The sequence below is a fragment of the Rissa tridactyla genome, chromosome 1, assembly GCF_028500815.1.
Source record: "Rissa tridactyla isolate bRisTri1 chromosome 1, bRisTri1.patW.cur.20221130, whole genome shotgun sequence".
Lineage (NCBI taxonomy): Eukaryota > Metazoa > Chordata > Aves > Charadriiformes > Laridae > Rissa > Rissa tridactyla.
Genome location: NC_071466.1, coordinates 166,336,858 through 166,470,641, shown reverse-complemented (window position 1 = coordinate 166,470,641; position 133,784 = coordinate 166,336,858). Strand labels below are relative to the sequence as shown.

The 133,784-nt window shown below is 47.1% G+C and overlaps 8 protein-coding genes across 17 annotated transcripts in view; 3 read left to right on the top strand and 5 right to left on the bottom strand.

The window, feature by feature from the left end:
- The window catches only part of LOC128908572 (uncharacterized), a 6,924-nt gene extending 376 nt beyond the window's left edge, over positions 1–6,548 (bottom strand). Inside the window, exons 1-4 of the mRNA XM_054199103.1 lie at positions 6,371–6,548; positions 4,451–4,639; positions 1,015–1,150; positions 196–375 (exon numbers count right to left, since the gene is read on the bottom strand). Coding sequence (XP_054055078.1) covers positions 196–375; positions 1,015–1,150; positions 4,451–4,639; positions 6,371–6,548 — 683 coding nt within the window. The remainder of the gene's footprint in view (positions 1–195; positions 376–1,014; positions 1,151–4,450; positions 4,640–6,370) is intronic.
- A 5,635-nt stretch (positions 6,549–12,183) lies between these two features.
- On the top strand, positions 12,184–35,428 carry LOC128908534 (solute carrier family 23 member 1-like). Its single transcript, XM_054198971.1, has 12 exons — positions 12,184–12,237; positions 15,802–15,951; positions 17,255–17,412; positions 21,758–21,917; positions 23,271–23,452; positions 27,209–27,329; positions 27,655–27,811; positions 28,010–28,263; positions 31,412–31,576; positions 31,938–32,046; positions 33,117–33,212; positions 34,357–35,428. Exons 1-12 carry the CDS (start codon positions 12,184–12,186, stop codon positions 34,623–34,625), a joined length of 1,875 nt encoding a protein of 624 aa, XP_054054946.1. The 3' UTR covers positions 34,626–35,428.
- Positions 35,429–40,398: 4,970 nt separating this feature from the next.
- On the bottom strand, positions 40,399–54,562 carry STRA8 (stimulated by retinoic acid 8). The gene is made up of 8 exons (XM_054187845.1): positions 54,371–54,562; positions 52,586–52,661; positions 51,101–51,185; positions 50,549–50,698; positions 47,196–47,478; positions 45,843–45,919; positions 44,007–44,118; positions 40,399–40,473 (listed from the first exon to the last, which is right to left on the bottom strand). Exons 1-8 carry the CDS (start codon positions 54,560–54,562, stop codon positions 40,399–40,401), a joined length of 1,050 nt encoding a protein of 349 aa, XP_054043820.1.
- A 1,079-nt stretch (positions 54,563–55,641) lies between these two features.
- Positions 55,642–74,191, top strand: WDR91 (WD repeat domain 91). Of its 3 annotated transcripts, none has more exons than XM_054222107.1 (15): positions 55,642–55,805; positions 57,526–57,705; positions 59,201–59,408; positions 60,260–60,342; positions 62,500–62,624; positions 64,682–64,778; positions 65,057–65,215; positions 67,288–67,487; positions 67,936–68,086; positions 69,513–69,607; positions 69,939–70,107; positions 70,919–71,027; positions 71,565–71,677; positions 72,436–72,633; positions 73,529–74,191. In XM_054222107.1, the coding sequence occupies exons 1-15, from the start codon at positions 55,683–55,685 to the stop codon at positions 73,691–73,693; spliced, it is 2,175 nt and encodes a 724-aa protein (XP_054078082.1). In that variant the 5' UTR covers positions 55,642–55,682; the 3' UTR covers positions 73,694–74,191. The 3 variants fall into 3 exon arrangements, with proteins under 3 accessions (XP_054078082.1, XP_054078074.1, XP_054078090.1); XM_054222099.1 differs by having other exon boundaries at positions 64,601–64,778; XM_054222115.1 differs by lacking the exons at positions 59,201–59,408; positions 60,260–60,342 and having other exon boundaries at positions 64,601–64,778.
- A 1,406-nt stretch (positions 74,192–75,597) lies between these two features.
- On the bottom strand, positions 75,598–87,258 carry LOC128904558 (ankyrin repeat domain-containing protein 26-like). The gene is made up of 16 exons (XM_054189086.1): positions 87,158–87,258; positions 86,317–86,402; positions 85,978–86,151; positions 85,787–85,893; positions 84,604–84,752; positions 80,579–80,658; positions 80,371–80,448; positions 79,730–79,882; positions 78,774–78,943; positions 78,480–78,573; positions 77,691–77,765; positions 77,222–77,334; positions 76,684–76,804; positions 76,274–76,322; positions 76,061–76,196; positions 75,598–75,827 (listed from the first exon to the last, which is right to left on the bottom strand). Exons 4-16 carry the CDS (start codon positions 85,843–85,845, stop codon positions 75,818–75,820), a joined length of 1,287 nt encoding a protein of 428 aa, XP_054045061.1. The 5' UTR covers positions 85,846–85,893; positions 85,978–86,151; positions 86,317–86,402; positions 87,158–87,258; the 3' UTR covers positions 75,598–75,817.
- Positions 87,259–88,851: 1,593 nt separating this feature from the next.
- On the top strand, positions 88,852–90,321 carry CYREN (cell cycle regulator of NHEJ). The gene is made up of 3 exons (XM_054205293.1): positions 88,852–88,981; positions 89,086–89,155; positions 89,533–90,321. Exons 1-3 carry the CDS (start codon positions 88,860–88,862, stop codon positions 89,770–89,772), a joined length of 432 nt encoding a protein of 143 aa, XP_054061268.1. The 5' UTR covers positions 88,852–88,859; the 3' UTR covers positions 89,773–90,321.
- Positions 90,322–90,422: 101 nt separating this feature from the next.
- On the bottom strand, positions 90,423–95,627 carry TMEM140 (transmembrane protein 140). 7 transcript variants are annotated; one of them, XM_054205264.1, is made up of 4 exons: positions 95,435–95,627; positions 93,328–93,422; positions 92,549–92,793; positions 90,423–91,820 (listed from the first exon to the last, which is right to left on the bottom strand). In XM_054205264.1, exon 4 carries the CDS (start codon positions 91,792–91,794, stop codon positions 91,189–91,191), a length of 606 nt encoding a protein of 201 aa, XP_054061239.1. In that variant the 5' UTR covers positions 91,795–91,820; positions 92,549–92,793; positions 93,328–93,422; positions 95,435–95,627; the 3' UTR covers positions 90,423–91,188. The 7 variants fall into 7 exon arrangements, with proteins under 7 accessions (XP_054061239.1, XP_054061211.1, XP_054061221.1 ...); XM_054205236.1 differs by having other exon boundaries at positions 92,605–92,793; positions 93,304–93,422; positions 95,435–95,616; XM_054205246.1 differs by having other exon boundaries at positions 92,605–92,793; positions 95,435–95,616.
- Positions 95,628–98,151: 2,524 nt separating this feature from the next.
- AGBL3 (AGBL carboxypeptidase 3) lies at positions 98,152–119,100 on the bottom strand. Of its 2 annotated transcripts, XM_054205198.1 has the most exons (13): positions 118,900–119,100; positions 117,354–117,414; positions 115,917–116,099; positions 114,243–114,350; positions 110,750–110,888; positions 109,444–110,223; positions 107,735–107,897; positions 106,610–106,736; positions 105,996–106,090; positions 103,499–103,556; positions 100,992–101,040; positions 99,553–99,761; positions 98,152–98,879 (listed from the first exon to the last, which is right to left on the bottom strand). In XM_054205198.1, the coding sequence occupies exons 1-13, from the start codon at positions 118,969–118,971 to the stop codon at positions 98,707–98,709; spliced, it is 2,217 nt and encodes a 738-aa protein (XP_054061173.1). In that variant the 5' UTR covers positions 118,972–119,100; the 3' UTR covers positions 98,152–98,706. The 2 variants fall into 2 exon arrangements, with proteins under 2 accessions (XP_054061173.1, XP_054061180.1); XM_054205205.1 differs by lacking the exon at positions 99,553–99,761 and having other exon boundaries at positions 98,772–98,879.
- Positions 119,101–133,784: the final 14,684 nt, after the last annotated feature.

Genomic DNA, 133,784 nt, shown 5'->3' with positions numbered 1-133,784 from the left:
CGGGTGCAAGGGTTTCATTGCTGTTAGGTGCTGGGGGGGGGAGCGTGTAAGGGGATGAGGCAGGGGATCGAGTGCCCAAGCGACTTGGGCTTTTACATCTGGCTGCTCCTGCCTCCGGATGGGCTGGGAGAGGCTCCTGCCCCTGTGTTGAGGGGCTGGGGGGGGCAGCGCCAGCATGAGGGGGCTGAGCCCTACCTTTGGAAAGCCAGATTATTGCATCCTGCAAATGCCCCCGGGAACACGGAGCTGGAGAGAGCCGAGAGGTGGTAATCGCGCCGGTGGTAGTGTTTCAGTCTCCCAAAAGCATTCCTTCCCCTCTCGGGGGTGGCGGGGTTGCGTTTTCGTCCTCCTCTGATTTTCCTCCCGTGCTGCTGCCTGCAAGGTGGAGAGAGAAGGCCATGCAGGGGTTTTCTTTGTGCTTTGTGGGCTGGCTGTTTTCATTTATGCACCCAACCCCACCCCGTGGAAAGATCTGACAGGTTTGTATCTTAAACCAAATGGTTGTCACCCCATGGTTGTGACACCCTCCCGCCGCTCCCAGAGGAAAGCACCGCAATTTTTCCTGCCCTGCAGAAAAGGGGTGCTGGTGGGGCTGGGCCAGCGAGGCATCAGCCAGCCCCGGGAAGAGCGGGCGAGGTAGAGTTGGTGGCTCCTCAGAGGCTGAGGTGTCATCTCTTGCAGGGTTTTTTTTTTTTTTTTCCACTCCTTGTCCTTGTGGACTTCTGTTAAAAAGGAATTAGGCTCTGGGTTAAAGCCGCATCCTAGGTAGGCTCCTGCGCGGTCCCTGTTGCCGCAGTCTCTTGTCTGGGATATTAAAGAGGTCCTACTGGACCGTATGCTGGGAAAACAGGGAAGCGCTGCTGCAGTGATGCTGCTCTGGTCCTGGCTGGTGGTACCTCTGCTCGACCAGCCCCGCTCCCCACCGTGGCTTCTCTCCTACTCCTTAAACACCACCCCCCCCACACACCCCAAAACCCCGCTTTTTTCACCCCCACCTCCATCCTCCGTACTCACCCCCCCCGGCTCCTCCTCGCCCTGTCCCGCCACCAGCAGACGGCGAAGGAGACGGAGAGCGCCAGGATAACGGCTCCGCTCAGCAGCGAGGCGGCCACCGCAGCGCGGGAGGCGGTGGCCGAGGGCTGCGGGGCGACTGCGGGGACAGAAAGGCGGGGGGGGGCCATGAGCCGGGAGCGGGACCGGGGAGGCGGGGGGGGGGGGGGGGGCCGCAACGCCCGCGTTCGCGGGCGTTGCGGCCCCCCCCCCCCCCCCCCCCTCCCCGGTCCCGCTCCCCACGGGTAACCTGAAGTTGCGCTTCAAGGTGTCGTTTTAATTAACAACCGTAATAACAAACGTGGGTGATGGCCACGGCTGAATAAATAAGGAAGCGAATGGGGGGGACACCAAACGAAAACCCAAACCCCCCCCAAAAAACAACCAAATCGCATCGGAAAGCGTTTTCTTCAGAAAAGGGGTGGAATAGAATCCCACGGGAGAGGAAAGAGAAGGTGCGTCGGGTGCGTCTTGCGTGAAGCGCAAAGGTGGCGTGAGCGGAGGCCTGAGTGAGAAATAAAGACATAACGGGAACTTGTTGGTTTTGGGGTTTTGGTGTGTTGGGTTTTTTTGGGATTGTTGTTTCTTTTTTTTTTTTTTGGCCTGGATGTGTACTTTTGCTTAACTGTTCCTTGGGGAAAACAGTTGAAAACGGGGGGGGATTAAAAAGGCAAAGAGTTGAAAAGGGAAATAAAAAAAAAAAAAAAAGGAAAAAAGCTAAAAAGGGAAAAAAAAGGGGGAAGTTAAAAAGGAAAAAAGGGGGGAAAGTGAAGAAGGAAAAAAGGAAAAAAATTAAAAAGGAAAAAAGAGGGGGAAAAGTTAAAAAGGAAAAAAGTTAAAAAGGAAAAAAGGGGGAGAAACTAAAAAGAAAAAAGGGAAAAAAAGAAGAAAAAAAGGAAGAAAACTTAAAAGGGGAAAAAGGGGGGGATTAAAAAGGAAAAAAAGAAAAAAAAGAAAAAAGTTAAGGAAAAAAGTTAAGAAGGGAAAAAGTTAAGAAGGGAAAAAGGGGGGAAGTTAAGAGGAAAAAAGGGATAAAAATTAAAAAGTTGAAAAGGAAAAAAGTTGAAAAGGAAAAAAGTTGAAAAGGAAAAAAGGGGGGGAAATTAAAAAGGAAAAAGAATGGGTGAAGTTAAAAAGAAAGAAGGGATAAAAATTAAAAAGGGAAAGAAAGGAAAAAGTTAAAAGGAAAAAAGGAAAAAAGTTAAAAAGAGAAAAGAAAAAGTTAAAAAGGAAAAAAGGAAAAAAGTTAAAAAGAGAAAAGAAAAAGTTAAAAAGGAAAAAAAGGGAAAAAGGGGGAAAGTTAAAAAGGGAAAAAAGTTAAAAAGGAAAAAAAGGAAAAAAGTTAAAAAGGGAAAAAAGGGGGGAAGTTAAAAAGGAAAAAAAGTTCAGTTAAAATGGATTAAGGAAGCCTGAGCATTTGACAGAAAAAATGGGCTTGTGAAATGTAAAAAAAAAAAATAATTAAAAATTAATTGGAAACTTTGATGGCCATAATGATAGAATGTGTTGCATTGGAAGGGACCTTTAAAGATCACCCAGTCCAACCCCCCTTGCAATGAGCAGCGACATCGTCAACTAGATCAGGTTGCTCAGAGCCCCGACCAACCTGACCTTGAATGTTTCCTGGGATGGGGCATCTACCACCTCTCTGGGCAACCTGCTCCAGTGTTTCACCACCCTCAGCATAAAAAATAGCCACTTCCTTCAGAATTTTCATGGATGGGTGTATGGTCCATCCGAGTCTAATCCCTCCCTGCCCTAAGATGGATGTCTGGAAAGAGCAGATGAATTCCATCCTGATCAAACCATAAAGGGAACCTAAATTATGTTTGCGTTGTAAATGTTTGATGTCAGGGACATGCCTCTCAACCCAAGGCCAAAATAACCTGAAAGAATTCACTAATGTCTGCAAAAATGGTATGTTTATGTTTTCAAAGTAATAAAATACACAGATTCAAAACACCCAACCTTATGACACTTGCAAAATAACCAAGTTAAGATTTTTGAAAGTACAGAGGTTTGCTTTTTGTTTCAAAGAGAACAAGTACATGGGGATTTTTTTTTTTTTCTTAAAGCCTCTTTATTTTGGGGAACCCAAGGTGTGATTTAAAGTTTGGAGGGTTTTTTTTTGGTTTACGCCAGTTGTTTCTGCATTAAGTAGCGCACAAACTGCAGCCTCCATTTGGGGCTGAGAAGATAAGGTTTGCTAACCAGCTTTATGAATGTTTTACTACAGGAGCACCTGTAACCTACTGCAACAAAATTTATTGCTTTTGTTTTGCTGTGTTTATTTTTATGAAGGAGAGACAGCCACTGACTGTGTATCATCAGGTTTTATAGCTCTGAATTGAGGCGAATTGCTTTATTTTGGTTTTCATTTTTAAAGGGCGAGCTGCCTGGGGTGCTGCTGAGCTGAAGCACCTACAGGGATGTCCTGTGCTTGGGACACTTTGGTTCCTAATTTGACCTTTGCGAGATGCTACCTTTTAAAAATGGATTTGCTTATCTTGAGCGCCTGAAAAAGAAGTGGCAAAAGCGAATGTGGCGGACCTTTTCCATTTCAAACTTTCTTTTTTTTTAGCCAGCTATTGCACCACAGGTTTGCCCATAAACTGTTTCTGAAAGGGCCTTGGGGCTTTACTTCTCAGTGTTCCACATAAGCAATATAATTCACGTGTAAGCTACAGAGTAGTCACAACTCCGGCGGTTTTGCTTGCCACCGCAAAAACATATAACTTTCTGGAGGGCAATCTTTCCTCAAATTATTTTATGCGGGTGCACAATACGCAGCGAGAAAGCTTTTAAAGCCATAAACTTTGTTCCTTGGGCGTTCGGGCATTCGCTCCCCGTGAGCCCGGAGCACGGACAAGGTGAGTGCCCTTTGCCGCTGGAGCTTTTGCAAAAAAGCACGTGCTGGGTGATTATGGAGCTCAGCCTCTTCCCTGCTGGAAAGCTTTTGGCTGTGCCCTGGAGCTGGGTGCCAGGTTTGGACACAACTTGGTGACTTCTGTGCCAGTTACCGGGAGCGAGATGATAAGGCCTGGTTATCTGCTCAGCCGATGCCAGGTGAATTCACCCTTTTGCCAACCCCCCTCCCCCACCTTATGCAGCTCATGAAATGCCGTTGCGGGGACCCCGCTGAAACGTGGCGTTTCGCCCGTGCTGACCACCACCAACCGGGTCAAGCTGGACCTCCGCTGTCCCCTCTCAGGGTGGCTGGGACACCCCACCTCCTCCTCCTGCCCTCACCAGCTTGGCCAGAGCGAGGAACCCTCCATGCAAGGGTGGGCGGCTGCTGACGTCCCTCCCCCCGAGTTAGCAATCGGGTGGCGATCGCCTGCACCCCGTCGAGACCCTACAAATGGGCAGAGGGGCTGGGTGGCCCCGGCAGGCTCCTTACCCTGGCAGTGGGGCGGGGGGTGGCTCCAGGACGAAGCGCTCTCCCGGCGGAGGCAGGAGAGCCTCTCGCTGCCCACCAGCTGGTAGCCCTCCTGGCACCAGTACACGAGGACGGAGCCCAAGGAGACACCCGAGCCTCTGTCCACGTAGTAATAGCCGTAGCGCGGTGGGGAGAGAGCCGTGCACGGTGCTGGGGGAGAAGGGGAGACGTTAGGTGGAGGTGGTGACAAAGCCCCCGCTGGTGATGCTTCTGAAAAGGCTGCCTGGCCCCTGCGTCGCTCCCCCCGGGTCCTGCAAGTCTCTGAATTTATTTTTTTTGCATAATCCTAAAGGAGATATGTAGGGAAGTCCAGTGGCTTTGTCTGGAAAATAAGTCTTCTAGGTGCAAACTCTGCAATGTGAGCAGCTACTGAAGGGCAGAAGGGACTGGAAAGGTACAGGATGGGGACAGCCTCCAGAGAGCAACCTTTAGGAGGGAAAGGAAGAGGATAGGCATTTCTTAATACCCCAGTATTCTGGGAAAGTATTGTTGGCTGGAACTCAAAGCAATAAAAATACTGCTCTCTGCTCTAGAGAGATACTTTTTCCATCCCAGCCTTTATTTTTTTTTTCTCCTAATTTCTTACCCACAACTATTCAGAGCTACTCAGTTATCCTGCTTAGATCATCCTTTCGGCATTGTACCCTTTGCATCTTTAGTGCTGTCCTTGTTCCAGCTTGCTGGTACCTGGTGAGAGCTGGGAGTGAGGCAGGCTCCAAAAGGGACACCAGCCTGACTGGGTGCATGCAAAAAACCACCCTGGATATACTAACACAAGGCCAAGAAAACGTGGATGAGTAGATTCTTGTGTAACAGGTATCACAGGTACCGCTATCCTGAATTAAAGGAAAATACTCTGATCAACTCTAGTTAAGCCAAGCTTAAAACCTGCAGGCAGAAACGTGCTCCGCCTTGCTTAGGGGGAACTTTTGAGGGAAATTCCACGTAAAGCTAATGCGAGAGAAGAGAGGTTTGGTTTGCCTCTCCTTTTGCTGAGGTGATGTAGGCTTCTCCTCCAGAGGGGCTGATGAGAAACAAATCAGGTTGAGTAAGATCAGACTTTCTCCAGGTCCAGCAATGCTGTTAACAGGTAGTGGAGATGTCTATATGAGTAAATTCGGTGGTGCTGGCAGGGCTGCCCAGACGCCTGGGCTGGATCTGTTGAACAGTTAAATTGTCCGGCCCTGGCTAGCACCTTCTCCAACAATTCCTCGCCGTGATTTGGAGATAAGTGGGGCCAGGGACTGTTCCCGATGGGCATTTTGGAAACAGCACGTAGTTCATAAAGGCTTGGGAAGGTGAAGGGTTCAATGGTATGGCATGGGCTGCTCTGCGCTGCTGCCCGCACACGGAGGTGGTCACCCCACGGCAGCCCTCATGCCATGTCCCACTTGCTGGGGAACGGCGCGTGCTCTGCTCTAGGAAGTGGGTTTAAAAAAAAGAAAGAAAAAAAATCACCCTCAGCATTTTGGAGATCATTTGTGCTTTTAAAAAAACTCCCTCCTCATTTCTTCCCAAAGGTCCAAGCTCAGCGCTTGGGGATGGGGAGAGTTCAGTGGGCCAAGGAGCTGACCCGTTGTGATATGCATAGAGATTAATATGGAGGAGAACTTTATTCTTAAAGGAAGACGGTCAAGCATTAAATTTCCTTCCTGCGCCCCAGACTTTGCCTCTGATGTGACACATCTCTCCCAGATCACAGAAGCTGCTGTGGCCGTGAGGACCACGCAAAGCCCTGCAGCCCCTACGCGTGCCCTAGGTGGGAGAAGCACCATCGTGCCATCATCAACCCATCCCTGCATGCTTCACCCCACGGGCCTGCATGGTGGGGCCCCCAGCAGCCCCGCAGGGGGAGAGGCGGCCGATCGCTCCCCCGAGTACCTGAGATGTTGCTGTGCGCGTAGGTCCCGTTGGCAGTGTCTATGGGCAGCCCCTTTCTGACGTGTCCTGCCCCAGGCGAGGAGGTCCCGGGCCCAGCAGCATCACTCCGGGCAAAGCTCAGGCAGCTCCAGGGCAGCAGGCAAAGGGCGACCCATTTCCCAAACCTGTGTCCTGTCATGGTTTGGGGAAACACAGCATCGTCGGGTGCCTGGCCGTCCCGAGTGCCTGCCGTTTCCCTTTGCTTCTGAGCAGGAGTCAGCTGGGCTCTTAGGGCATTAAGCCTTGAGCAGCAAAGCTAGCAGCCGCTCTCCCCCTGGGGCTCGCCTCTCCTCCGCCTCGGCACAAACCCCCTGTCCCTGCTCCTTGCGCTGCCAGCCCCGCTCTGGCCGCTTGGCTGAGCGTCTCCGAAGCCCCGCAGAGAAACCAGGCGTGGGAAAGGGAGGGAGAAGCAGCAAGTGCCGGGGATCCATCTTTTACAGCTCCCTTCTGCAGGGGCTGGCTGTCACCATCTCTCCGGGTGCTGGAGCTGCACTTCAGGCACCTTCCTCCTCCTCCTCCTCCTCCTCCTCTACCAGCTGAAATCCATGCTTGAGCTCGTTGCTGAGGTTCCTGGGCTGCAGACCCTCACATGCTCATCTCTCCCCTCCCGCCGGAACCCAGGGCTCATTTTCTGTAAACAGCAGGAGTGGGATATGTGCCATGGGAATCAATAGGGTTTTGTAGCAGCAACTCCGCCAGCTTTGCCGCTGCGGGAACGGGAGAGAAGTCTGTTTTCCCTTTTCCTTGGGGTTCCCTCCGTGCGGCGTCTCTCTGCCTGTCGCTTCGGGCCCTGATGTTTTATGATGTTTTATAGTTGGAGGGGCTGCAGTAGCTCTCTTCTCCTCTTTTGCTCTTACCTGGCTCCTTGTGCACACCCAGGAAGAGGTGGGGTGTCCTGCGTTGCCCCCGCACTTGAGACAGCGAGGTTTTGGCGCAGGCAGTGCCTCTGTGCCAAGGCTTTCCCCAGCAGCCAGTGCACCAGCTGTGCAACCAGGGGTTTCGCGCGGTTTTTTTTTTGGATCATCCCCTGCGGTGGCTGTTGTCTTCCCTCCTTGCACCCCCTGGAGGTCTCCTTTGCCCTTCCTGTCCTGCATCCTTGCCTGTCCTGGGGCAACCTGGGACTTGCTGCAGGTGTAAGGGTGGAAGCCCAGGCCACTGTTCACTAATAGCACTGGCACAAATACAGCAGCCTGGGCGGCTGGGTGTGAGGACATTTGCAAGCTCTCACAGCTCAGCAGGGAGATGCCCTGGCTCTGTGGGTCGGTTTTTGTTCCTTTCTGTTTTAGATCTGTGGCCTGTAGCTGCAGCCACTGTGCTTGGCCGGGCATGGCTGCCCAAGCATGATCTGGGGGGCCAAAACGTTGCCTCGGACGTGTGGGCAGCTCCTGTTTGTAAAACCAAACAGCGGTCTTATGGTCTGTGTGTGATTTACTGCAGTGCACAAAGGGGAAATAAAAATGTCAGATGGGCTCAAACCCCTGTCCCGTCCCATCCCATCCCACCCTGGGGGTCCAGACAAGGTGGTCTGTGGCAAGGAGGGGAGCTGCAGGACCAGGCGGTGGCTGGACCTTGCTTGTGGTCCCTCCCCGGCACTGGGACCCCCTCTCACTTGCACCCAAGGCAGCCCAGCAGTGCTGTGGCCCTTCTTGCACTTGCAGAGGGGTATCTTGCCACTTCCATGGGCCTTTGGATCTGGGAACACCTTAATCCCGCTCTGTCTGTCTGTCCGTCTGTCTCTTACACACTCCCTTTTGGTTTTGGCTGTGCTGGTACCTCTCTGGGCATCTCTCCAGGGGATTTACTTTCTTTCTCAGGAAAACCTGTTTCAGCCTCCCATGACTCATAATGATCTTGCTCAAAAACTGCTTTAATTTCTTCTCTTTCCTGGTTAATCCTTCTTAAACTGTGAGCTTTCCTCGGCTTCCCTTGATGAGCAGACCGAGGAGGGGGGGTGAGCCCTCCGAGGAGGGGGGGGGCAACCTCTCTGTCTCAGTGAATATTGCTGGTTTCTTGGGGTTTGGGGTTTTTTTTGTGTTTGTTTTTTTGGTTTTTTTTCCCCCCCCTTCTGACTGTGGGGATTTTGCTGTTTGTTTGCGCAGTGAAAATGAGCTTTGAGGCAGGCTGGGCAGTGTGAGAGCGTACACTGACAGCAGAGGAGTTGGCCTCGGGGCATGTCCCTGGCTGCAAACACTGTCGCCTCCCTGGGGCTGGCAGCTGGGGATGAACCCGGCTGGTCGGACGGGACCAACCCTGACCCTGTGCCTCCACCGAACCTGAGCAACAGTACTGTGTGTGCTTTCTCCTGCTGTGGTTTACAAGCTGGTCCCACCACCGCCAATGGCTGGGAGACAGCGGGAAGAGCCAAGGGCAATGCCCTCTGCCCCCTCCCTGCTGCCAGATGTGTCCCGCTGCGAAACAGCTGGGGGCCGAGCACGTGCCACAACCGTGGCCTCCAGCGCGGGGCCGGCGGCGGTAAATCTTGTCACATGTGCTGGGGAATGAATGGGCTCAGCAAAAGCCCCGGGACACAATAACCATGCTTGAGCTCGTGCTCAAAATGCCCGGTAGATGACATGGATTATTCCTTTGCTAATGCTCTTAAGAGCTATTCCAGGGCCCAAGGGAGATAAAGGGGCTTATTATTGCAAAATCAATATCCCGCTGGCGGGGAGATTTCAGTGCTGTTCCCTGCACCCTGCTTTCTGGTGGCGGCTGTCTGCACAGAGCCGGGAGCCGGGCACTGGGCTGTGCAGGCAGGGGATGACACTGGGCTCAGGTGAGGAGCATGTCCGTGCCCCGGTTTGGCAGGTCCTTTCCTTGTGGGGAAGGCAAGAAGGAAGCGGGAGGTAGCAAGGGAGCTGGTGTGGCCAAGGGGCTGCAGCCCTCCCAGCCCCAGGATCTTGGCTGGGGACTCCCACCTTCCTGGAGGATCACCTGTGGGTCATCTCCTTCAAAGCCTGCTCCTCCACCACAGCAGCCTGCAAGGCAAAGCTCAGCTGATGGCTTTCAAATCTGGCTCAAAAGTGTCTCACACCTGCGCTCAGATCTCCCTGCCGGCTGATGGGCATCCAAGTCAGGGATAAAGCTTTGCTGAACCATGGTGGGATTTCCCCCTACCTTCTCCTCTGCCTCTTTGAACATTTTAAATACCCCCTTTACAAAAGTGCCCCTCTCACACATTCCCACCTGCATGAGTGTGTCCCTGCCCTGGATAATATTCTCCTCCAGCCCCTGCTTTACAGCTTCAAAGCTGGCACCCCAGCTTGGATCAGCTGCTGGGGCTCTCCTGTCTCCTGTCCCATGGCCTCACCAGGCCAGTATGCCCTCGGCCCTGGGGATGGCACATGGCTGCCCTCCACCTTGTCCCATCTCTGTGTCCTGCCTCCCCTCATGTCAGTGTACCTGGACAGAAAAAGCAGCATCTCTCTTCCGGTGGCACAGAGGTGTGCTGGCATCAACACGGCACTGTGACACTTAGGAGATCCCTCCTTTAATCTCCTGTATGTGCTTTTTCCATCCTGGTGTGGCCCACACCCTCATACCATCCTCCTGATTTTGGCACAGCCCCCATCAGCTCTACAGTTTGCTATTGTGCTGCTTTGACACCAAAGAGCACCAGCCCTGCAGAAGAACAAGCGCTTGTCTTCTTCCTTGTGACACGAGGATGTCTGGAGGAGGGTCCCCGGAGGAGCGCAGGTAGATGAACTGCAAGGGTAACCGGAAAAGGCTACGTGGTGCTTTGCCCAGTGGGGTCTCAACTGCAGCGCACCCCAGGTTTTGGCCCACGCAAGGGCTGGGCATGGTGGGCAGGAGCAGCCTTGCGTGGAGAAGTGCTTGTCCCCTGGGACTGACAAGCTCCCCTGACAGTGGTGGCATCCAGGACCCGCACCCAGGGCAGGGCTGTGGTGTGGCTGGATGAACAGAGACAGGAGGAAAGAAAAAGGCACTGGGAGAACTGGGCGACTGCAGAGGTCTTGCCAGAAAAGAGCTGGGGAAGCTTATGCATCGCACCCAGCTCGGTGGGCGTTGCTGACTGACGGCAGCTTGCACCATTTCCCTGGGACGCTTGCTTTTGCTTACACGGGGAACTGACGACAGGAATGTAGATGGTGTGCCTCAGTGGTCTTTATATCCGAAGTCCTTTGGATGAGAAAAGGCAACTGAGAGACGCAGGAGGGGGAAAGGCAAGCACACAGGTAATTCTCTGGCTGGGACTCTGCGCTCGGTTTCTTGCTGCGCCATAGAGATCCTGGTGCGAAATCAGGAAGCAATGATCCCTGACTATTTAAGGGAATTTACTTTGGTCATGTTTGTTCTCTTGTTGTGTTTTAATCAGACATTCTCTCAGGCAAATTTTGTCATATACCCCAAGCACGTTGCACAGGGGGAGTTTGTGCTGGTCCCTCCGCACTGTGAAATGGTCAAGTCGAGGGCGAAATTGTCCAGGGTAGTTTGACCAGGGAAAGAGTTCTTGTTTAGAGCTCGCAGAAAAAAGTGGCCTCATGCCTAGATCAGTGGGGCTGGAAATGCACCCCCTGCAGTAAAAATACAGGGAGATCCCTATATAATGTGAGTTCAGAGAGGAGATCTGACAAGGCCATGAACATCTGGTGATTTTGATGCCTTAAGATTTGGCTGTCTGGCAGCTCATAGCTTCAGTGACGGTGTTTAGGGCAAAGTTGTGTCGCCCTGTAATGCAGTGCTGGTCTGAAGGGAAGACTTGAGAATATCAAAGCTCCACAGGAGAAACAGGGACCAGAGTTTATTTCTGTCACACTGCGTCCTGCGTGGGAACCAGGAGATGTTCCCAATGGGTGGTCACTGTGTGTAGGCGATAGCGTGCTCCTCTTCACACAGGAGCTCTCTGCTGCTGGTCTGGGAAGTTCATTGCCCCAGGAAGCCATTAAATAACTTAAATAGATAGATAATCTGAGGGGGGCTGGGGTGGCTACGAGGGCTTGATGGAGCATTAACACTGTTTGCAACTTATTAAGAGAAGGATAACTACGCTTCAGGCCACCCGATGATCGCCATTCAGCTAGGATCCTTAGCTGAATGAAGATAATCAGATGGCCTGAAGTAGTCCTTTTTCAGTCTTATGTCTTTCATACCTCCCTGGTGTCATGTTCTGATGACTTGATTATTGGTTGCTGCCTTAAATAGGTTCCCAGCAAAATCCTCATTCTTTTCATGTTGTAATAGGATTATCACACAAGATGATGACGTTTGTACCCAAGCTAAAATACACAGAAGTTTACATGCGGACTAAGTGAAACCATCTAGAAATTGAATTTTCTAAAGATCAGCACAAAGCTCTTCAAACAGGCCCAACCCACACGGAAAATGCAAGTTGCTGTTGAATCAATAATGAAACAACAAGTTTCAAGGCTGTACCAGGAAAACAGGGAAACGTCTCGCCTCTCTGATACCCCCTCACATCCTTACCTACGGAGGAAGTTTTTTCTGCCACCAGTTACTGATTCACTCAGTGCAGGGAAGGGCTGCTTTCCAGTGTGGTTTGAATGCCGGTCCTCTAATCAGCTGGAGAAAAGGAGTCACTTATATAAGCCAAGGGAAAGGAAATGCTTCTGCGAATACGGCTCACATGAATAGCTAGGACCAAGGGCTGGTTGACTCCTGAACTCCAGCTTCTGCATCTTCTCACCCCGTTTCTTTAGGGCTGTGTTGACCTGGACAAGCGACAGTTTGGGAGGCTTTTCCTCTTCTTACCCGTCTTTCTTTTTCAAGGCAGTCGGTGAAGGCAAGTGGAAGGCATGACCCCCTCCTCAGAAAAAGAGCTCAACGGGCTAGATAACCCCAGCTTCGTGGTGAGTCTGCTTGTCTCTGAAGGGTAGTTCTTGCATAAACGGGTGCGAGCCCTGCAAAAGGAGGAGAAAGGGAAAGCCAGGGCGCTGGGACTGGCTGCCTGGCTGCAAGGATGCTGGTGCGTGGTAACCGTCTGTCTCGGCTCCTTTATTGACAGGAATCTGAGGAATGATTTCCTCACTGCAGCCTGCTGCTGCTGCAGACTCGATGTACTTTCTACTCTACGGTGCCCTTTTCACTTCTTTTCTTTCCATTATTTCTAAAATGACAGCATAGACGAATGGCAGCGCAAGTGTACCTGTGCTGAAAAGCAAGCGAGCTCGTGGCTGCTTGTGGCTGTGTCCCTGGGTAGAGCATTTTATGTATTAATTAGTAAAATTACAATAGAAATATAGCCTAGCGAAGAATGTGTTTCTTTGTCTTCTGAATCTATTTCTAGTGGGGTAGATTGTCAGAGGTGGGGAGAAAAGGGGTTTGAGAGTCAGCAGGGGGGAGCACCCCATAGGGTTGCAGCAGGGTGCTAAAAGCTGTAAATGATTTGTCAGTTCAGGGGCGTCCAGTGCCCCGGTAATACTGTGGGCACAGGGCAAGGGCCTGGGGCACGGCAGTCCTCTTCCTATCTCACAGCAGGGGCCACCTCCATTAGAAACTAAAAGAGCTGCTCGTGTTCTGACAGCAGGTGTGAGAGTGGGGTCCCGACTCCCTCTTTGTACCACGGTACAGACCACCCGCCTGAGGAACCTTGGAGGAGGCATTTAGCCTCTTGGTGTCCAGGTCTCCCATTTCTCAGGTAACTCTTGGTGAGCTTGCTGGGGGCAGTGGGGGGGCTGTGCCAGCCACAGGCAGAGCCTCAGGAAGGTGCTCAGAGGCTTTGATGCAGAGGGTTTTTTTTCACTGTTGTTTATGGTCTCTGATTCTATCTGTTCTGCCATAGCGCAGATCAGGCTTGTGACTTCCTCTGGTTTGAATCACCCCAAGGGAGGTAGAAGACAGACATCTTTTACCTCTGGTTCAAGCAGCTCAGTTTCTGACAACCTTCCTGATGCGCTTATTTAAGGTGCTGTTGAGGGCCCTGATGCTTTGTCCGGAGACTGAGGCACATGGAGGGTGTTCTGGATCCTTGGGTTCGTGGGAGCAGCTGGGCTGAGAACCACCAGCAAATGGTTCCTTGTTCCCACTCTGGGCAGCTCCTGCCTTGTTCTCCTGCCAGCATCTCAGCATCACCAACTGGCTGAGGTTGGAAGGGACCTCCGGAGGTCAACTTGTCCAGCCCTCCTGCTCAAGCAGGGTCACCTAGAGCCAGTTGCCCAGGACTGTGTTTAGACGTTTTTTTAGTAGCTCTAAGAATGGAGACTCCACAACCACCCTGGGCAACCTGTGCAGTACTTGGTCACCCTCACGGTGAAAAAGTGTTTCCTTTTGTTGAGACAGGACCTCCTGTGCTTCAGTTTGAGTCCATTGCCTCTGGTCCTTTCTCATCCTGTTATCTCCACTCCATCCTTCTCCCGCTGAACCCTGCTCGCCCCCCTCCAGCTGCTGGGGAGGATCAGGCGTTCATGTGATGGTCATGCGGGGCTGTTACTGGCACAGGCTCTGCGGGGCTGGAATACGCCTCCTGGTTAACATGGGAAAAGTTGCAATGCAAGGAAAGGAGCTTACTGCTGTCCTCCTAGCTTAGGATTCATCTACCCGTGCTGTTATTCAGGAGTAGCTGTCCCCAAATAACTCCGTGCATGGGCAGTCTTAAGTACCTTGCTGTACATTTGTTAATCCACGGCTCAGGCTCTCTTGTTCCCGAAATGAAAATGTCTCCACAGGGAGTTATTCAGGAACGCCTTTTGCTCTTGAAGTTCATGCCTGAGTTCAGTTTGAATTAACTCTGCCTTCACCTATCTATTTTGAAGTATCTGTAATGCTCCCAGCCTGCCTAGGCTGGATAAATACACTGTGTTTAAAAGGTATTACATAGCACATTTTCAACAGCGTGATCTAAAATGGGACTTTGGAGACTCAGCCGTGAGAATGGAAACCTGGAGGTTTCAGGCAAGTGATGAAGTCCTTCAGGATTAATCTGCCACACCTGCAAAATTTACAACTAAACGTAACATTAATTTTACATCCCTGTTCCCTGACCGCAGCGTTGGCTGTTTGCCTCCAGTGGTAGGTAGGCCGTGACCTCGCTTTGCTGGGCATTTCGGTGTCTTCAGGTTCCAGCAGGACTTGGACAATAAAAAAAAATAAACAAACAGAAGTTTGGTGCCGACAAACTGGTTGAGCTTCTCCTGGCAGCAGTTTTCTGTCCCTGCCTGACGGAGCAGGGCATCCCAGCCCAGAAAAGCCCTCTGCTGCTGGCGTGCTGACTTGCTGGCTGGAGAAGGGTCAATGAAACAAATGGTTTGGGATCTGAATTAGCTTTTGCACTTGGCTGAACACCTTGTGGCTTCCCAGGCAGCCTCCCTCTACCACATATGTGTGTGTGCTCGCACAGGCGGGATGTGTGTGTGTGCACGCACACGGGGTGTCCCTGTGCCCAGGCTGAGTGTGTGTGTGTGTGTGTGTTTGTGTGTCTGTGTGCGCTCAGGGTGGGTTGGAAGGAGGAGCAGACAACGCGGGGCGGGGGCACCTGCTTACGTTGAAAACTGGCAACTGAAGCAAAGCAATTATTTTGCTTTCCTTGGGAAAACACATCTTTGTCTACATAAACTCTGCAAGGCGTACAGCTCCCTGGGGAGCCCTGGAGCTTCTGGCCTGCCTGGGAGGGGATCTGAGCCTTCCTGGGGAGCTATTTCAGACCCCGCCATCTCCCTGAGGCCCCACGTCCCCCAGGCTGTTTCCCGGTCCCTAGAGCTGCCCCCATCCTGGGGTATCCCTCCGGGTGCCATTCCCCATGGCAGGTGGCCAAACTGGGGCAGCACCCTGGTAATCCTGCTTTGAAATGGATGCTGGGATTCCCGGTCCAGTGGTGTCCTTGTGTTTCAGCCGGTTCCTCCACAGGAGTGAGGTTTTATTGTAAGACAAAGGGCAGGCGTGTTTATCGAGGCAGAATATTTATTAAGTGTGTGTGTAAGGAGAATGGAAAGAGAAGACTTACAAAAATGAAACAGAAAGCGTGCTTCTACCCTGTAATTAGTGGTGGCTAAATTGTTTTAGCATATTTTGTCAAAAGCCCTGTTTGGGTGAGGCAGCCGGGAGGGACAGAGACCAGGGGACAGTGCAGCTTCCACCAATTAACCCACTGCAGACTCTTTCTTGGTTCTGGTTGCAGTTTCTCCATCCTTAACTAGACATTAATGATATTAATGCACTTTGTCCAGTTTTCCATTTGAGACTGAAACACCCTTTCATGGTTCTTCTGGTTTAGATACACAAGTGCATATAAAAATTTTCAGTAGGTGTCTTTGCCTCCATTTTAATTTCTCCCCTTGCTCTTCTTTTGTATCCTGCCCTTGTTGAAAGCTATAAATGAGGTGTTCCTGCAAGACGTGGGGCGCAGCTGCAAGAGAGGCAGCTGCTGGGTGCCTGCGGGTCCAGGCTGTGACTAATGCAGGGTCTCTCCTGTTTGCCAGGGTGAAGATGGAAGCCGCTACTGCTCCTTGCCCGATCACGCTGCCAGGGGCCCAGAGGAAGGCAGCGGTGCTGGCCACGGCAGCAGCAAGCTTGCCTACACCGTCACAGACGTGCCCCCCTGGTACCTGTGCATCCTGCTGGGCATTCAGGTGGGATGGGGGAGCAGGTGGAGGCTGGGAAGGGGTGGAAGTTCAACCGGTTAATGGGGGTGAAAGCTGAATTTGGGAGTGCTTCACCTTCACTGGGCATGAATGGAGCTGTAGCGCTAGATCTGGGTGAACTTAAGTCCTTCCCACCGCCTCTCGAGCTCCTTATCCTTGTGCTCACAGCTACACCATGCCCCTTGAAGTGCAAATGGGAAGGCAGAGTCCCAGGAAGGCGGAGTCCTGGGTTTGGGGCCAAATAGTTAATAAGAACAGGTCGGATACCTCGGCTGAAGGTAGCCAAATGTCTAAGGGCTTCTGAACTTCTCCCTTCCCGTGGCAATAAAAGCTAAGCAGAAGGGCCAACGCTTTAGCTGGAGTCTGTGCTCAGGTGTGTTAAATGACCCGATGCCACCAATGCCACGCTGGGTACGGAGCTGCGGGGAAGAGAGACCTCAGAGCAGTTAAGGTAATGATGGACTGTGCTTGGAGCTTGGTGGGCATTTTGCGCTTTCTTTCCTTAAGTGGTCATCTCAAATTTAGACTGTTTTAAACCAAGGTTTTCTAAACACATCTGCATCATAATTTTAATAAAACACGCTTCTAATGAGCACAGTGAGTTTCTGAGGGCCACCAGTTCCGCTGCTGCAGTCCTGTGCTGTGAGGTCAGAACTAACAACTAAGGTTAATATTTAAAGTGAAAATAAGTTTGAAAAATTATTTTCCCATTTTGTAATTAACTGAAGGTCATTGCAGAAATATGTCTGTGACTTCTGAAAAATGCAATGCCCAATTTTTCCATTCTTTGGCATCCATTTTTTATGGTTATCTGTAATTACACTGTGTGAGAAAAGCTACTGAGAGCAAAGAATGGGTAGCTCAAATTTGCTGACTTTTTATGTTATCCTTCGTGCTGCAAATGAGATGGACTGAACCATTTGCACTCACTTTGCCTGATCGCTCTCTGCCCCTACCTTGGGATGTCCCCACCTTCCTGGGAGAGTAGCCCCCACCGACAGCTTTGTCTGCAGGTGCTGGAGGTAAACTCCTTGTGTCTGACAGTGGTCTGGGGAGTTCAGAGCACTTCAAGAGGGCTTTGGGCATGGAAAGCAGAAGTTTGTGGGGGTGTATTGCAGTTCTTGTAGGTGCTTTGGAACAGCCCCTAATGGAGCATTGAAGTTGCCAAAAAAGAGAATGGTTAATATTAGTACCGCCCAAACACAAATCTTAGATTTCCATCAACAACACGGTAATAATATACAGCCAGTTCTGTGTCCTTCTTCACCCAGTCTTTCTCTGTGGCTCCTAGCATTTCCTGACAGCCATGGGAGGTCTGGTAGCCATCCCGCTGATCCTCTCCAAAGAGCTTTGCCTCCAGCACGACCTCCTCACCCAGAGCCACCTGATCAGCACCATCTTCTTTGTCTCAGGGATTTGCACCCTGCTGCAGGTCCTCTTTGGAGTCAGGTAGGCCAAATGCAAGAAATGGGATATGTGACAAAACAGTTCGTAGATGCAATTACTACCTGCTTGGCCACTAGTCTGCTGTAGAGTTTATCTATCAGTGGGGGTCATTTGCTACCCTTGGGCAATCAGCAAAGCATCCTGAAATCACTATAGGTGATAACTGTGCAGGGCTACCTCGCTGTTCTGAATTTTGCATCTCCTGATAGTTGACACACCTTCGTTTGGACTTATAAGGAACCTGTCCTACAAAAAGGAGACAGGACAAGAAGAAATGGCCTCAAGTTGCTCTAGGGGAGGTTTAGATTCGATATTAGGAAAAATTCTTACACTGGAATGGTTATTAAGCATTGGAACAGGCTGCCCAGGAAGGTGGTTGAGTCACCACCTCTGGAGGTATTTAAAAGACGGGTAAACGTAGTGCTTAGCGATATGTTTTTTGTCAGAGTTAGGTTGATGGTTGGACTAGATGATCTGAAAGGTCCCTTCCAACCTAGGCGATTCTATGATTTTAAAATAATAAAGCACTGAAACATGCAGTAAGCTGTATTACTCCAGCAATCCTCCAGCTGAGGCAAGACCCGTCTCATGTGGGCCCAGGATCAAGGGAGCACAGAGCCTGTAGGAAGCTCTGGGGCAGGGGGATAATTGGGAGAAATTGGAACCCATCTGCCACCCCTTAGGGACTCAGGGAGGAGCTCTGCAGTATATCCCATCAAACCGTACCAGTTCCCATGCTCAGGGATTCATGGCAGAATCTGAATGTAAGCAAGGTAAATCCTCTGTGCTGCTGAGCTGTTGAAGAGAGAGAGGACATGAGCGTGGAGTTGCCATTCACTACCCAGAAAACGAAGTACTTAATCATAGTCATAGAATCACAGAATGGTTAGAGTTGGAAGGGACCTTAAAGATCATCTAGTTTCAATCCCCCTGCCATGGGCAGGGACACCTCCCACTAGACCAGGCTGCTCAAAGCCCCATCCAGCCTGGCCTTGAACACTTCCAGGGATGGGACATCCACAACTTCTCTGGGCAACTTGTTCCAGTGTCTCATCACCCTCACAGTAAAGAATTTCTTCCTAATATCTAATCTAAATCTCCCCTCTTTCAGTTTAAAACCATTACCCCTCGTCCTGTCATTACACTCCCTGATAAAGAGTCCCTCCCCATCTTACCTGTAGGCCCCCTTTGCATACTGAAAGGCCGCTATAAGGTCTCCTTGGAGCCTTCTCTTCTCCAGGCTGATAATAAGAGACATGACTCCAAGCACTCCCCCTTGCCACGAAGACCCTGTATCTCTGCTGGCCTTGCAAAATTTCTTTTATTCCCCATGTCGTAACTCTGGGCTGCCTCTCTCTTTCCACAAGCATTTTTTGACTCCAATATGGTGGGAACCCATGTTTGCCTTTGAAACAAAGCCAAAAATCACACATTCTTTGCCTGCTGAATCTGAGGGACCTGGTTAAAACTCTTCTACCATCAAATCACTGGTCAACTGCCAGCTCCACAAAATGTTTTTACTCCTCCTATTTCTTTCCCCAGCACAACTTTGCCATCTCTGTCTGTCTTAAGAAGTGGCTGTAGGCAGATCTCTTCCTGGAGGGTGTTCCCCTTGTACCCCTTCTACATTGCTACAGGATTAGTGGAGGAGGGGGGACACCCTGGCCACGAAAAAGAAAGAATCTGGTTCTTCTCAGCTTGGTTAAACTCAGGCTGGGGTGCCTGACTGTGGCTGTGGCTGCTGGTGCAATTCAGGCTGGAGTCCTCCCAGTCACCCCCCAAAATACCTCGGTGAATACCTGAGCTGTGCTGTCCCCTGCTTGCTGTTAGCTGAGGATGGAAGAGTAGCAGGGAGCCTCTCCCGTGGCTGAATAGCTAAATGAGGAACAACAGATCAAATTAGGCGGTAAGGAGTTGTTCCCGTAGGATAAGCTTGAATGGCTTTTGCTGTGCTGAGGACGCAATTGCCGTGTTGCTGGCCCCAACTATCAGGCACGAGGACATTCCTGTCAGAAAGGTGGGAGTCAGCCTGTGGTGTGTCTGGCAGCAAACCAAGCCTGAGGAGACAGTTAGAAGCAGATTTTTTTTTTTACTTTTTTACTGTTTTCTGAAACCCTGTAGTAGTTGATAACCATAAGTCACCAACAAGACAGCCAGGAAAGTGGTAACTACAACTTGGAGGGGATGCTTTTTCCTGGGGAGCCCTCAGCTAAGCGCTCTGCGCAGTTCCCAGTGTCCATATTTAAGAAAGATTAATTCAGAGGAGAGGAACTATGGAGATGATCCGTTAATGTGTCATGGGGAAGGACACCATTTATCTTACAGAGGTTGGCCTGGTTAGCCTGGCAAAGTGGCAGCTCAGAGGGGTATGGCTGCAGCCTGCAACTAGTCTGGGAGAGAAATGGGGGGGGGATCAGGCAGGGAGAAACCATTTTGGCTAAAAGGCAATGTTGGCATGTGAACGAATGGATGGGAACTGGCCATGGAGACGGGGAGGTTCCCACCAAGAGCGAGTGCAGTTTGGGAGCAGCCCTCCAGAAGCAGTAGCCAAGGGAAAAACCCGCTCCCCTGCAACCTGCAGCTCGGTTGTGTTACACAGCATGAAAAAGCAGCGTCAGGACCCAGAGGGTCACTGGACAGACTATCCAAGAGGGGAGACCCAGGTCGCTTGCCATTATGGTGAGCCCCCCTTAGCAGATGCTTGGACATCATGTAGTGTTGACCAGAGGATAACTTTTCCTTCTCTAAACCTGCAGCTTTTCCTGGAAAGAGCTCAGCATGCCCCCTGTGCATCGCCTCAGCACTCCAGTTTGCTCTGAGCCCACCCATGCCAACACCGGCTGTGAAATAGCTAGAGGGCCAACGCAGCAGGAGCTATAAATCTATTGTTAATTCAACAGTGGTGGCACTGAGCCTTCTCTGTTTCTTTTTGTTTGTTTTTTTTTGCCTTGCCCAGCAAAATCCTTTGACGTCTGCAACGTGTTTGGCCGAGTGCTGTAAATAAGTGACTCCACAGATGACTGATACTCAAATATAACTTACTGGAAAAGCACCAACTGCTTCAGTTGTGCATGGCATGAGTAATTGCAGGGGTATAAATATTCATTTTAGGTGACAGAGATGTGATGCTGTTACAGCTATGCCATCTCTTATTTTCCAGTGCTTTCCAGAGACTGGTGGAAATGCCTCTGGTTGAGGGAAATCTGTGCCCTGCTGAAGCACTGACCTGGCCTGCTGCCTTGCTGCTTTTCTGAGCAGGCACCACGAGAGCTCCTGGCACAAGGAGAGGTTGCTTTGGGGGCTGCTCCCGAGGATGATTTCTAAATGGAAGAAGCCGAGGCACCCCAGAGGTTTCCCTCAGCTTGTTCAGAGCTGCTGTGCCAGCCTGCGCCCTCGGGTCGCTTTGGGTTTTTCAAGCACACTAGAGGAGCGGCCAAAACACCTTGCAGTGCAACTGGGGCTTAATGCCCGTGGTGGCTTCTCTGCCTCCATTTCTCCCTGCATGTAAGGAGAAGAGGCTGGCGTAGCTCACAGGAGCAGCAGCTCCTCTGTAAAAAGCTCTGTACGAAGCCAGTGGCTCTGGAGGTTCGAGCTCCTTGCTAGCCTGGAGGGTTTTCAGTGAGGATTGCTCTAAGCCAGGAGACACACGGAGTGAAGGGAGAGCCAAGGTCTCACCCATCCAGAGCGCTCAGCCCTGTCCATGCAGGTGTCTTTTCCAGTGTCGGTGGAAACAGGGTGGAGTCATTATCTTTGAAAAACTGTACTAAAAGCCAACTCACATTTTCCACTGCCCTCAGTCTGAGGATGGTTGTGACGTGGGGAGTAGCCAGTGCATGTCCTTGTGTTCATGAGAAGGTTGTGAAGAAAATTGAGGCAGCTGAAGGGGACAGAGCAAGCAACTGGATATTGGGAAGATTTGGGCCTAGGTCAATGCTGAGCTTTTCTTCAGAGTCTCACGTTCTTTCTTCCTTGGTCTTCTCCCCTCCTCCAGCTTTTTCCTTTGGTTGCTGTTTTACTATGTGCAGCTCCGTGGTTTCATCACACCTTAGGAGGACTACTTTTTACTTAATGTGGGGTAGCAGAGTATGACTCCAGCACCGCTGAGCCTCTCCATTGGCAGTGTTTGAACCTGAGCTCTTCCTCCTGGGTACTTTGCTCTTGAGTGCAGTGGGCAGCAATGCCCACCTGTGCTCAGTGATGGAGACCTGCCAGAACATTTCAAAAGAGACTGCCAGAGGCCATGTGCAGAACAATTTTTAAATTTATTTTGCTTTCCTTTCACTCTCCCCTGTGGAGCTGGGTTTCTAGCATTCTTGCTCATCATCTTTTCCCTCTGCTCTCCTTCCAGGTTGCCTATTATTCAAGGAGGCACTTTTGCGTTCCTGACCCCAACCCTGGCCATGCTGTCTCTCCCCAAGTGGAAGTGCCCTGCCTGGACACAGAACGCTACCCTGGTGAATGCCTCTTCACCAGAGTTCATTGAAGTCTGGCAGACGCGGATGCGAGAGGTACGTTACATTTTCAGTGGCACCTGCTCTGTGTCAGCGCTGTTTGCTTTCAGAAAAGCACCTGACCGTGGCAGGGCCATCAGTGCTGGAGAGCCCACCATCCCCAATGGACCTCAGCCCTCACCCTGTTGCAGCTTCCTGAGCATCTAATCTCCATTAGGAAAGCAGATGCTTTGCTGCTGCTGAACAGGGGATGTGCAGAGCTCAGGTGATATATGGCCCCTGCAAAGTCTCCACTGGTCCATCCAGACCCCTTCTCCATGAAACATGGTTAGCCTTGAGAAAGGAAGGGGGAGGGAAGATGTTTCCAAGGAAGGGACCCTGTCTAAGCACAGGTCACCCAGTAAAAAGAAATGCAAGGGCTGAATTTAGTGTAAATATTAAAGAAAAGTGCATTCTTAGCTAGTCAAAAGAGAGGAGGAAGGGTCAGAGATCTCACTGCCTTGTTCTACATCCATTGCCTTATCAGAGTCAGTGGCTAAATTTGCCTCTGTCGATCCATTTGTTGGGGTGCTTTGCAAAGCGCTTGGGAAGCGTTGCGAGCTCACAAAGGAATTACTGTGTGGCACAGGCTGCCTTCCCTACTGATAGATATAAATCTATCATGAGGGCAGTGTTGCCCTCTCCTTTCAGGCTGGGAGCTTCACTCCGGCCCCCGTGTTTCTCTTCCCTTTGGAGCTGGGCGGAGGGAAGGTTCTCAGCACCACAGAGGACCCAGCCTGGGTTTATCACCAAATGTGTGAAAGCAGAGAGCAGCCTCACCCCTGGACCCAGAGAGTCCCCTGCCTGGACCTGATGTGAGCAGCGAATGCCATTTCAGGATGTAATTGCTGTCTACTTAGCAGTGGTTGTCAAACACGGGGAAGTGCAGGATGATGAATGTGTCCTGGGAGGGAAACCGATACTCAGAAAAAAACAGAGGCTGTAATGACCCACTTGCCCTACCAGTGTGCTGAAGCACCCCAAGCCTTTCCCAGATGGGAGATGAGCGGAGACCATGGCCCTGCGCCCATTTTCGGGGCAAGTGCTTTTCACCTGCGTTTTGGGGGTGCAGGGAAGCTGATGGGTGCTTGGGTGGCCCGAGAGGACAGGGAGGAGGGGGGGTCTGTGGAACAGAATTAGTGAGGACTAAATCCATCAACCAAGGGTGGAGTCGGTGTGCTGGTACTTTAGTGTTCCTTCCCCACACGTAATGCTTAGCCAGGCTTTGCTGTAGTCAGTGGGAAGCCTCCGTGCTGGTCCATCACTGGAGGCTGAGCTTGGCTATCACACTGGTTTTGCACTGACTTATTAAGACAAAGCTCCACAGCTGGAGCTCCTTTCAACCTCTGCTCTCTTCCTTCATTTCTCCAGGTGCAAGGAGCTATCATTGTAGCTTCCTGCTTTCAAATCTTCGTTGGATTTTCCGGCCTGATCGGATTTCTGATGAGGTTCATCGGCCCCCTGACAATTGCCCCCACCATCACCTTGGTTGCACTACCTCTCTTTGACTCGGCGGGGGACGAGGCTGGGCAGCACTGGGGCATAGCGTTCATGTAAGTCTCACTTCCCCATGGGAAAGTTGAGTGTACGCACTACCTCTAATATGAAACGCCTCTAATATGCCTGCCTCTAAGATGAAAACAAATGTCACAGTCTGTAGCAGGGTTCCCCTGGGCTCCGGGTTTGTGTGTTGAGCACATATGCGTGGTTTATGCATGGCATAGTTTTGACACCTCTCCCTCCCAGGGGGTTAGAGCCCTCAGCTACAAAGCAAAACCCCAAAATGAGTTAAAAAAAATCTGATTTTTATGAAAACGTGAAGTTCATAGGTCAGTAGAGAAACAAGACTTTCCTGGGGGCAGTCTCCATCAGTGTTGTCTACGCACACTGTCTTACACACCCATTATTTAAGGTAAAAAGACATTCCTAAAATGAAAAAGTTGAGCACTCAGAGTTAGGTATTCCTCAAGTTAAAATAGCTGGTGCTTTATGTATTGTTTTCACATGAGGAGGAATTGTTTTCTCCACAGAGGGCCTGGGGGGCTCTGTAAATGTCTGGGCATGTTGCTTTGCAGCACTGAGAACTCTTTCAGGGATACTTGTGTGCGTGCTCTTGTGCATGAGTGCACGAGTGTGCTTGATGGCAGGATCTCTTTGGTATTTCAGAAATGAATTCAAAAAACTAGAAATGCCACTGTGTGGTTTCCCCGCAGATGTGGCACCTTTGGATACCTAATGCAGACTTCAGCTTGGGATAACATGGAACAGGAATAGATTGTTATCCTCTCTGTGGGCTCCCATCAGTTTGCTAGTGCTTTCAGAGCTGCCTGTGGAGACTCAGAGGCCAGGCTTGACTGCAACCCCAGGAAGGCAGCACACTGTTGTGGGGACGTGCTCCAGGCCACTTCTCTCTTGTTCTCGTCTCCTTCCTGCACCTGCCCTCCCAGACCCCAAAAGCCACCTCTGTTCTGCACCCCCAGCTCCTCACTTAACTGGTCTCTTCCACCAACACCCCATACGACCCCAAACCCTGCCTGCAATCCAGCTTTCCTTTCACCATTGTTTTGCCCACCACATCTCTGGCTTGTGGTCCTGTTCTCCAGCTCTAGTGATTTGTCCTAGCTCCTTTGCTTACCAGTCTGAATTTTCCCTTCAAACTGAATATCCTTGTCTGGACTATCTCCTTTTTCTGCCTCCCTTCTTCAGCCACTGGCTCCTAACCTCTGACTCTCGCTTGACTTCTTTGCCCAACTGTGCTGCTCTCAACCTGGGTCACCCTTTTTGTCTGGTTGATTTCTGTTCCATCTTCTACCCTTGCTAATCCCAGTTCTTTCTTTCCTGACTTTCCTGACTCAGACACCTTAGCCCCAACCTCAGAGACCCATTGTGCTCTGAGCTATCTCAGTTGTGTCCTCCTTTGCTGCCTTCTCCATGCTCCATGGGTGTCATTAGGGAAAGAGGGAGAGCAGTGATGGAGAAGGTGGAAGACATGCTCCATGGGTGTCATTAAGGAAAGAGGGAGAGCAGTGATGGAGAAGGTGGAAGACATGACCCATGTGGTCTCAGCCCTGCTGTTCAGCCCCGCCACATCCCAGAGTCCCCACGATGGGTGATACCCACTGTTACCTCAAGAAATTGGTCTAGTGCGTGCTCACTTGCTCCCTGTTGATGGTCATACACGGTTAATTGCTGGGCAAGGCCTCAGAATCTTTATGGGCTGCAAAAGCTAAAGCCTGAGACGTTTCTGCTGACTGCTTGGGACCTGGGATGAATGATCATTGTTACAGACTGAGCATACCTGAGCAGATTTTTGTGAGAAAGAGCAATATCCTTTACCCCAAAGAACCAGTTCTACTAAATCTCAAATTTCTGCTCCAGGTCATAAGCGGACCGTGCTACTGCTCAATGCAAAATGACCTTCTCAGTGCAGGCTATATACTATGTCTATTTCCTGAACATCACTCTTTGGAAAAGGTTTGGGATATATTTTTCCAGAAACATTTGGCCTGAGGCAGACGTTTTCCGTGGAAATTTTCATCCTGAATGGGTAAAGTTAGGCAGAATTATAAGCAGCTGAAAATAGCATTTGTTAATGGAATGTGTCAGACAACCTGAATAATAAGCAGTGACACCTACCCGAGACAGATGAGGGCTCTGCAGTGATTCATAAGGCTGCCGAGCACCTTTGTTAATGCAAATGCACAAAATGTGCACAGACGCAGTCCGTCTGGGCTCTGTAGCTTTAGAAACCACGCATGGAAACCAGTTCCTCCTCAGACTTTCTGCCTCCAGTCATTCGGTGCTTTGCATTATGATTGATAGATAACCTTTGGCTGTATGTCGTGGCGTGTCTTTGCAGAGAGGTGAGGTTAGCATTTCCTTTGCACTGCTGGTATTCATCCTGCCCGTGAATATTGCACCTATAGCTCGGCACCTTTTCACCCATAGAAAACTACCAGTTAGTGCACTTCAGCTGGTGCAGTCTATTTGTTACCAAATCCTATCTGGATTAATTCACTCAATGTATACAGTTTAGACTTGTTATAAAAAAAATGAAGAGCCCTTCAGAGGCCTGGGTTAACATAGGAGGAAAATGTCCAAGGTGTTCTACCAGCTCGGCAACCAAGGTGGGCTGCCCAGTTCCTTCCCTCTTGCCACATATGGCAGCCTCCAGCTTCCTCTGGTTGCCCTTTCTGGGGGGAAGACACGTTGGGGGCAGACAGGGCTTGTTGTGAGCACACCCAGCCGTGCTGCCGTTCACAGCAGATGTGTCCTCCACGGGGGATGGGAGAGGAGCCGCACCTCATGGTCGCTTCCAACAGAACGAGCCCTAGGTGCTGCCGGGGGCACACGTGAACACCCCTGCCTTGGAGGACCCCCCCACCCCGCCATGCAGCCCTGGCAGACCCGAGGGCTGTGCTCTCCCCTTCTCGGCTGGCTGGGAGGGCTCTGTGGGCACCACGTGCAGCCCCACAGTCCCACCGTGGGTTTTTTCTTTCAAAACAGGGACCTGCACAGCCAAATCAAATCCTCTTTCTTTCACTCCCCGCCACTTTTTGCCACTTGCAGAGCAGCATAGGTAAACCTGAAATCAGGGAACCAATAAATCCTGTATTTCCAATGTATCTGAATTACGCAGAGGTTCAGGGACAATTTCCTACATAGCCTGCCCGGACCTTGCATGTCTCTTGGGCCTTTCTTTCAGGCTCAAGTGTCATTTTTAAGCTTCCTGCAACTGTGTCATATTCACTGATGCACTATCGGGACAGTCAGTCTTAAAACAAAAGTGGGGAAAAAAAGATATTTGCAAATGCAGAGGAGCTATTGGTACAGGATGATAGAATCATAGAATCACAGAATGGTTTGCGTTGGAAGGGACCTTAAAGATCATTTAGTTCCAAACCCTCTGCCATGGGCAGGGACACTTCCCACCAGACCAGGCTGCTCAAAGCCCCATCCAGCCTGGCCTTCAACACTTCCAGGGATGGGGCATCCACAACTTCCCTGGGCAACCTGTTCCAGTGCCTCACCACCCTCACAGTAAAGAATTTCATCCTAATATCCAATCCAAATCTACCCTCTTTCAGTTTGAAACCGTTACCCCTCATCCTATGATGGACGTCTATGACGGAAAGCTTGTTCTGCCTCAGGCTTGCAGGAGTGGGAAGGCACCCTCTGGTGCTGAGAGCCTGTTTTTTGGGGTCCTCTGGAGTCCTGGCTCCTTGGGTGGCAGGTCTTCAGTTAATGTGGGGACAGGCGGGCAGCTGGGCACCCACTTTGTCTCATGGTCTGGTTTTTCTTTCTCCTAGGACTATTTCTTTCATAGTTCTGTTCTCTCAGTACCTGAAAGATGTCCCTGTGCCGCTGCCATCTTACCAGAGAGGAAAGAAGTGCCACCTCTCCCCAGTCTACCTCTTCCAGATCTTCCCGGTACGTTGGGGTTTGCTGGAGACCCAGCGATGGTGGCAGAGGGATTGGCCTTACCTGCCCTGGGCTCTTTCCACTTGTGTCCAGACGAGTTAGTGCTTCCCAGCCCAGCCTGTGCAGTAAGGGGGCAGAGTGGGAGAAGGTCCCCATGGCCCTGACCACGATGAGGGAGAAAAGGAGGGAGGGCCACCAGAATCCTCCGCTGTCCCTCTGCCTCCATTCCATGTGCAGGGGAAAGGGTCGGTCGGGGAGACAGTTTGTCCTCCATAACCCTGCTGGAGACCCGGCCATGCCCTAACCGGTCCCCACTGCTGCATGTGATGGGCAGGTGCTGCTGGGGCTCTCCCTGAGCTGGCTGCTCTGCTACGTGCTGACGGTGACTGACGTCCTCCCTGCGGACCCCACCGCCTATGGCCACCTGGCCCGGACGGACATCCGTGGGGACGTTTTGTCCCAAGCTCCCTGGTTTCGGCTGCCTTATCCAGGTACTGCTGCCCCCCGCTTTCCCTATCCCGCCGTGCTGCTCCCTGCTCCGGTTTGCACCTCTGCTGATGGCTAGCAGGGGGAAATGAAATGCCAAAAATCAGGCAAACACCCACAAGCACCCTTGCTGTTCTTCCTCCCCGCAATAGATTTCAGGGAAAATGTGCCCCACCGACCTGAACCGAGCTCTTTACTTGCAGGCCAGTGGGGACTGCCGACCGTCAGCCTGGCTGGGATATTCGGCATCTTAGCTGGGGTGATTTCCTCCATGCTGGAGTCCGTGGGAGACTACTACGCCTGCGCCCGCCTGTCCGGGGCCCCGCCGCCACCAAAGCACGCCATCAGCCGCGGGATCGGGGTGGAAGGCATCGGCTGCCTCCTGGCCGGTGCCTGGGGGACGGGGAATGGCACCACGTCGTACAGTGAGAACGTGGGGGCCCTGGGCATCACCAAGGTGAGAACCTCCCTGAGGTTTCCCTCAGGGGTGTATTTCCAAAGGTGTGGTGGTGCACATGGGTGTGTGGTGGTGCACATGGGTGTGTGCTGGACCCGGGATGTGATCTTAGTCCACCTCCTGCCAGGCACGCTGGGAAAAGGTGCCCCGGCACATTGGTGACCACCTCAGCAGCACTATGTATCCCTCTCTTTCGCTGCTTATGGTCTGCATGCGGGACGAGTGCATGTTGCTGTTACTCATGGCATCCAGCTTAGGTGACACTAAAGAGAGTATGTTACATCTGAGCTAACCTGGAAACCTCACGAGGACCGACTTTATCTCTGTCTGTATATCTGTCTTCCTAAATACATTTATAAAGGGGAGAGGAGAGGAAAGAGGAAGGAAAAAAAAAAGAAAAAGAAAGAGAAAAAAGAAAAGAAAGGAAAAGAAAAAGAGAAAGACAAAAAGAAAAAAATTCAATAGGGCTTCAAATTCCATATTTTTTATAACCCAAGAATGGCAATCATGTGAAAGGTAGATTATTCCTTTGGGATTATAAAATGTGAAGGGAAAGTTTTATGTTTTTACCCCTCTGTAAAGTTTTGTGAACCCCTTGAGTATTTTATTGCTCTTATACGGGAAAGAAATTTCCAGAGATAAGCTTGACAATCAGATCTGAGATTTTCACTAAGCTTTACAGCCAGGGGACGGGTACATCCAGCAGCCAACTGGAAAACATTTTTAAATCATTGTCAAATAAGCAATGTCATGTCAGCAGAGCTGTCCGCCAGTAAACAAATGCAGAATTTGACTTATGGCTCCCACTCTACAATACTGCCTATTTCACTGGATTTTATAAACCTCACTCACAATAACCATTTTTCACAGCCTGAAGCATTAGTGTTTGACTGAGGTGGCTGCTTCCAGCAGCAAGGGCTGCCTGGATGTCCGCATGGAGTCCAGTTTAGCCTGTCACCACATGTACCTTGTCACTATGAAATCTGTGCATGCTGACCATATACCTGAGCCCATTCTTTCCCAACACGTAGTTTACTCCATACATCGTGCGCGTGGGATGTAGCATAGTGCAGAAGTGCCTGGACTCATAATTGTCAGATTATAGGACACGTTCTCCCCACGTGCGCTAAGTCCTTCAGGTGGACACGCCATCCTTGCCAATTCAGGAGAGATGTTTCCCTTAGATCCCACCTCTGCTCACCTTGTTACACTTAAGAGAGCAGAAAATACAGTCTCATCTCAGTCAGCCTTAAATCCAGACTCTGGCTGGGATGGATGGGGATGCTGAAAGCACAGGGCAAATTTCATTTGTTTTTTTACGTGGGAAACACATTTTTCCATCACAAATGGAAACGCAAGGGACTTCTTTCCTCTGCTTAAACAGAGGTGTCCAGCACCACCTGCAACGTCTTTGGAGATCTCAGAAATCCACAGGGGCTGTGAGATAAGGCAAAGAAGAAGCTTCTGGAAGCTGCCAAGATGCAACATCTTAAATGGCACCAGGCACCTATGTTTAAGATGGTTGATCAAACCCAGCATGCCAGTACTTGAGCCCTCATTTCCCAGAAAAGAAGAGGAGGATTTTAAGGAGAGGTAAAGACCTCAGAGTCACCATATACATATCAGGAAACCATGCAGTTTCTTCGACCTTAAAAAAGAGAACTGATTTTCTTGTTTTCCTGACATAATTGAAACAAACTCTAAACTAGAGGCTTTAGCAGCATATGCTCACAGTGGTGGTATCAATGGATTAGTTAATTTGCCTCTAAGGCCAACTCCATGTACTGGGTAATTCAACATTTTGGCAAATTAAGAATCGGAAGCTTCATGCTAATCCTGGAACAAATAGATCTGTTGGCTTTTATTAAATTACCGTTTTGATGGTAATGGTGTCCCAAGGTTTTAAGCCAAGGAAGATAAAAAGCCCACCTGAAGGCAATGCATGATTTCATTTTGAAACTCCCGACCAAATCTTTTTCATTTATCTTTCATAATCAAGTAAGACTTAAAATATTTTAAAGGGACATGTTTAAGAAATACTTAAAAAGAGACACTTCAAGTTACTGGGGATGTTTTTGTTGGAAGCATTCACAAAACGCCCTTCCTGTAAATATGACATTCTTTGGATATTTAAAGGGAGGGATTAAAATATTTAATTGAATTATAAAATGTTTTCAGAGGATTACAGAGTTTCCGTGCCTAAGACACGAACATTGTAAATCTTAGCATGATTCTTCAAGCTGTTCAAGTTTTGGTGTGGCAAGGCGTATCTTGAATTGAAAGCATAATAATTATTGCTGCTTTTCTTTTTAGTTTCCATAGTCTGTAAATGTCTCTCATCTCTTTGTTTGGCAGATACTCTTCTTCTTTTTTAACAGATCTGAATGAAAGGCATGGCTTGGTGTTTCATCCCATCTTTGTTGTAGTGCCCAAACAAGAAAAGGCCACCCTGGCTCTTCCTAGGGGAAAAAATAAGAAGAAAATGGTTTTACTGAAGCTAGATGGGTGAGGAGAGAGAGAGGCAGATGAAGAGACTTCCTCACTTTTTATTAGCTGTTTGTTGACTATGGAAAGGATGTATCAGATCCCAGAGCATGGGATTGAAGCAGCCAGCCTGGCCAGCTCTGCTCTCCCAAATCTTGGTCTCCAGGGGATGGAGGAATCAGTGTGGGACACCTAGTTGAAAGCCATTTTTAGACGGGAGTCCAAACCCTGGTGGAAGAATTGTCCAGTGAATGGACTGGGTGGTTGCAGTGCCAGCCTGTGGGTCTGCCAAGACATTTCTAGGCTGGAATGAGAGCCAGGCTGTCTGTGGGGATTACTGTGCTCTTAATTTAAGAATAAACTTTTTGCTTAACAGCAAAACTGTTAAAGTCCTGACAACAGTAGGAAAGAGGGTAGCATCAAGTAAATGCTCTCAGAGTGCCTTTCGTGATAAATAATTACTAGTGTGCAAATACTGATGCTTCCCATGCAGTGGGAGCATCCCAGCCCACCGGCGGCTGCATCCGAACCTGCGACTGAGTGTGCCGTTGAGTGCTTTGGCCAGAGGTGCGACCCCTGCCTGGCAGGTTGGCGCTGGAGGCTGCCATCCCTCGCCTCTCTGCGCCGCTCGGTGTGTGACTGCCTCCTCTTCCTCTTGCCCCAGGTAGGGAGTCGAATGGTGATCATTGCCGGTGCCTGCGCCATGCTCCTGAGCGGCATCTTCGGGAAAGTCGGGGCGATGCTGGCCAGCATACCCACCCCTGTGATTGGAGGCATGTTCCTAGTGATGTTTGGAGTTATCACGGCAGTAGGGATTTCCAATTTGCAGGTAACAGCTGTGTGAGTGCTGTTTCATCCCTTGGGGAAGGGACTGTGGTTTCCAGTCAGGTTCTTACCAGTCTGAGTCAGACATAACCCTGCTGCAGCAAATGCAAACATTTGTGTTGGCATTTCCTTGGGTGAAGATGAGGGCATGTAACCAGAAGGGCTAAATTGCAGAGGGCTCCCTCCTCGAGGCAGGGCTTGCTGGCACCGCGGGCAGCAGGATCGTAATGCCCCAGCAGCACCAGGGCTGCTGCCCGGGTCCACTCCTGCACGCAGTGTTTGCATCCGAGCATGTCTCATGAACACGACAGTAATCCACAGATTGGGGTAATTCCACGTGTAATGTATATAATTTCTCTGTACAGTACACAGATATGAACTCCTCCAGAAACATCTTTATCTTTGGATTTTCTGTATTTGCTGGCCTCACGGTTCCCAACTGGGCGAGCAAAAATAGTACACTGCTGGAAACAGGTAAGAAACGACATCAGAAACATTTTCTATAGCATAAAACTGAGGCAAAGGCTGATCCAGAGAAATCTTTTAAAGCGCAGTGTTTCCCGGTAAAGCCCTGAAACTCGTGCTTTGGCTGTTGCCTCTTTCTTTCTGGGAGGGGCGTTCTTGCCCTTTGCTCTGATGCACAGCTCTGGTGTGGAAATCTCCGCTCTTGATCAATGACTGCATCTCGCCAGATTCCTGTCAGGCTAAGGATTGCAGAGGTCTTCCTTGGGACACATTCCCGGGATGGGGCTTCGGGCAGGAGAATACTCCAGGGCTGAATCCTGATCAAAATCTCAATGAATGAGGCTTGCTTACACGCTCATACACAACACAGCTTTGTGTTTCCAAAACGCAAGAGCAGACTCCTCTACTAAATTCCATCAAGTTCACTTTATTGAAATTCCCAGTCCTCCAACACTTGGGCCTTCATTGTGTCTTGCGTGACTAAAGTGTTGGTCACAAAGGCCGTGGTGTCCTCTCTTAAGGTACACATGGTGTGCTGGGTGGGCTGTTGAAAGAGCTGGGCCCACAAATCACGCACTCTATGGATGGTCTATCAGATGGTCAGTGCCACTGGGCTTGCTCATGTCTATTAGCCCTCACAAAGAAACATCACACCTGGTTAACTTGTGGTGAAATCCTGTGCTAAATATACCCGTGCTTCTTTGGGAACTGAAGCTCCTGCTTTTGTAGGGAACCACTTGGTGTTATGTCGTGGAGGTGCAGAAAATGTTTGGAGCAGAAGGCGGCATTTTCTGGGACAGTGCTGCAGTCTGCATTGTTAATAGGGTCTTAATGTATTTATGACTCATCTCCTGCCCACCGGCAGCTGGGTCAGTGAATGATTATGCAGAATAAAATGGTAGGTCTGAAACTGGCAGTGAGATCCATCTCCCTTGCATTGCCAAATCTTAAGCTCCACTTTGGGATTTGCAAGTCTTGTCGAAACAAGCCTGCAGCTTGCAGCCTCTTGGCACCAGGTACATTGCCGGTCAAACATGCGTCTCTCTGCACCTCTACCCAAAGCTTGGTTTTTCTGCTAGGAATCATCCAGCTGGACCAGGTGATCCAGGTGCTTCTCACCACTGGCATGTTTGTGGGCGGACTCCTGGGGTTTATCCTTGATAACACCATTCCAGGTAGGATTTGCTGAAATGAGCCAAGCTACTAGTTTCTGCCTGCCCTAGGGTTTGTTTCCTAGTACCTTTTTGTCTTCATGAGTACTGCTGTATGGGTAGGAGTTGTGCTAGCAACCATGAAACAGCACGTGACTGAACTCCTCCCAGAGACATCACTGAAATGGTCTCTAGTTGGAAACCAGCAGTTTATCAAAAACTAACTCAGTTTCCAGGGACAACCCAGCCTATGGAAAAGGTTGATTTGAGAAAAATTCCTTTTTGGGAAAATGCCAGTCTACAGCCATGTTGCTGGTTGAAAGGAGAGAGAAAGACAACTACAAGAAGTGGAAGGAGACAACTCATGCTTCCTTATGAGAGCTGCTAAAACTGAGGCTGAACTGGTGCCACAGCAATGCAAAGCAGTAGGAAAGGCTGGTGACCAAAGATATAGCACCTGCAGCTGGCCCTCACAGACAGCAGAGAGCGTGGGGAAGGATGGTGTAAGAATAGGAGAGGAAACTTTCTTTTCTGCTACAGAAAAAGAGCAGGAAGGACACTCTGTTAACTATATTCTTTTACCGTCTCAGGCTTCTTGGAAAGCCAATCTCCTTTTGGCTCATTAATTTTCTTGTACCCCTTGATCTTCAGCTCCTCCGGGCAGAATTTACAGGTGTGCTCACTCCCTTTTCCCAGAGGGACTCGGCTGCTGCAACTATTACACATATTTGGTAATTCCTTGACTAGGGTAAATGCCTGTGAGTGACTAGGAATTGCTAGCTAAACCTTATTCCCCCACTCTGCAGTATCTGGGCAGGTAACATCCAGCCTTACTTTCCTAGCAGTATACACCTCCCACCTCCTTTGAACAGTTCTTGGATGCCCCATGGCTTGTGAAAACCTGTCTTGAGATACTTGATCCCTGTGGAAAGCAGTGGAGAAGACTGCTTATTATCTGGAACCTGTTGGAGGAAGATGGGTATTGTCTAGAAGCTCATTAGTGATTTTTTGTAAAGAGCTTTGGAGCGAGAAGGGTTTAGGTGCAAGGGATCTGTATGTTGGGCTGGGTCTGCTGGGATTTGAGAAGCGGGTGTGAGGCACACAAGGTAGTCCTACGCTCAGAACCCCTGCTGGTTTAAACACAACGATCTCCTTTTCGCTGTTGCAGGAACACAGGAGGAGCGGGGGCTCCTGGCATGGAAGAACAGCCACAAGGGAGACGTGGAACACTCTCAGCTCATTTCCAAGGTCTATGATCTTCCGTTTGGAATAGGCACCAAATACTGCACTGTCTCTTGGTTTCGGTATCTCCCCGCTTGCCCCAAAAGACTATCTGGTGGCGAGAGAATGGATGAACTGAAGGCTGCTGGACAGGAAAGCGGTGTGAAAGCAAGTTCAGAAAGAGACTCCGAGATAGGTGCTGATACAAGGATATAAGCACCTGGCCTGCAGGTGAACTCATCGCAGAAGCAGAGGTCTGAAAAGCGTGTCTGCAGCCCCCATCATTTGAACATGAGCTGGCAGCTTTAGAGGCTGGAGCAGAACAGTAATGTCTTTCTTTTCCCAGCTCTGCACCTGCACCACTGGTGACACTGAGGGAGTCATTTTTCTCCTCTCTGCTCCTGCCTGCCCACCTCTAGGAAGAACATAATCCCTCTTTGGGGAATGCCAACGCCCAAGAAATGCCTGGGAAAGATGTTCAGTTTCCTTCCTTGCACTGAGCCTTGGGGACCCGAAGGAGCAGCTGTTTAGCTGAAGCAGAGCTCTTCCTGTCCCCTGTCCTGGCTGCTCAAGGGGCTGCAGGAGAAAGCATCCCTGATGTGGGCCCTGTACAGCTCCCAGGCATCCCTTGGGCTGAGGCTAATCCCCACCACCTTAAAGATCTGTAATGGCAACACTCACCTCTCAGCTTGTGGCTTACTTCTCATCCTGACCAAGGGGAAGGAACGGGCTCCTCTAGGTCATGATTCATCTCATTCCGTATTCCCATAATTTAAAGTCAGTCAAATTAATGTTCTTGTGAGAGAAGCATCTAAGGTTAATGGGATGGATTCTCTTCTGAATATGTCTCTCCCACCTTAGACCCCAGATGCAATCTAGAGACCTTACTTAGGTTGTTGGCCTAAAAGGAAAACCCAGCTTCACTGAAATGAATCTCACTGGGGCGCTGGGAGGAGTCTCAGGGGAGCCAGCTTCCCCAGGGCACCAAACCCTACAAAGATGTAGGAATCATCATCAAAGTTGAAGGATAAAACTCTCTTCCTCACAATCTGATGCATCCCTGCCACTGCTACGTCCTGTGTCCCCCCTCGCCGTACCTGTTTGGTCTGGTGTGGTGACAACCACTTCTCTGGAAAATGGTTTGTAGATTCTTGCGCTTTTCCATTATCAGCAGAAACAGCCTTAACCTATGTGACCATATATAATGTGATTGCACGTGGTGCTGGTTGCCTCTGATGCGTAATAACATTGTTGCTGTAGCACAAGCTTGTGTTTCCTGCATTGAGATTTATACTTAGATGTTTTGGGGGGGAAATAAATAAAATGGAGTGTAATATTTCTCAGGGTGACTGCCATAGTGAGTGGCAGGTAGTATTCAAACAATCACAGAGTAATTCAGTTGGAAGGGACCTCTGGAGGTCACCCGGGCCAGCCCCTGCTCAGAGCTGGTCCCGTTAGACCAGGTTGCAGAGGACTGTGTCCACTTGAGCTGTGGATGGAGAGCCACGTCCTCTTTGGACCGCCTGTTCCAGTGTCTGACCATCCTCACGGTGAAAAGCATTTTCCCTCATGTCTAACTGGAATTTCTAACGCTTCACCTTGTGTCTGTTGCCTCTTGTCCTGTCACCGTTCCCCTCTGAGAAAAGTCTGACCCCATCTTCTCTGTACCCTCCGTTGGACACCTGAAGGCTGTGATACGATGCCCCCTCTACCTTCTCATCAAGACTGAACGGAACCTGGGTGGTTTCTATGAAAAACCTTTATTCCTCATGCCTGTTACAGTCCTGATCTTTAGTCCCATCCTGCAGCTGTAGCGCTGTGTGTCTTGTTTTTATCAGTTAGGGGTATATCGGTGTCTTAGATCAATTGTGGGCATGTTGGGATCCTAACGGAGGAAACAATGTAGTATGAATCGCTGTTACTGGCAGGTTGAGGTCACTCCACTGAAAATTGTGGGTTTTATGTCTTTGGGAGAAAAAATGATTTGCACATTTAAGTCTATCTGATCCTCCCCCCGCCAATCAAAGATTTTACAGAGATGACTAGTCCCGGGCATCTCAGCTCTGATATCTTCTTCATCCTCCACAACCTTGACTATGTCTCTAAGCAAATTTAGAGCCAGCCTAGGCTCCCAGGGGATCTAGCAGGCAAACCCATGGTCCTACTCATCGGACCTCTAGAATTTAGTTGTGCTGTAGCGCATGTGTGAAAGCGAGTTGTTAGTCTACATCCCCCTGTTCCCGTGTCCCGTATTGAAGCCGCCAGACTGCTGCTGGCCAGACCCACCACACACTGGAGGAATGGTTTGGATGGGAATAGGATACCCAGCTAATGAACGAGGTACACAAGCAACACCAATAGGGCCAAAACCTGCTGTACTACGCAGCCTTCAGATGCTCCATCTTCCATGTGAAGCTTTTTCCTTTGGTGCTACAGTTGGGATCCTCACATGGAAAAAGCAAGGTGGGAAGCACGAATGGGGAACCCTCGTTAACTTTACTGGTTTTGTGTCAGCTCTGTGGAGGCTGCAGCCATTATCTTTTTGCTTCTCCTCATAGGACATGTTAGGATGTTTCCTATAAAAATCCATCTTCAATTGGCTTTTTGTTCCCCAGCCCAAGGATGGAGAACACTGCTCATCTGTTATGCCATCCTGCTGCCGTGTCTGTGTGTCCCCAGCTTCCACTTGGCTTGCAAGCTCCCTGGAGCACAGCTGGGCATGACTTTACAGCTCCTGACATGAGGGGGCCTGAATCCCCAGTGGAAGCTCGTTCGTCACCCTGGCACATCCTATGGCCCAGGAGGTGGACACAGCTGTGTGGGGCTATACCGGTCTGGGGCAGCCAGTGTCTGCTGTTGCCAGTTTTTCAGAAGTTGTTTACGTCCCTATTTCAAGCTCAGGCTCCTAAATGGCTTTTAAAATTCCCCCTTTGGTGTGTTTGTTATATATTTGTAAATCATCCTTCTATTTGCCTGAGGGGGACATTTCTAAATTTTAAAAAGAAGTAGGCAGTGGTTATGCTGCAGGGCCGCCAATCCTTCCAGCTACATGTGGCCACTTGAGATTTGGAAACAGCTTTGGCTTTGCACGGCAGCGACACAGCTTCTGTTTATTTGCTACTTAATGAAAATAAATGAAAATCAGAGGATCCTCAAGTGTAAAACTGAACACTGTGAGGTCTGCCTGGAGAACAGCCAGCTACCTGTCAACTGTATTATCCTTTGTGCTACTCTGGAGTCCTGAGTGCAGCCAGACTTACCGAGTTCAGCCGGGCGCAGGGTCACCCTGTGTGCAGCTTTGCAGAGAGGCAGACAGCTAATTGGGAAGTCCAGGCAGATGCTCCGGCTGTTCTGGCCGAGGAGACCCGGTGATGTACGTAGGTGCACTGGCTCTAGAACAGCTAATCAGAGGCTCGTTTTCACAGCTTTCTCACAACAAGATGTGACCTCGGCAGTAGGTTTGCCCTACATTACAATCTCTACGTGGTAAGGTGAGGGGCTGCCATCCTGCAGCACAGCTGTGATTCATGAACCTGGCCCCGCTCTGCCCTGTTCAGCTTGGCGTGCCCGAGCCCCTGCAATGGCCACACTTCCACTGATGCCTCCATGTTTCCCACTCCTCCCACCCTGCTGCCTTTCTGGCTCTAATTCCTTCCCACCACCCTGCCCCGGTAGCCTGCTAGCCTACATTTCCCAGATTTTTTTCATGAAAAGTTTCCATCACACCAACCACTGAGCCCTGCACAAAGTGCTACCCCTGCACACAGCAATAATGTGCTCAGGAATTAAGGCTGCTTCCCTGCCAAGGCAGAGCAGACCTCAGAACAGCTATTGTCTGTGTAGCGTGGGCTCTGCAGGAGAGGAAACTGCCTTCCCATGTTACACGCAGGCCTGTGCTCTTGTAAACTAGGATCGTGTGACAGGAGGAACCAAAGTAATGTGCTCTCATCTTCTCCTTAATGCCGTAACACCTCCCGCAAAGCTTGCTACCATCTGGAGGAGTTATTATTTTCACAGTACCTATACACACCTGTTGTTTCACACTGATGTTCAGGCCAGTCTTAACCTAAAATTCTCCTGGTGAAGGATCAGAAGGTCTGACATGTGATGATCAAGGGAATGGATCCACATAGCATATGGCGTCCATTCAAAACTGTCTCCTCTGGTAGGTGGCAGGCTTAAAGTCATTTGAAAATGAAATATTCTGCTGTTTAACTTCTGTCCTGTACTGTCCTTCAAAAGGGTGTGCATGAAAGGCTAATAAGAAAAGGTTCTTAATCCATGAACATTACCTACTCCCATGGCTGTCCTATGGTACATGCCAGTATTGCCAAGTTTGACCTCAGCTGATGCAGTAATTTAAGATGGACACGGTGAAAGAATCACTAACGTAACAAAAGTGACCAAATGTTGTGTGGCAAATGGAACTGGAGATGAGAGAAATCTGTAAGACTTCTATGGCTAAAAACTTGTAGAAAAAGTAGCCTCAACACTGAGAAAAACTAACCTATCTCCCCCCAGAACTACACAATTTACTGCAACTACTTACTACTCTAGTTACGTGTATATATATCTTGTACTAGCTAAAGGAAATAATGATTCGACCTTGGATCCCCTGCAAATTCTGTACGTATATTTCAACCAGCACATGTCCCAAAATCCATACTGCCTAGGGGATGCCCACGCTTGGCATTTTGGAATGTGAGGGAGAGGAGGAGTGGGGAGAGCCAGCATTGCATATAGCCTCAAAGCACATGAAGCACACTAGAAAGGCCAGGGAAAGGCAAGGCTGCACATGGAGAACTCAGAGGGGCTCTTAAACCCAAACAGCATCTGCAGTTAGGACCCCCCCCAGCCCCACTTCCAAACACAGCAGCCTGGCAAACATCCACCTGGGAGTGCTACCACAGCCTCACCCGCAGGGACAGAGGGTGCTGTGGAGATATTCTTCTCCCCTTGTGCTTCAGCACTGTTCTCCACGTGTGTCTGCTTCAATACAGCTGCATGTATCATGCTCTTACGCACCAAAGCAGTGCTGCGCCACAGCCCAGCCCTCGTGGATTCAGCCTAAAAGGCTGGCTGCTGAAGACTGACAGATACCCGGGCATGCCAGCTTTAGTTTAGATTTTAAAATAAAACTTTTGGCCTTTCTGTTTGTGACGGCTGTTAGCGTGATCTCAGCATAACCACTGCCAAAACACAATTTGTCTGAGTCTGCAGAGAGCCTCTAATGATAGCTCAGAGATATGAAGGATTTTATTCATCTTCACAGCATTTTGAATTCCAAGACACTATCTGAGCAGCACTACTCATCAAAGAATGAGATGTGGCAGAAGAGCACAGGGCTGCTCGCTCCGCTTTACTCACTTTGCAGAAGTAAATAATGCAAAGAGTATTACTGTGCCTGTACTTCTCTGGACAATTTGGGAGTGGGTGGACACTGCTGTTGTCCTCATAAAGAAATGGAAGAGCCTCATCTCACTCTCTGTGAGGAAATCCTTCTTTCCTTGTCAGCCCGAGCTGAAAAATTGTACAGGAAAAGTAATCACTGCCAAGGGTGCAGGGCACTTTGTGATTTTTGCAGGTTGCAGGTTGCAGTTTGAGATCTGCTTTGTATGGGGGGTGCACAGGCTGTCACTGCTGTGACCTCTCTGCAGCTCTTCCACAGCTTATGCTAGGCAAGGTCACCTTACTGTACGTGCCTCGGTTTACTTGTGAAGCGAGCTGAAACATTAAAAAGCAATAGACGAGAGTATTTCTTAAGATTTTATAAATATCTAAACCCTGGAACTTTTAAAGGCATAAATTACTCAAATGATACATCAAGAAACACTGATGAGGGAATGGAAAGTCAACGGTAACAAACCACTTTAACACAGTGTCTCCACACTCTGCTGAGAGAGGTGCTTCACTGAAAGAGGTGCAGTCTCTTCAAGTGCCTGGTGTGTCCGGCAAGGCTTGGCAAAACATTAACAAACAGAGAGACTGTTTAGAAATCTTCATCATCAAAGGTCTCGGTGCACCTCAGCATCACAGTCTCATAATCGAACGCAAGATCTTCTTCCTGAAAGCATCCCCCCGCCCCGAGTCAAACAGGATTAAAAACCACAGGAGTTGATTGTGTGTCAAATATACAACGGGTTGGTCAAATGCTGGCACGTGTCAGCTAATGCGTCATGAGCCCCCATTCCTCTCTGAATCAGCAACCAGCACTTGTCAAGTGCCTGATAAAGAATGGCTCAAATTTTCAACTAATTTCTTTCTAAAATCACAGGGCTCCACCCTGTGTCTATTTACATCACTTAGACAGCTGTTACTGACCCTGGTAGCAAGTGGGTCACACAGTCAAGGCTCTGAAGATATGACAGCTTCCTTGAGCCGTAAACTTCTACTGACATCAGGCTTTGCTGCTCTTTTAGCAACAGAAGGAAACAGTCCTCTCTTTCACCAGCTTACAGAGAATAAGTGGCCCTTGAGAAATCGAAGTCTAGGAGATGAAAGTGTTCATGTCTGCAGTCCATCTAGTCTACCTTCTGCATTGATGCAAGACTCCTTAGGGCAAGACAAGACTGCTTTTAAAAATAGGTGCTGTTTAAAAAATCTATAGCTTAAGGAGCACTAAATCCCACTTGCTTGTCAAGTGACTCATCTAAAATCCATAATTTTAAAAGAAAGTGTGCTTTTGAAGATGTAAAGGTGCTCAGTGCTATTTATAAAAAAACACACTGACTTTCACTTCGATATTGTAAACGCATTGGACCTCTATCTAAGTTAATTCTTTACTGCCTTTGCAGCTAAGCTTCTCTTATGTGACCTTAAGACAACAGCTCTTGAAAAATCATAGGATTGCTTAACTAACCTCATGCTTACAAATATTTCTCTACCATGTAGCTTCCATGCTCCTGTTCTCATTTTTGGGTCACTGTCCTTCTAAGGGCCTCCCTTTTCCTTGTCCAAATGATTTCTTCCTTCCTCTTGTGTAAGTCTTTCTCAAGCATTTCATACCAGCGGGGTGCATGCCCTTGGCAGCCTCAAGAGCCAGGGCAGCGGCTCAAGAGGAGCTGCACTCAGCGGATCTGAGTGCGACTACGAAATGGTGACCATACACAATGCGACAGTAGTACTTTGTATCTGGACAGTTAACCAGAAATGGCGTAACATAGTGCTGGCGTGTAATGACCAGCAATAAAACCTGTCACCTCATCAACTCTGCAGATGAAAGGAACGGAGACCATAGGCTGCCTTTCGTATTTCAGTCAGGTCCACATCGCATGCCTCGCCTTGGTACTGTACCTGCTACCCACCTCTCTATCTTCTACAAGGTGTGTGCACAGTGCACCAGGACATCACTTTATCCTTGGGATAATTTATCCCAGCACTGCCCAAACTCCTGGGCACAGGTACTACATCAAGGGAAGGGGAATGGTCTGCAGGGGTTCAGTCACACCCATGAGGTAACGAGGAAGGGCTCCTTTCCCTCTCAAGTCCAGGAGCCTCCGATGCTCTCAGTAGCCCAGTTTCTGGGGTAAGGTGTGGAGCCTATACTGAGCTCTCTGCTGCTGCCTGAGTTGGTGTGCTTCAAGCTAGCTGGAACACCTCCTAGCCCTGCTCTGCGACCACTTCCATAACTGCCTCAATCTGTTTGCTTTGAGATGGAGATGAATTTCTGCTCTCAAAACAAAAAATTCTTGTCAGTTGTATTTTTTTTTTTTTTTGCCTCTTGGCAAGACTCTCTAGATGTGCTGTACTGCAGTTATCTAAACCAAAACAGACTGTGACCTTCATATTATCAGTACTCTCTAGCCTGGGTGATTTCTGCTCAAACTCCCTTTTTATTGTCTTATCACAGACAACTCAAAGTTCCTGCATAAAAGAAGCGTGCACAGCCTTTTATTTCCTTTTGGATCCACAGAGCTCAGCCAACTGCCAATTTGCAGTACTTCAGCTTCTTTTGCTGTCTGTCTTCCCGTCGTTCCCATTCTCCTAGTCTTATTTCAAACATCCCTCTTTGAAGCTTGAAAGAGACACTACCTCTTCTCGTACCACCCCATCTGGGAGCTGTGAGATGGACTCAGGCTCACATACAACTATGCAGCACCAAGCAGAAGGACAAAATGGGACCACCTAATGCTGCCAGGCATGACATTCACGAACGAAATTTAAAACCGGAAAATACCGTATCTTGCCTAAAGCTTTTCTTTCTTTTCTAGGTGTGTTCAAATCACGGTTATTTACATAAACACAGGAAGAGCTCTGCTCTTATGGAGAACATAGCTATTCACAGACCAAAGGGCTGTGTAGCTCAGTGCCTGGTCTCTGACAACAGCCCGGAGATGATGTTTAGACAAAAAGTGCATGAATTGTGCATGCAGCGTGCTCTGTTCCACAATATATGCTCCCACGTTATGGCAAACTGCTGTGAGGGCCTTCTGAGCTGGAAATTGCATCTGGACCTTCAGATTTAGGAATTGTCAATGGATTGATGTCCCGGGAGTTAAATCTGGTAATTTGCACGTGCAAGTACTTTTTAACATGTTGTTTGTTCATTTCACTGAGTGCTTTCTAGTTCTTCTGGTGTACCAAGTCCACACCAGTTAGGATTAAAATTCTTTCATGGTACCCTTCAGTCTTTTTTGCGGAAGAGTCCTACTCTAGAAGCTCCTGTTTAATGCCTTTTGCTGTGCCTGCTGCCATTCCCTGCACCTCTTCTAGTGCTACTGTCTCCTAGAGTTGGGGGAACCAAATGGCATGCAGTAGTCACCATGTGATAGATTCAGATAGTGGTGCAACACTCATTTCTGCTTTTTTTTCTGTCCCAATTACCCCTCATCACAAACACTCTAATTCCTTCAAAGGAGCATCTGCTCAAGTAGCAGAGACTGAGTGGAAGCAAGGCGACAGAAAATAGCAAAACAGTGGGTACTGTGGAAGTATAATTGACTCTGAGCCCAATCAAGCATTCTCTGGCTGAGGGATATCTCCCTTTCAGTCCTCTACCCGCATGCAAGCTCTGAGCCACCTCCTTGGGAGGAGAGCAAGACAGGGAGGAAGAGCACTGCAAACACAATGACTTTTGCGTCAGCGAATCTGCAACAGTAGGTTGAGGTTAAGGGCAGCTCAGCAGCTGTTATGAGCTCTTTCAAGAATACGAATACCCTACTCCTAAGGCCTGCCAGCAGAGGGCTCAGGGTAGGGCCCCTGGCACCCAGACAAGCAGAAGGTGGTCCTACTGTCCTACCGAGCTCAGAATGAAGCACCTGGGGGTTAATGGAGAACCGGGAAGCGAGCTTCACCTGCTCACATGAGATCACTCGAGCTTTTCCACAAGGAACTTTCATGCAAATGATTAAAAAAAATTAAATTCCTCATTTGCCATTTTGAATAATACACTGAGCAATAATACCCCCTCGCACTTTGCCTCTTAGAAAGGCAATCCTACTGACCTTTTGGAATGACACATCTGAAGTGATGAACCCCAAGTTCCTATTTGTAACAATTCTGGACAATATGATCAGAAGCACAGAAAACAGAAATCCCTTTCTGACAATGACAGAAATACATTGCTCTTTCTATAAGGAATCCTTTGGTGAAGCTTACCTGGCAAAACTGTGTATTAGCGAAGAAGAGGCTTTTTAGGAAGTCAGTGATCTGCAGATAGAGTCTGTGGTGGTCCTCTGGATTTTCAGAAGCGCAGCTTGCAAATGCTGAACTGAAAATGGAACAGAATACTATATTTAATTCCCTGTTCCTTCATTTCTCCTCTTACTTACTTTCTCTCCATATTTTACTGATAATTTAAAAATCAAACTGTTTTCAAGGTGATTTTGATACTAAAGACAATAGCCAAGCAAGACAGAGAGGAGCGGAGGTGGACATATTGACGAGATATTCTCTAACAAATGCAAGAAATATGTGTAAGAACAGAGAACAGCAATACAAGAAACCAGTATCACAACAAAGAGATCCACTGATAGATGACAGCTGTAGTAACACAGTTTTGGGGAAAAGTATACATCCATTATAACAGACAGCAACAACAGTTATTTGGTAGCGTATTTTGTAGGGTTGTTCAGAGGAACAGCTTTGACTTCTTTTGTAAAGTTTCTGAGAATGCAGTAACATGTGGCCATGAAATGGTGTATTAGCTATCACTGGCAGGTTTGTACTCAGGTAACTTTGGCAAAAAGCTAAGATATTAATTCTGGACCTCACCTCTATATTCTCCCTGGGATTTTACAAAGTTCTGCATCATGTCTCTGTCCAGAATTAGAAGGCACAGAGTGACAGGGAAGGAAGGGAACAGGGTAAGTGTTGACTACTGAAATACTACTCTAATTTGGGACCTAAAACACGATTGCAAAAATGATGTCAATACATTGCACTATTAAGGAATACTTAATCTTATTTTAAAAGCAAACAGCAATTGTGACCTAATATATGTTATTTAATGGAAACGTATTTGTTAAGCTTTATTATGTATTCAAGCATATTCTGATCAACAGTCAAAACACCTTTATTTCCATTCATTCTGTTCCGGAAGTGCAAGGTGGAATGGTGGTGAAAGAGAGAAAGAGATTCACACTAAAAAACTATCTAAATATGGAAAATTAAGTAGAAAACCGGATTTAAAAAAACAGATTAAAAACACTATTTGCAAAGAGAAACAATCCTAACGAAGACTAAATAGCAAGAACTCATAAAAGATGAGTCATAATGTGATTTTCCTCGTGAGGAAAGCAGCCCTTTTCTTTCTTTGGTCTACTGGGAAAAATCAAAGGCAGTGCCAGCTTTGTATCTGACATGTTCTTTTAGGTAACTCATCTGACCTGCAGAGGAAAGAGATGTTATTATTTAATATGCTATTACTTAATAGGTCTTATGTTTCTTTGATGTCATTTGTCATGATTGTTCGGGTCAACCACACTTTAGCTTGATCACCTCCTTGTGATTGAATTAGGGTACTTGAAAAAGGTAAGGGAGACAATGTTAGAAAATGATCATTTTTGTCTCATTAAATGAGTGTGGAGTTTATGATTAGCTGACTTATCCAGAGAATGCCCTTATGGTCCTCATAGACCTGGTAAATGAGGGAGAGAAAAGGAAAGGAAAACATTACAAATACTGTAATTTGAAAAAACGCAAAGCTACGCAGAGTGGTGAAGAAAATCAGAAGGACCCCAGTTATCCTGAAGTGATGAGGTGCTCTTAATAAGTGATTCTTACTAATTCTGCCATATTCACTTTTGCACCTTAAGAGAGAGTATTATTGTGAGCACAATTGCTAGAGGCTGCTATTCTAACTGTTTACTAAAAAATTAGGCACAAAAAAGAAAGCTAGGCCAGTGCCTTACCCCACAACAAGCTTGCTGCAGAGTATTGACAGCGGGCTATTAAGTTATTCTGTCGAGCAAAAGGGGTGAGTTTGTAATTTACCTTCGAATAGACATTCCCTGAGTCTCACTTCTGTTAAGAAAACCAGCAGCAACATCAAACGCATCTTCAAACATTACCTATCAAAGAGAACACTTCAGATGTCAACATATCCAGCCATCTAAAAGTTTTACCTAGGGCATCATTTTTAATAATGAAGTCTTTAAAAGCATGATTTTCTTTCTTTCCATTTAACAGGTACGTTTACAGCTAGAGTAAACCAAGAGGCTTTTGTGGAGACAAGAATAATAAGGAATAACTGAATTTCATGACTAGGAACACAAGGTTAGTCCATTAGGCTTGTGCTTCAACCTCTAGGAATTAGACTTGACGTTGCCACCTGCCCTAAAATCAGTAAAAACCATTAATTCTACCAGTGCTTTAGAGACTTGACTGTGTGCTGCCGCTTATGGCTAAAGATCGCAGCTGTACCAGCCAGTCTCCCCGCATCTGATTCCAGCATGCAACCTGGCTTACAAAGGAGTTTGGATGCTCCCTGTGACAGACCGATAAGCTCATTAGTTCACTCTGCCATAATGCAGTTCACACATTTGCTGTGCCAGAAAGTACTGTACACGTCACATGCCCGTGACATTTCCTAAGGAGGTCAGCAATATGAGTTGTGTCCTGAGGCTCAAAAAGAACTTGTCAGTGCAATTACTTGTACGCTAAAGGTGGACACCCGTCCCTCCCTTGAGCTAGTAAAATTACACACGTCTCTGAGCACCTAGTTGCTTAAGTAATCAGTGCTCCAGGAACAGCTTACAAAGAGTTGGCTGTTATTTCATCTCTTTTTAACAAATGCCCTGGTCTACTCAGTCACTGACTTCTTGGCTCTGCAGAGGTGCATGGCACAGGCAGTCATTAGCCCTGTACCACTGGAACTGGTCTACAAATACTTTCTCTTTGCTACCAAGTGCTTTGATGAAAAAACCCACCCAACCCAAAACACAGCAGGCCTCGGCAAACTGGGTATTTCTGCTGGATTTGGCTTGTCTGTCCTGCTTGGAGAGCTTGCAGAGCACAGTAACTGTATAATTCTTGTTCCTGTTCCCTCCCCCTCCAGCAAGTTAGAGCAAATTTAACTGTTACCTAGCACAGAAACTCTACAGGTCAGTGGAGACTAGCAGGATTACTACCACTGCACTCCTATAGCTTGCTGTGTATCTTACCGAGAGAGAACTCAGTGCAGACATTTACTTAAAGACTGCTTACTGTCTCCACTTATGCATTCACGTGGTCTCGGGAAAGCTTAATTACAACTACTGTATGTTTCCAATTAAAAGCTGCAGAATCAATTAGCAACTGAAGGCTTGGAGTTTCGGAGGCAGATGATGTGTGTTACTGAGCACTTACTTCCTCTGGTGTGGAGACTGAGGAACCACTGGCTTCCTCACTGTTACCTCGGCTGTCCCTCACACTACCTTCAGTGCACGCAGGCTCTTGGCAAGCAGCCTTAGGATCCTCGAGGAAATCTCTCTGGCTACAGTACTGCAAGATGCTGTCTCTCCTTTCTTCAGAAAGCTCTTGCCAGAGGTGGGAAACAGCTGTGGAGACCTCAGGAAGAGGCACCTCCTCACTACAAACAATTTCATGCTCTATCAGCAGGTCCACTGTGTGCTTATAAAAATACAGGTATCTGTAATGAAAGGGAGCATCTCTTAAGAGCAGGCTATGGGGCAGCATCTACTGTAAATCAGCAGGAGACTGGGGAGTAGCTCCGATTCACAACTACTTCACTAACTCCCCTCCCCTAAGACTTCATACAATTACTCAAGGTTGCCCAACACTGTTTGAAGATTTTAGCAACTCTGTTCTGCCAAGATTTCATCTGCAAAAGGCAGGCCCCAGCCACAGCCTCAGCAGGACTGCCTCACAAGAGAAGCTCCAGGCGCTGCAGGCTCTACTTATTGCACAGGCAAACCTCATTCTGGCATTTAATAAACTTTGAGTTACTTGCCTTCGTATCCTGAGGCTTTTTACACTGCAAGTCACTTTTTATACTTTTACTGGCATTGCACTACACTTAAAAGCCTTGGCTGAGGTCATATCCTGACGTATTAGGTACTATACAGAGATAGAAAAAGACTACCCCAGGCCTGGGTGCTCTGACTTAAATAAACATGGGATCTTCATTTCCTTCATTTTACATCTGAGGAAACGCATCCCTAAGATGGACTTCCATGCAATCTGTAGTGAAACCGGTAGTGGAACATAAATGACGTAATTTCAACCCAGTGACTAAATCTCAGAATGAGCCCGCTTCTTCTGTTAGCGCTGTGTGGCACAGCGAACCAGGGGTAATAATGTCTACTAGAAAGCAGCACTGAAGGTTATTTTACATTAATTAAACGCTTAGAGTTTCTCAGATGAAAATAACAAGACCAAAGCAGTACAAACCAAGAGTTCTATAAACGCCAGTCATTGTTACTAGGTTTGGGCTCAAAATGATTCCTTGGAAGATGTCCCAAATAAGCACACTTCCTGATTAACTGAACAGTATTGCATGAGAAAGTAACTCAAAAGAATCGCCTTTTTTTTTCTTTTTTTAAATATTTATACCAGCAAACCAATATTGAAAATCTTAAGATAATTCTGCACGCAAGCATAAACATGTTTAAACTCCAGTTTCCATGCTCTGGAGTATTTTCCACCATTGCTGGAAACAAAATACTCAAGGGGAAAAAGCGTTCTCATGTAAGGTATTGTCCTCACCCAGGATTCTGGGTGTCCAGCTCCAAACAAAGGATCTGGAGTTTCTCAAAGAGAAAAATATGAATCACCATTAGATTGCTTTGCTAAAGAAATTAAGCTTGAACCATGACTCAATTATTTCCTTCCCAGCTGGAAGGAGACGACCACATTTTGCACTGGACTGAGTACTGTGTAGTCCTACCATTGTAGCTCCTGCTGCCGGATATGGAAAAAAGCCCAGCCCCTTGAAGGTCAAAGCATTTCTGATGCTGCCCAAATAATGTGATTAGATGATCACCAAAACACTGTTATTTTCTTTGCTGAAGAGTCCCTATTGTTTTATGCCTGTTATAAAGATCATTTTTTGACAAGAAACAGCTATGAACCAACTGCAGCCTGCCATAAAACTGCAGGGTAAGTGCTAGAGCCCACACAGTACAGGCCCTGGTCTACCTTGTCAGTGAAGAAGGGGAAAGTCAGGTGTTTACGGCTCTGTCGTGCAGTCTTTGATGAATAGAGCTTACTTCCCACAGAATATGTTGATTCAGCACATTTCAAGGTCTTGTAAATGATACCTCACTACGGCCAAAAGCAGGAACTGTAGCAGGAGGCTGGTGCCATCTGCTGGCACAGCTGCAGTCCCATTTTGATGAAAAACTCAATAATCCAAGGGAATTTTGTAAATAAGCACCAGTTCAAAGCAAAAGAGAAGAAGGAACTGCGGAAGTTTTTGTTTATGCCAGTAACGCTGTGGAAGAGGATGCCAGCTGCAGCTGTTGATTCTTCTGCACCGCATCCTTTTAACTCTGGAACAGTTAGGGTAAAATACACTCTGCTTGATGGTACATGATAGATTAGACATCCGTTTCTCAAATCTTTATAATGAAAATTTATCCTTTCAGAAAAGCATCGATGACCCTTAAGTACCTCCTAGTGCTGTTTGACAGCAAGGGGAAGAATGTGGTGAATAATGTACTCAGTCTTAATATATCAGTAATGTTGAAAAAAATCCCAGCAATTTTACCATTACAATCCCAGATTAAAATACATGGACCACTGACATGAGAACAGTGGTCTTTGATTTTTAGGTCCTGCACCAGGCACTTAGGAGCTGATCCTAAGAGGCGTTACAGTCTTGTACCTCTCGCTCTAAGTGTTTAGGCTCCTCTCCTCCCGCCCTGTGTTGCAGACATTTTGAGGAGCACTTTCTGGTATCTTCCAGACTACTGCTATTCTGCAACCCGCAGGCTGAGGACTACACGATCTTCCCTGGTGGCTTCCAGCCTTATCCTCCTCTGATCCCACAAAAAAAAGGTACTGCGAGCTGCCAGGAGCTAAGGGTCTATTTCTGGAAGGAGCAACAGTGCTCAAGCTCCTCATAACGATGCCATTACAGGCAGGATGAACATCACCGTGGGGGAAAGTATCTGCTTACCTCTGGTTGCTGCACGTCCCCAGAATACATACAGCTAGACTCTTCAGAATTTCATCTGGTGCAGCAATTTCTACATTCCTAAAATCGAACCCTATTGCAGGGATACAACTTGATAGCCGTACTGACACCGCAAACACACAGGGACGTGCACCTGCATAAATCATTCTGGATGAAAAACCTCCTATTCCACCTGATCTTGCCTGTTAAACCACTACTGTTAGCAGGTATGTTGCATCTTACTCCACAAGCCATCTGGACAGCGGTAAACCACGGCCACTCAGGACTGACAAACTTGAAAGAATTTTTTTTCTTTTTCTTGAGGATGGGTGGAAAATCCTCAGGGGTTTTCCAAGGCCTGCAGAGCTGGGGGCTGCTATGATGCTGGGAGTCCATTAACAGGCAAGTCGTAGGGGAGGGACTTGGGAGGTGCTCAGCTTCATCACCAGCAGGACCAAGGTTGCTAGCACAAGCCTTCTTGCAAAGCAGATGCAGGGTCCAGCAGGGCTGCATGAACAGCAGCAACTGGATGCACGGTATTAATGCAAACAAAAAAACTGAAAGCAACATGGGGTGCACCTACCGTTCAAATTCCACCAGATCTGGGGATGAAGTGTCTGGAGACTGGATAAATTCTGGCTTCCCATCCTCTTCCATTGTTTGGTTTTCACATTGAATCAAATACCAGACGGTAGAGTCACTCTCACTCACTGCTTCCAAGGCTGATGCAGTGCTGGAAAGAACACACAGGAAAAACAGCCACATGAACAACTTCTTAACTGGATTAATAAGGCCCTTGTCATGGTCACCCCAGAGTCCAGGACCATTCTTGCCAAGTCGGCTTTCTCCTCCTCCTTTTGCTTTGCAGGCAAATGAGGAGTCCTTGGTGGAGATGAGCTATAGAGAAGGGAAAGGAAATAAAAGCACGGTCTGGAAATGAGACCAACAACATGCCTCGAGTGTTCATGCACTGTATGGGATTACAGGGGTCCAGGTGAAATCTCTTCATCTTTTCCTCACAATGAAAAGGCCTCCGCTTGCAAATTCAGTAACAATGACAAGGAGATTCAGAGATGCTGGGACAGAAGGAAGTGCAAACTATTATCATCTTTCCTTAACTGGTATAAGCCCTCACCTATGATCGCTGAAGTGCCTCTTGACATAGTCCTCCCTGACTTCCTCCAAGCCAGACGGGTTCCCATCCTCCAGACTGAAGGACTCTGTTGTCAGCAGAAAGGTTACTGTCACATCAGTGGCACTTTTGGCTTCCCTCTCACCCTCAGTCCCAACCAAACAGAGTAATTTCAACAACGGGTTCCTCATGAGCCAGAGCTTTTCATTATGCAAAAATGATGGGAAAGGAGAAACTTCTGCCTCTCCTACAATGTAACTAGCATTATTGGGAGTTTATGATCATTGATCATTATGATCATTTAGAATCAATGCCTCCTTCTAACGTTGATCTGACAGAACTGATGGTGAAAACAACCAACAACCAAAGTCCAGGCAAGCACTAGCCAATACGGTCTTTTGTGATTGCCGTATAATGAGCAAATTGCATGTAAAAACCGCTGACAACCAACCCATGTTTCACAAGCAGTATGAATTCTACATATATGCAGGTAAATAAAAGGGGAAGTTTACCTCCAAACTCTCCTCCACCAGCCTCACTGCTTGTGATCCCTTCAAATTTCCTCTGTCAAACTATTCCTCCTGCCTAAACTATTTCTTCTACCTATGACTGACTTTTATGAGTTATCCAAGGATGTGGGTTCAGAGGAGACTGCTCCTTTTAAGCATTGGGACTTTTAATTGATGCAAATTATTGCAGGTGCAAGTTGCATGAATAGCAACGCTTTTTTTCTAGACAACAGCAATTTGGACGCTTGAAGGGACATAAAAATACGTGCAAAGTCTCTGCCCCATCAGCCTCTTGTCCCACTTGCTGCCACTGGAGGCAGTGGCCAGCGTCAGTGAACAGAAGGCAGCTGGTGAGGGTGCAAAGCCCTCACACAGAGGAGTGCATGCAGACAACCCACCAGGCTGAAACAAAACAAAACCACAGCCTCTCTCTTACATGTTTCTATCGGAGTGAATTCTTAACTAGAGACTTCCATTCCCTATACTAGGAAACCCTCAACAGCTTCTCTGCCCTTCTCCTTTACCTCACACCAGACCCTGCTGTTCTGAAGTTTACGCTCTGGCTGTGCTTGACCCCACACGGTGCCATGGTGCTGTGGCCAGGAGGAGCACCGTGGGAGCTCAAGCACACAGCCTGGGGACCCACGCCAGCCCCACACCTGGGGGTGAATGGGCAGCAGGGTGACAAGGGCACGCTGCCTGATCTGCCTGCTGCCATGGGACAGCAGGAATTACTTGTTTCCTTCCTTCACCTCTGCTGGGCAGGGGGTAAGAACGACTGAGAGTCACAGGGGGATGTCTGAGGTACTCTGTGGGTCAATGGGCTTTCATGCTATCCCTTGTGTACTGCTACAACTAAAGCCACAGTTGGCTCTAACACTTTAATGGGCCCAACCGCGTACCTATCTGTCTCTATTTAACAAATAAATAAAAAACAACTCCAGGCACTCTGTCCAAGGCAAATACTTGCATACAGTACCTTTCATCTTCAGCAAAGAACCCAAGGTTCGCTCCAGCTTTGGGATAGATTTCTCAGCCTTATGCAAAACCTGATACTAAACATAAGAAAAAAATCAGAACGGATTGCTCTCTGCTCTGACTAGATTCATGTTTTAAAATGCCTTGGTCATTTCCTTCACTTTTCCTTAATTTTGACCTTCCATTATCTTTATGCCTCTGTGAAAACAACTGTGTTTTTTCACCAGCTACCCTTATCCATATGAAAACGGGAAAGAACTAATTCCAGAGCAAACTTAAATATAGAATATAAATATTTGGATATATAATTATGCAATACATACACATAACACACAGTCACATAGACATTTGCTACTTAACTCTGATCTTCTTTCATCAGCAACTGGTCTTGTTTGGATCGTTCTCTTCTTGGAGCACGTCCAGAAATACTATGCTGTGAAATCTTGTTGGATGTCTACCAGCTTTAGGCATAAGACTTTACTAATCATTTCCCACGAGAATTTTGCTAGGAGAAGCCTTTGCCATGTTTTACTCTCAGCTACACTGATGTAAACTGGAATAACCTCAGTGCTGCATATCATTCCTTCATCATTTATAGAAAGCATAACTGAGAACATATGGCAAATGCACTTAAACATAGAAATCTCAAAAATATTTCAAGATTTATGTGATCAGTGAGATCATCCACAGTCATCTTACACAGGATGTCTGCCTTGCAGAGCTTTCACACTGGGTATTTTAGCCAGACGTGAAGCACTCGGATTATGAGTGAAGTTCTGTATTTAAGCTCTTGAAGATATTGAACTTCCTTGGCCCCCAAAAGTCACACAAGAGGCACACGATACTATGAAAAAGCAATTTTAAGAATTGGTACGTGAAAATATTCCCCTTGGACTAGACAAAACAAGTATCTGTTTAGTCTTGGCTTCTGAGATCATGGTGACTTCAGCATAACTTGCACCTTGTTCAGAACACGGCAAACTAAACTCTTACCTCAAACTACAGGAGAGGTAAGGGGCTCAGCAGGCACAAGCCCCAGATAGCAGTATTTTGCATGTTCAGAGCCTCAAAGCACAATTCCTGTCCTAAACAGTCATTACCCTCTCCATTTTACAAACTGGAAAACTGAAAGTAATCAATCTAACTAAATGAACCAGTGGCAGAGTTGAGGATAAAAGGACTCCTGATGTTTATTCCTCTGCCTTGAGTATAGTAATATCCATCTTTTCAGTAACATTTTGGGTCAATTTCATCTTCATAAACAATTTTGGTTTGATTAAACAGTTTCTTAGTTTAGTAGAGACCAATAAACAGTACTTGTGGTTGTTTTTTTCCAGACTTATTTTTCCAGAGTGTCTTGAAGACACAGTGCACCACACAAGCCTGATCAATTACTCCCTCCTCTATAACTACTGTCCATAAACTCACTATTCTGAGATAATGGCAAAATGCTGTGAAATCATAACTTCATCATAGGATCCCTTGGTTTGTTTCCAAAATACTATAAAGAAGCCACAAAGCTCTAAATAAACTGCAAAAACCCGGTAAGAAAAGGGCGGATAAGGCACATGACAAACCCATGACCCGGAGACTACACAGTGAACAATATGCTCACACTGAGCTGGGAGCTTTAAAGTAACAGGGATCCAGGAAAACTGCACGCAGTGAAATTACACAGACACTGGCAGCTCTAAAGATACAACGGTCATCCTAATAAACCTGGTTAAATTTAAACATATTCATGTATAATAGCGATACATAGAGAAATACGGTCACTGCTCCGCACCTTTGAGGATGAGTTGTGCGACTGGGATAAAACAGCTTCCCGCAAGCTGCTGAAGAGTCTTGCCAGTGACGCCCGGTGGCGTGCTCGTAACAAGCGTGGCTTTGCCACACGGAGTTCTACCTCTCGCAGGTGCGTCAGGGGACTGGGACTCACTCTGGCATGCGGCTTGCTACAGCCTCCAGCTGTCTCCATCAAAAGCAGCAATGCAACATTTATTTATGCTGAATAAGTACATAAGAGAAGAAAAAGAAATCTTGCAGGGGACAGACAAAAAGGGAAGGTTTAGGATGACTGACAAGTGCACTCCAGGTCATTTTTCCACAGGAAATTAAGGAGTTCGAAATTGTCTCTTTGCCTGAGGGATGCCATCTGTAAGTACTGACTAAAACCTAATCTACCACTAATAAACTGTGCGGCATGAAACACAGCCGAGACAAGCCTCCCACCTTCTGCACCCTTCCCTACAGTGATCTGACGCTCCATTTCCACAGGATATCCAGGGCTCGGCGTCCCACCACACTGAGACCCCTCAGGTCCCCCCGTTACTAGAAGACAGACTTCATCACAGCACTGCAGCTATTTTTTCCCAATTAACTGCATCATCAAAGCAAGACACAATACCAGACATACATGTGTACGAGTGGGCCAGATCCACGCCCACCTGGGCCCGCTGCAACCACCCCGCCGGCCTGACAGAGCCCGAGGCCTGGGGAAGCCCTTCCCAGCGAACGGACTGACGCCCCCTGCCCCGTTACCGACCGCAAATACGGCCTAGAAGGAAGGATGCCTGCCCCTACTGTTTCTTCTGCAGCCGGGAGGGGGAAAGGCCGGCTCGCGGAAGCCCGTGGGGGCCCACGCCGGACGTCTTCGGGGATCGACTGACCAATCGATCGACCCCGCCCGGTCCGATCCGGTCCCGCCCGGTCCGATCCAGCCCAGCCCCCTCCCATGGCCGCCGCGCCTCCGTCCGCCCGCGCCCAGCAACATGAGCCGCACGTGGCGGAGGGCCAATGGGGACGCAGCCGGCGCCCGGCGGCGGCCAATCAGAAGGCGGGAAAAACGCGGGCCGTAGGCCCTTGGAGGGGATGGGAGGGGAGGGAGCGGGGGTGCAACGAAGAGGCGGGAAAAGGCGGGCGGGGCCGCGCGCATGTGCAGCAGCGGAGGACTACAAGTCCCGGCATTCCTTGCGCTAGACGGGCGCGGCAAGCATGCTGGGGTTTGTAGTCCTCCTGGCAGAGGGCCGGGCCATTTCGCTGGGGGCCGGCCCCCCCCGCCCGTGGGCGGGCGGAGCCGGCGGCGCCGCGGAGCCCCCATGGCGGCGGCGGCGGAGCGGACGGACGAGCTGGTGCGGGAGTATTTGCTCTTCCGTGGCTTTACCGCCGCTCTGAAGCAGCTGGACGCGGAGATCAAGGCGGACCGGGAAAAGGGCTTCCGGGTGAGCGGCGGCCGCATCCCTCCCTCCTTCCCGGTGGGACGTCGGGCGCGGGTGCCCCCCGGAGAGGACGCGGTCCTTGGGGCAGGCCGCGGGCACCCCTCCGCGCCTCTGCTCCTGGGGCTGGGTGAGGGGAGCGGGCCGGGCGGCGGCGGGGTAGCTCTCGGAGCGCCCCCCTCCCGCTTCCCCGCGGAAGCGGCTCACCTCAGGGGCGGCCGCCCCCACCCGCGCGGGGCTGGGCTGGGTTGGGTGCCGGGGCCCGGCCGGCCGCGCAGGCGGGACCCCCCCGCATCCTCCTTTATGTATGCGCAGGCTCTAAGTGGCGGGGGGGTGTCGGTCTTCAGCCGGTGGAAGGGTCTCCTTCTGCCTGGCTCCCAAGCGGCGGCGGGCGACGGGCTTCATCCCCGTGCCCGTCTTCTCGGCCGGCGGGGGCCGCCGTTCACGGCTCGGCCCGTCCCGTCCCATCCCAAACCGCCGTCTTCAGACCCGGTGTCCGAGCTGGAAAGCCACCGGCGGGCTCTCAGCTCCGTGCTGAGAGGAACGGAGGAGAGGGCAGCGGCAGGAGGACACCTCTTTGGTGTCTCCCTTCTTGGCCAGGAGGCGTTCCTCCAGCGGCTTTTGCCGATCCGCTCCTCAGTTGGGATGTTGGAAGCACCAGCAGCCTTGCTGGATACGTGGAAATCGGTGCAGAAATTGCCAGCCTCGAAAATAGAATTTCAGTCCCTCGTGTTTCTGTAGCAGCAGTTCTAGGCACCGAATGTAGTATTTTGAATGGTCAGATTTTTTTCTTTAACCAGCAGTACTGCCTTTGTCATTCGTAATACACGTTGCTTTTATTTTTAAAACACCAGCACTTTGTTCACGTTTAGAGATGGGCAAACAGTTGATTTAAGTGGGATAATGCTGTCTAAAACAAAATTAAGAAGGAACTGCTGGGGTCACAGGTTTCCTCTATCTGTAGGAAGCCATCTGGATGATGTCCTAAGACACTTAACTGATGAGAGAGGAACAAACCACATATTAAACAACTGTGTTAGTTTTACTTTTAACTCCTGAATTTCTGCATTTTGTATGGGGTCCAGGTTTTTATTTTTTCTGATGCCTCTCTTGGCCGTCAGAAATCACTGAACTAAAAATCTATTCTCACACCACCATTCTGCCTTATTCATAATGGCGAAATGATTTTCAAAGAGATACAATGACAAAAAAAAAAATTGTTGCAGACTTTTATGCCTGCCTTGTTAGTGGATGATGTTATTAGATAAAGGTACTTCAAAGAGTCCAGTATGACAGATTTTTTTTTTCCTCTTTCTGTTGGCTAAATACAGGTTTTTCCTTTTACTTTAAAACTTCAGTTTTCAACATCTAATCACATTTTCCCATTTCTTCATTATCAACTGACTCTTAAAAGAAGTGAAAAGGTTTGCTTACTTGCAAAAACACCACCAACTGTGTTTAGCAAAATGTGATCTTTTTGCCAAAAATCTATTGGCTATTTCCTTTAATGTTTCTTTCTTTTTTTTATTTGGAAGGTGCTGCAGAGTTGAAGAGTGCTAACAGAAAATGCAGAGTGTTTCCCGGATTAGGAAAATAGCTAATGCATAAGTGCCAGATTGTAGCAGCATTTGTGCAGCTAAGGCTTCTCAGCATTAAGTTTCAGACAGTGTCTTGTGCTGGAAAAGCCTTCACGTGACTGTAGTCTTCCCTGTTTTGCCCTCTTTAGGTGGATAAGATAGTGGACCAGCTGCAGCAGTTCGTTCAGAGCTACGATCTGTCTGCCCTGCGGGATTACTGGAGTTATCTGGACCGACGCCTTTTCAGCCGTTTGGAAGATGTGTACCGGCCCACAGTGAACAAGCTGAAAACCAGCTTATTCCGATACTACCTCGTCCATACTGTTCAGGTAGTGTTTGATTTTTTTTTTTTTTAAGCTTCTTTTTTAAAAAGGATCCTGGTCTCTGAAACCAGACCAATGAAATACCCTTGTGAGCCTCTTGACTGGCCTGGTGGGTAAGGGACACGCAACTCATGTGTCATATATCAGGAGTGTAGTAAGGAGTTTGACGTGGCCTCACATGACAAGCTTGTAAACAGGATATGGAAGCTCAGGCGAGAGGGAAATGCGGTTAGCTGGGTGCAGGATATTCACACTCGAACATGAAGGCAGGTCCCCCTCAGAGAGGATGGCTGTACTGCTAGCTCAGTCCTGCTCAGCCTCCGTTAATAACTTGGATACGGGGAGCGATCACAAGGTTTGTAAACACCTCCTTGTGTGGCATTGCCATGAGGACAGAGGAAGGCAAAGAACAGTGCTCAAAGCAATCTTCTTAAGTTGAAGAAATGGGGAGAAAAAAAAACCCCAAGCGCCTGTATGGAGGTAGGAGTAGACAACTGCTCCCATGCAGAATAAGGAACGATTGAGCGGGCAGCAGAAGTGCAGGGCAGGGCCTTAATGCAGCACTGGGGATCAACAGGCAGGATTGTCTGTATTCCTCCCACTCCATCCTGCTGGCAGGACTCATCCAGTCCTTCCAGGTGCCGCAGTTCTTACAGCATCAAGGCAGTTGGAGAGTCCGGAAGGAAAAAAGGAGACTTGAAGTTGGTAGTCTTGAGCTTTAGCTCATAAGAGAGGGGAGAAGTGGGCTTCAAATCTGTACAAGGTAATGTGGGAGAGAAAATGAGTGAATGTTTTTTGTTTGCTTTGAATAGAACAGAAAATAACGAGCTTAAAATGGAGCTGAGATTATCTTCTTGAAACCCAAGGAAAGTCAATGGAATATATAAGACAGGGTGGGCTTTGGCAAACAGAACACACAAATACCTGTCGGGAACTCACTGTTCACTTCTTATCATTTAGAAGCGATGTTTCCTCCTTGATTCCCTGACTGAAAATCTTTAATTATGGATGTTGGTGGAGGAGTCAAAATCTAATGCACATTTCTGGAAGTGCATTTTTTCATGTTTTGTTTGTTTTGCCCTGTGCTTACCCTGAGGCGTCACTGTCCTGTCTGAATAATGTATCAGATGGAAGCCTTTTCAGGCTCCATCTGCTGTAGACTTGAGTAATTCGAAGTATACTTTGGTCCTGTACATGAATGCTCATGTCTTATGTCAGTGGACAAACTGCACTGGTTTAGCTGGAAATCAGTGTAAGTGATTAGTTCGATTTGCTTCAGCCTTGAAACAAGACTAAAAGAAGGTTGGATTTAAGGGCATTTGTGAGCTTCTTCTAGTGCATTTGAGATTCTTTTGTTCCTAGATGAATCTGTTAACTCTAACAGCTCTGTTGGGTGGTGAAAGTAGTTAGTGTATTCATAACACCGAGCAAATGTTCCTAGAACCCATATGGTGGTGTGAATGGAAGCATGAGCCCTGTTGTTGTTCTTGCTGTGTTTCAGACCGGCCGCAATGACAAGGCACAGGAGTTTTTCCTCAAGCAGGCCTCCGAGCTCCAGAACCAGGCGGAGTGGAAGGATTGGTTTGTCCTGCCCTTCCTCCCTGCCCCAGACTCCAACCCCACCTTCGCCACCTATTTCTCGCGCCAGTGGGCAGATACGTTTATTGTGTCTCTGCACAACTTCCTGAGTGTTTTATTTCAGTGCATGCATATCCTTTTTGGCAACTAATAGTTAAATCTCCTTTGCTCTGGTGTTACGTACTATTAACAGTGGTGCCAAAAATACAGTATTACAGAACTTGCTGCTTTCAGGTGATTGTTCAGAGCCAAGACTTAATAGGAAGCTGGTGTTTACCAGGGGATGTTGGAATAGTTATTGTTCAATTATCTAATGATACATTATATTCCCTGAGCACAAACAATTGTGGTTGTTGCTAATGCTGAACTCATCCCTATGCTGGTGACTGGCAATCTTGTGCACATCTTGTTCTGAAACGCTGTTCCAATTTGCTTGGCGTAGTACAGAACCATAGTATGCAACCTTGGGTCATAGTCCATAACGGAACTAGCATCTTCTGTTAGACCTTTCACTGGGTACATGTTCACAATGTTGTCTAGTGACAGCTCACTGTAACAGGGCAGTTCAACAGTGGCAGAAATAACACCGTTTGTCCCATGCTACCGAGCTCTGACCTTGTTTGTTTGCTGATGGGCAGGTTTACAGTGCAGCCGGAATACAGCTCATCTTCAACTGTTTCTTCAGTGTGCACTAATGCAGTAACATAACCTGTCTTGTCCTCCGCTTCTGACATGTAAAAAGGAAGAATCTAAAAATCCTTGCAAAGCCTATGTGAAACAGTTTGTGCAACCGTAAAGTACAAAGTTGGTTTAGGTAACTAAGCTGTTACTAGTCTTCTGGCCTTGCACATGCTTCTTGCTAGTAGTATGGACTGGGCAGCTCTGCTGTCTTACGGGCCGGTGGCCAGTATGAAGCGCTGGCTTTTAGAATTAAGCCACATGCACGCGAGTTCTTGCCTTGGTTTTCTTTAACATTCCTCACCGGTTCCAGTCATTTTGAACTTTGAAGCTGAATGTCTCAGGAGCAGTCTCATACAAGAAGAAAATGAATCGTTGCGGCATAAGGTCAGAACTGAAGTCACTGTTTAGTCGCTGACTGTCTGAAGCTGTGAGTTTTGTAAAATTAATTCCATCCATTCAAGAAAGTTGCAACTGTTCAGTGCAGTTATTCCAAGGCAGATTGTTGTGTAAGTCCTTCGTTATTTTGGTTTATCTTTCAGCTGTCTCTAGCAAACTTAGGGTTGTGATCATATTGTGACGTGTCTGTTTAGGGTGTTAACTGCCCCTCCGCTGGAGGTGACTGTCCCTCTCCCTGCACTGTCTGACAGGTGGCTGGATACCGTGTAAACTCATTTCCTGCTACACTCCAAAGTCAAGACAACCTGAAACTACTGGCAAGTTAAGGGCATGTATGGCTGACTACTTTGCATGGGAACTTGTGAAAAGTATTCAGTCACTTCCAGATTTTAGCTGATGGAGCAACAGAGACAGGCAACGGCTTCTGGCAAAGATGCGGAAGCTGTTACTTCTAAAATGGCCACTTTACCATGGTTGAAGTGCACTTAAAGCAATTTAGATCAACTAATGGAAATGTTGTGAATATCTGTTTCCTAACTCTAGGAAAATGTCACCCAGCTCCATGTCTTGTTTTTGATGGTATCATCATCAGATGCTTAGAGAGAGAGTGTAAGCATGTATAACATGGGTTGGTCCTTTCCCAGTGTAATTTCCTGTTAGAAAGATTTAGGAAATCTACAGTTTAAGAACTTTCTAAACTACAGATCACGTGTGGATGATCATGTACAAGGGGGAAGCCTTCTTCATGTAAGCAGGACTTTAGTTTCACTTCCTCAAACAGACCAAGTAAAAGCGCTCTTTGTATGAATACTTCAGTAAAGTAAATTTTGTGCTTTACCTCCTGCATTACAAAACATTATGTTGTATGTTGTGCTTCCTCTTTCAACTGTTACGGTAGCTGATAAACACTGTTCATTTGTCCTAAAAATGTTGAAGTAAAAATAGAATAATTGATTTCAAAAAGGAGGCTTTTTTTCAGAAGAAAAGTGGTGTTTGCCGCTGTGAACTGTATGGAGTCAGGGGATCAGGTGGAAGTTGGCAGGAGAGTTCTGCAAAGGTGATCAGTGAATAGGGATGGCAGGATAAGATGTGTTTTGAAATACAGCTCTCTTATTTCCTCCAATTTTGTATTCTGTACTTTTAGTCAAATTAAAGCTGTCTTTTGTTTGTAGCATGTTGATTGGTGTCACTTACAGGCTGTGTAAGCGTTCTCTGGCAAATAGGCAGAGGTAAAAACTAGACTTCCCTTTTTGGAGAACTGCTCAGGTCAGAAAAGGAAGCGGCTATGTATAGAATACAGCTCTAAATAAAAAAAAAGGCATGAGTAAATATCGAATTCAATGCTAGTTCAAATTAAGTAGTGATCCTGATTTCACTGTTGAAACAATGCAAATACATGAATAGCAAGCTGGATTTCTGAAGCTCATTTTTTCTTCTTGTAATTTATTTCCTTAAATACTCTGATAAAAGGAAAAGGAAGAATTTTATCTGAAAAACAGATGTATGGAAACAGCAAAGCCTGAGGAACTCTGCATGTGAACAAGAGTCACAGGCATAAACCACATCTGTCACAGAAAGCTGCATCCTGAGGTTCCCCTCTGCTAAGAGGGGGGGGAAAGAAAAATGTCTCTTTCTTCATAATGTGGAGATAAATCTTGCTGTCATCCTTGGGAGGGAGCTGGGAAGGGTGTGGAGCTGGATTTCAGAGTGACCTGATGGCGTTGGCCTCAGTGCACCCTGCCAGCTCACCAAACCCTGGGCTGTGGCAAGAAGATTACCTTCTAGGCTGGGTGCACATACATCGCTGCTGTTGGTCACATGCATTGCCCTGGCCTTGAGCTGCTGGCATGGAGTGGCTGATCAGCTCTGCCATGGCTGGCTCTCATTTCCTGGAACCATTAATGTCCCTACAGCGACAGCCCAAGGAGAAGAGTTAAAGGGTTTTAAGTAGGCTCCAGTTTCACATGTGTAAAGTGCTGACTGTTTTGACTTCTTGGACTAACGTGGTGCTCAGCCAGTCAGAGCAGCTTTCTTCCCTCCCCACCCTTCTCCTGTTGAAATAAAAAGAATAAACAATTTCAGCATGTGGGAAGGAGGTGAATCTCGGTGACCCCCTCTTTACTTGGCTCTCTTCTCTCGTTGTAGCTGTTTGCTTTGCAGGCTGAATCCTCCCGCTTGAAGAAAGAGGAACTGGAGGTGGAACAAGCAGTTGTGCATCACAAGTTACCTGCCTATGTGGCCAACATGGATCGACTAGGGGACTCTGAGCTGTGAGTGCCTGCGGAGGAGGAGCTGGGGACGGGCTCTACTGGTTTTTATTGGGTCAGGGAGGCTTGTGCAGGGTCATTTCCTTGTTCCCTGCAGTGGGAATCAATGCAGGAAGACATTCAGACACAAATTCTGGTGACTTAAGTGGGTTTAATGGAGAAATTCAAGATGGGCATCTCTCCCACCATTTGGGGGAGAGATTCTTGCCAATCAGTGAGAGCCCAAGCACTCATGGAAGTGATTCCGCTCCGCTCTCGGCATTGCACCAAGGTGTTCTGGGCAGCCAGGGCATTGGTAGCAGTGTAATCCCTGCAGTATTGCTCAAATGAAGTGGATTGTCTCTTGACTCCTAGTTTCTTTAGTGCCTGTGGTGCAGTGGGCGAGTGCCCTGTGCTGTTTTGTAGGCACTGTAACTGTATGACCCAAAGGGGTCCTTGTTACACAGAGATGCTTTGTTGCTTTTGTGAAATCAAGGGAAAAGGAGTTTCTCTCTGCGAGGCTCAGTTATGCACAGAATTCCCTACAAACTTGCTGCAGTTGAAGTGTGTTTTAGGCTACATCTGTTGTATTCCTGTCTGCAGAAATTAGGCAATGTACACAGTGATACACCTTGTTCAATTGTTATTTAAACTCTGATATTTTTTCCACCTCAGTACACAGTCATGCGAAGTAAGTCTGTGTGTTTGAATTCATTGTGTTACTGAGATTTTTATTTTTTTTTTTTTTCCCCCTGGCTTTTAAAGGATCTGAAAGCAAATGTAGCTTAGGCTTAGCCACAAGGTATTAATAGCACTGCTGGGGCTTTGACTTTCTCATGTGCTTCTTTCACTTCTATTCAGATGGGAGGGGGATTGATCAAATTATGCTGCTGACAATGACAAATAGAAGTTGTAGCAGAGACCACACACAAAGTCTTTGTTTTAGTCTAAAAGTCTGATTAAAGAGACTTAAGTGTCTGGTAAACTATCTTAATAACTGCTCTGCACAGGACAGGCTACAGAGTTTAATTTGAGATTTTTATTTTTTTTTTTAGCTATGCTGTGTGGAAAGGCCTGGTGTGCATCTGCATGCATGGGGAGAGGGACATGAGGGGTGGGATAATTTATTCCCATATTCATTTTTATCTATTTGTATCAGAGAAACTTGCCTTAGAAGTGACATTTCTTGTGCGTGAAACTTTTCTTTTAGCCGGGGGGCCAGTTCTGGGTGCTTGTTCCACGTATCTGCTCAACCCAAAGCCCAAATTTGGTAGAAAGGTTCCTTCCTAGAAGAGAGGGTAGGGGCAGTGAAGGTGATTGTGTTCCCCTTCCCCTGAGTGGTGCTCTGCTCTCAGAGGAAGCTGTAACGGAGTGAGGTCAGACAGTTACGTTCTGGGAAGCAGCTGCTGCTCTTGGCATTGTGGGCTGAGAAAGGGAGGTGTGTGTAATCGTAGAAATGGACCTAAACTTTCTTATTTTCTTTGGGTCCTGTTTTTGAGAGCCTGTGCTTTAAAATTGGTGAACATGACTTGCTGAATATCTAAGGATGTTCAGTGAAACACTGAATACTGAATGCCTCTCGAAGTAGGTCTGTTTTATGCCTTGAATTGGGAATCCCAGCTGAATAGGTTCTTTGGAAATCTGTATTCCCCTGCCTATCCCTTAGGGTCTTTCTCAACTAACCAGATGGAGTGGAAGGAGTTTGAGGTGGCCCTACAGGGGATTCAGCAACAGCTGCACCCTCTGTCTGAATGGCATCTCTGAGAAGTGAGCTTTGGTTACGCTAATTATAATGATCTGCTCCAGGCACTAACAGAATGTTTTAAAACAACAGTTTTTTAATGCATAGTGGCCCATTGGCTTGGAAAGGAACATCTGTTCTCCAGTGGTTCAAACAGCTGGCACTTTGCTTGTTGGGTGGTCTTTGATCAGGTTGTCTGGCTACGCTTCCATATTCTATTTGGTGTTTTATGTTTGTCTTCCCCCCCACCCCCAATTAGTGATATGACCTGCAGCCAGAGGAGTACTGCACATTCTCTTCAGTCTCGGGGAGGCTTTCTGTCCTCTTTTCTCTCCCAAAGTAAAAAAGGCCCTTCCAGACCAGCCCATGCAAGTGGGGCTTCTCCAACGCAGACTGGTAGTGTGCTGCTAGGGAAGAAAGAACCGACAAATCACCAGGTAATTCTCGGCTGTGTTTGTTGAAAGGTGCTTGGTATCCAAGGAGTTAACTTGCAGCACAGCACTGCTCCAAGCTTTTGCTTCCACCTGAAAAAATAAAATGTCCTTTCCTTCCTTGCGAGTGTATGCTGGGCCTGAATGCAGCACAAGAACGGCTGCTGTTGTGTGGGGGCTTGTGGAGCCCTTGCAGGTGCTTGGTTTCTTTGCCTTCTCTTTTGCTGTTTGTTCTGCAGCCTAGCACAAGTGTAACTTTGCCAAATCATTCCTTTGCCTTCCAGAGTGCCAAAGGAAAAGACGGAACAGTGGGCTGTAAGGATGGGAAGAGCCACTTCAGTGGGTTAGTAGCAGGCGAGTCAAGTTCCCTGCAGCAGCGGCAGAAGCGCTTGCAAGAGCATGGGAAGGAAAGGAAGGAACTGCTGTCAAAAGGGACCTTCCAGGTACTGGGCAACACCGCAAGGCTGGGTAGCAGAGGGCTGGTATTTCTGTAGTTGTTTGTGCTAGGTGATAAAACAAGTGCAAGTGTTCCTGTTAAGCTTCTGAATTGCTGCTCTGATATAACTGTATCAAAGGTTAATCTCTTAGAGTTAATCAACTCCTTCCACACTCGGTTTATTTCTGTGTCCCTAGAAGGGAATCAGTGTCGACATTTCAAACGGAAGAGTTGTCTTTTGTCATGATCTTTTCAACAGCCTGGTCCTGGGGAAGGGCACATTTCATCCACCTTAATGGTTAAGTTCAAATACCTTGTAATAATCCCCATTGTTTGGTGGCGGTGGGCTTGGCTCACCCATTCTGCCCAAGTAAGCTCTTTCCTGCTGGTTTGTGCAGGCTCTGTGTGGGACAGATAAAAAATGATAGAAAGTTTTCCTGGATAGGAGTGGAAATATCCTTTGTAGCAATGTTTTGCTTTTTGGAGTTTTTTTGCATTGTATGTTGCAGTTTTGCCTGGGGGTGTGCCTTGCTTTCTAATCTAATGAAATAATAAAACTGTCCTGGATTTTAACTGTTGAAGGTCAGTGGACTTCTGTTCACCTGTGTATTGTCTGGCTTTCAGCAGCCGTGTGGTCAAAGGATACCAAGCATAGGAGGAATGATGGCAGCATCTCAGCCATGTTTGTTTTGGCTGCATGAAACGCTCTGCCTTGGGGGAGAGACAGTGGTGAGGGATTGTTGCCTATAGGCCCATATATGTGGCTGTTTTGTGGGGGGGAGTGCTGCTTTAGAGAAGAGAAATTACTCCACACTTAGCATTGAAGGCTCTGAGAGAATGGTTTTTTTTTTTTTTTTTATGGCTCATTTAAAACATTTTAATTAAACATTGGTCAGAAAACTGCAAAGCTGTTTCCCAAGGGTATCCTTTGACTTTCTTTTCTGTGATGTTCCAGGTTAAGGCGGTGTTTTCCTGGCTCTGTAGAAGTTTCTTCTGGTGCTATAGAGGAAGCAGTTAATACTTAGCTTTCTGCTCTCAATGCATGTGAGCAAAAAGGAAACTGAAAGGCAGCACTGTTTCTTTCACATGAGTGTCATTCGTTGGTTGTTATCTCCCTACATAAACTAATGCAGAGAGGGGCATTCTTTGATTTATTTCCCAATCTCTTCCAGCTTTGTGATTTCAGATGATGTGATTATGCAGCGTTTGACCCATTGCTCAAGATGTGAAAGCTACTATAAATAAGGCAGGGATATGTTAGGGAACAGGGATTCAAAACCACCAATACCATTTTGGGGCATTTCATCTTCAGAGGATGGTTTAGCAAAGGAATGCTTGCAGATGTTTTATTGGTTTGTGCGCTATATCTGCTTCTTGTTCAGCTTCTGGCGGCAAGGGAGGACTATGCTGCTTTCAAACACTTCTGTGTGCTGCAGTCCAGATCTTGTCTCATTCAGATACCTTCACCTCCTAAAACTCCATTTGTTCTGTCTGCCCTGTCAAGTTGGATTTTAAGCTTTTTGACTCGTGTGTCGACTCTGCTGTTGTCATCAGTCAGTTGGCTGCAGTGGTTGACCCAGTGTGCATAAACAGTCTCTGGCAGATGAGGATAATCCATCCACTGGGGCTTACCATCCAACAAGAGTTTTTGTGCAGGTTTACTGAACTGCATATTATACAGACTTAACTCATATTGCTGAATGCAAGATTTCATTGAAATATGTTGATTTGCTTGTGAATCTGTGCTCTAATGGCATCAAAATGGGCCTCTAGTATCAGCTGAGGTATGCCGAACAGATGCTGTGGTTCCTTTAATTATTACAGGAAAATGTATGTATGGCTGGGCATATGGAGTGGGATATAAATGACTCCACAACCAAGGAGGCCATATTAAATGGTGCAGTTGTGCAACACACTATCCTTGTGCTGAGAAAGGTCCCTGGCAGAAAGAGTGTTGAGCTGACAATGCTTCTGTTTCAGTGGAGCTTCTTGGTATTTTTCCCAGCAGGCTGGGGCGGCTGAAGAGCTTGATCTGGAGCTGCTGCTTCCTTGTATTTCATACAAGATTTCTTCCTTCAGGGCCAAAGTATTGAGAAGAAAACGGATATTAGCACAGCTGAGGCAGAGCCATGCTCAGAGCTGCATGCTGAGCAAGTAGAGACTTCAACCAAAATGCCTACCAGCAGCGCAGAGGCTGTGGGAGTCCGGCAGGAGCAGCCTTTCATCGTCCTGAGCCAGGAGGAGTATGGGGAGCACCATTCGTCTATCATGTACTGCAGGTAACGGACTGGCAGAAGAGGGCTTTCTTATAGAAACCTCTGTAGAGGAGCAGCCGTGTCTGGCCTTTTTCTCCCAGCCTCTGTTCTGTCCCACACGTTGTGCATGTACTCTCAGTTATAGGATGTTCAAGTTGGTGTGACTGAAAATAGCCTGTAGCTTGTACAGTGAGAGTGGATGGAGATTTTTGTGACTGGGAGATGCCAGCCAGGAGGAAACTCCCTGGGAAAGCGGGATGGTATTACTTAAGGGCATTATGCTTTGCATGTGGAGCTTGGTGTGCTTCATTGTGCCAGTTATTGTGGACGGAACACGAAGGGGCGCAAGGAAGTTCTGATTTCTGCAGAAAGAATTGGTGTGTGGCCAGGAGAGGAAGGATTACTGGGGTATCTACTCGCATCTAAGAACTTCTGGGAGAAAAATATCCAATCAGCTTCCTTCTACACATAGGGTTGATTGTTCTGGACGGAGGGTGGCCAGCTTGGATGTGGACGGGGTCATCAAAGTCTGGTCTTTTAACCCCATAATGCAAACTAAAGCTTCATCCATTTCCAAATCTCCATTGCTGTCTCTGGAATGGGCGACCAAGCGGGATCGGCTGGTGAGTAGTCTGTGTGTGGAGGCTCGAGAGTCACAGAGGATGTTGCACATTAACTTCTAGACAGCTGCACTGAGGGTAAGATCAGAGCAACAGTTTGTTTCTGCCTCAGTGGGACATGGGGAACTGAAGCCTGTAGGGTTTAAGAAAAACTAGAGTGGGGAGTGTGCCCTGTGTATTGAGCAAGGAATTCACTGCTGGTTGCCCTGAGACAGAAGTTCCCAAGCTGCAGTGCAGGTACAGCTGCAGGATAGAAGTAGCTCCTTTAAGAGAAGTGCCCCTCTCCAGACAGAGCAGACAGCCACTTGTAAATGCAGGCAGAGGCAAGCTGGTACAACAGCCCCTGGGAACTCTGCAGCAGGGAGCTGTGGAGCTTTACTCCCACCCTGAGCAGGGAAGGGAGAGCAGGGTGGCATTCTGCTTGTGCAAGGGTGAAAAGGGCTCCATAGCCAGTGTTATACTGGTGCCTGATGAGTTGGGGGGTGGTGTGTGCAAAAGGAGCTCGGGGCTTGTTTAAATATCGTGACAGTTTCCTATAGCGCATTTTCTCCAGTTCTGTTACCAGAGAGGAGCCTTAAATTATATGCATTCTTCTGAGTCCTAGAACTGTTGCTAGTGTTTTGTGGCCTTGGCGAAGAGACAGGGCTGCGTGAGAAGGCAGGCCTGCAACTGAGGGAACATTGTTCACGTTCTGGCACTGATGATGTGTTGCTGCTAACCCAGAATGCCACCTGTGAAGAGCTGGTGCTACAGCTTGTCTCTTTCTTCTGTTTTGCTCTTAAAAAGGAAGTTGTCTATGCAGTTTTTCTGATGTTTCTTCTGCTTTGTGAAGTTTATTTCCTACTTTCTGATAGAAAGAGTCTTCTTTCTGAAATATATGGGGATTCAGCAGCAAATCAGGCTCCAAAGTGAGAAGGATCTGGCTTGCTGAATTTCCTTTGAAATGCGTCTCTCCGTGGTTTTACTTTGGTTTAAATTGTAGCACCATTGATAAAGCATGTGTGAGCCCTTCTGAATGATTTCTTTCTCCCCTGGATGAAAGGAGGTGGCTTCTACTTGGTTTTGCTCTTAAACTTAAGATTGCTAATTCTGTGCTAGTCTTTCCTTGCTCACCTAGATATTGAGACTGCACGTATGTTTTGCATCCTATAATGTTGAGCCATACTCTAGAAAGTGGCTTTTACTCCACCGTAGTGCCTATCAGATCTTTTTCTCACTGGAAAGCAGTGCTTTCACTCTGACTTCTATGGCTCTGGGGTAGTGCTACTCAGTGTGCTATGCACAGAAAGACGAGATGTACCTTAATGGAGTGATGTTTAATCCAGATGCATAAGTAGAAACAAAAAATTACTCTATGGTGTTGGTGGTTGTTGAACAGTGTCATTGTACTCACACACACTCCTTCTGTCTTCTTCTTGCTGGTTTCAAGCTATTGCTTGGCAGTGGGGTTGGGACGGTTCGTCTTTATGACACAGAAGCGAAGAAGAATCTCTGTGAAATCAGCATTGATGAAGACATGCCCAGGTAATTCTGGAATACTTATTTTTTATTTTTTTTTATATAAAAATGTTGTTGCGTTTGACTGTGAAAAGGTAGGTGAAGTCTCAACGTTCCTGCTTCTTTCCTGTAGCTGCAGGACTGTCTAGCCTTCATGCAGAGGGCAGTCCCTGTCTGAGCAGGGTAAAAACTGTGCAGTTAAATGCGAGACACTCAAAATCTGTCTAAGCACATGAATGCCGACTGTCTTTACAGTGCACCCTGCCCTGAAGCATCTTAGTGCGAAAGCTTGTAGTCAAGTATTGTGCTTGAGGCAGTTGCTGGAGAGAGGCAGTTCAGACTGTTTGTTGTGTTTCAGGATCCTCTCGCTTGCCTGCAGCCCAAGTGGGGCCTCCTTTGTCTGTTCCGCGGCAGCCCAGAGCCCCATCTCGCACATGGACTTCTCAGCAGTCAGCTCCGGGGGCAAAAGCATGAACCAAGTTCCTGGGAAGCTGCTACTGTGGGACACTAAAACAATGAAGCAGCAGGTACTTGCTGGGTTTCTTCCCTTTCTCAGTCTGCTTGCGGAGAATGAGTGTCATCTCTTTCTCTTTCTAAATTATGAGGACTTTCTTTTCAATACCCTTCTTTTTTCCCCCCCCCCCTTCCTCCCTTCCCCTCTATCCCATGCAGGATAAAAATGAATAGTGTAAGTAGCTGTGTTGTTTGGGTGGGGTTTTTTTGTTTTGTTGGTGTGTTGGGTTTTTTTTTGAGGGATTTTTCAAAATAGTCCCTAGCCTTGTTTCTATCCTGCACGTATGGTTTGTGACATGAAATGTCCCAAGTGGATCGAATGATACTTTGCTCAGGGTTTCTCCAGTTACGCTATACCGAAGGGGTTTTTTTTCTGCTATATCCCCTGCCCTACCTGTTTTTAAGTGAAGTGCTTCTTTCAGAGGTGTCATCTTATATCATCTTCTCCATTGTTTCGATTCAGATGGGTCAGATTCTGGCAGGGAATCCTATCCCATCCCTCGCCTTTGCTCTTAAGAAATACTGTCCCTGACATGTAGGAGAAAGCAACATACTCAAGCTAATACCTGCCAGAAGCTGATTTTGCAGCCTTGAGGCCATGGCCAAAAAAGCTGTGGCTTGGCTGATGTGAATTGTTGGTTTAGTGTTAACAGTAAAACGCAGCTGCCAGCCTTGAAGTCTGTAGTCATGAAAGGTGTAGGGCTACAAACTGGAGGAGGAGGAGCTCTTGCTACCAGATACTGACTTTCCTCCCTTCCCTGGAGATCAGCTCCTCAGCACCCTCCATCTCCGTTTCTTGGTATTAACGCAGACTTTCCTTTCCAGCTGCAGTTCTCCCTGGAGCCTGAGCCTATTGCTATTAACTGCACAGCCTTCAACCACAATGGCAACCTGCTGGTCACTGGGGCTGCAGATGGGATTGTTCGTCTCTTCGGTATGTTGAAATTGGGCAGTGAGGTGACCCCTCAGTGTCCCCAGCTGGCTGCCTCTAGCACTGTTCTTCTGCCAGCAGGGAAGCAGCTGTGGGACATGCCTGAACACCAAGGTGGAAGCTATTTTCTCAACAATAGCTCTCAGGAGTGAATTGACACAAACTTCTGGTCTGGGTGCTGAGGTGGAGGCTGCAGTCTGTGGGAGGATGGAGCTGGCAGAAGCTGTGAGGGTGGACAGGATAGCAAGGGGAAGAGAAGAAAGATGGCAGTGGGGCGTGGATACAGAATGCCTGCAGTTGACAGTGTGAGCAGCCCTGTAAAGCTGGAGGGAGAGGTGGCTAGTTACAGGCAATGATTTTTGTGGCCAGTGTAAAAGCCACATGATGGAGAATTAAGCACAGGGTGGTGGGATTGGATTGGGCTCCCCCAAGCTCGTTTAGAGGGCTGGGGCAGAGACTTTATGAATGTAAAGGACCCCTCTCTCTTCACCTCAGCTCTGTGTGAGTACGAGGAGTGTTCAGTACTGATTCTTCCCTCAGATATGCAGCAGCACGAGTGCGCCATGAGCTGGAAGGCACATGATGGGGAAGTCTACTCTGTTGAGTTCAGCTATGATGAGAACACAGTCTACAGCATAGGCGAGGATGGCAAGGTAGGCATTGGGTGGCTTTCTACTGGTCAGCTGGCAGGGAGATCCCTTCTGGAGTCTTCCCCATGTGATGGACATAGTAAAAATACCTTCAGAATCTGGAGGATCTGCGGGCTGCTAAATATAATCTTAGGTGTGCAGCATAACCGTGCTGCATTCAGTCCCTGCAGAGAGAGTGGCTGGAAAGCGTATTAACAGCTGGAGCTGCCTCAGACCTTGTCTACAAATCGTACTGTGGGTGACATCGCCTTCCTAGGGAATTCATGTGAAGATGACCTCTCTGCGCCCCTGAGATCATCACCACATTTGAAATCTGGGATTCACCCAGGGAGCAGATCCTTGACCGCTTTGCATAAATTTCCTTGTCAGTCTCTCCCTGTTGCTTATAATAAAGACTTAAATTTCTGCAGTTCTGCAGTCTTCAGCAATAGAGGTGTCGCTCAGGGAGGGGGCTGCCTGAAGGTGTGGGTCCGTGGCTGCTGAGAGTTAAGTGCATTCCCACGAGGATCCTGCATGCCATGTGGAAGGACACATAGGCAGCAGTGCTCATGGAAGGCAGGGCATATGTTTGCCTGAATAGTATGCACTCTTACAGCCTTTGTAGCCTATGTTTTATAAATATAGCCACTTAGCTATGGATGTCAAAATGCCATCTTCTGTTTGTGAGGAATAGCCACTTTGCTTAAAAATGACAGATGGTCCCTCTACTTTCATCCCAGTCAATTTAACTATGGGCTTTTGTCATCTCTTTGTTATTCTAGTTTATTCAGTGGAATATTCACAAAAGTGGCTTGAAGGTGTCTGAGTATGATCTTCCCAGCGAAGCTACAGGTCCTTTTGTTCTGTCTGGGTACAGTGGGTACAAGCAAGTCCAATTCCCACGAGGAAGGCTTTTTGCTTTTGACTCTGAGGGCAACTATATGTTGACGTGTTCTTCTACTGGGGGAGTAATCTTTAAGGTAAGTCTGAGAAGTAATGGGGAGTACTCCTAGGCATCTGTGCAGCTCTTGTTACAAGGCTGAAACAGCAGCCACTGGAAGTTCTCAAGCAGCATGTACCCATCATTGCTCTGTCAAAGCTGCTGCTCAGTTTCCTACAGTGTGTGTTTTAGCAGTGTGTGGTGTTCAGCAAGTGTTTGAGCCCTCTGTAAGCATTTGGCCCTCTGTATGTAGCTAGAGTATGGGTGCTCCTTGTTCTTAAAGCTTAGCTGCAGCAATTTTCCTTAGTGTCCAAGTGCCTAGGACAAAGTTTTAATTTTTTTCTAAATGTATTGATGCATGCCAGTTCAATGCAAAATGTGTGATTGTTTACTGATGCTCATCTTTAATCTGCCTTGTATGCTTGCTGATGTTAGTCCCAGCCTGATTCTCTTATGTACTGAAATGAAATGAAATGTAAGGCTGAACGGTTCCAAGTAGCCAAATTTCTGTGCCACAGAAACAAGAGGTTACTGATTGCATGCCCCTTGCCTGCCTCCTCTTGAGTCAATATCCATCAGTATAAGCCATTGCAAGGCAGATTAGATGGAATTTTTCTTTTCGTCTAGGGCATTCAGAGCACCAGCATTAACATGAGCCGTAGCTTAGATTTACGTGCTCTTCATCAGTGTGTGCTTTTAGCCTGCCTTGTTCCATTAGTGAAGCTGAGCTGCTTGAGAACACGTGCTTCTGTTGTGAGACCGGAAGCTTGTTTCCTCATGTTTGCTAATACATCTCAAATCTTCCTGATTATCAGTATACATAATTAAGCAGAAAAGGATATGGAGTCTGTAGCGGGCTTTGGCTGCTTCTGTGGGTGTATTGTCCCCACTGCAGAAACTTGCCTCCTTAAAACTTTATTCTTTCCTTCTTTTAGTTAAATGGTGAGGAAAAGGTTTTGGAGAGCTGCCTTTCCCTGGGAGGACACCGAGCTCCTGTTGTCACAGTGGATTGGAGCACGGCCATGGACTGTGGAACCTGCCTCACTGCCTCTATGGATGGGAAGATTAAATTAACAACCTTACTGGCTCAAAAGTCTTAACCTGGACAGTGGTGAAGGGAAAGAGCAACAGACTTGACAAAACCAGTGTTAACTCCACAGGAACAAACTGCATGGGAGAGAAGGCAAACCACAGCCCCTCTTCTCATTGTAGCTTTTGCCTCTTGACAAACGTTAAATACATTTGCCAAACCACTGTGCAATAGAATGCCGGTGTGGGACCGGATCAGTGGCAGCACTGAAAAACAAGTCTCCACTGACCCATTGTGGCAGCTGGACTCCCTCCGTTAGGGAGTCTTGAGTAGCACGTGGCGAGAAGGCTGCTGGGATCACGTCAGGGGTTCTGCAGGAGAAGGTGAGGCTGGAGGAGGTACGCATGAAGCAGCACAGTGCATGGTGATAAGATGGTTCAAACTGGAAAGGCCTGTGCAAAACTAGAGTATTCTTTCAGTATAGCATTTGTTGTTGTGCTTTTTTTTTCTTTTGATTTTTTTTTTTCCATAAAAAGAAAATATTCCCTTGCACTTGCTTCCTGTGCTCTTTTCAGTTGTTACTGCAAAACAGGGAGGGTGGCTGGGGCAGTGATGTGCCAAGAAAGTCTGCTGCAGGGAGAAAAGGCCCTTGTGCTTTCACCAGGTGCTTCTGGCACCGATACCTGCATGCTGCAGGGAACCAGTGCAAGACATCCAGGGCCAAAACCAGTTATGTTTGCTTGGATGTATTGCGTTCCCTTGTGCTATCTGCTACCAACAAGAGGAGAGAGCCTGAGCCTTTCCTTAGAAATGCTTGTGTCGGAGTTCAGAAGCTACATAATGCCTAGCAGCTACCTGATGGTAGATAGGAGGGAGGGCCAGTCTGATCCTGTATTGTGCTCTCTGTCACTGGAGCTGTCCCCTCCTGCCAAAATCAAGGCTGCAAGGGGCCTCATCTTTTCCATCCCCACCCTGCTCAAAGCAGTGTCAGCAAGGGCAGGTTGTGCAGGGCCGTGTCCGGTTTGGAGCATCTCCAAGCATGGAGACTCCACATCCTCTCTCTGGCACAAATAAGCCATGAGTGGGCTGAGCTGGGCCTCCAGCCCATAAGCCCAGGAGGCCCACTGAGATGTGGGTAGAGGCCTCCAGCCCCTGCCTGAGCTCTGTCATGGTGTCCCCTGTCTCCAGCTCTGGCTCAGTTGTGCCTCTGGCTGGCCATGGACCTCGCTGCTTCAGGCTGTCTTCTCGGCCTGCCCCTTGCTGGCTGTCACTGCGTGGCATCCTGACCCTACTTGCCACCGCTGCGCCTGAACTGCAGCCCAGCCTGGCCTGACTCCCTGGCTTGCCCTCAGAGCTGCTGCCTCACCAGGCACTTGTTCCTCCCTCTGGGCCCTTGGCTGCCTGCCTGGAGAACACCCCGCTGCCCTCACTCACATAGGCCCTGCCCTGCTGTCTGATGGACCCTCTTTGGATCCCTGTCCCCAAGGGAGCAGCATGCTTGTGCTGCTCCCTGACACCCTTCTCTCACCACCCTCACAAGAGAAAAGGTTTTTCCTTAGGTTGAGGTGGGATTCCCCCTATTCCCGCTTGCGCCCGCTTCTTCACGCCTTTCCCCTTGACAAGCTACAAATCCATCAGATCCCTGTGGGATCTGCAAAGGTTCCATGGCGACCAGAAGCCCACCCACCACCTTCTGCCCAGACCACCATGAGGATTGCTCTAAAAGGCAGGAACATTCTGGTAACATTATTAGGAGTAGCTCAGCGCTAGTCCCTGACCTGAGCACAATCGTGTCAAGCCTCACCAGAGGAAAAGGACAGAGATGGTGCTCCCTCTCAGAGACATCTGCAGGACTGATTTTTGTTCAAAGCAAGGGGGCAGAGAGAGACGTGCTAACTGCATGCATAGGAAGAGCGCCCGAGTGGCCCTTCAAAAATAAAACTCTCCTCACTCAAACCTGCTGGGTCTGAAGCACTCCAATTGTGCAGCAAAACTAAGACACGTACGCAATGACGCAGTTTTTTAAATACCAAGCTGCAACAGAACACTTGGAATTTGACGCAGGGTAGTGGCTGCGCAAGGCGGAAGGCAAAGGTTTCCAGGCTTCATTTGTTTCCCTGTGATCCCTCTTTGATTTCTAGCACTGGCGCTTCCTCTGCTCCAGGGTCTTCTCATCACTAACCGTGTTCAAGGTTCATCTGTGGCTGGGGAAGGGTGGGAAAAGGCTGTGTTACTGGAAAGTGGATCCTGGAAGTACAGTTCTAGATACTGAAAAACAAATGCTCAAATGTATCAACGACATTGAAGTTACAGCCTATGGTTTACAGACACAACGTGGAAAATTACATTACATGGAGAAACAGATCAACTTCCTTATTTCTTGTCCAGCCCTTTCTCCCATCTCTCTCTTAAACTGCTGTATTTGGCTGTGACCCACCATGTTAGTCTCCCAACGATTTCTGAGGTCAAGGCCTGGTTCTGCCTCGGTTCTTGCTGAGTCACACGCAAAGTGGACAACTTTTCTCGCAGGTCTTGGTTTTGTCTTCCGTGTGTTTTTTTGACTGCATCTCCAGCTGTTGGGAAACGTCACCAACTTGTAGGCAAAGGCAAACCAAAAGGAACTCAAAGCAAATGCTCCAAAGTTACTCACTTCTGTGGAGATCCCTAAAGTGAGGGGCCATAGAGACTGGATTTGCCACCTGCTGACAGAATATTAAAATGTGTTAAAATCTCAATGTAGGGTGACCAGCTCTGCTCTTCTTGCTCAGGGACTGTGTCCTGGTTGGTGAGGCTATTGGCCTCAGCAGCCCTGCTGGGACTCCTGGCTCACGGTTTTTACCCATTGTGATAACTGCATCTATATTCATCAACATCATCTACTGCTACAACAGCGGCAGAAGCATCAAGAGAAATCAATCAATTGCAAAATACAGCCAAAAGATAATTGGCAACACAGAAAAAAAGTGAAGGAAAAGAATCATACAGGTTCCAGCAGAAAAAAAGAATCACCTCCAATCCACCAAACAAACCAAAGCTCATCTTTCTTCTTAGTTTACCCACCTGATTGGCCACCTCAGAACAGCTATTCTTCACCTCTCCCTCGAAACTGAGCTGGGACTCTCTCTTTTTCCCTGCATATGCCATCAGTGTTGTCCAAGATCCCTCCAGAAGTATCTTCAACCTGCACAGCAAATGAGTAAGGAAAAAGTCAAGCAAAGCATCGGTCAGCCTTTTTCACGTACTCTTATGTAAGCAGCACAGCGATGGCTTGCTTCATCTTTAACGTGCGTGACAGGCCAGGAATTACTGAGAACAGCCATCACTCCAGCACCACACATCACTCGGAGGGCCCGAAGTTTACCTGAACAGAGGAAGAAAAGATTTCCTGTCCTCCCAGGAGAACTGCAGGCAGCCTGCATTTGACAGGCCTTTTACAGCTTTTTAAAACCATAGGCTCATGCACAGAAGCACTTTGTAAGATCAAATGCGAGGCTTGAATTTACTCACAAACAGTTATGTACATGCTTTTCCATTAGGGTTCAGTGAAGCTTGATTTCTATTCAATGTGATATTTCTTTAAAGCACTAAAAAGCCATGCCTGGTACGTTCTTCCTCCAGTGCAATGTTTCTTCCCTGCATTTCATCCAGAAGCGCTTCCAATCGGCATTTCATCTTGGCCAGCTTCTTCGCTTCCTTGCTTTCACTCCCACACTTTCAAAATAGAAAAGATACATCACCCACAGAGCACAGGAACAGGATCCATACGTAGAACATGCAGACAGTGTTCTCCACAAAGAAGATAATGTCTCCCCAGCCCAGCCTCCTCTCACAGCTCTCAACCACACATCTCCCTCCTGTCCACAGCACACCCATCAAAAGAACCATGCTGATGAACACAAGTGCGCACTTATTGTTCACCAGATTCAAAATGCCGTAGCACCAGGGGAGTGAGGAAACATACAAACTTTTCCCCTGAGGGTGCCCTGCCCAAAAACCTGGGGGGTTCCCCACAGCCCGCCTGATCTTTTCATAAATAACCTCATTCCCAGAAGCCGATCACAACATACCTGCTGATATTGGTGTTCCTGTGCAGTCTGTGTTGCCTGAAAGCCAGTTATCAAGTCCTCCAGGCCATTATGAGTCTACAGGAGCATTAAAAGAAGAAAAAGGAAGTCACACTAGGACTTTCCTGACTGAAGGTCACACCTCACAGCCTTTCTTCTTCTCTTGCCAGCATCAGTACAACACAGTGTTTGCCTGCCCTGCAACACGACTCAAGCACACAAAATACTGCCTATGGAAACGTAATTCCCTTTTTAGTTGTGGATTTTCATCTTTGGAGGTCTTCTCTTGGCATTATGCACTCACACCTGCCCAAGGAATCCATTGTTTTCTGAAACAGGAAGGTGACTAGAGTACAGGCAATTGAAGAATTCCTGTCACAGCCTAATGATGCCAGTCAAGTCTCCAGGATGAAGCACCTGGCACTACGAGAATCCAAGGAAAGTCTGCAACCAAAGGTACCAAATCCCTCTACGCATGACTGTCTGAAGTGCCGCCTGAGGTCTCAACCTCACAACTGGTCTAAAGCAGAAAATACTTAAGCCAGTGCATTACTGTCAACTCCTTAGCAAAGACAGCGTTAAGCAGGACTTTCTATAGTCTCATGGGACAACTCTCAAAGCCAGAAGGCTGGGGAATGGGCCAGCGGGACTTTGAGAGCAGCCTATAGTCAGTACAACAGAGGAACTGATCTCTCCTGGGCTCTCCAGGAAAACCTCATCTTAAAATGTCCCCACATGAATCTGGAACTAGGCTCTGTAGCTCATGAAAAAGGAAGGCTCTGACTGGCTTACTGAGGCAGAGGCTTGCAGGTCTTTCTGAAGGGCTTCAATGGTCTTGGCTTGTTGCCGGGCTATGGCTTCTAGCCTGGCCTTTCCAACTTGGAGCCTGAAAAAGAAGTATAGGCCTTATCACAGAAGTCTACAAGGGCACAAATCCCAAAAGAAGAGTGTGAAAGAACCTCATCTAAAACAAAAGCATCTTTGAAAATCGTGTATTATTATCTTGCTGGGATGCAAGATGACAGTCTTGTTGTTTTCATAGAATTACAGAAAGTGAAGGCTTGCTCCACTGCATTACTTCCTTACCGTTGCATGCGTTTTTCCAGCTCTGAGATAGCTGCCGTTCCAGAAGATGCAGCCAGAAGGCTCTGCAGGATCCTGGAAGCTGTTAGTTCCCTCTCCTTATCCTTCATGGCGTTCTTCAGGGACTTAGCATAACATTCAGTCCGGACATGCCGTTCTTTCAATTCCTGCAGCTGTCAAACCACAGCAAGAATCACCATTAGTCAGCCTAGGTTTGATAAAAAGGAGTGGACTGCCTTGGCTCTCACATTGACTCTCAAAACCCATGTTACCTCTTCATCTTTCACACTGGCTCCTCTCCTACGCCTACATTGATTTCCTACAGCGTTTCCTAAATGCTGCCACAACACTCCTCTTTCAAGGACTCCAAACACACTTTGTAGCCACTTGTTGGCTACTTCAACATGGTTAGAAGGTCCTCCTGCTCCTAAAGTGACTTTGCAGCTCTATAACAATGACGTCATGATGAGGGAATACAGAAGAGCACCAGCATAACACTCCAGTATGCCTACTCTTTCTCCATCAGCACAACACTCCGCTTTGCCAAACCCAAGAGAAGAACCAAATACACATGCTTTTGAAAGGAATACACACACCCTCCTCCAATTAAGGACAAAATGATTTCACGGCTAGTGACCTTTCTAATCCCAAGTGCCAAGCAAACAAAATTTTACAAACAAAATCCCGTAAATGTCACTTAATCTACTTCTGTTGCAAAGTCGTCTAATGTACTAAGACCACCTTAGCGCAGCCCTCCACTGTTACCCCAAGCGGTGCAAACAGGCAGGCACCAAGGGCAGCAGTGCTGCTCTCTCACAGCCCTCTCATCAGAGCTAGCCGCACACTGAACCACCCTGGGTTACACAAAAGCCCAAAGAGAGGATCAGTTCCCCTCTCTGGTTTGCTACAAAAAAGGCCTGGGCTCCTACTAAAAGACAAGAGACAGGGTTTCTCCATACCTTAACTTTAGACCTGTCCAGTTCCTCCTGCAACTGCAGTTTCTGTTCCTGCAGGTCCCTGCTGTAGCGCTTCTTAGCTTCGAGTGAAGCTTCTGCCAGGGAGCTCTTTTTGAGAGCGTTGGCAAGCTCCTGCTGCAGCTGCCTGACCCATCTCTAAAGAAATGGTTTTCCGTGAGCATGGAGAAATTAGTAAGAAGATGACAACATGAGAGATGCTTTTACTCATGGGATTATATCATTGGATCGGTCTTCAGGGAGGCCAGCAGGTCGAGGAAGGTGATTGTCTCCTCCTATTCTGCTCTCGTGAGACCCCACCTGGGAGTACTGCATCCAGCTCTGGGGTCCCCAGCACAAGGAAGACATGGACCTGTCAGAGAGGGTCCAGAGGAGGGCCCCAAAAATGATCAGAGAGCTGGTGCACCTCTCCCATGAAGAAAGGCTGAGAGAGTTGGGGTTGTGCAGCCTGGGGAAAAGCAGGCTCTGGGGAGACCTTATTGCAGCCTTTCAATATAGGAAGATGGAGAGAGACTTTTTACCAAGGCCTGTAGGGACAAGACAAGGAGCAATGGGTTTAAGCTAACGAGGATAGATTTGGATTGGACATAAGGAAGAAATTTTTTGCAACGCGGGTGGTAGGACACCTCTCTGTCGCCTCGACAATCTGATTGAGTTGAAGCATCCTTCTTTAGCTGAAGCTCTTCTCTCTCCAGACCAGAAACCTGAGCAAGCAAGAATACAGGGAGACAGACAGACAGTGGGGAAAGGAATCCCCAGCAACACTGCAGAATCACACTGCATTTCAGCAGGGGGGCTACAGAAGCATGACTTCTGCCACAGGTAATACATTACCTGCAGAAGAGAAAGCACCTTAGACTCAGAAGGGGAGTCAAAATCTTCTTCTTGCTCTGCTCCTGCCACTGGCAAGACACCTACAAAGGAGGTAAGATGCACAATTACCATTGCCACGCTCCCCTGCAATGGACTGCACGCACACTCGGTGTCTCTGTGCCGCCGGGATCAGCACGCCAGCCAACACTTTCCTTGGACCTTCATGCATGAGACCTGGCACAGACTCCTCATCAACCCATTTCCAGGCACAAAGCCCCCGCCTCAGCCAACACGCGTAACATGGCATTAGGAGATGGAAAGATCGAAAAGGGCAAACACAGCCAGTGTGCTAGGCATCTCTGTTGCGCAGGGTTTCAGAAGGGCCTGAAGTACACCAGCCCAAGATAGAAAGGACCTAGGCAGAAGCAGCTAAGTGTCTAGGCTGTAGGCCCTACGGGCAACCATTTGACACTGGATCCAGAGAAGAGAGCTGTGTGATAGAAAACCAGCAACCTTCACAGCACCAGCCTTCTAGGATTTCAGAGGATTGTAACTGGCAGGAAGCTTTACTGCTTCAATCCTATACTGCAAATCCAGCTCAAAGGCCAGCTGCTAGGAGACCAGGGTCATTAGCTTGACCTTACTTTGTTCCAGTCCTAATTGAACAGCTTGCCTGCAGTGCCGGCATGTCAAGGTCCCAGTTACGAGTGCGTGGCAGAAGCAGCAGCAGAGGGAAAGGAGCCCAAAAGCAAGTGAGCCCAGTGGGGCCCCACTGCTTCCTTCAGAGAAAGGAAAGAGTGGCTGGAAAGCTGCCTGGTGGAAAGGGACCTGGGGGTGTTGGTCAACAGGTGGCTGAATATGAGCTGGCAGTGTGTCTCGGTGGACAAGAAGGCCAATAGCAGCCTGACTTGCATGAGAAATAGTGGGGGCAGTAGGACTGGGGAAGCGATTGTCCCTTTGTACTCAGCACTGGTGAGGCCGCACCTCGAATACTGTGTTCAGTTTTGGGCCCCTCACGACAAGAAAGACATTGAGGTGCTGGAGCACATCCAAAGAAGAGCAACGAAGCTGGCAAAGGGTCTAGAGAACAAGTCCTATGACAAGTGGCTGAGGGAATTGACATTGTTTAGTCTGGAGAAAAGGAGGCTGAGGGGAGACCTTATTGCCCTCTACAACTACCTTGTAGTGAGGTGAGTGTGGGTCTCTTTTCCCAAGTAGCAAGTGATAGGACAAGAGGAAATGGCCTCAAGTTGTGCCACAGGAGGTTTAGATTTAGATTTGGAAAAATTTTTACACTAAAAGGATTATCAAGTTCTGGAACAGGCTGCCCAGGAAAGTGGTAGTCACCACCGTGGAAGTACTTAGAAGATGTGTAGATGTGGCGCTCAGGGACATGGTTTAGGGGTGGTTTTGGTGGTGTTAGCTTTACAGTTGTACTCAATGATCTTAAGGGGCTTTTCCAACCTAAATGATTCTACCTGAGAATCAGAAGGGGAGTCATCATCTTCCTTTTGTTCTGCTCCTGCCACTGGCACAAAACCTACAAATCAAAGAATCATAGAACAGTTTGGGTTGGAAGGGACCTTTAAAGGTCATCTAGTCCAAGCCCCCTGCAATGAGCAGGGACATCTTCAATTACATCAGGTTGCTGAGAGCCCCATCCAACCTTACCTTGAATGTTTCTGGGGATGGGGAACCTACCACCACACTGGGCAACTTGTTCCAGTGTTTCATCACCCTTGTAAAAAACGTATTCCTTATTTCTAGTCTAAATCTACCCTCTTTCAGTTTAAAGCCATCACCCCTTGTCCTATCGCAACAGGCCCTGCTAAAAAGTTTGTCCCCATCTTTCTTATAAGCCCCCTTTAAGAACTGAAAGGCTGCAAAGGAGGTAAGGACACCACTGGGGGGAAAACATATTGAATGTATACAGGTAACTAAAGCCTGCATCACAATGCTTACACAAAGGGCAGGTAGAGGCAAGAGCTCAGGCTAATGTTCTTTAACGTGTTATCTTCAAATGTAATGCCTTGGGGGTCATTTATGTGTGGCAATATAAACAAAGGAAAAGCCAGAAATGCCAAAGTATGGACAACACTGAACTCCGTAAAGTGGCAAGAGGCAAGCAGGAAAGTTTGTTTCCTTGATATGTGATTACCAGGAGCCACAACAGGTTTCAGCAAGGGAAACCTATCAGAGAAGTCCTCTTAGCTGCAGATTGCAAGACCTCTAAGGAGCTCTCTAGGAGTAGAGAAGGAATGTTAAAAGGAGATTACTTCCAGGCTGTGACAAACTTCTTGGCACAAGCAAAAGGTAACTTTTCAGAGGTTTACAACTAGTTTGATAAGATTTTCAGAAGGGTATCAATAAGCAGCTCTCAATATCAATAATGTCTCTCTGGAGCCTTCTCTCCTCCGGGCTGAACAACCCCAACTCTCTCAGCCTGTCCTCATAGGGGAAGTGCTCCAGCCCTCAGATCATCTTCATGGCCCTGCTCTGGACTCACTCCAGCAGGTCCATGTCTTTCCTGTGCTGAGGGCTACAGAGCTTAATGTAGTACTCCAGGTGGGGTCTCACCATAGCGGAGTAGAGGGGCAGAATCACCTCCCTCGACCTGCTGGCCACGCCTCTTTCAGTGCAGCCCAGGATATGGTTGGCCTTCTGGGCTCCAAGCACGCATTGCCAGCTCATGTCCAGCTTTTCATCCACCAGTAACCCTAAGTCCTTCTCGGCAGGGCTGCTCTCATTCCCCTTCTCATCCCCCCCATTCCAGGGATTGCTCTGACCCAGGTGTGGACCCCGCACTTGGCCTTGTTGAACCTCATGAGGTTCACATGGGCCCACTTCTCGAGCTTGCCCAGGTCCCTTTGGATTGCATCCTGTCCCTCAGGCATGTCAACTGCACCACTCAGCTTGGTGTCATCTGCAAACTTGCTGAGAGCGCACTCGATCCCACTGTCTATGTCATTGATGAAGATATTGAACAGTACTGGTCAGAGTACGGATGCCTGAGGGACACCACTTGTCACCGATCTCCATCTGGACATTGAGCCATTGACCACTATCCTCTGGATGCAACCATCCAACCAATTCCTCACCCACTGAACAGTCGACCCATCAAATCCATACCTCTCCAGCTTAGAGAGAAGGATGTTGTGGGGAACTGTGTCAAAGGCCTTAGAGATGTCCAGATAGACAACATCCATAGCTCTTCCCTTATCCACTGATGTAGTCACTCCATCATAGAAGGCCACTAGGTTAGTCAGGCAGGACTTGCCCTTGGTGAAGCCATGCTGGCTGTCTCGAATCACCTCTCTCTCCTCCATGTGCCTTAGCATAGCTCTAGGAAGACCTGTTCCCTGATCTTCCCAGGCACAGAGGTGAGGCTGACAGGTCGGTAGTTCCCAGGGTCCTCCTTTCTACCCTTTTGAAAAATGGGTGCAATGTTTCCCTTTTTCCAGTCACTGAGGTCTTCACCTGACTGCCATGACTTCTCAAATACTGTGGAGAGTGGTTTGGCAACTACCTCAGCCAATTCCCTCAGGACTCTGAGATTCTCAGAGTCCTGATCTCCTCAGGTTCCATAGACCTCTGTATGTTCAGGTTCCTCAGGTGGTCACAAACCTGATCTTCTCCTACAGTGGGAGGGACTTTGCTCCCCCAGTCCCCATCTTGTGGTCCCTCCACTTGAGAGATGTGGGAAGAGAGATTGCAAGTGCAGACTAAGGCAAAAAAGTTGTAAGTACCTCAGCTTTCTCCTCATCTGTTGTTACCAGTTTGCCAGTCTTGCTCATCAGGGGGGATAGGGTTTCTTTAACCTTCCTTTTCTGGTTGACGTACCTGTAGAAGCCCTTATTATTCTTTGCATCCCTTGCCAAGTTCAGCTCCAGCCATGCCAAAGAGGTGAGAAGCGTGACACTGTTGTGAATGCTTGTTACTCTGCCTTTCCCCACCCCTCAAGCCCTGCATCCAGATGATGAGTTATTGTTCTCCTACAGGCCACGGTGATTTGTCCCCATCACTTCCTCCACAGTGAAGGATCCTACCTGTTCCGGTCAGTGCAGGTGTGCCCAAGGGGAAGTCAGCATTTGTCCCAGAGCAAGGGCTGTGAAGTGCTGCTGGGCCTACTGTGCCTCCTGCAGAACATTCTCCCGTCCCTTCACAGCCCACGTATTCCTCCAGTTGGTTAGGAATACTATATACAGAAAGGAAGGAAATACATTCAGCAAAAATACGCCAGACTTGCATACACGTTCTTCTGGAAGATCAACAGCTATTCATGAGCCATCCTCCCCATATTCATTGCCAGCTGGTAAAGGGCAGCACACCCTCACACACACACTTACTGCACTACTAGGGTAGTGGAGATGGAAATCCTCACTACAGGCATGTTCATGCTACAGGTGCCTATTCTTGTCTATGGAGTAACTCACCCCTGCTGGCTACAGTCTCGTCTGATAAACCCCCTCTCAATTTTGAGGGCCAGCGAGATTAACAGACCCCCTGTCAGACTGACATCTAACTACAAGGCTTCTCCCTCGGCGGGATGCTATACTTGTGCTGCAGCAGCTCTTCACATCAAGCCGGGGTAATATCTCCTCAAACCCAGTTCTGACTTTGAAGGGCTCCAGAAATTCCCATGGTTAGTCTGAGGACATGAGAGTTTAGAGAGCTCCTAAGTGGGCTATCAAGAGGCCAACAAAGGTTGGGGTTGCATTCCAAGCACTGCAGGGTTTAACTACACTGCATAGGTGATATCTTCCAACAACCCTGGCAGAGGGTGAGTTGGAGTTCTGGAGAGAGACCACATTCAGTTTGCTTCATAAGTAGAACCAAACAAAAACCAAAAAACCTCAAACAAACAAGAAAATAAAATATTAAAAACATGCTCCTGACCAAGGCTGCTAAGCAAAATGGTGGATTAGCGCAACATTGATACTGTGCCAGAAGCCTGGAAGGAAGAAATTAATATCTTGTTTTGCTTGAGCAATCCTCAAGGGGTTTTTATTCCACAATTTACCCAGCCAGCCTTCTCTTCCACTTCTATGATTCCCATCGATGCAGGCTGACAGAAGGGGCAGGGGGAGAAGAAATGAAGTCAAGATCCAGTGACAACACCTCATATTCTCCTCCTCCTTGTTCTTTTTCAAAGCTCACTCCCATGCCTCCCATCAATCCGACTGGAACAATGGTAAGGAGTCCCACGCGCACTTTTGACAAACCCTTCACCTTTCATGCTTATCTTGAGCATGCACTTCAGGTCCTTTTTGAAGAAGGAACTCAACCATCTCTTCACAGCGCTCAGTGATTGCAACACCAAGTGGAGTGTATCCCAGCTGAAAGGAGAAATCATCTCCCTTAGAATAACACAGAAAAGTCAAATTTTGGGAAGAGGAGCCTTACCCAAAGTCCAAGCTTACCTCACTCTGAGGATCAATATGGTCATTGTTCTCAAGTAACAGCTCCACTAGAGATTTGCTAGGAATGACAGCAGCCAAGTGAAGGGTAGTGTTGCCACCAGCACCTCTGAGGTCAGGGTTGGCATTGTACTCCAGCAGGAGGGCCACACAGTCTTTGTGCTGGCGTTCTACTGCCTGGAAACAAGACACAAAGGAGGAATAACTTCCAACATCTACGCGTCTCCCTGCTGACTACAACATGCCTGTTTCTACGCAGGCCTACATAAAGAATCACACAAGGTACGTATCACTCAGTGCATAATCGATAAATCCAATGTACAACAGGAAGACTTATTCCACCTATCTTCATCAGCGTCGATTTCCCAAAATTGTCACAAGGGCTTAGCTGGCACTTCTTTCCTGATAGAAATCAAACGAGAGGTGTCCTAGAAATTAAATATATTCCGTTAACACAAGCAGACAGCTGAAGACATTGTTTCAGGCTGTGGAGCCTGACACATAGGGCCGTGAGCCTCAACTGGCAAAAAACAAGACGAAAGCAGGGTTTCTCATTCCAGAGCTGGTGGCAGCAGTTGCACACCCAAAGCCTGGGGCTGGCTAGGAAAAAACCCCAACGCATCCGTCGAGTCAGGAGGCATTTCCTCAACTGTGACAATGAACATGCAGAAGCAGACTCCTGTGCCCGGGCACTGGTCCCTGCCTCCAGCAGGACTGCCCCGCCACCCGGCGCGGCAGAGGAGGCCATGTTTTGGCAGGCTGGAGTCTGTGGAGGCTACGTGAGCCTATGGAGGCTGCGGAGTATGTGTAAGCCCCTGGGTTTTCCCGGATCAGTCCCACACCAGAGGTGTCCTAGGGACAGAGGGGATGGGATTTCTAACAGCAATGGGAAGACTGTGGCATGTCTTTCTGCGAATCCATGCCCCGCTCAAGCAAGCTGCTCAGTCTGGCCAGAGGGAAGGAGCCTCTTCTGCTTGGACAAAGGCCTGCTGAGCTTCCCACGACAGGGACCAGGCTGGCAGGGCCAAGCAGAGCAGGACGGGGCATCCGCCGCCTCCCGTCCCAGCTCAGGCAGACCTCCGGTAAGGCCAGCGCTACGGAGCCCGTCCCGCTGCCAGGGCGCTTGCGACCGGGATGGGCTTTGCCGGCTCCTCCTTTGCTACGGGCGCTGCCCGCCGCTTACCGCTTCCTCGCCTCCCGCCCCTTGATGGGAGCCTCCCCCGACACCCGTGCCGCGCTCTGCAGCCCGCCCCGGCCCTTCTCCCGGGGCTCGGAGGCCGGGCGGGGAGAGGGCGAGAAGAGCCGAGCGGCGGCCACGGCTCGCAGCCCCCGACGCTCCCAGGCGGCGACGCGACCGACAGGGCAGAGCGACGGCGCCTGCAGGGGGCGCCCTAACGGCGGCGGCCGCGCGCGCTCTCGAAGCGTCACAGAGGGGGCGTGGCGGGGGCGGGGCGACGCCGGGCCGGGGCGAGCGGGCTCCGCCTCCGCTGTCAGGGAGGCCCCGGGGCCGGAGACGGGAGGCGCCTTGGGAAAGGCGGCCCTTGCCCAGCAGGTGTGCGGGAGCCCTGTGTGCGGGGTTGTGGAGTCCAATAGAATCCTTTAGGAGTGCGGAGTCCAACTGTCAACCCAACACTGGGCGAGTTACCGCTAAACTATTGTCCCTCAGCACCCCGTCACCGAAATCCGTAACGAAACTATCACTCTCCAAACCAGGTTTGTAGCTCAGAAAGCCAACGTTAGTTTATTGGCAGCGTTGGGTGTGGGGGGGATTTCACCTCCTATCATACATACCCGTCAGAATGCTCCGCGCGATTTTTATACACATTTTACAACATCATTATAATATTAGTACCTCCTACCTATATTTAATGGGTTAGTAATTTACATACAATTATACCATCAAGTTACAGCTACCACACATGCTCAAGGGAAGGGTCTTCACCTGGGCATGGGTCTTCTTGACCTACAGGCATGATTTTTAGTATTATAATGAAGGTAGTTCAGCTTAGGACACTAAGAATTTTCACTTTCCTGACACGTTGGCTAAGCTTCCCAAAAGTGTAGATCAGTACCATCCTCAAGGTCCTTATGCTGGATGTGCTTCCTTGAGAATGATACAATACTTGCCTCCCTTGATTAGGAGTTCTTTTCCTTAGCCCATGCCTGATACATTCAAGGATAGAATCCTCGTTATTCATGAGAATACACATAAGGCCTTTCAACAGGGACATGCTTTGATAACACCGCTACTTGTCTTTTAAATACCTCCAGGGATGGTGACTCAAACGCTTCTCTGGGCAGCCTGTTCCAATGTTTGATAACCCTTTTGGTGAAGAATTTTTTTCCTATTATCTAATCTAAACCTCCCCTGGCACAACTTGAGGCCGCCTCCTTTTGTCCTATCACCTGTTACTTGGGAGAAGAGACCAACCCCCACCTCTCTACACTCTCCTTCCAGGTAGCTGTAGAGAGCGATAAGGTCTCCCCTCAGCCTCCTTTTCTCCAGACTAAACAACCCCAGGTCCCCCAGCCGCTCCTCACAGGACTTGTTCTCCAGACCCCTCACCAGCTTCACTGCCCTTCTCTGGACCCGCTCCAGCACCTCAGTGTCTGTCTTGTTGTGAGGGGCTGTGGTGGCCTTTGTAGTGGTGGCCACGGGCGGGGTGGCCGCGGCCGGTGCTGCTGACAAAGCCTGGAACGTGCAGCAAAGCTTCGCCCCGTCCCACCTCCCCACGGGCGGTGCCTGCTCCGGTGGGGGCTCGGCGTGTCGGGGGGACAAGCCGCCCCGGCGCCACCGCCGCACCTGCCGCGGCTCCCCAGCGGCGGCGTGGGGAGGCCCGTGCTTCCCGCTGCCGCCCCGCCTCGCCCCGCCCGCCGAGCCGGGGATGGCGGAGGGCGGGCGGCGGCGGCTCCTGCCGGCTTGGATGGGGGCGGCGGGGGACGAGCGGGCGGCGGCGCCGCCGCCCCCCAAGGCCGGGCGGCGGCGGCAAGCGACGGCAGGGCCCAGGTAGCGTCGCTGGGGCCGGGGGAGCGGGCGGGGGCGGCGGGCGGGCGAGGCCGGGCCCTGCCCGAGCTCTGCCCGCCCTGAGTGTGTCCCGCTGCGGTGCCCAGGGCGGCGGCGGTGCAGTACTGCATGAACGAGGCGGAGCTGGTGGACGTGGCCCTGGCGGTCCTGGCCGAGGTGAGCCCGGACGCCCGGGGGTGGGGACGCAGGCCTGGCCGTACCCGAGCGCGGCCGGGAGGGCTCCGGGGCGCGGGCAGGGAGCGCCGCCGCCCCCGGCTCCCTGGCGGCCCCCCTCCGGAAGGAGGATCTGGGGCCGCTGCTGGGCGCCGCCCGGGTTTCCCGGTTCCCTCCTCCCTTTCCCGGAGGCTGCCGGGAGCGGTGCGGCTGCTTCTGCTGCCCGGCGGCCCTGCAGGGCTGTAGGGGGCGAAAACAACCACCCCTGCGAACTGGGGACTGGCGAGGGGGTGTCCCGCGGGGATGGCATCCCCTGCCCCTTGGGGTGCTCCCGGGTGAGGTCATGCACAGACGGGTCGGGTTGTCTTCCCTTTAAAAAGAATCTCCAGCGTGATGAAGATGAGGAGAAGGCCCGGTCCAGGAGTGAAGAGGAGCAGGAGCTCCAGCCAACACCAGAGGAGGCTCCTGGAAGCACAGCCAGCATGGGGGGAGGCAGTGACCGCAGTCCAGCTCTCCCATCGCCTCCTGATGCTGCTGCTGGTGCCGACGCAGAGAGGACAGGCTCGGAGGATTCTGAGGACGATGTTCTGAAATATGTCAGGGAGATCTTTTTCAGCTAACATCATCCCCTCTGCGGATCCCCAGGAGCAAAGGGGAGAGTGGGGAGGGTGTCCCCTCCCACAGCACTGAGGATGGGGGGAGGAGGGCCTGGAGTGGACTGTGTATCTGCCTTGTTGGTGGCCTATGGAGCTGGTAGGAGGCCCATGAAGGCCATAGGGGAAAAGGAGGGGGACACACACTTCTCCCAGTGTGTGCTGGGTTCAGTGGTATTGGGCTCCAGATTAGTTAATTTCTCTTTGGCATCTCAGAGCACGGACAGATTAAAGAGGACATTCGGGTTTCTGTGAGTGTCCCTTTGGTGGGTCAGTGTTGGGACGGGAGGGCAGCATGGAGTTGCTGCCCCTGCATGGCCTTTGCTGGCCCTGTATAGCTGGATAGTCATGGTTCAGCCTTGGGGCTCCCTTGTCTTTTCTGTTGCTCTGTGACAGCTGCAGTGGGGTCTGGCAGGCTGTCCCCATTGGAACTGATGCTGAATTTCCCTCCAGGCTCAGGCACACCTCCATGGCTGAAGAAGACATGGGTGGGAGCAGACTGGTAGGGGCAGGGACCATCCCGAGGGGGCTGACCCCATGCCAGTGTGCATGGGGGTCTAGGAAGGGACAAGGATGGCCCGGTCTGAAAGGGGATGAACAAACCAAATGAGGCCGGGGCAGGTGCAAGAGCCTTTATTGAAATCAGTCAAACCAGCATCACCAGCCACATCCCCACCAAGATTGCAGCAAGAGAGAAAACGGACTCTGAAAGGGGTAGGGGGGAAAGCAGGCACTTTGTGCGAAGTTACAGACATGGCATGGAGTGGTGCTGTGCACCACCGCGGCGGAGAGACCCCATCCAGTGCTCTGGCTATGATGGCCCAGCTGGGGCACTGTACCCCGGCCTTTGGCAGCCCTGGCCCTGCTCCCCAAGCACTCCTTTGGGCGGGGTGTGTGTTGGTCTGACCTAGCTCTGCAGTCGGCTGCCCTCGCACAGAACCAGTTCTGGAGTCTCAAAGGCTGCTGGAGTGCTGGGCTCAGCCCCGTAATATCAGTGAGGACAGACTTGGGGCTCTGCACCAAAATCCTCTGCTTCCTTGTGGAAACCCTTCTCATTAAGGCTGTGTTCAGTGTTTAGCAAGTTGTTAGGCTGCCCCTCCTGGTGCTCTGTGCTGGCTCTGATCTGTCCCCTTCACTGTCCTCTGGGTCAGGGCCAGAAACGCTGTCACTTTGATGCTGTGCCCCAGGCTGAGGGGTGTTACACGCTGCTGTTCCTGGGAACTTCCACGCTGTGCTGTACCTGTTGGTGTCTGCTGCCTGACATAGCCGTGTGCCAGAGCATGGCTGTACATGGGCCTTTGCACTAAGGGTCAAATTCCTGACAGTAACAAAAGCTGTAGTGGGATTATCAGGTTATCGGTAGCTCTTGCATCTTCTTCACTGTCAAATCTCAATGGGCAGGGCCTCCTCACTAAAAGGGCTTTGACACGGGTGTGTGTGTTTTTCCCAGTTGAGGTACATAATGGTAGTGAGAATCTGGAGCAGTAGCAGAGCCTGAGCCCCAAGCAGTGCCAGGAAGCCCCCAGTGAAATCACAGGGGTGAATCCACTGCGAGGTTTGGAGAAGAAGTGTACCCAGGCCTCCAGACAGCATTATCATCTTGATGACGAGTATGATGAGGATCACCTTCCAGCCCTCTTTCTCCTCTGTGCACTTCACATGCATCACAAAAATGGGGTAGAACATGCTGAAGACCAGACAGGCATACACACAAACCCTGCCTAGCACCATTCCTGCTAGGCTGATGCCCATCACCTGCAGATGCTCATACTCCAGGCACTGTAGCTCCCTGGCTGTCTCATTCCACAGGCAGAAGTTGTAAAAGCCAATGCGTTTGTCAGGGAGGTCGACCAGGTTCCCGGCTTCCCACAGCAGCGCGTAGAGCATCAAGGCCAAGGTCCCGGCAGCCTCGAGGAGGGTCAGCACACAGAGGAGGTCCCTGGTGCACCTCAGACCAATCCTGGTGCCCGCATGCTTTCTTGATAGCATGGTGAAGACTGCTGTGGGGATGCCCACTGCAAAACATGAAGGGGGGCACCTCTTTGTCATTTCGTGTTACAGCACACTTCCCAAGATGTGCTCTGAGCCTGTGTCACTGAGGTCTCGGCCCCTTGCAAGCAGAGCAGCAGTGTCTCAGTCCTGCCTCTGACTGTGCTCTGCACCTGTTACTGGGTTGAAGCGGTGCATTTTTGGTCACAGCAAAGGTAGCCTAATGATGTCTCATGTATGGACCAGCACTGGGAGGACAGTATGGCTCCCTTAGCCCCACACATGGCCTTTGCACCATGGTCTCATGTTGGACAAGACAGGCATTTGTCAGCAAACTGCAGTGATGGGAGGGGAGCAAAACACTGCTGCCTGGTAAGGAGGGGGTTAAGAGCTATTCTGTGAAAATGCTTTTCTTTCAGTTCTGGTCAGACAAGGACATCCCTTGTGATCTTTGGACGGCTGAGAGAAATGCAGGCATGACAGGGTCTGAAGTGCAGGCCTCCCCCTGCCTCCCCACCCTCCCACCCCTGGCTCTGGGACACCTGATGACATTGATGCCACTTGTTTCCAGCATCCATAGGCCCATGAGGCCCTTTCGTGCCTGTACATTCCTGGGCACAGCAGGGCTGATGGCCCACAGCCCTGCTCCCCGCTGAGGCTGGCAGACATAGTGCTTCACTGTCCCGGTTGCCTGAGGACCGATGCCCCAGGTGGACAGGCAGTTGTCCACCACAAAGAGGCGCCCCGGACCTACCTGCATCCACTGGCCCTCCTCTGAGGCCCAGGGAGAGGGGTGCTATGGAGACAGACCTGTGATTGCCATCCTCCTCGCTCCTCTCCCGGGCTGCCTGGCAAAACCGACTCCCTGCTCCTCTGCCAGAAATGTGGACTGTCCTCAGTGCCCTCTTGCAGGCTTCTACTTCACGCTGAAAAGCAGGGAAGTGGCATCAGGAAGGGGTATCCCTGGCTGTGGAGCCACGCGGCACTGTCCACCCGGGTCTGCGCAGAGGCACAAACACAGGCAAGGAGCTCATAGACCTTGGCTTCAAGCTCAGCCTCCGGTTTGAGGCTCTGCAAATAATCCCTTTCCTGCCTTTGCCAAGCATTATCTCCTGTGAATCATTTACCACCTTCCCTCAAGAAGTTCGCAATGTCGGTTCTGCTGTCTCCCCTCCACTGCCCATTGCCCAGTGGTATACCATCCCGATGTCCTGGATGTCCCAGGCCATCACCCCACAGCTGCTTGTGGATTTGGCACAGCCTCTGAGTTTTTAGAGTGCCAGGAGAGACTCCACGCAACCTATACCCGGTGCATGGCTGCAGTGATGGTGACTAAAGACTCTTCTGCATCCCCCTCCCACTCTCTGTGTCCTTGGATACTTGGGTGTGGGCACCTATGTATAACGTGCACAGGGATAAAGCTTCTCTGTCTCAAACTTCTCTGCACAGCGATAGCCAGGAGCAACACAAACACAGCATGGAAGGGGGTCACAGCATCCAGACACTGACCTGTCCCCTTCCCCTGGTCAATACCTCACTACTTCTTGCAGCTTCCCTTGGAGGACTTCTTCACAACAGGCTTCTGGAGAGACGGGAACGTCACACGGAGGATGCCCATTGTTCTGGATCTACAATGAAGACACAAATGACTAGAAAAATACCCAGGCTTGGGCCCAGAGCATGCTGCAGCATGAGACCTCATGCATGTGTAATTTCACCAGGGTTTGTCTCGCCCCTTGTATTGCCTCTTGGTTTGTCTATACACGTGCTCTCCTGCAGCCAGGCATTGCTGCTCTTCCTCTCCCTCTCCCTGTCCTACAAGGGCTCATGCCTGCCCACTGTTCTCCCTGACATCCCGCCTCGCAGCCCTCAGAGGGAGAATAAGCTGCACTTGGAGGGAGCTGTTGGTTATCTGATCAGCTCCCTAAGGGCTTCTGTCGGAACTAAGAGCCGGGACCAATACAGCCCACCTGGCTCCTGGCCCTGCCCCGGCCCACCCACTAGCCCTTCCTGTCTTACTCCTACAGACTGGTTTCCTAAGGAAAGCAGGCTTGTAGAAACACGGGCTTTTTGTTCAATCATCTCACATAACCTTTTATCCCCCCCTTCCCCTCCTTCCATAAAATATAAAAGCAATTAAAAATTGTCCTAGTTACGCGTTTACTAGAGTGGGGACAGGTTATTCCTAGCAGGTTTGTGGAAATACATAGCAAGGGTAGAGGGAGGAGAGCCACCTCAGAGCCCCTGTGCTGCTGTGTGATCTCTGCATGTATGACAGCTGGGGGAAATCCTGTGGTATCTCTGCCTTCTCCTCTGCTTTGAGGCTTGTATCTATAAGGACCTATTTTCGTGTCCCAGTGATGCCCCTCTGTTCGCTCTGCCAAATTGCATGCAGATTTTCCTCCTCGGCCTCCTGCTGCCTCCTCAGCCAAACCTAGCAGGTAAATCCCTGTCCCCAGGTGTGACCGTGACAGGGGTATAAACATGCCTGGTGTGAGCTTGGGCAGAGAGTGCACGGCTGGCCTGGAGGCGATGTACGGCTTGGCAATGAAAGCTGAGACCTGGCACCCTGCCACCAAGTGCAGCCCAAGACACGGCATTCGTGAACTCTGCAGCTCAGCCCTGAGGCCAGTTTGGAGGCAGCCTGGCTGAGAAACGGGATAAACAGGAAAGAGCCGTCATCCAGAGTACAGCTGGGGCTTTTCCCAGACAACTGCAGCCCCTCCGCCTCTAAGGAGGCGTCTGTGCCTTTGGCTGGGAGAGTCTGCAGCTCTAACTCAGAGGTGCAAATAGGAGGAACCCAAGCATGGCACAGTGAGCCCCAGCCTGGCTTCAGCCCCCCGTTTCTGGGCAGGCATCGCTGGAAGCACTGGACTTCCCCATGGGAGTGCTCTATGTCTTGGTCTCCCAGGCAGAGCAAGGCTCCATGGGCACGGCTCAGGAGCTCCATGGGTTGTCTGTGTGCGAGATGGGGCTCATAGGGACACTCTGTGCTGCCCGGACTGCATGGCCCTTCCCTCTGCTGGCTCATAGGCAGGTGATGCCGTCCCAGGCTGGAGCTGTGTGTCCCCCCTCCCGAGCTGCTGTCTGAGTGCCTGGGCAAAGGCAGGGTGATGGGGAGGCCAAGGTACGCAGCTCCGGCACAGGACCTGGCCTCTGGGCAGGGACAAACATCTCTGTGGAGCTACCGGACGCTGCTGCAGTGAACAGGCTGAGCGCAAAGGGGTGAGGGAACGGGCGTTTTCTCTTGCACCAAAGAGCCCCTCAGAAGACCTGCATCCCCTCTCCCCGACTGCTGAGGGGAGTAATGCTGTGCAAAAGCCGTGGGAAAGGAAGGCAGCTTTGGACTTGGCAGCTTTCCTTCAAGCCACCCGCTGCCCCGCAGGATCCCTTTCCCCCTCAGGCAGGATTGGCTGCAGGGAAACTACAGGTGAAGAAAGGCCGCTGACAAACTAAGGATTGCTCGCAAACAGAAACAGCCAGTGGCACATGGACCTAACTGTGGAGGAACTGCCCTGAAAGTGTCCCACAGCTGGGGAAGGACCTGCTCCCTCCCAGACATTTGCACCCTGCAGCATCACTTCTCCCCTCTGATGCCAGCGGCATTAAAAAGGTGGGGGACCCAGTGGCGGATACTTACAGGCTGCCCATCCAGGTGGGTGTGGAGACGAATCACACTGGAGAGGGCCGAGGTGTCACTCTGGCGAGCCAAGATGATCTGTGGCTGCTAGCAGGTCCCGTGCAGGCTGGGCTGTGACACCACAGTCCCTTTTGTGTCACAGGCAGCTGCTTCTGCTTTCTGTTTCAGTTTTGTGGGTCATGCTCCTCCCTGATACTGCGTCAGCTAAACATGAGAAAGAAAACAAGCTGAGCCCAGCCACCGCCATCCGAGCTGGGGGCAGGTTTGCACTTTCTTCTCCCGCCTGTGCTAACCAATGTGAATCACTGGCTGGGCTAAGCTCACCCAGGAAAGTTGTGCTACTGGAGTGGCTTGGGTGTCCACAGGGGCTGAGATGAGTTTGTTTTGTTTGGACACTTCTGTAGAGGTGACTGACCGTTCCAGTGCTGACCCCAGTACCGCAGCGCTGTTGGAGTTCACTGACCTCTTTGCCCTTCTTGCACTTTAAATGCTGCTCCGCTCCCTCTGTTTCCTAGACCCAGCTTTGCCCGAGCTCCCCCTCGCACGCAGATGCAGTGCCTACGCAGGCACAGGAGAAGGAGCAAGCTGCCTGCTGAGACAGGAAACCTTTGAACCCTTGAGAGATGTGTGTTGGGGGTGCGATACGTCTGGGACACCTTGCCACGAAGCTGTTCACGGAGTCCCACCTAGTCATTCCACATCTAGGCATGGTCTGGAAACCTGCAGGTGGTACACAGGTTGTGAGCCTGTAATGTTGGCACTCAAGTCCAAGAGCACAAAGCGGGTGAAAGGAAATACATGAGGAAGCCTTAAGAGAAGCTCAATAGATAGAGCCATCAGGCAGGTGATGGTGTGGAGGTGCATTCCTGTCTGTCCTGTATGTGCAGAATAACTAGCATTGTGAAGGACAAGGATCTGCATCGAGGTGGGTCAGATCACATATGGCTTGGGCAGGGGTTACGGTGGGCGAAATCAGGGGCAGGGTTGGAAGGCTTGCAGCAAATAAAGCCTAGCAGCCATAGCTGCTGAGCTGAACGTGGTGAATGGCAGGGACAAAGAAGGAAGTGCTGGGGCTGAATATGGCCATTGTCTAACACTGGGGCTGCTGGCTGGGAAACTGAGGTATGAGCAGAGGCCACCGAGGCAAGACCTATGAACAGTGAGGAAACATGCATTGGCAGGAGGCATGTTTGTGCTCTCAAGAGGGGCTCAGTTTCGCCTCACGCAACTCACTTTTCTGTCATTCAGGAAGGAAATAGGTGCCTGACTTGAGTCTGGTGATCAGCCAACTCCATAGCTGACCTCAGCACTGCAGGGAAGGTTGCCATTTTGCTACCACAGGCAGGAGTCACAAGCAGCTCCTTCACAATCATCCTCACTTCGTATTGGGGTCCTGCTTGCTGGGGCAATCAGGATGACTGCCACAATGGGTCTGCTCCATCATGCCACAGCACTTCTCCCTCGAGCCACTGTCTTCCTAAATAAGTGTCTGATCCCCTTCCCATATCCTACGCTTCAGCCTTCATGAGTGTGACAGATGGTGTGACACATCCTGGCTTTCGCCTTTGTACAAACCTCTATCTCTCTGTCCTTCTCTGCTCTGCTCTGAGCAATAAATACATCGTTTGGGAATGTTACTTTCGGAGTGAGGCATCTTCCTGGCCAGAGCTGGTTGCCTGAATGTGCACCTATGGCAGAAGCGCTCCTCAGTGTTTCCTGAAGAGCCTTGTGTCTCCTCCCCTGCAGGGTCTCACTCTCTGCCGCTTGTAGTGCCTGCTGGGATGACAAGGCTGTCAGCAGGGAGAGGTACAGTTAGCCTCTGGCTCAAGACTTGCCCTTGGTACCACTGACCTTATTCTGGAGGCCTCCTTCACATCTTTGTCTGCCTCTCTGGCAAGTAATTCCTCTGCCTTCTCCTTCCAGGCGTTTGGGCACGGAAGATTGTGCCTGAAGGCTGGGCAGGATGCAATATGCCCTGCTGATCTCCTTCCTAGGGACATTTTACAGGTGTTCCCTGGCTGCTCTTTTGGCTTCAGATGCTCAGTCTATCTGATGATGGTGCAGTTGGGAAGGATAGGTGTGATGGGTGTGGGGTGGAGTAAGCGGCGGGATGATCATCAACATGTCTCATGGAGAAAGAATGGGAAGGGAGAAGAGAAAGAAAGCAGGGCTTCTACACAGATATGCCTGGAGGTAGGAGAGATTGGATGGAGTGTTTGGGCTGCTGGAGCCTGGTGTGTGTGGGAAAGGAGAGCACTTCCCAGAAGCCAGCTTCTGCTAAATTCCTGTGCAAACCTTTCTTCCTGGAACTGCTTCCTGAAATAGAAATGTAATTTCTTGTGTGCACTAAGGAGAGGTTCAGATGGCTTTACAGTGGAACGAACTGCTCTGCAGGTCTTGTGGTGCAGTTAAAGCCCGCACAGCAACACTGTCAGCAATTATTAACAATCACAAGCATGAGATAAGCTGGGACTTTCAAAAGTGTTTTGCTTATATTAGCCTACTGTTTTAAAAGTAAGCTACTACACTTGCTTCCCAGAAGTTGGACTTGACCCTGGTCCTCATTCCTGAGGGAATCTCCACAGCAAAACTCAATTCCCTCTAGTTAATCAGAAACCTTCTCAGCTATAGCTAGTACTGCCCCATTGTACCAGACTTCAGGGATTCCTGTGGGAGTACTTCGACTGATGAGAAGAGAGGCTGGATTCGACTTCATATTTTTCTACATTGTTTAGAAATCACTTTTATTCAGAAGAAATCATAAAATGACTATTTTTTTTCTCATCTGCAATCTGCTGACAAAATAAATAAATCTCAGTGAAATGAAACTCTATGCTTATCTTCTATAGGTGTCATGACGAGGTTGCTGGCCTTAGCTCTTCACAGACCTCTTTCTGGAGGTGGAGTCTGCCTCACAAATCCAGTATATGTTGTTTAAGACAAATGATACTTTATATTCAGGAGAGACTCCCTACTAAACTGGTTTAGAATTTGGGATACTTCTTTATGTGGTGAGAGAAACTCCATGTGTACATTAGCCAATGTGTGTGAACTATTTTTTCAGAAAAAAAAAAAGAGCAAGAAGAATTTTGATTTCTGCAGGTATCTATCTCCCTCGCTGGTAGAGTCATAATTCATAACCAAAGTCTTGGGAATTGTTTAAGCAAATCAGATACGTGACACTTTCATGTGCCTTCATTGGCTGAAGAACTGGGGCTCCAAAATATACCCGGGTATTGTGCAGCATGTTGTCTTTTCTTTGTTTCAGGCAGTTATGGCACAGAGAACTGTGGTGTGTCTTGTGCCTGGCAGGATTTGCTCTTCCCAAAATTTACATCTTGGCTTGCTGTCCTGGTTTTCTTGGGCCTTGTGCTTTTTGAGGGGAGCCTCTCCTTCATTTTCCTTTCTTCCTGTTTTGAATTGTTCTTTGTACTATGATCATGACCTGAGCCAAAAAGGAGGAAAAAACAAATCCATATCAACTACTATGGAGTTACTACTTACTAAAAAAGTACAGGGCCGTGGTTTCCTTCACAAGAAACTGTGGTATCAAGGCAGAAACATTTCCTTTACTGAAGGAGAGCCACAGCATGATTCAAAATCTTGTACTAAAATGTGGAAACTTCACCATAGGCACAGGACCTGGTTTTATTGCTCCAGCGATACGATATTCTATTGTCCCCTCTCCCCCCGAAAGGCTAATTCCAACATTTCACAGAATTAGACCCTTTATGACACACTGATATGAAAAGCCATGAACCGATGGCTAGAGCCTCTCCCACCAGTAACCACAGAAGGACAGTGCAGGGTTAGAGGCATTATCCTTTGCCATTAGGTCGAGATTTTCCAAGCTCTTTTCCCTGGGCTGTTCACAAAGAAGCTAATGAGCTTCTGGACCTCTAACATCTCAGCTGGGAAGCTCCATGACACCAGTTCTGGTATCTGCCACGGTGCATGAGCTGCTGCTGAACAGGTAGGAGTTTTCCAGCACTGCTAATGTACTGCTACCATCTATCTTATGTCTTCCAGTACCTTGAGATGGTTAGACCAAGAAACCCACCAAACAGAACTAAATCCTGTTTTTTGGTGTATTTCAAATAGAACAATAACTGAGAAACCTTTTAAATATTGAAATGTCTTCTCTGCAGACTTGGAGACACTTTCGCGATTGTGTTTCTTCATCTTCTGGGAGACCAGATTAAAGCTGGATGAACAGAAATTTTCTCTTGTGGATGGGATCATATCATGGCACACACTTTTTCCTGCCTCCTGTGACACAGATGGCTTTTCTTGATTGCCTTTACCATCATGGGTGAGACTCTCAGAGCTAAAAACACAGAGGTCAGGTCAGAAAATAATTTATCTCCACAAAAATTCGTGACTGGATAACCATGCAGATTAGAAAATCCTTGCAGGTAAAATTCCTGCTACTTTAGTCTGAAGCATTTCTTAATAATCATATGAGAAAAAAGAAAAAAAAAAAGCAGTAATTTACTGGATTTCAAACTACAAAGAACCCCAATGCCATCACATTATCTTACACACGCTATTGCCAATATCATGTAGTCACCATACCACTATCCCTTCTGAGTCAGCCAGAAGTACCCATCACAGAAGCAAAGACAGACACTAAAGATATTTCTTTCATCTTTTATCAGGGGAAAGCCTAAAATTTTTAAGTTTGTGTAGCAAAGTCTGACCTGTAAGGTGCAAAGCAAGAGTCCTTGAAATCATTTAGGGTGAACAAATTAATATGTATTATTTCATAAGGTGTTTGTGGCAGGATCTGCTGCAATCTAACTAGCTAGCTAACTCCACTTTGCTGTTACCCAACAATAGCCATGTGTACTCTCAGCAAGACACAGAATATTTTATGCTATCAGTAGGTAGGTACTTATGAAAGTAATCAATATTGATCATCAGTGTTACTGCCACGGGGTCTTACACATCTGTGTTTACGACCTTCATTGCTCATCACCAAAGCACCAGGACCTAGAAGTGAAGGGAATGCAGTAGTAATGAGCTATGCACCAGCACCATGACAATATTGTGATTTCAAGATATCCAACCACACTAAAACTAGTAAATGTCAAAACAGACAGTCTGTGCCACCTAGCCTGGCTTGGCCTTTATTTTCACACCTCTGCTCTGCTTCTTAGCAGCTGCATGGCCCTATCTTCTCCCTCCCTGCCAAGGCAGCAGCAATCATCCCTTTCTCCAGCAAAGCACGACATCGCTGCCTGTGTGCCAGTGAGTCCAGCAAGGCTGGGGAAAGGAGATTCAGTTATGTGCTGATGAATTGTGTCTGGTGCTTCAGATGAGATGGAGGAAAGAGAATTCTCTGCTTCTCTAGTATCACCTTCCACTGCAGTCTCAACCATGGGATGAAGTGGCCAAGGACAGCTGTCTAGTTTATGAATGAAAAACAATGAAGCACAATGTCAGAGGAGCATAAAAAGGACGGGAGTGGATTTGTAGAGAAATCAGACTGAGATCATTCTCTCATTCCTGCTTTGTGAAAAATGCTAGAAACCTGTAAAATATAATAGCAACCTACCTGAAATCCCCTCCTACTTGTTTGGCAGAGGCTGCAATTGGCAATTTTACTGTAAAAAGTAGAAAAAACATATTGAAAGTGCGTATCAGATCTCTTAGAAAAAAATCAACACAATTTGTCTTGGCCAGTTCAGACTCCATAACTGACTGAGACTGATACAGTTACTTACTGTAAGCAGACATCACTGGACATCAAAGCATTTACTCAGGTGACTAGTTGTGGGGATTAAGACTTTCATCATACAGAGCAGATTCCAACTCACGTGCTCATTTCCCCTTCTTCATCTACTGCCTAATAAAGGCTATTTTGGGCTAAAGACACTCTACGTAGCTCCCACTGAAACTGTTCCACTATGCATAAAACTGTAAATCAAGAAGTGAAGTTGCCAAAGGCACCTCTGTTGAAGGACATGTTCTCAATCGTAGCATCTGCTCCAAGGAAAGCAAGTGTTTGACATTCAAATGATGCCGGCCTAGAGTGATAGCAGACATGTCCAGAGTGGAAGTACTCTGTTGAGCTCCACTGCTCAAGCAGCATGGATGGGAGTGGGAGAGAAGAAGAGCTTGACAGGCGATATGTGTTCATGAGCTGCTGATGTTGCTAGTGCTTACTGCAGGGTGGCTGGCTGTGTAAGAACAACGTGCCCTGGGGTCTGAGCAGTGCCAGCACCCAGGGAAGCTGTAAGTAGTGTGGCAGCCTCCAGAGCGGTGGTGCCACTGCATTCGGGCAGCAGCTGAACAGGGGTCCAGCGCAGGTGAGATGATAGTACCCGAATGACAGCAACCTTTGGGCGAAAAATTGCTTCCTCTCAGATACATGTATAGCACCTGCCTTCACTACACCCCCTGATGATAAGACATCTCTGGAAAAGCAGCAGGAAGGAGAAAAAGGGTATATAAAGTGTTTTACAGGCTGTGAGGTAGTACTCAAGTCTGGATCTAAAAGTCACAGTAACAAAATATTAAGAGCCAGGATTTGTTTTGTGTTTGTTTTGGTTTTTTTTTGTTTTTTTTTTTTCCTTCCTCTAAGCAACGTCAATTCCAGGAAAGCCTAGAACTTGATCTGTTACGTGTTTACCCTTGGGTATGGTACACAACAGCTAGGAATGAACAGCTGCAGCTGGGGAAAAAAGAGCTTTCAAGTCACCCAACACTGCAAAACAATTTAAAAATTAATTGTTTATTGATCTCTATCTCAGGCAAGCCCTCATCAGTCATAACACTTAAATGTACTTAACTGTACCGTACCTAAACTGTACTTAACCGGACTGCCTGTCCCACAGAAGCCAATTACAGCTGTAATGATTTGTCCCTGGACATAGAGGCTGGCAGAGGGTGAGTCACTGTTAACTTAATCTCTCCCTCTATACTCCAGGTGGCTGATATATCTTCTTTTTCAAAACATGGGTCTCCAGCACACCAGCTCCTGTGACAGGCATGGCCCTGGCACTGATGGCAGCTGAAGATGACGTCTCCTCAAATGGCAAAATCACTGCTGCAGCCCAAGCTCCTGTGGCCTGGCAGAAGCATCTTACCAGCCAGCCATGGACCAGGTTAGCTGCAGCTGGCTGTGTGCTGCACTGCAAATACCTCACCTGCAGGGTATGGTGAGGCAGGAAACTACTGGGTAAGGTCCATGATAAACGTCTGAAAGTCTACTCTACTGAAGAACATCTTTATATTTTAGAAGACAATTTTCATCCCATAAAATCTCATTTCATCATAAAGTGACTCAACTCTCTCACTTGTCACAACATGAGATTGTCTCCAGTTCTCACATACTTTGAGGGGTTCTCTTTTGCACTCTTCTTTTTAAAAAAATCTTTAAAATAATGATGACACCAGAAATAGTCAAAGTAATTCAGTATCACTCTCAGAAAAGTTCTACAAAAAAGTCAAGATAGCTTTTACCTCTTTCTATTTTCACATAGGCAAAACCTGTATTTGTCCTTGTGGCACAGTATGAAGATAACTCATGTTGAGCTACTTGTTCACTTTGAAACCCAAATCTTTCCCAGATTTCCTCATGCTTGCAATGACTCAAGTCCTCCAGTTCTGTTTCCTTAGCCTCCACATTTGCTTCTTTCATTTTGTCTGTACCGAAACAAGTAAGTTCTGGCTGATCCCAGTTTTCCATAGGATTTGGGCTGCCTTGTTTGTCTTCAATGAATGTTTTCTCCTCTAGTCTCTCTGGACAAAACAAGCACATTACAAATGTGTGTACCCTACTGCCAATAGGAACAAGTATTTTTTCATCTCTCTGGAATTCGCCTTGGGTTCAGTTTTTCTGAGTCCATTCCCAATCAGTAAAACAGAGTGTGATAATGTGATGAAGACAGTTTAAACTAAAGAAAAAAGAACTCTTTCAAATGCTGAGACTGAGTGAAATCCCAGCCAAAGAACTCTGCCCTTATCTTTTCGGGACATACTCTTTACTGAGGTTTGAGATTATAGGGGAAAAAAAGGCTTATTGGGATTTTAAGAATTAAACAAACATATAATGTTTACCTTTTTTTACTGGGTCAGGTACCTGAAATATCTTATGTTGAGTTTCAACACCTTGAGTCTGTGAAACAAAACAGAAACATTAATTAATTATTAGTAAGTTCTAAAAGACTGAATGACAAAAAGGTATTATGATCTTTATGATCAGGCACTTCATGGCTTGTTCAAAGAGTGTACACTAGGTTGGGATAGGGGAAGCTTGGTAAGGGTTCAATAACTAGTGGGAAAACAGTTAACATGTAAATATTCTTTTTCTTTTTTTTTTTCTTTTTTAAGCAGAAAGCAAGCTAGGCATTTAGTATTTGGACTGATTTTCAAAAGCTCAGAAAACTCAGAAACTTGTGTTCACTTTGCAAGCTGTTGGGTGCTCAGCATTACAAAAAATATTTAAGTTAAATTCCTTTTCATGAAAGTAGGAACATAACATTAGACTCTACTGTTTTCATCTAGGATTTTTACGTGTTTGTCAACTACAATGAAGCTCGCATTTTCTAAATAAGTTATGTAGGACGCTGAATAGCAATAATGGATAATTCTACAAAGACCTTTTAATAAACAATCCCATGGTAGTTTCTAGGCCAGCTAATGCTGAGTATCAAATCACGCACTCCGAATGGTAGCAAGGGGCATGATGCAGGTTTACAAACATTGTCAGCACAAGTATTTCTGAGCTGGGGCTTGGTAATGATCTCAGAGTTAATTAAAAAATTTACTGCCTGTTTCCTGTGACCTTTCCCTTTCTCTTCTCTTCACAGCTCTCTATTGGGCTGGAAAACACAACAGAAAATGTCTGATGGAGTTGGGAAAAATCTTGTTCAATAAAACTGGAAGTGGAACAGGTCCAGCTGAGGGAGTGAGGTGTTAGTAGTTTTGGAGACTGAGAAGAGCTGGTATACCCTCCAGCTCCAAGGCATATTCCATGGCAGAAAGATCTAAGTGCATCAAGTAATATATTCATGAAACATAATTTTACCATTTTTTCCTGCCCCAGACTTGTTGATGTTGATAATTCATTCATGGATGAAATAGATAATAAAGAACAATGGTCATTCTATGTCAGCAGCTTTGGTGACAAAACTGTTTGTCCAAAGTTACAGTGGTTGAATGTTGTCATATATCAATCTCTGGTCAGAAAAAGAGCACAACATGTTTCTACTGGGATGAAAAACAATCACACTTTTGCTTTCATGACTTCCGTTCTTAGCACTGCTGTGAAAATGTTTTCCTGGTGTTTTGATTTTTTTCTGCACAGAATATAGTATGTAACCATTTTGATTCATGAGGGAGTATTATAGCTATGAAAAAAAGAGAGTTGCAAATAAACATGATAATCACAATGCCAGAAGGAACACATATAAGCAAGCTGCTCAAGACTGAATTCCTTATGCCGTTCTGTTCAGCAAATATTTATGAACCTGGACACAAACATATCATATTGACAAGGGACTTCACTTCCTACTCAGTTTGGCTTGTTTATTTTTAGTCTGGGAACCTGGAGAGCCAGGCTTTCTCAGTAGTATTAATTGCCACTGCTCTGTTTTTCCAATGTCAGGGCTTCTGAAAGATTGGCATAAAATGCAAAAAGCTTGCGAAGCATTGGTCTACCTACTGAACCAATGAAAGCATTAATAAAGCAGCCAGCATTATAATGTTTATATTCATAAAAATAAAATTACCCATCAAAATATTAATGTGACTTCTTCTTTCCAAACGACAGTTTGCTTTCTCTAGGCAACAATAACAGTGCTCCTATTTTACAGCTGAGAGCCATGTAGTTTTCTAGGCGGAACATCATCAAAGTGCTGTTGAGGGGTACGTACGGCTTCAGCATGAATTTCTGTCAAAAACTCTACTGTACCTGTGATATTCCTTCCTATTCACCTTTTTCAAATGGCTTTAAGTACTTCCATCAAGAACAACAACAGACATTTTGGTAAGTCTTTTGATCTAATAACCTTAGTTATTCACTGAAGTAGATCCACATGGGAAAATGCACACAATAATGAAAAGAACAAAAGTAAGAAACTTCTTGCAGGAATTGTGGTGTTCTATTCTTTTAAATTAATTTGATAAACTTTTGTTACTTTCTTTACACAGTAACAGTATCCCTCTGACGTGTTTTGCTGCTAGTATACAACCAGAAAAAGTGCTTTAATTCTTTGGATGAAAGATGCATGAATGCAATTCATACAATTTCACTGCATGAAAGATGTCTTTGCCTATGTTTCAGCACAGAAATTACAGAACAGGACCTAGTGAAGCTCCACTTAACTAGTAGTTCTGCAATGTGTACTGGCGTTTATAGATATTGGCAGGTGTAGACACACAGGCTCTTATGTGGCCAAAACCATGTTCAGTCCCAAACATGCTCAAATTTAGTTTACTGCTTAAAGAAAGCCATCATCAAATTTATTATTGCTATAACCCTATAGGGTATTATGTTTTGTCACAGCAGGATGAACTGAGGCAGGAGAAAAGGCCTAGGGCGGACCTTCCTTACCTCGTTATGAACACAGTAGTCCAAGAGAGCATCACAGAAATGCTGTCCTATTGACTCCAAGTCTTTCATATCGAAATGGGTGCTCTGTCTGCAGCCTGCAGCATCAATAGCAGCAAGACAGAAATGAAAATATCAGTCATCCTGCTGACTGCTAGGTATCTGTGTTATTTCAGGATGGTGTCTGACTGCAAACTCACGTATCTTTCACTGACAGATGACAGACAGGTCTATGACTGCCGGAGTTTTATATAGATGATATTACAGATGATTATTCTGCCTATATGAACAAATCTATCCACTCAGAGGGGATTAACTATAATGCATAGTTAACTGATTCCCTATTACAAAATCTCCTAAAAATGCAACTGACTTTAGTTATGGCTTTTAATTTGCCATCCACTAATGGTGTTGTTTCATGATACATATGCAATAATGCTAGTGGTGGCCTGAAAGGTTGCTAGTTGAATGCCCTAGTGTTTTTTCCAACTCTTACCTTAAATCATCAGACAGAAGACCAACAAGGGGATGGTAGCTGAAGCTACCATTCTCCATGAAAAAACAGTAAAAGTCTTGTTTGATGTTTCCTACTAAATAGCTACAGGGAATTGTCTCACCTAACTTAGAGCCACAGATAGAGGCTTCCAAAGTGTAGCTGTTGTTGATGCCCATCTTCCACATTACCACTCGACCTGTGCCTTCTTTGCTCTTTCGTACTCTGAAATGGCAGTCTGTGAATGAGAACTTAAAAGATAGGTACAGCATTAGCCTTTGAAGTAAACAGGAGCTCACTGTTATTACTGGTATAATGGAGATGTAGGTGAAAAAATAGCTCTTTGATTAAAAGTTTATTTTACTTTGAGGATTTCTAAGATGTCTGCAAAGAATTTTTTATGTGGCTGTACTTACTGTTTCTAAACAATCCTATACAGACAGCTGACCAGCTGAGTTACCCCAAATCCTGCTACATACCAACATGCTAATACCAACAGTATTGACTAAAAAGTTGGCATAGCTCTTCTCTCATAAGCTAAGAGACCAACAATTTGATGTAACCGATCTGGAGCTCACAACCAACTTATCACTGATATCTGATGAAAACTGCATTAGCTACAAGGATACAATGACATCTAGTAGGTTAGTTTGTGTGTTGTTTTATTCCTGAGCCTTTGCAACCTTTCTGGTTCAAAAGCAGCTTACTGCAGTCAGATTTTGCTGGAAAATGACATATTTTAAAAGCCAACGTTTCCTACTAAACTTTTTTTTTTCCTAATTGAAATATCTTACACAAACATGGTGACTTTGACACAATTTTCAACAGAAGTTTTCAAAACGATTCAATCTGAAGAAAAATTTTTCATCTTTAATTTCTTATTTGCTTACTTGTTTTTAATTCTACAATGTATTTTAAAGCTGCATTTAACACATGAGAACAAAATACTTAATATTAGTTTTTGACATTGTTAAAACAATGTTACTTTGATGTTTTTTTCATTCTTTAAAAAAATCTTTAAAAAATGCTAACTTTTTGTCCCAATTCATCATGATACATTTGGAGTGCTGGAATTTCAAAGGAGTTAAAATTTCATATTCCTACCATTTCTAGTTTTAACCAATTAAAGATTATTTTACCGGGTGAAGTGCAGTCTTTTAGTAAATGTGATACCTTAACAAAAAATTAGGGATCCCAGATGGTGCTTGAATTTTTAGGCCAGTAAGTTTCTAGCCAGACATTTGCTTACCTTATCTGGGCAGCTCTTGCTTAGCAAGAGTGGGAAGACACGTGGATGCATGTATGGTGATTTTGCTTGTTGCTTTCTCTCACAACCATACATGAAGACATTTTTTTTCCCGTTGTGACCATGGATGTCACAATACAGAAAAACATCACGTTCCCCCATCACTCTGTAATACAGAACGACATAGAATACTTTATTGAAAGTGTGGGGTTTTTCTCCACCTCAGAAATAACTCTGAGTTAGTATGTTACACTGAAGCTCATGTATAACCAAAAAAGCATGAAATCAATACAAGTTACACATTCTGAGCTCTGAGTTAAACCTTGAGTGTGCTAAATTAGAGCCAAATTGCTCAGTTGCCTTCAGAATAAAACACTTGTCATTGCAAAGAAATAAGAAATGAGTGTATGCACCATCAGCCTTTGTCCATATGTATGTTCTAATTGTCAGACTCAGTTATATACGTCCAGCCCTGTAATGTGTATACAAGCATGTTGTACAGCTAAAACCTGCTATTCTTACCTGCTGCTCTTTCACTATTGTACATGTGTTGAATAATACATGCTGTACAATTACGAGACCGAGGCATAAACGACAGTAAATATTATTTCCTGGAGACATCAATTTGTATGATGTGCCATGATTCTGCAATGTATTATTGCTTAACTAACTTTTTAAAGAAAATTTGCAGGTAGACACATTGGGGTTTAGCAATCCACACCCACCCCCAAGGCCAAATTTGTGTGGAAGCAGAGCTCTACAGGGAAGATGCGATAGTACCACAGCTTGTCACTTGGGGGTTTACACTGGGCAGGAACTGGAAATCCACAGTGGAACTAAGAAGGAAGCAGTAATAAATGTATCTGTCTCAACTGAAAGTAACTGAATATGAGCCCGAAGGTCAGTAGCACTAGAGCAGACATACTTAATACTAATTACAGGGCACTCGCAAGTGCAGGCTGTCTCCATACAGTAAGGCAGAGAGAGGAACTCTCATGGAAAAGGAGAGGTAGGGATCTACATGACAAAACACTAATTTGAAAGAGCACAGATCTTATTTAAAACAGGCTGTTAACAAGATGAAAAACATCACATGTACTAATTCTGACAGTGGCTTTTTGCACAATAGTCTTGTTTGTATTAATTTGTGACAGAAGTTAAACCAGACGGATTTAGTTTACTAGTTGAAGGTTTAGTTTAATACCTGAACACTTAGTTTTATATCCAATGTCTATGTGACTGGAAGTCTGCATAAGAAATCAAATGTATTTGTAGCAAAACATACAGCAAACTTGGCAATCTTTGCTGTCAAATGGACATCTGGGATCTATTTTGAACATAACTTCATTCTGGGATGTGGTTGTATGCCAGAAAAGAAGAAAATGAGAGAAATAAGGAATTTGATAAGTAGATTTTGGCAGAGGATAGGGGGGAGAAATATGCTGAAAATGTTTTGATGAAAATACTTTTACTTTGGAGACATAATTTATTACCAGGAATGGAAAAAGGATATTAAAGTAAAACCTGCACAATGCCGAGGAAAAAAATAACCCACTATGAAATGAACTGAATGTAAACAAAACAGTCAGAAAGGCTTGGGTACAGGGCAAAGATGTAAACAACACCAAAACACAAGTGACAGAGAAGTCACACTAACAAGGGACAGTGGAAAGGAAAATCATCTATTACAAAGGTAAAGAAAACAAGGTTACCTTTTGACCATGTTTCGGGTATACCATATGGAAGGATAACATTTCTTCCCATTAGATCTGTATTTGCGGTTCAAGTCTTGACCTGTTAAAGAACAGCGGTGATTTCCCACAATCACACCATCTGGATTCAGCATGGGTACCACTTTGAAGACAAAATTGTCCCGTAGCAGTCGAGCTGTGCCTGAATCGCCAAGAATGTAATCCAGAAAGCCCTTCATTATCCAGGAACTGTTAGTTTCTCCTGGATGCACCCTGGCAGTTAGTATCACAGCCTTTCTCTCGGTGCCCTTGCCACTTTCAGGGGGGTTGGTGATAGTTAAAACATACACTATGTTTCCTGCCAGTGAATGGCACAAGATGTGAATCTTGCAGAATGTGGACTTCACTGGATCTTTAGAGATGGCCACCAGGTACTCCTGCAGGTTGGAGTAGGTGTAAGGATAGCAGTGGGCAAAGTAGCAGGTGTCTAGGTCATGAGGGAACTGGAACGTCCAAGTGAGTGAGAAATACTGATGTCCACCTTGGCCTGCATTGTTTTTGTAATACTTGATTTCATTTCCAGTCCTTCGCCAGCCAACCTTGTGTTTCTTAGCATCGGCTTCTGAGTACAACAGTGGCCGCAAACCACGTTTATATAGGCTGTTATGATTGGTAAAGTTGACAATAGTGAAGCGATACGGCATCCCTGCCTGCATGTTGCTTACTTGGAAGTAGTACCACTGCGTGTGTCTGCTTGTGTAGAGGTCGGTGCGCAGGGTCAGCTGGTACTCAAATTCATTGCTAGTAGGCAGAAAGAAGGCAAAGAGGGGTGATGCTGGTTAGCACTGTAGCATGATGCAGTGTCAAATAACGCTGTCTGCTGTGAAAAAGCACCCTACAGTGAATCAGGTGCAAATCCGATTTACACTGTCATAAATCAAAGTCCACACAGCTGCCAGGAAAAGATGCCTAATCACACCAAGCATGTCAATAATGCAACTTCTGTCTTCATTGGGACTTTTAATAATAACTAGGACTTCTAAAAATGTTCTCCACACTATGCTTTAAAAGGAGCTGCTTAAGAAAAGGTGTTGAGTTTGTGTGGGTGATTATCACCCATAGAAAACGTTCAGTGCTATGGAACGGTTATCAGACCATTTCATGTGAAGGTTACCTGAAACTACTTTTGAAGCTTATTCAACTAACGTAAAACAAATTAAAAACCCGGAGTAAGACATCCTGCTCAGAAACTGATAGCAGGCTGCTGATAATAACAACTCTGATAATAACTACATCTTCATAAAAGAAAAAAAGATTAGAAACTTACACTTTGACTACCTTCTGCAGATTTCCACTCTCAAACCGTGCTTCAAAGATCAGTGTGTTGTCCTCTTTCTGGCGGAGGATCTGCTTCAAGGGGCAGAGACCTCTTACTCGGGAATACATAAAGCAGGAGGTTTTGTTAGCTAGGGGAAGGAGTAGAACAGATGTCTTTCAGTCTGAGTCATTTTAGGGAATACCTGCATCTTTCTGAAAATTCCTTCTAGAAACAGACAACTGCATGGACCTGAACTTCAAAGCATATCTTAGGTAAGCGTAAAAAAAAAGATACAAAGATTTTGCTGCCCATTCCCACTTAGCCTTATGAATTTCAGCCAGCTTAAGAGCTGACTCTGTCTTGGAGGTGCCTGTGTCTCTCTGCATGAGCAAAGAGCAGTTCATACTCTGTACTTAGGCAAAGTAACTGAGTTAGGTGGAAAGACTCTAGGACTCAGCTCCCCCAGGTCTTTTCACCAGTCAAATGGGCAACTTCTCTACTCAGAAATCATATGTAGCTGACAACTTTGTTTGTTTTTAAATCTCTGTATTCAATTATTCTACTCTAGAAGTAAAAAAGATGATGCCCAGACCCAGCAGCAATTACTTTTATATCGCAAATGATGTTTTCACACCACATTTAGCATGCGGTCTAAGCCCATACCTCCTTTTGCTCTCTGCTGCTTTTTCCTCAGATGAGAGGCTCACAGAGGCATAACTGAAGTTTTTAATACAATCTTCAGTAAAGACCAGAACTTACAGATTTGCCATCAGCAAGAATTTACTTATTTGGTTGGGAAGCTGTCTAGGTTCCAGAATATTCTTGGCATAATTTTAACAGTCAAAGATCCTCCCTTTACAGAACCAAGGCAAGAATTATTCTTAACATTTATTTTCTTTCTCTGTATTGGTGTCAATATGGTAACAAACGCATGGAAAAAACAGGGCAATCAAAACTTCCTGTCGTCTCTAAACTGTACCCACGAAATAGAGACAGAGGACATGTCTCTCCTGCTGAAAGCTGGGAGCCCCAAAATCCTGCTGCAGATTTGTAGCTGTGCTGGTGACTCCAGCCAATGCTGGCAGCACAAGCTGCGTTCTGATGCTTGGGTTAGGGCCAGCTAAGGGAAAAGGAGGACCAGTGAAAACTGCAGGTATTCCAGGCTGAAACTACGTTCTGTGAGACTGTGGTTTCACACTGTTGATATTGAATTGGCTGCCTTATCTGCCAGAAGTGAAATTCTCCATTACATAACTTTCTGACTAGCAAAATAAAGAATCTGGTGGCCAGACACTGATCACCAAGCTGTTGTATTCTCAGCTCCTGTATTCTTGCTTCTATTGCCTTATTGCTCGGTCCTCCTGAGGAGAGACTGCCTCCTTACTACCCTGACAATTAGGGAGACTGACCCTGTACCATACAGCAGGGTTAGAGCTGCACAGCAGCCCCTGTTCAGATCAGGGTTGTGTCTGTCCTTGCTTGACTGGGGCTGTGCTAGAGATTTATTCTGCAGCAGCCTGTCTTATTCTCTCCTGTAGTGTTACTAAAGCTCTGAGTACTACTCAGGGAAGTTAAGTAAAACCAAGATTCCTATAATTCATTTTTTCATTCCTTAAATCACTGTTGCCATAAGCAAAAGATGCCATATTCAGTGTATGGTTCTTCATGATTGAAGCTACTACAGACTCATAGGGGCTTTCATTAGAGAAAGGCTGTTAGCTTTGCTAGCTGTGATACCCACTTGATTAATTACTTTCTGTTTAGCTGAAATGCCATTCACAGTTTCTCTGTCCTTCTCTTCCTCTTCATGCCCTTCCTTAACGTTAAGGAAGAAAAATGTATAAGTAGTTAATCCAGCAAAACTGTTTCTGGAAACATCTGTATCAGTCAAATGCTACCGAACAAAATGCACGAATAGTATCTGAGATGTTTCTGCATGGGAGTCACCATTGGATTGTATTTTTCTCTCCGAAATCCGATTTTAGGAAGGCCTGTAGAAACTCAGCAGCAGTTAGTGCCCAGACAGGCAGTAACTCCCAGCTGCTGCTGCTGAATCCAAATTCAAATTCAGTGGGAATCTGGAGAGTGCCACTGCTCTCTCCCACAGGACGTGATAAGGCATTACATGCCAAAGTGTGGCACTCAGGATAAATCTGCATAAGTGCAGATGCCTGTCCTCCGCTACAGAGCTTATCTGCAAGGAGGATTTTAGGGTTTCAAAAATTATATTTCTTTCTATAAACCTTAGATGGCAAAGCTAGCAAGCTGGAGGTTTCTCTTCCAGGAACAGAAAGGAGGAGATGGGGCTCCAAAGTTCTCTTTCTCTTCCCTCCTGCTCCCCAGCTGGCTGCAGTGCCCAGCAGCCCAGTTCACACAAGGAGTCTACTCTCCCTGGTGCAAGCAGGGAAAGGGAAGTAAAGGCTCAGGGCTCTGAAGTTCTCTGCAGGTCCTGCTACCAGCCAAACCCAAGGCTAGGAGGCAAAGCGGCACACTCAAGGCAGTGAACATACAATTACAGTCACTTAGAAACTCACCCTGTAGTCAACATATACTGTCTATTACTATCCATATGTTTAGATACAGTGTCTTCACAGCGAGGGCAAGTGCTCTGCTGCTGCTTGATGTTTGCTAGCCCGGGAATTGCTAACTGCCTGTAACCGCCTGCACAACATCATTCCTCGGGAGCATCATTCCTCTTATCCCTTGCAATAAGTTAGTAGGTCCATTTGCAGAGGACAGAAATTCCTTCCTCGTCACACAGCAGTTACCAGTTTTCTTCACCACCAAATATAACAACCTACTATTGAGAGATAATATACCCGTACTGCGGAAGTAGCTAATTTCTAAATAAACATGATGTCAAAAAGTGCTTTTCAGTATATTGCAAGCTTTTACCAACTGTATTGACCTCAATAACGACGTCAGCACCCTTTCAGTTTTGTGCTTCTGAAAATTTTGTGGCCACATTTAGTTACACTAAGGATTGCAAAATTATTATCATCTTTCTTATCTATGTAAAAGTAGCCCAAGACCAAAATCATCAACTGACAGAAGTTCCAAGTTCATCCAAGGAAACTGGATCAACTTAGCACACACAGGAAAGAATAAATAACTCTAATAATCAACTGGTAATGGTGGAATTAGGCAACTAACTCCCTTCAATTCTGTCCAATTAATCCTTGTGAGACTTAGAAGCCTATAATTAAGCACTGGTCCAATCTGGCCAGATTTTGTTTCTTATTCTTGGCAAAACCACTAGAGCAAGCAAAATAAAATCTTCTCCCAACACAGACTTTAGTGTTGATTCTGCAGTTACACAGCTCTCATCTTTTATCACTTTCTCTTTTGGCTGTTATCTTTCTCCACTCGTATTTTCACAACAATTTTCACAATAGAAAATCATATTGATTTAATCAGGCTTTGAATTAGGCTTATAAAGGAGATCAAAGCAAGTGCTTCATCTACCTATAGCTGACAGCAAGATTTCTCAAGGTGTTCCCACCTTCTTCTCCTAGATAAATCACAGTGCCTTTGTCAGGAGTTTGGTATGGCGGCATCACCTCCAAACCTGTTGGAGTGTACAGTGGCTCAGGGGTAGTGGGTATCCAATCTGAAAATAAAGAGATACACAGAAGGAGTACAAGAAGGAAAATTGTATTAGAGTCTTTATAATATGAAGGACAGACTGAAAAGCAGTTCATCCTATTTACACCAGTTGCAAATAAAGAAATAGGGAAGCCCCCTTTTGAACCTAATTTTTTGGATGCGTGAACGAATCTTCACTGTAGCTCCAAATAAAAATACATATCAACCTATGCAGGGACTAACTTTTGCTGTTCAAGCTTACCTCTGTTCCCTGTACAGCTTGCTTACTATCAGTGAGGATGACAATGGTGAACATTAGACAGCACTGGTACCATTAGGAAAACAGATGCTCCAACTACAGAGTGAAGTTACTGATTGCTGACCACACAGATGCTGCATGGCTACAATGCAGCGGCTCCATGTAACTCACACGACATCTGCCTAGCATGTCAAAGATCTGTTGAACATCAATTCATTCTGACAGTCAGCCTCTCCTTTCTGTAACACTCACAGCAGTCCTAACCCATTCCATTCAAGATACAGGGATCTATTTTCAAAGGTAACAGAATAAGGCCATAGATGTCTCAGTCCCATCTCTGTGCAATTGTGATTTCTACTGATTACTTCCAAATTGCAATTGGTTGTATCTATAAAGCACAGGACTGATAGTCTTCACTATCTCATAATAGTTTTGCAGTATTACTTTTGTACAGACTGCATAAAAGCAGTTATTAGCTGGCATACATATTTAACCATATAGCCACGAAATATAGCACTGACACTGCTAGTAACAGGACATGACATTTGTATTGAATTTGCAAGACCTCAGGACTGAGGCTTGTCAGGCTTGCTGTGTCTGAACTCTACTTTATCTGCCTGCATCTTTGTTTCACTTAATTTAGCTGTGACAGCAATTTCTCTAATTGACCAGGTATGTACAGCTAATTTGTTTTATTTTTGTTTATCTTCGTGTGGTACAACCACAGGGTTATACAGACTGCAGTAGCAAGGAGTTGTTCTGTGTAGAAATGCAGACATAGAGTGGGACAAAACTCATTTTAGAGGTAACAAAGAGAAGAAGGAAGTCATATCTAACACATGGAAAGAACACTGTATATGGTAAATTCAGATTTAACATGAATCTGCAGTCTGATGATGAAGGAGAAAGGTGTATGAGTAAGCTAACAAACATATGACAATGACCCCAGAGTTACCTGGATCTTAGCATGGGGAAGAAGAAATCATCAATACAAACATTTCTCCCAGCAAAGGACTCCAAACGCTGACAATTTGCAACAAACCACCCCTCCCCTCTACCAGAATGAAACCTCTGCAATGAAACCACTGACCTTAAGACCTATAGGAGTCGTGGAAGAGGAAGCCAGGAAACAGGTGTGAATAAAGCATACGTATAACAAATTTAACTGCATTATTATTTTTTCTTTTTCTGTAGCATTTACATCTGGAATAATAATGATTTGTCTCTTAAGATTTCACTTATACTAACAATAAATTAATGGCTTTATTTATATATAAGGTATGCTTCCTCTTTGTCCATACACAAGATTTTAAGCATAACACAATAACTTACCAATGTGCTCAATTCTGTCCCTGATGACTTCACATTGGTGTGGCCAGTACACCAGGGAAAACTGACTGGCAGGTGACGAGTCATCCAGATTCTGAGGCTCCTGAGGATGGGGTACCACTGTCTCCAAGTCAGATGATAATAGAATCTGTTTTGCCCTTGGAAAAAGATGAGCACAAACGGAATCTATAAGAAAGTGAAAGAACCATCACATCAGTCACCCTTGCTCTTCAGATTGGTAACAGGCTGCAGAGATTATCTACGCGAAATCAATATAACTAAGCATGGCGCAATAAAATTACATCCCACCGAAATGTAAATTTAATGCTCCATCCTATAAATCACACTAAATTTAAAAGTAGTGTTGAATAAAGAGTTAATTAATGAAACCACAAAGCACATCAAGTATTCAAATACAGTAGGGAATAGCTTATTTGGGTTCCTATAAAAAATGTTAGCACCTTTTATTATTACTGCTTTTATTACTAGTGTGTTACGGTAGGGCTTACGGTCTTAATGTGTGAGTCAAACTCAGTGCTGTGCAATGCTATATAAATACCAAACAAAGCTTATTCCTACAAAACTTATCACACAGAGTGTATGCAACAACGAGATAGTACTGGCTAGCATGACAGGAGAGGTAACAATCTGATGCTATCATGAATTTTGTAAAGCAACAGAGACATCTGGAGGATGGGGGTGGGGAGTCTTTGCTTGTCAGCACAGAGTTCTTCAAAGTTATGAGAAGCCACTTGAATGAAAACATGACAGGCAGAGAAAAGGCTTTGAAAAAAATCTCGTAATTGGGTGACTGAGACTGCCGGTACTGTGCATTGACCACAGCACTGCCCTGAGAAAATGACTTCTCTTTGTCATAGACATGAAAAGATCCCCTTTCGAAGCATTCACTGTCCTTCCTACTATCTGCTTAGAGCAGGCCAAAAGATAGGAGTTTGGTTTCGTGGGAAATTATTTTTTTGTATTTCTTTTGGGTCTGAATCAGATACAAGCACCTGTAAGACTTATTTTACCATAAAAAAATTATAATGAGCTTTAGACCTGGTTTCAAGACTTACTTCTCACAAACAAAATAATAAGCAAAAGAGCTTTACTGGAAGGATCTGGTTTCAAGTGTAGATGACATCATATGTGAAAAGAATTAAAAACAAAACTGCTGAACCCATTTTTAAACTCTAATAGATACCTGGCTACAAATGCCAAATCTGTAACTGGTGATCAAAGGCACACTGCAAGATAGGACTGAGTCTACTTACCTAGATAAATCTACTTATCTAGGTCAAAAACCATAAAATGTCACTAGATCTAACTCCAATTTGGTTTAGAGCTTGACAGTTGTGTGAGGACTAATACTTTCCCCTTAGTTTTCCACCCTGTGGTCTTACAGGGAAGTTGTAGGGTAATAACTGAAAGGGTCCTAACCTGTAAGAACAGCACACTGCTCACTGGCTTCTGTCACAAATGAGTTAGGGGGGTCTTCATCCTAAAAAAAAGTATTAAAGTACTAGAATAAAATTGAAAGTCCACAGTAGGACAGCTACTTTTGTTTATTTTTAGAGAGAAGAGCTGCCTCTGTTTTGGTTTACTTTATGGCCTGAGTAAGAATGAGGCCAAATCTGCAATTATTCCAGGCCACCACTCAAAGTAGACGTTCTTTCACTTGCCCTCCTTTGCTTCCTCACTGCCCCTCTTGTGCAGTTCTAGTATTCTTACTGTCGCGTGAAAAGCTAGAGCAGAAAACTGGTATAAGAAAAAAATGTTCGGTTTTCAGCAGGCCTCTGATCCCACTTATCAAACAAGCCTACTGATATAAGAGCAGGAGGAGCAAACCAACAGCTAGGACAGCCCTTCTGGTGGCAGCCTAGATAAATGCTACAATTATCCCAAAGCAATAAGGGCTAGGATAGGGAGGTGAGGAACTTGAGGCAAAAATTAAAAAAGCACCACTCTGCAGCCAAAGTGTATGTGGCCCATGAAAAGCAACCAACTACCCTGGGTTAAATTTGAAGCACATTGGCAAGGCGCCACTGAGACAACCGTGCTTGTCCCCTTCATTGTGCTTAATATATTACATTTATTTCTTGAGTTTTCAATCTAGTCCCCTTACATTAACATTATATTCAATTAAACCCCAAATTTCCTTCCTGAAATATGAATAAACGTTTACAACATCAAACACATTTCACAGCTGGTAAAAATACTCTTAGCTTTATTTACTGCTATTTACATTCATCACGTTTGCAAATATAATACGGGGCTTCTAAACATCTGCTAGTCCGGTAGCTCATCAGGAGCTTGATTTTTACAGGTCAAGAAACAAAAACAGTTCACAAACCAAAGCACAGATAAAATCATAAATTAGAGAAGGTAGAAGATTCTACTTTGCTTGCTCATGAAGAGCCGCACTGCTCTCACTAACATGGAGGTGAATAATGACAGGACCAGAGGGGTCTGAAGTTGCGGCAGGGGAGGTTTAGATCGGATATTAGGAAGAATTACTTTACTGAAAGAGTTGTCAGGCACTGGAACAGCCTGCCCAGGGAGATGGTAGAGTCACCATCTCTAGAGGTATTTAAGAAATGTCTAGATTTGGCACTTCAGGGCATGCTCTAATGCCAAAGACTGTAGGGGTTTGGGGTTTTTTTTGCGTGTATGCTTGGACTCGATGATCTCAAAGGTCCTTTCCAACCATGAAGATTCTTTCATTCTATGACAGTGCCAGGGATGAGTTCTCAGGGCAGGGATTTGGGTAGTGTGATATACCGCAAGGTCCCAAAATTTACTTTATTACGCTTAATTTAAGTGTGCTCTGCGATGCATTTCGGGTGCCTGCAGAAACGGTTTGTCACTGGGGCTGCTCGCGGATTTTCTTACGAGGATAAGAAGCAATTGCTTCTAATGAATTACGGCCGATTTCCCCACCATCTGGGACCACCTCAGACGAGGCGCAGGCGCTGAGGGGACTTACTGAGCTGCCTTCCTCCCCGACGGCAGGGCTCTCCCCGTCTCGCCCTGCCGCCCGAGCGGCGGGACAGGGCATCCCGGCGAGGCGGCTGTACCGCCGTGATCCCGGCCTCCGAGGCACCGCCGCAAAACGCCCGCCGGAGCCCAACGGGAAAACCCTGGGCCGCGACAGGCTGAAGGGCCCCGCTGCCCGCCGTTGCTGCCCGCCGCCTCACCCGGCCGCGCACGCGCCGCAACGGCCGTAACCGCCGCTCTGCCGCGCCCCGCTCTCGCGAGAGGTCGTTGACGGGCGCCTTAAGGGGTGACGGCGGCTCCGGCGGCGGCGCGTCCTTACGGTCCCGCGTTGGTAGCGGTGCCGGCGGCCCTGTGTGTTGGTCCCTGCCCGGCTGGGCAGCAGGGGCCGGAGTCACGGGCTTGTGCCTCTGTTGTCCCGTGAAGGCAGGTTCTCCCAAGGAACAATCCTCAGCGCTAAGTTTTGGATCTGCTTGCGTTCGCCCTTTGGCAGACCCGCTTTTCCTCCATCAACCGATAGAGGGGACCGGTGGAGAGTTCCTTGGATAAAACCGGAGGCCACGTTGGTTGAGTGTGAATATCCACCCCCAGGATTTCTGTCAGTTGTGGGCAGGCATGACTGCCCGGCGCCCTGAACCTTGCCCAAAGCCAGTCACAAAGGTGACGTGGTCACAGAAGGGACTGTGGGTGGTAAGCATATTCTTTGAGTAGAAGAGAGAGAATTTGAACTTGAATTTGAAACTGGACACGAGCCAAAAATGTGCGCTTGCAGGCCAGAAGGCCAGTCGCATCTGTGGCCAGCAGATCCAGGGAGGTGATTCTCCCTCTCTGCTCTTGTGAGACCCCACCTGGAGTATTGTGTCCAGCTCTGGAACCCTCAGCACAAGAAGGACATGGAACTGTTGGAGCAGGTCCAGAGGAGGGCCACGAAGGTGACCAGAGGGCTGGAGCACCTCTCCTGTGAAGACAGGCTGAGAGAGTTGGGGTTGTTCAGCCTGGAGAAGAGAAGGCTCCAGGGAGACCTTATAGCGGCCTTCCAGTACCCGAAGGGGGCCTACAAGAAAGCTGGGGAGGGGCTGTTTGCAAGGGCATGTAGCGATAGGATGAGGGGCAATGGTTTTAAACTAGAGCAGGGTAGGTTTAGATTAGACATTAGGAAGAAGTTCTTTACAATGAGGGTGGTGAGACACTGGGACAGGTTGCCCAGAGAGGTGGCAGAGGCCCCATCCCTGGAGACATTCAAGGCCAGGCTTGATGAGGCTCTGAGCAATCTGATCTAGTTAAAGATGTCCCTGCTTACTGCAGGGGAGGTTGGACTAGATGACCTTTAAAGGTCCCTTCCAATCCAACACGTTCTATGATTCTTACAGTAGTGACATGTTACCATGTACTTTTGATCTGTATAATCATGGAACAACTATTAGCTCTACAAATAGTCCCCAGGACTAAACACTCACGAGAGATTTGCTGTTTGCTGCCACAAGACAAATGCCGTGACCTCTATCTGAGTAGTATCAGCAATATGTGTGGCAGTTGTATCAATTTGTAGATTAAATGGGTGTGTGTGTGAGTGTCACTGCTTCTTAACACATGTAGGAAAGTTATTTCCTCCCTGCAATAATCACATCCCATGTATACAACCCCCTCTAGAGTCAGACCCTGCATCTTCAGCGCTGGAAAGCAAGTGTATATTTCTCTCTGTAGTGAAGATGGTTCTGAGATGCATGCAGGTGTGGAACATCTGTCCCATGCTATTAAAATGTTTGGAAGAAATTAAGTCTCTGAAAAAAGATATTTGAACCATAATGTTTCCCTACTTAGGATGAGTGAAAATTATGCATTTAATGTAACCATAGTTAGAGCACTGCTGTGTTCTGCAAGAAAACCTTTGTAATGTGAGCAAATTGTGGGAAAAATCCTGAAACAGGCCTTAAAAATTATTCTGTTTTGTAGGCTGAAAAGTAATATTAACTGACCAATATCCTAATATTTCCAGAATTGCTTTTTTGGTGTCCCAAAGCGCCAGCTGAATGATCAAATTTGCGTCCCTTGTATGAACAATAGTCTCTCTAATCTATTCACAAACCAAATAAAATCAATTACATGCTTTTATTTCAATTATTCACTTTTATGTCTATCATCATGGTACTTAAAAATCATAATCTCAATCAGAATCATACTGCGTTCGGTGCTGTGTTTTGCTAAGTGTCCACCCTTACTTTAGATAGGTGAACAGGAGAGGCAGGGAGGGCAGGGATAGGAGGCAGGAGTGACTTAGCCCAGAGGATGGAGTGGTAGAACTGAGAATGGAAACTGTGTCATAATTCTGTCCTGCCCCCTGGGCAGCATTGTCACTTATGGGAGCTTGAAAGTGAGCTGCTGAGCTGGCGGGGGGATGTTCACAGACTAAACTTTAGTCTGGGGTCTCCAGGAACCTTTGGTTACCTCTGGTGAGAAGTTATATATTGCTATATTTTTTCTTGTAAAAAAACGTTTGTGTTGGTAGCAGCTTGTTTTCAAATGTTTTCTTTAAGCTTTACATTGCTTAGGCTTAATTTGTTCCTGAATGAATCAGGGATGGTAGGATTTCAGGATGAGTGCATTAAAGCTTTGTTTGATATCACAGAAATTGCTCTTCACAAATAGTTCATTTGTTTCTAAGGCATCTGTGCTATCTTTCCTTAGAAGAGTTTTATGTGGATTTGCACAATGGAGCCATAGGTGACAAAAAAAGGGGTTTTGTCATACTTTTCTTTAATGTTACTTCTTCTACAGTGACACAGTTCTCCCACAGGGCTTTGGGTTTGCTACTTCTTTCCCTAAAAATCGTTTAGCTTCAGTGGAACAGCTAAGAGAACAGGGGAAAACAGAATTAAGTTTTAAAGGTTTCGGCTTCTGTTGCCAACGTGGGGAACAGAATGGCCACAAGGTGGTAGCAGCTTGTCAGGGAGGGCCAGGAGATGGCTCGTGAGTTTTGCTGCTTCAAAGAGGCGAATCCTGCCCGTGTGCCTTATGCCATACAGTGGAGCATTCGCAGTGTTCAAGCAGAGTTATTTTATATCTATTTTTTGTTCACTTGTGTTATGTCACTTTGGGGTAATCTTGTGTGAGGTAGAGTAACGGGGGATAACACCAGAGCATCTTTCTTCTCGGCTGTAAGGCCCCATAGACTGGCAGCATGTGACTTTGCCAAGGATGCCAAGTGCAAATACATTTAAAATTGCCAGCGTAAGCTAGTATCTGGGTTTGTGCTGCTGGCCAGTACAGTCCGTCTGCTTTTCGGGCTCTCCTAATGGAGTTGGTTGTGCCATCCAGAATGGCACAGACCCAAGCTGCAAAGTGCTGACCTCCTGCATACGCCTTCTGCCAGCTCAGTTCAGTTCAGAGTAATGTAACGGGTTAACTTCATACTGCCTGGCTTTGTGAGAGATCAGACATCATCCATCCTCCCAGGGCTGACAGAGAGTTCGTGTTAATAGAAAAAGACAGTGAAAACTCCATCATGTGCTCTGCCTGATTTGACCGAAGTGCAGTCATATGCCTACACGTGATCAAGATTAAATTTGTGCTGCTGAGTGATCTGGCAGTGTGCTAACCCCTTTTACTGCGCATGAAACCACAGTTTGGGGCAAAAAATTTGCTTTTGCTTCTACTGCTCCTGCTATGAGAGAAAAGAAAGGGGAGCTTCTGGCAGATTACTGGGGCAGGCAACTGTGGGGATTGTTTTGGTCTGGGTTACAGTTACCAGAAAAGATATAGGAGTTGTTCCGTAAACTGTTTCGCTGTGAATTCTGTGAGAATTTCATCCTTTCTTGATGCCTGGGAATTATGGGAAGGTATGTGAGGACTGGCAGCACTAACAATTTTCTTTCCTGTATCTGCTTTATGTCATGCTGGAGTGAAGTTTTTGTGTGTCATCAGGACTTAATATAAAGGCAACATTCAATTTACAACATTATAAGGTTAATTTAACTCTGCCATGAAGATAAGCTCTGCATTTGTTGCTGCATTTCTATGTATAAATGCTAGTTGTGCTGTGAATAGCAACAGTTTCATCTGGATCCAGTGCTTAGATGTGAATGCTCAAACACTTTGCAGCATGCAGTTTAAATCTTTTAAAGCAAAAAACCCCTGGTGTCAGTGCTAGTGTGGACCCAGCATTCATTGTCATTTGCTTACTGGAAGCCATAACCAACAGTCTGAACCGTTGTTTCCTCCGTGGAGTCCATCTTTACTCTTGTGCAAGTTTTCCCCCTCAGTGCTAATGATTTAAACACCTATTCATTGCTCAGTAAGACTCTCTCCCTGGAGGCAAAGAAGAAGTGAAAAAATGTTACTTAATGTTGCACAAAATGAAGATATGGTTTGTATTCGGTTCCTTTCACCCAGTGCTGCAAACATGCACATGCACTTTAAATTTCTCTCGATTTCTGTAGGATTATTCTTAGCAGCATGGTGAAATGTGCTTATGTTAAACATGCTAGAGAGGAGTTTCAAAATAAATCATGTCCTCAATTGACCTGATTCCCATTATTGTTATTTTCCTTTGGCTGTAGTATAGCTTATGGAGTGATAAAATTCATCACAGAAATTAGTGGTCTTGTTAGTTTCTCTCAGATACAGTTGTTGATTTCTGACTTATTTTCCATGTTTTCCTTTGATTCCACAATTCTTAAAGGGGCATCCTCCATTTTGCAGAAAACAAACTGTTTAAAAATATATATTCCAGCTACTTTTAGCTAAATAAAAATAATATACTCTCTGGGTACTTATACAACTGTCTCACTTCGGGATTTAGAAATCTCTATGAATTTTACACGTATTTAAGGAGCTCTTAGTCAAGCAAGCTCCTTTAAATCCAGTTATTTCTGCTTTGTTCTTTTCTGTTCTTTCCAGATATTTTCTTCTCTCAGGCCATTTCATGAGAATCCCATCCCTAGCTGCCAATAGTGATTCTGGTGTCCATGCTTGGGTTCCTTTTTCTCTTTTCCTTTTCCCAGCTCCAACTTTAATAAGCCTTCTGGGCTTTCTTTGAAGATTTCATCTGCAACTGCAAATAAACCCTTGTATATCTCTGATGCTTCTATTTGGATTAAAAAGCTAAGTGACCTTGCTTTAAAGACTGAACAAAGAGCTCTTGAAGATACGTGGAGACTGGTACTCGACACACACCTGAACTCAAACCTGGAGTACAAAAAAAGTAAACACATTTTTAAAATTTTTTTCTGCCTTCATTAACAAATTGCTCTGAGCCTGTGTTAATGGTTAAGTTCCTTCCTTGTTTACTGAGTTAAAAAGGAGTTCTGTAAATTTTTTTCATTAGAGGGGGTGTGTTTCTTTCACATTTTCCCCCAAACACTCTGGTTCTTGTATATATAGAAAAAGTTCCCCTGCACACTTGGGGAATATTTATAATACTTTCCTTTGTTACCTCATTCTGTTTGAAAGCCTTGGCCGAAGCTCTTGAGACATGTTGAAACAACCTGAGATCACCTAAAAGGAAACCTGAAATGTCATAGGACAACCTTGGCCTTTCAATGTCAGAAAGTTTGCAAGCAACAATATATGCCCTGTTCTGAGGCAACCCTGTTTTAACACAAGTGCTTCCCAAAATCATGTTACTGCGTTCCAGCACAACCCCTTGAGACAAATGGGGGATGGTAAGAACCCCCCCTGGAAATAGTTAGGAAAAAAAAGTCAGAGACAATGGGTGGTGATCATGCAGAGATCTTACTGCTCCCGCACATGTTCTCCAGGGATAGGGAGTGTCTTTTTATTGTATGGTTGTACAGGGTTTACTACAGCAAAGCTTTGGACCCTGCTAAGGGGTTTTGGATGTTTTGGGAATGCCAGTCAAAATTGTGCTATTTAACCAATGGTTATTGTAGTGCTTTGAGAATTGGGTTTGTTCCCACAGGTTTATTTTTATCCACGTTCCTCAGCTACGTATTGGTGTGACTGTTGCTATCGCTGTCATGCCAGGGTTGCTTGTCATTGCATTCTGGACTACTTTGTTTTTGGATTCTGAGTATGATGCTTACCTCTAATCACATGCAAATGTCTGCATCTGAGCTAGGCACCTCACATTTTCTCCCTGGTCCGTAGAGGTTTAGTCAGCGTAGCTGACACTAGGGTACGACTCGTCTCACGCTGAGGCAGATGCCTGTGTTTGATTAGATGAATACCTCCTTCAACTCCAGTGGTTTTATTGACTAGATCCCCCTTGGCAGCCGTGTTATAGATATCTACAGTTAGGAGAGATGAATCCCATCCTTAGAGACCTCTACTATGCTGCTGGTGTAACTAAGCATAGAAAGCTGATGTGTAGATGGTGCCTAACGTGATCCCAGTCAGAGGGCTGGGTGCTGCAGGAGCTGTGTCCCTGGCCCAGCAAAGGGGCTCCTGTAAGGTTTTCCCTATTCTGTGTACCTGTTGTAACCAGACCCACAGACTCAGCCACATCTGTGGCACAGCGTGATCTCCAGATAATCATCTTTCTCCTTTTCCCCCTCAGCCACATCTTCCTTCCCTGCCTGCCTTGTCCTTCCCTTCCCTTAGCCTAATCTCTGCTGCTGGTCCCAGCTCTCACACTGCATCCGACCCACTCTGCCAGTTTCTCACAGGTTTCATCATTATTTCACTGGGCAATTTTCACTAGTGGCTTTCTAGCTACAGGGACAGCAGAAGTAAGAGAAATTCATTCCTTAGCTTTTGAAATAGCTTAAGACATAAGAAAAGATTTACCGGGCCAGCCCCAAGGTTCACACACCCATTGTGTTTCTCCTAGCTGCCAATAGTGAACGCTGGGGGAAAATGCAGGGCAAGCCCACGGTGGTACTTCCAACCTGCAGAGGTCTGGCTCAAAGGTTTTCTAAATCAGAGACATTATCTTTGAATCTGAACACATGAATGTTCATAAACAAGGTGGCAACATGGCAGCAGGTCTGAGGTTGACAAGTCTAACCCTTCCTCTCCCCAACTGGCTCTTGACTCAGCATTGCTGTCTGTGTGGCTGTTTGGTAAACATGGGGTTTACTTACAGGAACCAACTCAATGACTTTTTCTCATATTTTAAAATGAAATAATAATTAATTTTTTCTTTGCTTTAAACTCCCTACAAATTGGCTATAGTCAGAGAGTGGAGAAGCAGTTAATAAAAGCATTGTTATCTGGGGCGATAAGGGCCTTGCAGCAGGCCAGTGTTAGCAGGGCTGATGCATCTCAGTGTCAGTACAGAGTCAGTGACTTTGAGACTTGCACTAAAGATTGCGTCTGATTTACTAGTCTGTCATCCAGGACATGGACCCACTGGGATTACCAGGCTCTGAAGAGCCTTGTGACTTCGGAAGACCTCTGTAAGGTGCAGTCCCCCCAGAATCATCTTTAGCTCACAGGGTACACCCCCAAATTGTAAAAATAAAGGCTGATTGTAAGCAACATTGTGACACCAGTGCTGGGAGGAACAGTGACCAACTTTCCAAAATGGCACAGAAATAGGGGATGCAGTGGGAAAGGCTGATGGAGGAAGGTGCTCTGGGGAGGGAAAAGTTTATATGAAAGGGAAGGTGGGCAGAATGTATGTGCTTACTGAAGGCAAGCTCCAATCCTACAACACTGCATCAATAAATCTGAGCATTTAAAAGACAGCTATCCAAAATGAGCACACAGTTAAGGAGCATGAGCTTGTATTTACACTTCCACAGCATACAGAGACACCCTAAAGCCAAACCCCTCTGAAGTTAACCCAGTGGTTTGCTGGCTGCTTTCCTGCCTAACTCAATCTGGGAATGACACCAAGTGGTCCCCCGGTGGAATGGGAAATAGATTATTTTGCTATGGCTTCTTGTACCTGCTACATTTCTAATGTACCACCCTTAACGTGGGCTGTTTTATGCTGCTGCACAAAAGCATGGAAGATATTTTGTTATTTGCTCATTTGTTTCTTTATGCAAACTTCTTGTCTAGGGGTGATGTGGTCTGTGTAAATTATTCAGCATCCCTCCAGTGATTTCAGGACTAGCACATAGGTGGCATGTCTGTACTTTGTAGCTCAGATGTCCTGGAGCTAGCTCCAGTTACAGCTGGAATATTGGAGCAGGGTCGTGCTGAGATAGCAATTTGGATCTAGAGAACAGTACAGAAGTTTCACTAGTGACTCCATTTCTCTGCAGGGAAAATCAGCTAGCCAGGCGGCTGTGCTGAGGTGTTAGGCTGTTTCCCAATCCAGAGCTATTTTGGTGGGCATTAACTCTGATCTTTGCACCAGGCTCTGTTGTACGATGCAGGTATCCTCCATTGCCTGTTTCTGCACCAAACAGATCCATGATGTAACAGACAACATGACAAATATTATCCCAGCAGAGATTACTTTTGTCTGTCTGTTGCAAGATAGTAGATCTGGTGGTGCTTAATGAGTCAAAAAGATCAAGAGTGACTGGGTAAATCAGCAAAGCAGACCTATAATGCAGAAAACAAACGGTTCAATAATGTTCCTACTTTTAAGATGAAAGCAAAGCCTCTTGGCTCAGTGAAAAAACAACAGCTCAGATAAAGTAGCACTAGAGAGATGATCAAACCACTGCACTAGCTTTAAGCTGTCTGGCATGGATGCTGCTGAGGAAATTGGCAGCAGCAAGAATTCTGCATGGGCTGCAAAATGCTGCTGAGAAGCTGTATAAAACCACCACAGTTTAATGCTTCAGACAGTTAAAACACTTATAATCCAGAAAGTGTTATGTATGAAGCAGGTTCTTGCTCTTTAGGTGGGTTCATGGACTTTCCTAGACTGCCTCCAACCTTGAATGGTGGCTTCTATCTTTTTCCAATGTGTTTCCAAACATTTTCTAACGGGGTGTGAGTTCCTGCCCATCAAATTAAAGCATAGTGGCAAGCATGTTTCTTGCCTTGTTGTTTTTCCTGGACCCTTTAGAAATAGTTCAGAGAGTCCTTGGGGACTGTAGACCACAGGCTGAAAATCACTTAATAATTCTCTTTTCTGGTGCCTTGCAGATTCCTGGGACACAGCATCTCTTTCAGCAGAAAAAACAGCCAGGGCGATGCATCCACACACGCAGTCATAGCTTAGTTGAGACAGAAGGCATGTTTTTTAGGTCAGGACAGTGGAGTATGCATGGCAAAAAGAAGCTGATTGATAGAGAACAAAAGGGCTAAGTGACGTTTAGTGAATGATATGAATTATTTTCTTCATTTCTTTTTGCATTTGAAACTTTTCTTTGGGAGGTGAGGTGAGGTGAAAGGTAAGTGAGTTTATAGGGTAGAACACACTGGTTAGACTTTGCTGTGGCTAGTTTTATTTTTTTTTATTTTGACTTGGGGTTAGGAACAGTCTGTGGCTGTTTCTTTCTTCTTCAATTGTATTTTTAACTTTTGGCAAAGTCACACAGTTTTGAAGATGCTTATTTTTATAGATTTCAGAAAACAAAATAAATAAAACCAAGCTATTTGTATCTCTGTGCTTGTGTCATTCAAAGTCATAACTATGATTTTCACTGGTCAAAACAGGACCCAACGGTTGTTTTTCTACAGCTGTGGAAAGCTTGAGTAATACTTGGTAGTGCTAAAGGTACCATATATTTTCGCAAAAGCCCCTTGTCTTTGCGTCCAGTAAGAGAAAGTTCTTATTTATGGGACAGCTGCCAAAAGATGAAACTTATGTTGTAAGACTGCTTTTTTCCAAATAAGTCCGTGCCAGCAGCTGGCATTTCGTAGAGTAGAAATCACTGCTTTCATGTCGGGGGAAATTATCCTGAGATACACATGCATTATTGTGGATGAGTATCCTGGCCCTCTTCGTGCAGATCCTGGCCCCAAACGCTACAGCATTGTCCCCTCCTGCATGGTGGGGTGGATCATGGGAGACAGCAGAGCTCCCTGTGCTTTGCGTTCAGATGTCTGGTGTTATTAATCCCATGGTTCCTCTTCTGTCAGCTTCTGAGAACTCTCTAAATATTTCTATGGATGAGAAATTTCCCTTTGTTTCAGTGCGAGTAATGGGAAGCTCTGTTTGGGATGTAGTGTGGTGCCACGTGCCGGCCGTGGCTTTGCAAGCCAACTGTTGTGCTGTTGGGCACTTCTGGCAGTGCATTTTGAAAGGCAAAAGCTACTCCAGCTCTCCTTTCCCCACTTTCAGCTGGCCTTACAGGGCAACAAGAAAGTGGATAAAAGCTGGAAGATGTCAGTGGTCAGTGGGATGGGACAGTGATGCTGTGTCAGGAGGGTCTTCCCTTGGCACAGTCTCACTCAGAATGATTTTGCATCAAGGCCTGAGAAGCAAGCATGGGCTGGTAGGGCATAGATTTTAGGCCTCTATTTTTACAGCCTCTTAAAGAATGTCATTGTCATAAAAGGCGCATTCTGGTATTTCTGGATCTAAAAATTCCAATAAAAATTTAAGTGGGAAAACATACCAAAGTCACCCTTATTTTCTGTATTTATAGCTCCAGTTCTCACAATACACTGCAGACATTACTGTCTAACCATACAAGGCTGTGCCCTCATTAAGGACATCTTTATATTACGGAAATTCCCCTTGAATTTGGCACAGCCAGGAGCTGAGCACCCAGCACGGTGTGCAGAGTGGGAGGAGGGCACAGTGACGCTTGGATGAACGTCAGGCAGAACCAGTGCAAGCATGTGGGGAGCCCCAAGAGAGCAGGACATATTTGCCAGCCACCGTCACCATGCTCCAAAAGGAGCTTAAAGGAGGCAGTTGTGTACAGAGGTTGGGGAGTGAGAACTGGAGAGGGTGGCCAGCAGCCTCGCCACCTCCAGCGCTGGGGCAAAAGTAATGCCAGGGCAGTCCCAGTCTGTGCTTACTGGTACTGACAGCAGATCCAAGGGGTGGCCTTGCTTCTGCAGCTGGACTTTGCTCTGAGGGAATAGGGGTGGGGGGTGTTCTAGCTGCCTTCTTGTTAATTAAGCCTCTTTTTTTCTACAAATAAATTGTTAGCATCTCTCTGTTTTGATCCCCACAGGGATCTGCAGTTCTCCTTCTGATTCAGCTATGTCAGATGTGGACCCTGCCTGCTGGACACACTTACCCCATCTGAACATTAAGCACCCAGTTTCTGTCCTTGGTGTGTCTTGACAGCTGCTCTAAGGCACTAATTCTCCACCACAACCTTGTTTTGAGTAACCCATAAAATATAATACCCTAGGTTAAGATACTAGTGAGCATGAGGCAGTGTCTCCTGCTTTGCCAGAGCTGGTTAAAATGTTAAACCAACAAACTACCTTATCTTCTCTAAAATGTTCTTGCTGGTTACCTCATGAAGGCTAAGAACTTTGCATCCCTTTCCATAGTGAAACCCTCAGCCCCATTATTTCAATGAGCTTTGCTGGATTTTACTGCCAGGATCAGCTGCCAACCCTTGGAGGAACTCAAGGTTGATACTGTGAATGGTGGTACCTCAAAAACCAAATGTGGAAAAAGACTGCTTTCTGGAAGAAAACACAGTTCCTTGAAACAAAGGCACACAAGAGCACCTGAGCTTCTCCTAAGGCCACGGAAAGCTGGTCTTGTGACAAGTTGCAGTAAGCATATGGTGATATATGGGAGCAAGGTCAATTTTCAGCTGCAGAGGTTCTGACCCTGTGTGTAGGGGAAGGCAGTGAAGTGTATTTTTAATCTTGAAACTACTGGGATAATTCAGTAATTGTAAAGACTATTTTACTTGCCCACAGGAACTTTACTAACGCAACTTCCAATAACTTCTACTAATCTCCACCATGTCCTATCTGAATTCTTGAAATGCTGCTCTTAAGTAACACTGAGTTAAAAGAAAACCCATCCTCCCATTGTCACTTATTACAGTGTTTTGTAACTATATTTAAAGGCAGAAGGTTGCCTGACCTCTCTAGGTGAAGAAGAACGTAGAGGTTTTAATATTTTTCAAGCAACGATGTTCTAACCTGGAACCCATCATTTGCTGTTGATTACAACTGGCCAAAGAATGAATGACCACAACATCCTCTGCTTTGGAGCACCAAGAAAAGTAGGAAAGCTTTGCTTTTGTCAGGTTACTACTACTGTCTCTTCCAAGGCAAGTATTGAGGAAACTGCAGGTGACAGCAAGAGAATGAGGTGGTTTTTTCATGTATTCTGAGATAAGCAAAAAGTCACACTTCTATTTATTTTTTTATTAGGTATGAATGCTTTTATTGTGTGAAATTCTTGCCTGAGTGTACTGTGGATACTAAAGGTTTCTGTAGGTTCAGAAAGTGTCTCTACTGTATCATGAAGGAAAAATTTACCAAGTGCTATGAAACACAAAGACAGCAACTCTGTCTCAGGATGTCCTTGAGTGCAAATCACTGGAAGCTACTAGAATATGTTAGTGACGTAGTGTTGTATATTGCCAACTTCTTGTATCTTCTCCTTTGCATCCATTACTGGCCACAGCTGGAGAGAGAGTATTGGATTTGAGGGACCTTTTGTCTGATTTGTTAGAGACATTTCTGCCTTCTGATGCTTTTCTGAATGTTTCCGATTTAATTTAGACATGCAGAAGGCAGCAATGAAGCCCTATTTTGTCTGTCCCATAGCAACAGCCTAGAAATTTTGCAGTGCCTGTGTGAGACTCAGTGACATTGGTTTAACATACACGCCAATCTCCATTTTTCCAAATACTTACATATGAGTATAAAGGCTATCATAATTAAACATAGCTCTTGCTCATGGACTCCCACTTGTGCACCAAAGGGTAAACATGGGTGATAGGCTGTCAAAACCAGCTGGGATCATCCTAGTGACATCCTGTATAGCTCTGACTTGAAAATTTCTCCAGTGGTCCTGCACAAGAGTTCTGAACTGCCTGAGCTAGAGATGATAGCCACAGCGTATCTATCCTCCATCCTGTCACACAGTCTTGGTTTGAAGACCTATAGGGCACAGATCACGTGGAAAGTTGTTTCTGAGGTTCATTATTTCCTCTGTCAGAAATGAGCAATGTGGTGGTTATCTGAATTTGTCAAACGCTAGTTTCCAGCCACTGGATCTGATTTTACTTTTGCGGCTTGGAAGAAAGACTCATGTCCTATCAGAAATGTGTTCTCATGAAGACATTGCTGGGTCTAATCAAATGGCCTTTTGACCACCTCTTTAGTAAACTAAAGAGGGGTCATGGATCTGTGGTGGAAAGTAATGAAGCCCTTTTGGGTTACTGAGCACTGCTCAGCACTGAGCTGCAGCAATGAGTTGTGCTCGTGCTCTGAGCTTGCTGCAAGCACAAAGGATGCATGCAAGCATAAGCCACTGTGAACTGTATTTTATTTGATAACTGGAGCAGCCAAAGAGGTCACCTTCTCTAACCCTGTCAATGAGCAGTAACTTTTAAAGCTGTGGCAACCCTCTTGCTTTGGATGTACGTCTGAGCCCTGAGCTATTTTACCCCCTCTGTGCACATTCAGTGCCTCATCACAAAGCCCGAGGGACTGAAGAGGCCATGGAGACAGATTTCTCTCCTCATTTTTAAGTAGCATCAAAGTGAAGACACACGAAGGGCAGTCAATAGTTTGCACATTGTTGTGTAGCTCCCAGCCACAATTCCAGTTTGAAAGCAAGCCACAAGATTTGTACTATTGGCACCACTTGGGACTTTTATTTGGGGCTCGGAGAGAAATTCCAGGCAGTCCCCACAGTATGACTTTTTCAGTCCTTCAAAAGAGGTGATTTAAAATTTGCCCTGTAATTAAATTATTATAACTAGCAGCAATTTTCTTCTGCTTGCAATTTAGTTCATATTAAATTTACCTCTATCATTTTTTGTCTACATGAACTTGGGAATCTTTTATTTAATTGACTAATTTAGATAGATCAAGAGATAAGGTTCTTGTGGGAGTAGGCACCCGAAGGCTCCAGACTTCTCATGTTGAATCATGGTAACAGCCCAGGGCCAGGGTAGTCAGGGTAAGGAAATATTCCTTCCTGTAGAGTTTATAAAGAGCATCTTGGAATAAGGGTAGCTAATTATTCAGGTCAAACACTGCTTGAAGTTCTAGTGAATGCAGATTTTATATACATAGAAAAGCTACGTGTTAAAAGGCTATAAAACCACAGCACTTTTCCGGTCAGGTAGTTCACCAGTTTTCAGCAGGTCAGTTTTTTTTGGAGCCTGACCTGATCCGAAGCCTGTGGAAGTCAGTGGAAAAACTCCAAAAAGACTCCTGGCTTTAAGTCAAGGAATTAAGTTGTATGCCTTAGTGCCATCGGATATTATTGGGCTAAAGAGCTTATTAAGATTAAAAATGGGATTAGGCATTACCATGCATGAATGTAAAGAGGTTACGTGGCTGGGATAAAGTTGCAAAGCTTTATTCTGCCTTTCAGACTTGAGCCAAGAAAAAAAATTATGTATCATAGCATTACACACAATGAGGTGCATCTTGTATCTTCCAAAAAGAAATCTCTCACTGAAGGTACAATGTAGAACTAAAATCTCAAAATCTCACTGTTTTTTTCCAAGAAGCAGTTCTTGCTGATCAGTGAAATGAAAATGTCTCATGTACTTCCATGCTATTTCTTTTGAGCCTTAGATTTTTTCCTTTTTTTTTTTTTAATATTTATTTTTCCAAATGAGCTTTTGGTTGCAGTTGCTCCCTTAGCCCCTAGAAAATCAGCAAAGGATTCCCAGCACTGCAGGGAAGAAGCAAGGAGAGGAGAGGAGAGGAGAGGAGAGGAGAGGAGAGGAGAGGAGAGGAGAGGAGAGGAGAGGAGAGGACGTGGTCCAGCTGCTGTCAGTGGGAGCAGATGGAGGAGGTACAAGGCTCCCGAAGTACATTGTCTGTCAGAAAAGAAAGGCAAAGCACACAGGAGGGTGCAGGCAGAAATGGGAGGAGAGAGGGGCAGGGAGGATGATG

Excerpts from the sequence above, each read along its gene's own strand:
- STRA8 (XM_054187845.1), bottom strand. The coding sequence starts at position 54,562 with ATGGAGACAGCTGGAGGCTGTAGCAAGCCGCATGCCAGAGTGAGTCCC. Across the intron at positions 52,662-54,370 it reads CGCACAACTCATCCTCAAAG|TATCAGGTTTTGCATAAGGC; the intron begins GTGCGGAGCAGT and ends TCTTATGTTTAG. Across the intron at positions 51,186-52,585 it reads TTCTTTGCTGAAGATGAAAG|AGTCCTTCAGTCTGGAGGAT; the intron begins GTACTGTATGCA and ends TGCTGACAACAG.
- WDR91 (XM_054222099.1), top strand. The coding sequence starts at position 55,683 with ATGGCGGCGGCGGCGGAGCGGACGGACGAGCTGGTGCGGGAGTATTTG. Across the intron at positions 67,488-67,935 it reads TCGTCTATCATGTACTGCAG|GGTTGATTGTTCTGGACGGA; the intron begins GTAACGGACTGG and ends TTCTACACATAG. Across the intron at positions 68,087-69,512 it reads CGACCAAGCGGGATCGGCTG|CTATTGCTTGGCAGTGGGGT; the intron begins GTGAGTAGTCTG and ends GCTGGTTTCAAG.
- LOC128908534 (XM_054198971.1), top strand. The coding sequence starts at position 12,184 with ATGACCCCCTCCTCAGAAAAAGAGCTCAACGGGCTAGATAACCCCAGC. Across the intron at positions 17,413-21,757 it reads CAGGTCCTCTTTGGAGTCAG|GTTGCCTATTATTCAAGGAG; the intron begins GTAGGCCAAATG and ends CTCTCCTTCCAG. Across the intron at positions 31,577-31,937 it reads TAGGGATTTCCAATTTGCAG|TACACAGATATGAACTCCTC; the intron begins GTAACAGCTGTG and ends TTCTCTGTACAG.
- LOC128904558 (XM_054189086.1), bottom strand. The coding sequence starts at position 85,845 with ATGGTTGAGTTCCTTCTTCAAAAAGGACCTGAAGTGCATGCTCAAGAT. Across the intron at positions 84,753-85,786 it reads GCTCAAGATAAGCATGAAAG|TATTCCTAACCAACTGGAGG; the intron begins GTGAAGGGTTTG and ends TTCTGTATATAG. Across the intron at positions 76,805-77,221 it reads CTGGAGGAAGAACGTACCAG|GTTGAAGATACTTCTGGAGG; the intron begins GCATGGCTTTTT and ends TTTGCTGTGCAG.
- AGBL3 (XM_054205198.1), bottom strand. The coding sequence starts at position 118,971 with ATGCCCTGTCCCGCCGCTCGGGCGGCAGGGCGAGACGGGGAGAGCCCT. Across the intron at positions 110,889-114,242 it reads GATTTATCTAGGAGAAGAAG|CTAACAAAACCTCCTGCTTT; the intron begins GTGGGAACACCT and ends TCCTTCCCCTAG. Across the intron at positions 107,898-109,443 it reads ACCCGAAACATGGTCAAAAG|AGTGATGGGGGAACGTGATG; the intron begins GTAACCTTGTTT and ends TCTGTATTACAG.
- CYREN (XM_054205293.1), top strand. The coding sequence starts at position 88,860 with ATGGCGGAGGGCGGGCGGCGGCGGCTCCTGCCGGCTTGGATGGGGGCG. Across the intron at positions 88,982-89,085 it reads CAAGCGACGGCAGGGCCCAG|GGCGGCGGCGGTGCAGTACT; the intron begins GTAGCGTCGCTG and ends TGCGGTGCCCAG. Across the intron at positions 89,156-89,532 it reads CCCTGGCGGTCCTGGCCGAG|AATCTCCAGCGTGATGAAGA; the intron begins GTGAGCCCGGAC and ends CCCTTTAAAAAG.